This window comes from Lygodium microphyllum, chromosome 30 (assembly GCF_053477565.2).
Source record: "Lygodium microphyllum isolate KBCC chromosome 30, Lygodium_microphyllum_v1.1.10, whole genome shotgun sequence".
In the NCBI taxonomy this organism is placed as follows: Eukaryota; Viridiplantae; Streptophyta; class Polypodiopsida; order Schizaeales; family Lygodiaceae; genus Lygodium; species Lygodium microphyllum.
In genome coordinates this window covers 71021861-71166039 of record NC_141164.1, presented here as the reverse complement: position 1 = coordinate 71166039, position 144179 = coordinate 71021861, and the positions used below count along the sequence as shown (strand labels likewise).

The 144179-nt window shown below is 40.5% G+C and overlaps 1 protein-coding gene across 1 annotated transcript; it reads left to right on the top strand.

Annotated features, from left to right (window-relative positions):
* The first annotated feature begins 31645 nt into the window (after positions 1-31645).
* Positions 31646-89946, top strand: LOC148009988 (serine/arginine-rich splicing factor RSZ21A-like). Its single transcript, XM_087672947.1, has 5 exons — positions 31646-31845; positions 32791-32879; positions 88401-88617; positions 89097-89330; positions 89423-89946. Exons 1-5 carry the CDS (start codon positions 31757-31759, stop codon positions 89469-89471), a joined length of 678 nt encoding a protein of 225 aa, XP_087529073.1. The 5' UTR covers positions 31646-31756; the 3' UTR covers positions 89472-89946.
* Positions 89947-144179: the final 54233 nt, after the last annotated feature.

The following is a 144179-nucleotide window of genomic DNA, read 5'->3' as shown; positions in this document are numbered from 1 at the left end:
TCTCAACTTAATTTTGAATTTCTTTTTGCTCTATCTGGTTATGCTTATATGGTGCTTTACAAAGTGGTTGTGTACCAGGAATTAAATCTATTTTGTGGTCTTCATGATGTGAAGGAGGCAAACCAGGTGGTAGATCTTCTGCAAAACAGTCTTTAAATTGTGCAAGGAATTCTTTATGCCTAGGGTGCATATGTTTTTCTTTAGCTTGCAATTCATTCACCCAAATTAGATAAGATTTACTACTTTTGCGTAATGCACGTTTAGCTTGAGTATGAGAAAGCAGTGGAAAAGCATTAGATGCATGCATACCATACAATGTAATATGTTTTCCTTGAAAATGAATATTAATTGAATGCGTGGTATAATCTATATCAGGGTTATGTTGATGACACCAAGGCATACCTAAAATAATATCACTGGACTATAATGGTACAACTAGAAAATTCCTTCTTTCAGTATATTCACCAATTTGAATTTCTAAATCATGCACCTCTTGTGTTCCATTATACCTTGTGCCTAAGAATGCTGCTTTAATGCGATAATGCATAGGAACAGTTTATTTCACTAACTTTGCAGAAATAAAATCATGTGTACTACCATCATCATGCAAAATAATCTTTTCTTTTCCATGCACTAAACATTTCATTGTCAATAAAGAATGTGGAGTTGGCATACCTGGTAAAGTATCCGAAGGAGTAGCAATGTCGTCTTCATCTTCCGTAAAGTCAGGCATTTCTTCATGTTCTTCATCTTCCATTGCTCCAAGATAGTTGATATGGACAGGTGGCTTCTTCGATTGGCAATTGGCTGCTAGATGTCCAGGTTGGTGGCATTTGTAACACACTATAGGTTTGGGTTTATATACATTGTTTGCAATGGCAGGAAGTCTAGGAATATTAGGATTTGGCTATGAAGTTGGCTTAGGGTTTTGATTGGTATTCAATGGCAAAGCAGGTGGTTTTACCCAAAACTTACGGAAAGATGATGAAGGAAATCGACCTTGATTGAATCTTCTAAAATGTGAATTGAATTGCTTAGATCCATAGTTACCATTGGCTTGAAATTGTTGTGGACGCGTGTCTCTTCCTCGAAGCTTGTCTTCAGTGTCATGAGCTAAAGAAATTGAATCTTCAAGAGTTGCAGGCTTGAACATATTGACTTCAACGTAGTAATGCCCAAGTAATCCAGACATATATTTGCGCTTGTGAGTCGCTTCAGGTACGTCTTCAAGCATGTGTAACTGGAGTAATGCATTCCAAAAGCGTTCGGTGTACGGAGGAATAGGCTCACGATCTCTTTGCTGAAAAAGGTCCCATTGCTTTATGGCTTTTTCATGGAATTGTGAAGAAAGGAAATTCTGCATAAACTTCTTCTTGAAACTCTCCTAGGTAGTGGGACAATCTATACTCTTACGAACCACGGTCCACCAAAGAGATGCTCTATCCACTAAATGATTAGTGACACACTTGATTTTATCTTTTTCAGCGTATGTTTCCTCATGAAAGTAATCATCAAACTGACTGATGAATGCAAGAACAGTTTTTCCATCTCGAGTGCCATTGAAAGTACGGAATTTGAAATTTCTTTTACTTATCTTTGTTTCTTTGCGGATGGATTGAGCTTTGAGAGTCGCATCGATGGTATGTCGGATAAGATCTTCAGATTGTGGTTTCTCTTTGTCGGTAGTCGATCTTTGTAAATTGGCCAATTGAACTTGCAATGCTTACCGGGCTCGTTGTTCTTCATCCAACTGCATCATAATTAAATCCAACTTTTGCTCCATCGTAGGTTCAGGAAGATCGCTTTCAGCCATCAAATCATCCATATTTTGTTCCATCATCCTGCAAAACTTCAAAATACCTCACACTCTCAAAATCCAATTAGCAGGATGAGCGTAGCTCAAGATCGGGTGTACAAGGCTTATATATTTTTGTGTGTGGCTTTTACAATCTTCGTCTTTGGCTATTGCGAGATTTGTAATCTTTGAAAAATCTGCGTTTGACCTTCTGCGTGTGCTGAAACTGGTTCAGCAAGTCTGCATATGCGAATAGTACCTTCCAGGGAACAACTTTGCAGTTCGGAACTTCTGCGCAGGAAGAGTCCTTATAGGAGTTTTGAACACAAGTCACTTTTGACTTCAGGTTATTTGCCGGACTTGCAGAGTTGCAAACTTACGAAACTTGTTCAACTTGGTAGATTTACGTGACTAATGACTAAGAGAACTTGTAGGATAGGTAAATTTGAACTTGAGGAGTTGGAGAACCTTAGTAAACTTAGTTTACTAAGAAGCTTTTAGCTTCTTAACCAGTCGTCAAATTTTAGGACATGAATATGTCCTTGGCGGAATTTTCGCCGCCCTGCACGTCCTGCCGCCGTTTTGTTGACGATTTTTTTAAAGATAAGCTTCTTTAAGCTTAAACTAAGCTTATTAAGCTTATTAAGCTTACTTAAGCTTTTAAGCTTATAGAATTTGGAGACTTATCTTTGTTTATCCACGACTTGGAGAAGAGGATATAGGAGTGGTCCTCCACCGTTGCAGGCCGGTCCTTCATGATCAGAAGCTGGAAATAGAGGTTCTTGACCGCTAGGAATCCACCCATATCGACCGTTCGTGATAAGATTGACCGTAAAGCTCGATCGTTCCAGGAGCTCCACCTTCGCACAAGATGGGTAGCGATTGGAAGTTCTCGATCTCAGCTTCGCTCTAATACCACTGGTGCGCAGGTCGGATGCCGTATGCTCGCGTAGTGTATGCCGGAAGGTCCCCAAGAACAAAAGAACTCTACTTTTTGCACAAAACTCAAGGTAAAAAGCATGCACGACATGAACAAGAGACCAATTGGGTGCAATCTCCCCCCATGCCTTGTGTGAGTGCTCCACAAAGCATGTATTTTATGTATTAATCATCTTCAAGCTCAAATAATAGCCCAAATTACAAAATAATACGCTTTTGGCTTTTGAGTTTGCTTTAGCACAAAATAGAAATAAAGCTAATGGGCGGGCGCCCAAAGAGTCAGGTGTACCCAATACAATGTCCAAATACAAATATCATAATCATGCGCCCATGCGCATACAAAATAATAAATAAATATCCAACGCCTCAATAAATAGGCGTGACAAAATATAGACGCCATGCCTAAGGTATGCGCCCATCAAAATATAAGTGACAGCTCGAATACTCACTATCCTCCAATGCTTTCCTCCGCCACTGCTGCTATCTCTACACATCAACTGAAGCATTCACAATCGTTAGTAAAATAATACAATTAAACCGACAAAAGTGAATACCTAGCAGTCTTCAGCTACATAAATAAATCAACTGGTTAGAAATCAATCCTAACCTTAATTTATTACGAGTGCACACTCTAAACTCATAAATGTTTACTAATTTAATATGCATTTTGCGGAATCACCCGCTATGGAATCACCCATGTACACACTAAATTAATGAAACACCCGAAAAGGATAGGCGTCCCCATCAACTTCTCGCACAAAGAATCTACTTTGTGTATGAGCCCCGGTCAACAAAGTTTACGGAATCCACCGTGGCACGGAATCCACCGTGAAATATGCCTCCTGGCATCAAGGAAAAACATGAGTCCACTAGTAGATCTTTGGCCAACTAGCCCAATCTGCATCTATATATCCAAACAATTGTATATCATTACCTATCTCATAAAAAAAGTGCATAATGTAAAGTGGACTTCACATATCTTAATATGCATCTAATTGCATCCAAATGAGGCTTTCTAAGCATTTTCATAATTGACTGACAAGGCCAACAATATAGCTCAAGTTTGGCCTTGTGATAGTCATGTAGATCAAACTTTCTACTATCCTCCTAAACATAGTAGGGTCTTCTATCTTATCCCCAACATCAACACTTAGCTTCACATTTTGCTCCAATGATTGAAAGAGGCTTACATGTTGTCATACCATACTTGGACAACATATCCATTCATACTACCTTTGAGATAGCCATATACTATCATCACATATGATCTCCTCAATACCAGGAAAGTACTATAGCTCAACCAAATCTTCCATCTCAAACTTCTTCTTCAAAAGGTCATTGACTTCAGTAATCCCATTGTCAATGTTACCTATGATAATCAAGTCATCCATATAGATGACTATGATGACCAAACCTATATCTTCATTTCTCATATAAAGTGAATGATTAATATCAAAAGCATAAAAGGCAATGTTGACAATATACTCTCCGATCTTGTCAGACCATGCTCTAGGTGCTTACTTCAGCCCATAGAGCATCTTCTTTAACCTGAACATATATGTGGGATGCTTTAAATCCTTATAACCTATTGATTGTTGCATATACACCTCTTCTTGTAATTCACCATATAATAAAGCATTTTTTACATCCATTTACTGCAAACTCCAACCTTTGGCTACTACAAAAGCAATCACATATCTAACAATTGTCATCCTATCACAAGTGGAATGAATGTCTCTTCATAATCTATGCCATATGTTCGATCATAGCATTTTGTAATCAACCTAACCTTATACTTGCTAGCATAACTATCTACATTATGCTTAATTTTGTAGACTACTTACAGATAATAGCTTTCTTACCCTTATGCAATGGTACTAGATCCCAACTCTTATTGCCTCTAATGTAGCCATCTCCTTCTCCATTGCGTCATCCCAGTGAGCATGACCAATAACATCCTAAAAATAAGTGGGTTCAACGTATGCAACCATCATTACTATATAAGCGTAATGGTAAGTTGTGTAACCTTCAAAACCAAATCTTTTAACATGATTTCTGGCCTTTGCTAGACTTGCATATCACTGTATCACTCGATGTAGCCTTTACATTACCATGTGCTCTCTATACACTTGGTGTCTTGACTAAAGGAATACTAAGCTCATCATCCAAACCCTCTGAACCATTGGAATCTCCATTAAACCCCAAATGACTAGGAAATACATCATTACATCTAACACTTTCTTCTTTCCTTTGTCTTTACCTATAACACTTGTAGTAAAGATGTGGGGCTACTTCTTAGTCTCCCAAACCAAGGGCTAATTGTAGATGTAGTACTAGATGATATTTTTGATCCAGTAAGCCTATGTAGTTCTTGCTTTTCTTTCTACACATAATAATCAGGATTATCATCATCAGCCAATGCATCACCACTAGATGTATATCAACTGCTCATCTTATCAAAAGTAATATCCATGCTCACTGTGAACTCACCTATGACAAGATTATAACAATGATACCCTTTCTGCTCTAAAGACTATCTAATGAAAATACATTTTTTAACCTTTAGATCAAGCTTCTTTTATAGCTCATATGACACATGAATATATTCAATACAACCAAAGAATTTTTTAGTGTGACATATCAGGCTTATTGTGTGTACAACATTCTTTGGAGGTCATTCCATGAATTGCAGTTGTGGGAGTTATGTTAATAATATAGATAGTAGTATGAATTGCTTCAAATAAAAAACATTTTCACAAATTCTTTTCAGCCATCAATGCCCATGCAACTTTTGTAATATATCTATTTTTCCTTTCTACAATCCCATTTTGCTCTAGAGTATACTTACAACAAGTAAACTATCTCTTTATCCCATGAGATCTAAAAAAGTCACTAAACTCATTAGATAGGTACTCTCCCCCTCCATTGACCTCAAGCACTTAACTTTCAAGCTACCACAACAGCCTTGAAAGTTTTGAAGTGCTCAAATACATCATTCTTTTCCTTCATGAAATACACCTATAATCTTTTTAAACAATCATCAATAAACGTGACAAAATATTTTCTACCACCAAGAGATATATTTTGTGTAGGCCTCTAAACATCTCTATGCACAATATCAAGTAAGCTCTTTCTCACATCTCTATCATGTGAAAAAGGTTGGTTGCAAGATTGTCAGCTTTATGAAATTGTATAACTCTAAAAGCAGACAATCTTGCAACCAATATTTTGAATTGAATTAATTTTAGCATTTACACATTTGTGCCATATTTCAATATCTACAACTAATCCTTTGCCTTTAGCATACATAGCAATATTCATAGTACAAATTTTAACATCTAAAATGAACATGTGGTCAACTCTACTTCCTTTTGTGACAACTTGCACCTATCATTAAAGTCTTCCATAAAACAACCTTTTGCATTAAATCAAACTTGTAATCCTTGCTCTGCCATTTAATAAACAAACACTAAATTCTTTGTGATGGATAGTACATATAATACATCTAATATATTCTTTGTCCGGTCATCATTCAAGGACAAGAAAACCTTTCCAATGTGTGAAATCGGGTGGCATGAATCATCACCTATATGTACATAACCTTGATTTTATAAATCTTGCATCTCTCCAAACTATTTAGTCTGGCTGGTCATATGATTAGATGTACGTGAATTAACATACCATACATCATCATGTGTCCCCCTTCCTGTAACAACATTCAACATATGTTGTGTAACTAATAGACGCTCATTTTTATATTCATTTTTTCATGAAGACAATGCATAGTTACAATTTACCACTGTAGATATCATCCTTCTTAGCATAATATTGGGCTGTAATATGATATGTTTTACCACAATAATAACAAAAAATACCAAAATTGCAAGAATATCTATTCTACCATCCACCTCTTCCTCTTGAGATCCCCCTACCTCTAAAACTGCCATGGCCTCCTAAAACTTGCATTTCAAGGTTTATTGATATTTTGAATACCTATGTCAGTCTATTCTCTTTGTATGTCATGTTTTTCTCCTTTTAGTTTTCGTGTGGCAATTTAATCTATTTTGCTAGTTCACTAACACATCCCATACCATGGCCTCTTGAAGAGGATTTGTTATGTCCACTTTTTGAAATTTAGTAAAATGCTTTGACTTATTCGCTTCTTCTTTTGAATGATTCACCTTGCATGCTAATCTATTTAGTGATCATGAGTGAGACCAATTCATCAAAAACTAAAAATAGCTTCCGTACATACACAAAACTAAAAAATGAATTCTAGGCCTTCTTACTATTAAGGCCACCCAAAGTAGATGAAACCAAATCATCATCATAAGGCATCGCATCAATAGCTACTAAGGCATCATTGCAGACTCACCTTCAAAACCTACTCATTTATAGGCATCTTTCTTTCTTCAAGGTATTCAACTCTTACTTGAGTTGAATATTTCGTGTCTTTGTGTTTACTAAAAATATATTCTCAAAGATTGTCCTAGTTACATATGAAGTTTATGCATTTTTTATATGCCCCAACATAGTGTTATCAATGACTGTGCACATAGCCGATACACAACCTTTTTGTCTATTGCATTCCTTTCTTTCTATGCCTTTAAATTTTCTATAGTCATAGGACTACTTAGCTCTGGCTCCTCTTCTTCACTTGAAACAAACTCATAGAGACATTTTTCAATAAGAAAGTTTGTCACATGAAACGTCCATGATGGATAGTTGTTCTTATCTAGCTTCTCAATGATGGGGTTTCCATTGTTCTCTACCATTATCACAAAATTGATACAAGACAATAAGCAATACTTCTACAACCTTTCACAACAAGTGCACATCAACATACCAAGCAATCTTTTTCACTGACTACTCAATAATACATGTAATAGGGAGCCTGTTAGAAAATGAAACTTGTGTTTGCTTCCAAGAAAACATCTTAGAACTTATAGATTCAAAATCTATAACCCATGTAGCCACTTTCGGTTGACACAATCGAAATCACAATATAACCCGAAATAGCTATCTTCAACCTTGTGAGTCTAAAATAGGACCTGAAAAGCCTCATATATCTAAAAAACTAGTGGTGTAGTCCTAAAGGGCTAATCTACAAAATATATAGTGCTTTGCTCGTACACCAAATCTTACAGCAATTTGAGATTTTTACTTTGCCTTCCTTCATGTGCTTCCATAGGCACTATACATGAGAAAGAGTAAAAGAGTGGAAGAGCTTCTTACCCATTACTTGCTTACTCTAGTCCTTGCTTCTTCTCCTTCACTTTAGTCTTCAAAACTAGCCTCTCTCAGTGGCAACACCTTGATCCTATATCACGAATCGCATTGTGGAAGAACTTACTTGAGCTACTATGCCAAATACACATCATACACACAAGAGGCAACTCACTCAAGAACACAAGAAGAGAGATGGATGCCAAAATGTTTTCTTGTTGGTTTTTCCTTCTTGTTTCACACAATAAAATGTACAAAGATTATAGTTTAGATACAACATAAAGGAAAGTGGCCCACTAAGTCAAATAGTGTATAGTTGACTATACTAATCAACTTATGCTATAACTATACCAGTTGTAGGTAGGTGCAACAAACCAAATATAATACATGATAAGTTGGTGGCCATGTGAGGATCATAATGACTACAAATATGCTAAGTATAGACATGCAAATCCATCTAAGTGTTCCATCATCAATATTTGCATATGTTGTGCTTGTCATCTCAACAATACATGAGTTTTTAGGGTTAGGGTTTCCACCTTTCCTTTGGGTATGAGCCCATATCCAAATCTCTCGACTCCCTCAAATTCCATGCATCTATCTCAGCTTAAGCATTACTCCTTGCTCCTTCTTCATTAGAGCAACCTCCTTAATTCTCTCTAAGCTTTCCAAGGTGTTTGAGATAGATCTTAACTAAGATTTGAATTCTTCTAAGCCATTCATTGTGGGATACTAACCATTAATTTTGATTTTTTCAAGAGCTTGTGCTGCTTAGCCATGATAGACTTGTATGCTTCCAACAACTTTCTGCTCACTTTCACTAAATAATGTTGCACCTAGGTCATTAGAGAGATTCATTATGGTTTTTTTGTATAATATTTATGCTTTATTCTCTATGTAGCCACCAAGACCTCATATTAGGCTATAAAAATTTCTTTCGTAATCCCATGTATATAGCCTTTCACTACCCCTATGCCTATTGATGCTCTATTGTCTTCTTTTTATGCAATTTTATTTTAGCTCTTTCTTGGGTCATCAACTCAAGGGAAGCCTCTATCCATTTTTGGTTCATGTTTACTATCTATTTGCACAATTTTTAAAATGTATTTCTCCTCGACTTTGAGTGTTTCATCTTTTTATCTAAGCTCAAAGTCTTTGTCTTGAAACTTTGAGTCCTTCTCCTCCTTAATCTGAGTTTGGAGGTTTGCCACTTGTTCTTTTGGGGCAACCAAGAACTTCTTGTAAGTTTTTATCCAATCCTTTCTACAGATCCTATCTTACTATTATGGCTTCAACTTTATCTCTAAGCTCCTTGTAGAATCATTTTGCACCTTGCTTGTTACACTCTATCCTCTAATAGGTGGTTTATGGGTACTTTTGGGAAATTCTTTTGGTTGTGATTTCCTTTACATTAGGAAGCTCATCAATTTGTACAACCATACTCTCCAATTGAGTCATTAGCTCACAAAGAGTCATCAACTCAAATGATAGTGATTCTTTTTACACTTTTTCTTTCCTTTTGTATGACTCTCCTTTCTCTACCAAGATTTGTGTTACCTACTAAGAGATTGATTGGTCCTTCTTACATAAGACCTTCTTAAGGGAAGCCTTAATTTCCCTCTTATGTTCTTCTTGTCTCTAGTTACTTCATTCTAGTCTCTAGTTTTTTCCATTCTTTCCATGATATCTTCTTTGCAGCTCTTAGGAACGTTTGTTGCTCTTCCATTTCTCCTTTATCTGACTCTCCCAATGATGATGAAGAGCCAAGCTCAATCTCATTCCTTTGTTTCTTCTTTCATTTTTTTTCCTTTGCCTCCTCCTTTTCTTGGGTGCCATATTCTCATATAGTCTCCTTTAGTGGTTACTATTGTTGGGCTACAAGCATTGATGGCATAATGTTGTGCAAGGGTATACCCATACTAATTGCAATGACTTGCATCATTGCACTAACATAGTTGATAATGTTGTTACATGCCTCTATTGCAATTTAGCTTCAATTAACCTTATAAAAAATCTACCTTTGCCAATGGACCATAGTCTAACAATAATATATAAATGTTAGAATTAGTAAATAGACCAGTGCATTAAAGTAAAAGAATATTGATAAATAATAATTTGCACACCAATCACACCACATTGATAAAAATATAATTATTACATTTTTATGACTTCAACTACTAATCGGCTCACCAAAAGCATGATACTCATTAAATATCACCTATCTCCCTAGCACAATATGACTAACATCACATGCATGCACATGCAACAAATCACATTTGTGCAACAAATAGAAAGACAATTAAAATTTTGAAAATTTTGAATTATATTTATAAAAACAAACTATATCGAATATCATAGCAACTTCTCTACCTTTGATTCTCCACAAGTGAAACAAATTCATCAAGGACATGGATGAGCTCACAAAATGCTTGCCATCAATAACTTGTCCTCCAACCATAGATCATCACAAGATCCTCTATCAACATCATTTCATCTTGTGAGGCCTTGTTCTCGTGTCAATCCTCATCACATGAGAGACCATTTTCTTTGTTTTCAATATCATTGGCCTAAATATGCCAGGTTGTACTACATTTGTGTGCTCACTCGATCATGTGGCATTAGATAGTATGCTATACAATTGCACATATCTGTGCAAGTCCTTAGCTTGTAGCAATGTTGACACACAATAGCATTTTTTCCATCCTTGGTAGAGTACCTTGGGAAAGCTTCTTCATTAGCAAACCCTTAAAGAAAGCATTATTATATGTCTTGTTTTGGTGATGTAGTAGGGATAATTCATCCTACCACATTCTAGGGCCCCTATACTATAACTGAGCTCTACACAATAACATGAATTAGCATTTTGATGTTACAAGCTCGATCAATATGTTCCCATCATACTTTTACTCTATCCCATTCATTCCCAGAACCTTTCCATAGGTAGCTAAAAGCTCAATAGTTTTATTGCCATCATATACTCTAGAAATATGTGTCATGGTTAATTTATCCTTGATGGTTTGAATCCTTATGCTCAAAACATTGAAGGACTTGCTAGCAAGTATAATAGGAACAACAATTTGCACCACAACACGATCCTTCTCTAACAAATCAAGGTCCACAATGTTCATACATCACATGTACTACACTTATCAATGTGCACTTTTGTTTCATTAATCAAATGCCTTTGTTCTTTCAAGTGTGAAATCCACATTGAAAACGTCAAAGATATGCACATCTAAAGACACCTTGAAATGTGCATTCATAGCACATGGTTCTTGTAGGAGATGCACATAAGACTATGATGTGCATGACCATTGGATCAATGTGAGATATAAAAACCATGCTGCTTGCATAACATGGCAAAAAGTTTACACAAGGAATCTAAACTTTTGTGATTGTAGGGAACAATGCCTTCCCTATTAAGCATTTGAAACATGAGTATTATATTGTCATATTATGTTATGTTCTATTAGGAGAATTGAGAGAAGTAGAAAGCATTGAGCTTACCTAGTACACTCGTCATTTGCATCTTACTCCTTTGTTTGAAAATTTGCTTCCAATAGAAATATCGCCACATAAATTATTAGAAATGTTAGTACAAACATTTTAATAATGCGTACTAATCATATTAGTGTTTAGTACAAATGATGCATATTTTGAGTTAAATACAAATGTGTTTATATTAAGTGAATGTGTTTTGTGTTCTGCAAGATGTTATCCTAAGTAGTAATGTAGAGTGTTATGGTAAATAGAATACAATTATTGAAAAATAGTAAGTTAATAAACCTTTTTTACAATTCCAAATTAGATGAGAAGTTCTCATTCCAATTCTTGTAGAAAAGTATATATATTCTATTTTCACATACTATTTTTAGAATAATCAGCTACATTAGGTTTAGAGTTGCTCTCATAATTGCACTAGTTGCACCTCTCATACATGTAGCCCAATATCACATTTGGGTAGAAACTTTATGTTTGTTTCTCACATACTTCAAGCTTTATTATTAGATTGAAAAGTTATAGTGCTTTGAAGCTTCACCTTAAAGCCAAGGGCTAAATAAAAGTGAATTAAATATGTGAATAGTCAAAGAAATCATAGCACAAGGGTTACTAGTGTTAGGATTCTTTTTTTTTTTTAAACACACCATTGTGTCGTCCAAAGCAGAGAGGGACTATGTTCTTGGGTCAGCAATTGGATTTAAAGGGAATTTGGTATACACAATGCCATGGAAAGCAGACTTCAACCTTGATGAGGTACTTCAATCGGAATGCCCTGTGTGGGTCAGCTTCCCTAGGTTACCGACTTGGCTAGATGGCGAGATTGCAGGTGTGGCTGGAGCTTTGGGGAAGCTTCTCTACGTACCGACTATCACATCAATCGATAGATCTATCAAAGTAGAAAAACATGCTTGTATCCTTTGGGATGGATAGAAGCAAATACATGACATGTTGGAAGTTTTTGATCCCAATGGCTTGGAGTTGTTGGTTGATGTCAAATTTGCAACCTTCCTTAATACCTACTTCATATGCTTGGGGCATTTTGCAAAGGATTGCCCAAGAAAGAAAGGCACTGAAGAAAAGAAACCACGAGTTAGCATGGCAAATGAGAACCCAGGGAGTCAAACACCCCCTACAGTTGATCAGGGAAAGAAACAAGAATTATCTCGTAGCATTGAAATTAAAGGGAAAGCCAAGGATGGCCATCCTGCTGACCAAAATGAACCCACAAGGGCAATTGATGTTAAGGGGAAATCTAAGGAGAGTCAGTCCATGGTCTAGAAAGCACAGCAACTGTGTACACCAGCCAAAAACTCTCATAGGGGTGAGCATTCCGAACAAGGAGAACAATCCCCCTCCAGCCTCTAAAGCTACTAAAGGAAGAGAAAGAAGGTATCTCTCAAGAGACTGGCACGCATGTCGTTGGTGGATAGAAATTACTTTGCTATCTTGGACGAAGATGGTGAAGAGGGGGAGGATGTCTTTATCTATGAATAGCTTCTCAATGCATCATTTCACCTTGTTCACTTGGAATATTCATGGGATGGGCAGCTTAGCCAAAAGGGATGCTTGCTACTCTGTGCTAAGGAGGAGGAAACTTGATGTACTCACGCTACAGGAAGTAAAGCTGGGTAGTGAAGAAGCCAAAGAGATAAAACATAAGGAGTATGCAGTTTTTGGGGATTATTGCAGTCAAGGTTGGAGAGGCTCAATGATTCTTGTCAAAGAATCACTAGATCCATCACTCATACTCAGGAGAGGTGACGGTAGTTTTGTAGCAACATCAATTTGTATGGGCAAGGAAAAAGTGATTGTCACATCAATGTATGGACCTAATTCCTGTGCAAACAAAGCACTACTTTGGGGGGATCTTGAACGAGCTAATTTGGAAGAAAATGCCATCTTTTTAGGCGATTGGGATATTACTCTTCAGAGGTTTGATCGATGGCATGGTGGGAGTGCAATGTTATGTCAAGACAGGGACAAATGGCATGATTGGGAAGTTTCCCAAGAGTTAGTAGATGTAGCTGTGGCTTTTGGAGGAGGGGATAAACTTGACTATACCTGGCATAATAAGCAATTGGGTTGTAATTGGCATGCAGCCAGGGTAGATAGGATCATTCCTTATGTATGGCTCTCAATGCTGAAAGTTTGCCACATCGGATCACATGCCTATTATGTGCACTTTGAGAATGGTTAATATGAACTCAATAGATGGAGGACCGCCAATGTTTAGATTCAATACCTCTTTTCTTAAGAGAGAGGGCTTCTGCTAGCAACTCAAGGAGGTGTGGAATAAGTGCAGGGACTCTGGAGCCCACCCACTTGGCAATTGATTAAGATGTACCAATGCTATAGTGGAGGTAGCCAAACAATACGGAAGGGCTCATGCAAAGGTTAGGAGAAGGAGACTAAACAGCAGCAAACAAGTCAGGGAGAGCATTCATTGGGCTCTTGTTGTTTGCCCTCAAGATTCTATTCTACATAACGTACTCAAAAGTGTAGAGTGTTATATGGAAGGGATGTTCCAATACCAAGTAGAAGCAGCCAAGGTACAGTTAAAGGGATCTTGGTATTTAGTTGGTGATGCTCCTAATAGTTCTTTTTTCACGGCCCTGAAAATAAAGAGGAGTAAGGAGATGATTACTATGATTGATGATGGTCATGGGCAGATCCTTAAGGATGATGTTGGTATAGCAAGCGCTTTTACTAAGCACTTTTCAACAATTGTAGGTTCTCAGCCTGAGTTACCAGCGATTACTATCTAAAGCTAAATGAGTTCCTTGATGAAGGAAGAAACCTAATCACCCTAGGTGAGACTGCTCTTCTATCCAGACCCTTTTCAGCTGAGGAACTCAAGTTTGTGGTTGATAAAATGGCTATAGGGAAATCCCCTGGTATAGATGGCATACAAGTGGAGGTCTTCCAGGTACTTTGGGATGAGTGTGCAAGTGACGTGTGCCACCTTTTCAATAGGATCAAGCAGGATGGAAGAGTGTCGGTAGAGCTTAACCAAGGTCTTATTAAGTTGGTCCCCAAATCTTTGGATAGGATCAAAATGGGTAGCTAGAGACCATTGACAATGCTCAGTGTCGGTTACAAAATCCTTGCCAAAGCTATGGCTAACCGGATCAAATTTATTCTTGCTAGAATCCTTCACCCTCAACATGGATTTGTGCAGGGGAGGAGAATTCACGATGCCATTTTGAACTTGATATTTTCTATGGATCAAGATTTATCAACTAAATCCAAGTTTGTTCTTATTAAAATGGACTTTGATAAAGCTCATGACAAGATAAGCTGGCAGTTCATCTTGGAAGTCATGAGATCAATGGGGTTTGGTCCATGTTTTTTGAGAATGGTCAAGGCGCTATTTTCAAATGCCACTGTTGTACTACAAGTTAATGGTATCCGTTCAAGACCTTTTGAGATCATAAGATCAGTGAGACAGGGGTGCCCTTTGGCCCTCCTACTATTTGCAATCATAACTGATCCAGTTCTTAGGAATCTAGACCTGAAGCTGAGGCAGGGTACCATCAAGGGTCTTCCAATGCCAGGTGGTAAGCCCTTTGTTGCCCAATTTTTTGCAAATGATAATTCAAATCTGGTCAAGGTAGAAAAGCAATCTGTTTAGGAGATACTTAAGGTTTACAATAGGTTTTCTGAGCTTTCAAGTTCTCTCATTAGCCCCTCCAAGACCGAGTTGGTGTTCCTAGGCTATGAGGAACCGCCTGAGGGATCTCAGATCTTGGTTTCACGATCATCAATCATGGAGAGCTCTTCAAATACTTGGGATGTCCTCTAGGAGTTGGGGTGTCCATGAAACAAAGAGCCGACTGAATGATGCTAAAAGTCAAGAGTAAGATTGAGATGTGGAGTAATAGATTGCTCTCCTTCATGGGCAAATTAGTAGTGATCAAAGTCATGCTTACTTCTACTACTACATTCTTGGCGATGGTTTTCAATTTCAGCAAACAAACTTGGACCAAACTAGAAAGCCTATTTGCTTGCATGTTGTGGAATGAGGTTCCAGGACAAAGGGATTGGAGGGCAATACCATGGCTTCATATTATAGCTAGGGAAGAGGAAGGTGGCTTAGGTATCCCTAAGCTTGCCGCCAAAGCCTCTGCTCTTCTTTTTGGGATGCTTAAAAAGATGGAAGGTGTTCAGCCTTGGAATCTTTTGCTAAAATCTTGGCTCAAGGAGGTTGGAGTGAAGAGGCTAGGGGGGCCAATTGCTCGTGGTTTGACCCTCTTCTTTCAGGACAGAAAATTAGAATTCCCCAATCCCAGGTAGCAGAGAGAATGGTGCAGGCCTGGCAATCAGTCCTGGATACTGCAAAATGGAAAGGAGGACAAGATAGAAGGAGGGATGCCTCACTAAAACAAATGATTTGGTACTTCAAGGAAGCATTTGATCCACCTAATAGACCTAGTAGACATGAGCCCATGCTCGCAAAACGCTTGGCTGGTAAGGGGATTTGTAAATGGGAAGACATTTGGGATTCGATTACCATGAGCTTTTTGTCCACTCAAAACATCAAGTAGAAATATGGTTTAACTAACAGAGAGGCTGAGTTCATGCAAAGGACACTTGAGAAAGTCAAAAGTGACTGGACGTCCTCTAGAATCGTCAATGAAAATAATATAATCAGGTATATGGTAGCTCCAACTGGGAAGTTGTTATGGAGGTGTAAGAAATCAAGTGATCTATTCAAGAAGAAGAAGGTTTTTCTAATGAAGGCAGTAGAATACTGGAAGAGGTGGCACCCTCGTGCCAAGAATAAGTCCTAGCTGAAAAGATTCAGAAGGACTTGGAAAGCTACTCCCTCTAGGTAGCTTAACGTCATGTTGTGGAAAGTGATTATGAATAGACTGCCAACTCGGGAGAGGCTTAGCAAACTAATCCCTATGTCGCCCCTTTGCATTTTTTGTAGCAGTGAAGTGGAGTCTATAAGGCATCTTTTTTGGGAGTCCAGGGAAGTTAGGCCTCTGTGGAGGTAAGTACAACAATGGGTGCAAAAAGTTGGTTTTAATGAGAGTCTAGACTGTAAGATCGCCTTTTTTGGTGACAAAGGAAGACACGATGACGAGACATTGAAGCTCTAGAATATGCTCAGAGATCGATGGTCTAGACTTAAAGCTGGAATTTTGATTTCACTCAAGGGAGTGAAAGAAACAGATAGGGCCTTTAAAGTGTTTTGTAAGAGCCTTGCTAAGGTGTGAAGCAAATGATTGCTTGCAACTAGCCTCACTTTTTTTGAGGCTTTGTACATAGTTATCTTTGTATAGTGTTAGGATTCTTGCTAAGATGCACCATGGTTGATGCACACAAACTCCACTGAGGCTTACATGGTCAATTCTAATTAGATGCATTTGTAAGAGTTGAACCTTAGACTACATGCAAGATCAAATCTTGTGTGGGTGCTAGCTTGTGAGAGTATCTATATTATAATTCTAATAAGGTTCCTTTAATGAGGATTATAGTTGCATTGTCCTCAATTAGACTCTTCCATCCTTTATGATGTGTGCCAATTAACTAGAGTCAAAAGGCACACTTCCTCATTCACTCAAAGGTGCATGCACCCTTACCACTTTTGTTAATATCAAAGAATCCCTACATAGCCCTAGACATAGTGATGTGTAAAAATTTACTTTGATTGAAGTAACATCTCAAGTATCAAAGTACAAACAACAAAGAGAGGGGATGTCCAAAACTACTATAAGTGTAGAAGAGTGTAGGCCAATTTCCCACCTAACTAATATTGGCATTGCTTTTTTCTCTTTATTATTGTATAAACAGGGGTACAATCCTTGTCTATTGTAATAGAATCATACCAATTCTTTACCATTCTATCGAAGTAATGTGGTTATTTGCTCAAATGGTTATGCTTAGTACATTTGCATTGTACAATTACTATTGGTGTTTTAGGCCTTTGAATTGTACATTCATATCACTTTGTTCCATGATTAGTCTTTTCAATGTAGCTTTTTGTTGTGCTTTCCCATGTGCAAGGTGTTTGGAAAACTAATTGTGTCACCATTTGTGATATAACACTACGATTGCAATAGAACTCCTTGATGTATGTATGTTGAGTTTGCATTGGCCTTATTTACTCTTTATTGTACAGTTATGATTAATGTTCAAGTACAATACACATAAAATATTGTTGTTGCATATGTACTTAACATATAGAGTTTTATTCGAATTATTTTTTACTCAATTTCTAAAAGCTATTGATGGATGCATTTCAAAAGCTTTATTTTTTTCAATATGAACCTCCTCTTCAAACTTGGTAATGTCTATATAGCTCTATGGTGTGTTGTTTGAGTTTCATCTAGGAACCAATATTTTTAACACCTTGCATATTTGAACTAAGTAAGAGTGATCTATTTCTCCATTAAATATTTACTTCATGTAAATAAAATTTTCTTGAAAATATTTACATACAAAGAACCTTTGGAGCTAAGCATGTAGTATCCTCACATTTAAGAAAATGATGAAATTATAAATAATTCAACTTTGTGCAGCACTTGAGGAAACACTCCAATGGCCCTCCCCATTATTTTTCAATGTGGTGCGTACACCTCATATCAACTCCATTTGTTTCCTCGCTTAAATCCTCTCTCTTCATGTATCTCACTCCTCCTAGCTTACTATTGAATTGACCATGATTTTCTACCTTTCTTTCACCCTTCAAGCGTGCTACTTTCTCACACCCTACTTGAATTTTGATATTTGGAGCTTCATCTAAGCATGAATTTAGGAATGGAAGAATCTTCCAACCACCAAGGAAGAAAAGACAACCCAATATTTGTGGTACAAAAGATAAAATAAAATAATGGTGATAAAAGCTACATCTACTTATGATGAGGGTTATATATGCTCCTTAATTTGTAAAGGTCCCTTTTTCCTTCATGTATACATCTCCAAAGTCAAATTTCTTTCCCTTCAATGAATAACCACCTGTGGTAATATATATATACATCTCTGATCCTCTTTTCTCAACCCCTTGTAAAAGTCCTCTACCTCATCATGTAAAGCCTCCCATTATACTACTCAAATCACAAGGCACATACACAATCCCTTCTACCATTCTCCACCCCTTGTAACCCATCTCCCCTTCCTTTTCTTCTTTCTTTTCATGGATGCTTGATTATGAAAAATTCATCTACACTCAAGATAACCAAGGGTATCATGAGAAGAGACCCCATGTACCTACTTACATCACCATAATGTTGACAGATCAACCTTCAATACTCTAAGTGGGTAGACTTTGAATCCATTGGTCATAGCCATATTAAAGTGTATGCTCTCTATAGATGGAATTTCCCAAGATTCAATAACACCTTAATTAATTAACTTTTCCTCTAATGTTAATGATGCCTTTTCTCACCAAGTTACCTAGGGCATCAAGAAGCTAGTATGATGCTTGACTCCTTCCCAATATATATTGACTCGTAGTACTTGGGATTAGGATGGGCATCCTTCCTTATTGAGGTTCTTAAGGAGATTCTTTGGTTGTCCCATACTTCAACTACTTCGACCCAAAATTTGAAGGTTTTTTTTGGGAACTGGATTCCCCTTTGGTAAGATTCCTAGTGGGATTACTACATTGGTTGAGGGTAGGATAGCAACAATACTTGGAACTCTCTCCTTCAATTGGAAGCTCATGTTCTTGCATTGTAGTTATGCCCCTGTGAGAACACACCTTAGGGTATGTCATGGTTATGTGGGTTTAAGATGGGTATCCCAAAGGTGTTAGGCCAAAGGGTACAATGTTGGATAAGCCAACTACACTCATACCTTTGGTATCTCCTACTCTTTTAGCTGAGCTTTTGCTTCCCTGACCTAGTGCTTAACTTTTTTGATCACATTTAGTTGATACCCTAGGTTAGAATATTCACTTAATGTAGTGATAGTTGCTCTTTTGGTGTTGGGTGTAGTGGTTGTGCTTTCTATTCTAGAAGCCCTAGGAGGATTGTCAATCTATCACTTTTCAAAGAAACTTTAATTTTAGCATGCTTCTTTCTCTTCTTTGAGTTATTCTTCCCTATCATTAATTTGGTGGCAATTGAAGGGCTAGGGATGCTGACTTTTAATTTGTTGCTCTAAGCTATTATGATGGTAGTAAGAAAGACTAGGATGGTATACTTTTCATTAATCATCTCAACTCCAAAGAGGCTCACTGGCACTAATGGGAGGATTGTCATACTCTGACATATACCTATAGATTCCAATGCTCAACTACCTTGTGCATTTGAATTATGCCTCTCCCTTTGCCACATCCTAACATCATGACTAGAATCAGGTATTAGTCTATGAGGGCTACATCACAATCTTTGTTGTGAGTGATATAATTATTGATGTACTTTCCCTCCTCTAGTGGTTCTCGAATAAAGTGCATAGGGGCATCATTTGGTGGGTAAGTTACAATTGGACCTAGAGGTCTTCATATCCTAGAAGGGTTAAATTTTTATCTTGGAGCAACTAGTCTTTGGTTGACGGATAGAAGAGGATAGAGAAGCCTTCTTTGGGTTCAGCAAGAGCCACTTCATGGCCAAAGTAGGCACAATTCATGAATGCTCAACTAGGTCACTCTAATGGTAGGTGATCCCCATGGCAATGTATGCACTATATGTTATATCAATAAGCATTTGGCTACTTAGTCTTCAAATGAGTCTTAAGAGCTCTAACTACTGCTATTTAAAGGTAGCCAAGATATCCTAAGTTGTGTTGAGTTCTATGCCACTTTTGCGGACTGAGATTCTTAAATTCTTTTCCCCTTTTTGTCTTTGGTCCTCTTCCTATGGAGATCATCTATTCCAATGTCCTCCTCTAGTATGTTGTTGTATTGGATCAATCTAGAGTCATATTACTAGCCATGGCCTCATAGATTCTCTCATATTGAATACCCATGATGAAATCATTGGTCACTATATTGGCATTAAGTCTTTCTCTTTTTGGAATCCTTTTGTACAAACTCCTAACTTTGAAGACATATCCTCTTATATTCATCCTAGAAATGGTCATAAAATCAGCCACCATCTAGGTCAGAAAGAATGACTTTTGAAAATCTATGATGCAAGAAAAATCAACAAATTGGCCATTTCTTTTAGGTTGGAAAGAATGAATTTTGGAAAATTTTGATGCAAGAAAATGGCATTGATGAATAGTTTAGTAGCTTAGGGTGTGGTCAATGTCTTTCTATACAAAAAAAAGTAAGATTGTTTACTGAATCTATCCCCAATAGTCCACATCATGTCATTATGAACATTGTGGGCAAACCATTAATAAGATCCATAGATATTTGTTTTCATGGGGCCTAAGAATAAGAAAATGAATAAATAATATGTATGCTTTACCATGGTGATGTTTGATTCATGATAAATAATGCATTCAAACACAACGTAGCAATATCATGTTTCATGTTAGGCCAGTAAAAATATACTTTACATGTAGTTATGGTAGATTGCATGCCTTTATATCCCACATAAGCATGTGCATGCATTTCTTTAATGCAATGTTCCTAAAACATGCAGTAATACACAATTTCCTTTTATAATACAAAAATGCATTAGCATATGTATAATGATAAAAAACAATAGTGTTAGTATTCTAAAATTTATGCCATACATTAGGAAAATTTGGATCTGCTGCATATGTAGAAATCACAGCATTAAAAATTTAAACTTTAGCAATAAAAATATGATTTAAATGCACATGTTTAATTTTTTCAAATCTCAACAAATGATACGATGAAACATTTCATCATATCTATGACTCAATGCATCTACAATTGCACTAACATGTATAGGGTAATATTGTATCATAGAATGAAAATTTTGGATGAAAGAGTCCCATGTGAGTTAGAAATAAGTCACTAGTTCAATAAGTGTTTGATGGTTTGCTTGTTGGTCTTGATAAGCACTTTGGATCCCATGAGATAGTGTTTACAAATGTCTAAGGCATTTGTCATAGGTGTTGTAGTTTTATTCTAAGGGTTTCAATTCTTGGCTTTTATAGCTAATAGGATAATCACTTTGCATTAGAAGTACCCTTGTGCTTGATCCACTAGTATTTATCACTATTAGAAAGAATGCTTGAGAAAAATTTGACAATTGAAGTATGGTTGCATGGGCCAAAAGATATTTTAGAGTGTCAAAGGCTTTTGTTGAGTAGGCCCCCATTTGAAAATGTTTTTATGTAGCAACATGATCAAAGATAAGGCTATCAAATAGAAGTTTCTAACAAATTTTTAGTAGAAACTTGCTAAACCAAGAAATCTAACTTCATGCACACTCGATGGGCCAACCTTCTATTCTTTGGACTTTCTTTGGATTGATAGTAATCTTTTAGTAGAAAGTATATGTCCTAAGTATTCAATTTGATTTTGAAAGAATAAACTCTTGTTAGGATTTCTGTATAAATACTTTTTATGTAGTAAGTCAAACAAAATTTTAGGATACTTTTACGTACATCTTTTGACTTTTTAAAACAATAATATCATCAAAGAAAATTACAAAACCTTGATGATCCAAAAATATGTTATCTGTCACATGTGCAAATGTGGTTGGTGCATTAATAAGATCAAAAGGCATAACCACAAATTCATAATGATCATACCATGTTCTAAGTATAATCTTAAATATATCAGTTTAATCCATTCAACTTTGATTATATCTCGATTTAAGAGCTACTTTACTGAATATTTTGCCCCCCCAAGTCTATCCAATAGGTCATCTACTCTTAGAATAAGGTATCGATTTTTGGTAGTCTTCACTTAATACACTATAATCAATGCATATCCTATAAGTTTTGTTTTTCTTTTCAACCAAGAGAATAGTTGCACCAAAGAGGGAAGAAATAAAAACATTTATTGCTTCTCTATAGATCTCTTTTTTATGCAAAGGATTGTGCCTATATGGAGCCTTGTATAGTTGAGTTACCCAAGGGAAAAGTTCTATCTTGTGATATAAGTCTCCATGGGATAGTGGTAATTCAAGTGGATAATCATCATCAAAGCAATTTCTATACAAGTTTTCAAAAAAAAAAAAGTGAATTAGTTAGTTTAGAAGATTTAAGAGATTCTACTTCCGTCACAAAAATCATACATGCTTTTTGTTGTTTTCTAAGGGCTCATTTAGCTTTTGTGTGACTAATGAGTGAAAATGATTCAATTTTACACATCACTACTTAGTGGGATATATTGTCAACTCAAAAGTTATGGTGTGTGCGTGTGGTAGTGAATGTCTAAATTGTATCGATGTCTAAAGGGCATATACCCAAGATGATTGAAGAGGTGTAACTATGAAGTTATGCTTTTTGTTGAATGTACCCATAGAGATTTCTAACCCTTTAATTTTCCATGTGTCATTACATCAGATCGTTTGAAATGTAGACTTTGTACAAAGAAGGACTAATCTCTTATTTTAACCTCTTAACCGTTTTTTTAGAAATAGCTATGGAAACTATTGTCTGCATGAAAAATAGTAACCTCAAGATCTTTCATCATAAGTAAAGTATGTGAAGTGTCATAATTAAATTTTCTCTATTTGACACCTCTTGTTGCAATGTCCTATCAAGAGCATAATTAAGTACATCCTTGATGTTGTGTAGATGAGCCGTAGTTTTGTTGTTGTTGTTATTCCTGAATGGAAGCTTCACTTGACAATTCACTAAAAATTAACCTGGTTGTCCACAATGATATCAGGTAGACTTAACATTGGGTATTGAGGTTAATAATTTGTGGTTTTACCTTTTTTTTTCCAGGTTGCTTAGATCTACTTCTAGATTGAAAGATTGGAGGTTAGATTGATGGGAAAGAATCAGGGCAATAGGAGTTGAAGGGTTTTCTTCAATTGTGATTGTTGTTGTATGGATGGAATTGGATGGATTGTTGATAATTGTTGATCGTGAGGGATATGTGTGATAGTTTGGAATTCTTTTTGTACATCATGGGCATGGGAAATAGAATGCAAAAGAGAGTTGAGCTTAGTTTGGATTCCGACTTATACTTTGTCTTGATATTTTTGTTGCAATGTGCTCTTGAGAACTTTCTCAAGCATGTACAAAAGAAAAAGTCATTGCCAAAATCTCTTCATGTAGGTAGCCACACTATCACCTTCTTGCTAGATAAGTTTGCCCAACTTCACCTTGCATAGAGATGGAAAGGAGATGAAAGGAAAGATTCTTTGAGTTTCTCTTAAAATTTGTTCCATGATGTTGGCCAATCAAGACTATGATGAAGGACATTCCACCAAAGTAATGCTTCATCCACCATAAAAAAATTGGTGGCATACTCAATGGCTAGGTGATACCCCTGTTTTTAGTCCTAATGAGGTGAAGAACTATGTTCTGAAAATAACAGCACCACCTAGCCAAATGGAAGTGAGTTAGGACACTTATGGGAGGCACCAATGGAGAGATGGTTGATGGAGCAGGGTGAGAATGGAGTCAATAATGATATAGAAGAGAGGGTGAGGGTAATGGGGTGGGGATGAGTATTAGGTGGTGAAGAGATGGAGAGGAATGACATCATGATCATATGGAGAGGGTGAGGGTGATGGAATGAAGGTGATGAAGGGATGGAGAAGGTGAAGATGGAAATAGTCATAAAGTGGAGTCTGCTTGCCCTACATGTTCCCTTGAAGGCCTAAGAGGTGTTCTTATTCTATTGGATTATGTTAGATGCTATATTCATGCACACAAAAAGGAACCACTTTACCACTCATATCATACTCAATTAGCACTTGAAAGTACTAAAAGTTGGTTGAGCACAAGGCCACTTGCACCATCATTCACGGAATGTGCAACATTGAGCATAAGAAGGCAAAGGGTTGACGCTGCATAACAATTGAATTGATGTTTGAATTGATCAAAGGAGGACTCAAAAAAGAACTTTAGGAAGCTATGCAAGGCTAAGGAGAAATTCAACTTGAGGACCTTCAAACTTGAATCATAAATCCTAATGAACAAATCACATAGAAACTCAACGAGATGTAAACCTTTTGAAAAAACAAACCCATTGGAATAACACTCTAAAATGGAACCTTATAGACAAAATCCTAAGAAACATTAAAACAAAGGAAGGGCTAGATCTACATATGTAAGAGAAATCAAGGAACTTAACAGAGATAAAAGTAATATACCAAGGATACAAAAAAAAAAGTTTCAAAAAGCTTAAAACTACTTGCAAGAACAAATAAAATCCTAAGACCTAATCAAGCGAACCAAGAGCCGAAGAACATGGGTATGTACAATTGCATAGTAGATCCCAATAAAAGTAGGACTTCTAGCCCCAAATGCACCTTAGAGGAGTCAAAGGTTGGAAACACTCCTAGTCTCTTATTGATCATTGGACTCAAAAATCTAGAGATCAATTGACACAATACACCACATGGGTGGGTAGACACATGGGAGAAGTTCTTCAAGACATATATGAATCCCTATACAACTTTTGTTAGGAAAACTGCTATGAAAATAACATGATTTTATATCTATTTTTTGTGGATTTTCTTTATTTATTTATCACATGATAGTGACTCGTTATATGTGATAATATATGTAGCATTAATCATATTATGCCTGGTAGATAAATAACAGGGAACTAATGTGTTTTGTATTGTGGTGAATAGATCATTAGATGAAGTTATATGGAATAACTATTTTATGGAGCACATTTTAATACATAAGAATTATTTATTATTGGGTGCTTCATAGCGCAAAATTATTATATTTTTAGGCACCCTCTAATGCAAGATTACTATATGTGTACATGCACAAATTATTTACTTGGTTGTAATTTTTTGACAAAAGCCTAATGAGGCCAAACATTATTTTTGTAAAAACCTAAGAATATATTTACTACATAAGAATTAGATATTATTATAATATATTTATTTTTTGGCAAAATCCTAATGAGGCCAAACATTATTTTTGTAAAAACCTTAGAATATCTTTACTACATAGGAATTAGATATCATTAGACAAAAGCATGGATTTCATGCAAAGAAAGAAAGAAGCCCAAAAAGAAGATGCTTTTCAATGATTTTTTAGCACAAAAATCTAATACAAATCCATAAATACATACATGGGGATGATGCTCAAATCCATAAATATATGCATGGGGATGGTGCTCACATGTACATGGGGGGCGATTGTACCCAATCTTGTGTGGTGTTCTCTTTATCTTAATTTCTCTCTTGTGCAATTCATGCTTTGTCTATTTTGAGTTAATTATTTGCTATTGTATGATGGTGAAGGACTATAACATTGGTATTAGACCAATCCTATTGGTTTACATATCAACATCATTGAGGAGGCATACATCCATCCTTGAGAGCTACTTCATCTCTAACATCAAGCATGAGCCTTTTATCCTCTCAATAAAAGCTTTTCGCACTAGTTTGAACTATAACAGCTTGTTGTCATTGTCAATTTTGTCCTCCTCTTCAATTTGTTAATGAAAGGGGCTCTTCTAGAGGCTTCTTTCCACCTCTCCTTTCATAAAACCACGTGGGTTAATCTCAAAACCACTCTAAAAGTGGTTTTAGCTAGCAAAGTGGTTTTTCTTAAGAGGAAGATAAAGAGATTGTATACCATAAATTTGAAGCTATGAATTAGGTATCTCCCTTAAAACAAATTGAGTTTACGGGGATTAGTTAGATGCTAGGTACAAATCGGGTTATAAGGGGATTAGTTAAATATTAGGTTAAATGGACCAAATTAATTTAAAATCAGCATTAGTTTATTTTTTATTTAGAAATTAGCATTAGTTTAGTTTTAGTAGTATTAGTAATTCGAGTTAGTTTTAATAGCTTAGTAGTTATAAGGAGATTACTTGGGTGTTAGGCTTAACATATCAGTTTAATTTAGAATTTAGCATTAATTTTATTTTATTTAGTTTGATTTCAAAATAAACGTAAATTTAGTTTTTCTAGTTAGCATTGGTTTTACTAGTTGTTCGAGTTAATATTTACTAGTAGTTTTAGTAGCTATACTTTTAGTTTTAGTCGGGGGTTAGATAGGTATTGGGCTTAAGTGATTAGTTTTAAATAAAGGCACTAGTTAGAAATTAAGGGAGTCTATTTTAATTAAATTATTTGATTAGTTAATTACTAAATGTTAGTTTTAATTTAAGCGAGTTAGTTAGGTGTTAGATTTAACTAGTTAATTTTAAATAAGTAGCTATTTATCATTAAATGATTCATTACTCATTATTTTCTATCGTGAAACTAATCATTGTTTTACTTTATCATTAAATAATTCATTATTTACTTAGAATTAATGTAGTTTGCTCATTTGTTTCGATTTCATCATTACAGGCTTTATTTAAGTAATGGCAACTACAATCTTTATACATACAATCTTTCACAAGGTTAAAATTTACATTTTCTCCTTTTTGTCATTATCAATAGTAAAGGAAAGCAAATAAAAAGTATATATCTTCTCGAAAGATGGGGGAATGTCATTCTTTTCCTATAATTAAAAAACAGTGAGGAGGCTTGTGCTAGCTCTTCTACATGCTGCTTGTATAGCATGTTTATGCATTCCTTTTTGTAACTACTATGCTTTTACAAAATTATAAGTTAAGTCTTAAACAAAATGTGTTTTTTTTAAAGTGAAATGTTAAAACCACTAGATCTTAGACTTAGATTAAGTAAAATTTTGCTTTTTAATTTTATATTTTGCAAGGTGCTCTTCACCAAGACAGCGTCTCAATCTATATGACAAGTTTCTAACCAAATCTAATAAGCTCCAAAAACTTGTGAGCATTGTTCATTTAATGCATAGTTTAAAATACATGTTTCATTTTGTTGAGATATGCTTAAAACACATATTGTGGTTTTTTCAAGCAAAGAAGTTGAGATGTAAAACTATATTCACTCATACAATCATATTGGAATATGTAAAAGTTGAACTCTCTTAGATCCACTACTCTTTTGTATGCTATTTACTATGCCCATAATGTGGAACAAAAATTCCAAATGATCACACATATCCCTCACAGTCAACAATCCACCCAATCCCATCCATACAACAACAATTGCAAAGGAAACCCTTCGATTGCTATTGCCCTAATTCTTTCCCATCAATTCTACCTCCAATCTTCCAACTTGGAAGTTGATCTAAGCAACTTGGAGAAAATAAGGTAAAACCACAAATTACTAACCTCAATACCCAATGTAAACTAGGTTGCCACGTGCAACTAGGTGCTTGGTTTTGAATGTTTTGAAACATCCTGCGAATTAGTATTTGCATGGAGTATATTATTGTGGTGTCGACTTGTACTCCATCTTCGTATTTATTTTCCAATGTGCTCTTGAGAACTTTCGCAAGCATGAACAAAAGAAAATGTCATTGCAAATCTCTTCATGACACTATCACCTTCTTGCAAGGTAAGTTGCCCAACTTCACCTTGCATGGAGATGGAATAGAAATGAAAGGAAAGATTCTTTGAATTTATTTTTAAAATTCATTTCATGCTATTGGCTAGTCATGAAGGATAGTCTACCAAAGCAATGCTTGGTGGCATAATTGATTTTGTCTATTTTTTTAATTAAAGCTTCTTTGTTGAAGAAGTCTATTAACCTAGCTCAATTGAGACAAAACAAAATTTCCATTCTTTTTGCCACCAAATCTAAAAAAATGAAAAGACTTATCATTGATTTTCTCGTCCTTTTTGGTTTATTGTGCTTTGAAGATGCCTCATAGGATGCAATCAACAAGTTCATTATCATCTTACATAGTTGGATTTTGTCATTCCCACTCTTGAAGAACTTCTGTAGTTTCGATGAGATTATGTTGGAGAATATAAATTTGTTGTTACAAATATATATTGGGAAGGGGAGATTTCATGTTGACTTCGTCTATATAAGAAGGTCCCAACATCTTTGAGGATAATAATCCTTGCATAGGAAAAATCTTTAATAGAATCCCATAGAATAAAGTTTTCCTGTTGCAAAGTAGTGATCCTATGTGCATGAACGAGCTTTTGAGATAACTAGATCTTATAAAATTTCTATTGATCCTTTGCATGTGAATTGGGGCTTGCTTCAGAAAGATGCAATTGAAAATAAAGAAGTCTTATAAGCTCTTCGAAAGGATTCCCCCCTCTTATCCCACATAATTAGCTACTTGTCAATTCATAAAGCTTTAAAATAAAGATTTATAACAAGGCTAGATAAGCTTTTAGAAATAGATAATGGAATTTCATTAAGGGATGAAGACCTGAAAGGATGTTGACATCGTTGATTCCATGAGATGGAGGAAGTGACTAATTTGGTGGAGATAAAAGTGGTTTTCAAGATGCCTAATCAATACCTTTGAATTTATGGTATACGATCTCGTTCTTTTCCTCTTAAGCAAAACCACTTTGCTAGTCAAAACCACTATTAGAGTGGCTTTGAGGTTAACACATGGTTTTTGAAAGGAGAGGTGGAAAAAGAAGCCTCTAGAAGAGTCCCTTTCATTAACAAATTGAAGAGGAGGACACAATCGACAATGACAATACAGCCTTTATAGTTAGAACCACAGTGCAAAACTTTAACCTAGAGTATACAAGGCTCATGCTTGATGTTGGAGATGAAGTAGTTCTCAAGGATGGATGTATGCCTCCTAAGTGATGTTGATATGTTGACAAATAGCCTTGGTCTAATACCAAGGTTGTAGTCCTTTACCATACAATAGCAAATTATTAACTCAAAATAGAAAAAGCACAAATTGCATAAGAGAGAATTTACTACAAAGAGAACACTACACAAGGTTGGGTACAATCTCCCCCCATGTATAAGTGAGCATCGTCCACATGCATATATTTATAGATTTGAGCATCACCCCCATACATGTATTTATGGATTTGTATTAGCTTTTTGTGCAAAAAATAAATTGAAAAGCATCCTCCTTTTGGGCTTCCAGCTTTCTTTGTATGAAATTCATGCTTTTGTCTACTAATATCTAATTCCTATCTGGTAAATATATTCTAGGTTTTTTACAAAAATAGTATTTAGCCTCATTAGGCTTTTGCCAAAGAATTATAACCAAGTAAATAATTTGTGCATGTACACATATAATAATCTTGCATTAGAGAGCACCTAACAGTAAAAAATATTTATGTATTAAAATGTGCTCCATAAAACAATTATTCCACATAACTTCATCTAACCTATCTACTAGGCATAATGTAATTAGTCTACATATGGCAATACACATAATGAGTCACTGTCATACAAGAAATAGACAAAGAATATCCACAAAATAAATAAATATAAAGTCATGTTATTTTCATAACAAAAGTTGTCTAGGGATTCATGTATGTCTCGAGGAACTTTCTCCCATGTGTCTACCCACCCCCATGGTGTAAGTTTGTCTCCTCTAAGGTACATTGGGGCTAGAAGTCCTACTTTTCTTGGGATTTGGAATCTACTATGTAATCGTACATACCCATATTCTTCGGCTCTTGGTTAGCTTGATTGGGTCTTGGTTTTTTATTTGTTCTTGCAAGTAGTCTTAAGCTTTTTGAAACTTTATTATTATTATTTTTGTATCCTTGGTATATTACTTTTATATTTGTTAAGTTCCTTGATTTCTCTTACATATGTAGATCTAGCCCTTCCTTTGTTTTAATGTTTCTTAGGATTTTGTCTGTAAGGTTCCATTTTAGAGTGTTATTCCAATGGGTTTGTTTTTTCAAAAGGTTTACATCTCGTTGAGTTTCTATGTGATTTGTTCATTAGGATTTATGATTCAAGTTTGAAGGTCCTCAAGTTGAATTTCTCCTTAGCCTCGCATAGCTTCCTAAAGTTCTTTGTTGAGTTCTCCTTTAATCAATTCAATTGCTATGCATAATCAACCCTTTTGCCTTCTTATGCTCAATGTTGCACGTTCCGTGAATGATGGTGCAAGTGGCCTTGTGCTCAACCAACTTTTAGTACTTTCAAGTGCTAATCAAGTCTAATATGAGTGGTAAACTGGTTCCTTTTTGTGTGCATGAATATAGCATCTAACATAATCCAATCGAATAAGAATACCTCTTAGGCCTTCAAGGGAACATGTAGGGCACAGAGACTCCACTTTATGATATTTCCATCTTCACCTTCTCCATCCCTTTATCACCTTCATTCCATCACCCTCACCCTCTCCATATGATCACCATGTCATTCCTCTCCATCTCTTTACCACTTGATACTCATCCCCACCCCATTACCCTCACCCTCTCTTCTATATCATTATCATCTCCATTCTCACCCCGCTCCATCAACCATCTCTCCATTGATGCCTCTCATAAGTGACCTAACTCACTTCCATTTGGCTAAGTGGTGCCGTTGTTTTTAGAACATAGTTCTTCACCTCATTAGGACTAAAAACATCACCTAGCCAATTGGAACTGAGTTAGGATGCTTATATGCTATGAACTTGCATTTGTGATTATTACTTTTCTCACTACTTAATATGATTTTCCTTGATTATTGGTTAGCTGCATTGTATTACCTAAGACTAGTCCACTTGTGACCTGAATGTTATTGGAAACAGCTCAAGCAATGAATGTCTCAACATTATTAGTTTTGATTGAAGAAGAAAAACAATAGTTAGTTCAATAATGGTTGACAACCAATATCCTGGTCTCGAGGTGTTGGGCCTAGCTGGTTGAAGCTCGAGTTCAAGAGCATGACTGTGTGAGTTCGATTTCCATATTTGACAATGGGCTATCATTATCGAAACATTATCTTGCATAAAAAGAAATCCTAGCCTAGATAACCTATTGAGTATCATCCTTTTGTTAGTGCATCATTTGATGTCGAGGTCCATTTGAACCAATTGAGTATCATCATTTTATTAGCACCTAGATAACCTATTGAGTATCATCCTTTTATTAGGGCATCATTTGATGTCGAGGTCCATTTGAACCAAACATCAGCTGAGCCCAACAAGATCGATGCATGTGTGGTGTTCACGAATAACAAATTTGGTAACAGATACAAAATCCTTCAACTCAAAAATATGGAGGGATTTTTGACTCAAATTGCAGTGGGTATTTTTATAACTGAAAAGTTAGGAAAGATTAAGGTTTTAAACCATATTCTTAAAATTTTAGGAAAGAGGTTTTAAACAATTTTCTGAAAATGTTAAATTTTAAAAATTTGAAAGTGTTGGTGAACGCAGCAGCAGCATGCGTGTACATAGTTTCATTTGCGAGGTTTGGAAGGAGGAGCTTGGAAAAGAGTGTGAAAGGGAGCGCTTTTGTGAAAGAGTTTGAGAGAGGGAGGGGGGTTTGGTGAGGCTCTCGTCTGTGATACCATGTCGCGGGTCTACGTGGGAAACCTGGATCCCCGCACCTCTGAAAGAGAACTGGAAGACGAATTCCGCGTCTATGGTATCCTCAGAAGGTACCCTGCTTCAATCATTCGTGGTGCCTTCATGTAGAATTGCAGAAAACTTCTTAACATGATCCACGAATTAACACCAGAGACAGAGAGCGGCTTTGAGTGCTGTCCTCGATCCATCCTATCACGCAATTCCTCACTAACCTGTTAATCGTCGCTCCGAATTGAGAGCGTTGCATTCTGCCAACGCAAATTTTCAGGAGCTTGCATTGGGGATAGTTCTGTGTCACTGTGTTATTCAATCTTGAGCTCTTGCATGCCTGCCGAAATTTGCAGCCTTTCTGCGATTTTAATTCTGATGAGTTTGCAAACGGTCAGTGGTCTTCTAAATTCATCGTTGTGCAAGAAGTTTTTGACATTTTCTTATGTGGGAAGAAGGGTTCTTTCCCCTATAGTGTTCAACATCATGAGCTCTTGCCCAGGAGGCACTGCATACCTAGCTAGGTGCAGTTGGGGGCAGGGGGTTGCCGGCCTGCTATGTGGTGCCTCCTTGCGAAAGCTTATGATGTTGTTGTCATTCATAATGTGGGAATAATAGTGGGAATTTATCTAAAACTTCTTGTGGTTCAGCAGATGCATCTTACTAATTCTTGCACAGACGTGGGGTGGGGTTAGTACAGTAACTGATGTAAGCATGGATTCTCCTTGGAGCATCTGAATATTGAGTTCTGCCACTGCTTACTCTCTGTCTTTGGGAAGAAACTTGCTGCTGAAGCTTAGAAAAATCATCTGCTTGAAAGATCTTATCTCAATTTAAAGCCCGAGGGGACCCAAAATGTTTCTGCAAATGAGATGGTCTGCTGTCGGAAAGAATGTGGCAAATTGTGCATGATGCAGTTGTCTGTTTTTGAACTCAATTGACAAAGGGAAAAAACGCTGTATGCATACCTTGTGGGGGGTTGTGTCCCATGTCTTTTTGCTGATTACTGCTTTTGGGTGTTGTTTCAGTGTTTGGGTGGCCCGCAAGCCACCTGGCTATGCATTTGTAGAGTTTGATGACAGAAGGGATGCAGCAGATGCAATTCGATCATTGGACGGTACATCTCATTTTCTATCTGTTATTAAAATTTATCTTCTCATATAATGTGTGTTGTGCTTTTGCTGATGGCTTTGCCCCTTATATTGCACCTGACATGCTTATTTATTTAATATATGGAGTTAATTCAAGAATGAATTGTTGCTGGTTGTTCGGTGTTGCTGCGTCATAGTTGACATCGAGGGATAATGCAAGATTGAAGTATTGCTGGGTGTTAGGTGTTGCGGTCCTGTACAATTCAATATAGTCTTCTTGGCCTAGTGGATACTGCCTGCTCTGTGCAAAGTGTATATGCGAGAAGGAGAAAGGGAGGGAGAGGGAGTGGTTGTTGTTGGGTAGGCTATGAATTTTTCTTTTGGTTAATCTCAGAGCAATCCAAATGTCTAAAGTAGTTATGATGTTGTCTATCAGCTTGGTGATGATGTTTTCCTATCTAATGATGGCGTTCTAGGGCAAGTGATAGTTGTTTAAGCATAGGCAATGCTGCTCAAGGCTGGGTGATGCTGTTTTGGGCTAATTGAGTGGCTTTGAAGCCGATTTGGGTGTGTTTCTATTGTGAGTGATGGCTTCTGGGAGAGATCTATTGCAATAGATTGTACCAAAGAGTTTTTTTTTTGGTTGGTTTTTGGGGGCAAGATCCAGTGTGTGTTTAGAGCTTTTTGAGTAGTAACAATTGTATTGGCAATTTACTAATCATAAAGGAAAGCTGCAAGGGGTGCCATGCTTTGGGGCCAATCTTTCTTTGTGTTTAGGTGCAGGAGAAATCTAGCTTTAGTTTTTGATTTGTGCGAAATCCCCTAGATGAGCTCCCTAGGCACTCCCATATCATCTAGTTTGTGTAACAATTTGCTCTTGGTACTATATCAAAAGCTTTGTGGAAGTCCACAAAACATTAGTAAATCCATTGTCCATGAGCTCTTCCCTCCTCAATAATCGCTTCTAAGTGTAAGGATGCAATCCAATAAAGAAAAGCCTCCCTTAAAATCGGCCTATCCTTGTGCTTTGAGATTCCATCTCTTTGCTCTTCGCTTAGCTCATGCTCAAGATTGGAGGCATATAACTTGGCCAATATGTGACCAACTATGATAATCCGATAGTTGGATCAGCTAACTTGAGGATAGGCACAAGTGTTAGTGCTCCAGCACTTTGGAAAGCCTTCGCACATGGCTTTATTAAACATGTATGCTAAAAGTCTTGCCACCAAATCCCTAGTATATATCAAGTGCTTAGCTACAAAGCCATCATGATCGTGTGCCTTACCTCTATTGAGTTTGTCAATAGCCTCTCGGATCGGACTTACCGCAAAGAAAGTAGGTGTTTGTGGGCAAGGCTTTGGTGGATTAGGGAGAGGAGGCTGATTTGCAACTGTATAGAGACAGGTTTGCCCCCACGCATTAGTAGATGTGATGGGTGTGGGTGAACGATGCTGTCTAAAAAGCCTCCAAGCCTCTCAAGAGTCTTGGCTCAAGAATAAATGGTGTAAGTCTCTCTCCAACTGGGCTAAGAATGCTCTCTTCTTTCGCTATATGAGGCGTTTGAAGAGTAGTTGTGCGTATTTGTGGTGGGTAGTGGATCCCAATGCTACCTCTCTTTATAAATGAGCCCTAGTCTCATGACAATCATCATAACATCAACTGTTTCAAGGTATCACCCCGGAGGGAGCTCTTTGTGTGGGTTGTGAGTGTAGGAATGCTATACTTGTTGTTGCATGTAGAGCCTCACTAAACTACTAGTGAGTTCATGTAATGGAGTGTGGGGTTGGCATCATATAATAATCTAAAAATCTTTGCCGACTAGATGTCCTCTATCTCTCTAGTGAAGTAATACTCCGGTGTTGATTTGCCAGATGAGTCTGTTTATGGATGGATTGAAGATCTATTGTGAATGATAGGTAAGCACGATCCACTACAACTCCGATATGAAGCATGGCGAGATTGTGAGATCTTGGATTATGAGGTATAAGCATCGAAGGACAAAGTACATAGTCTACTGTGTTGGCACCATATTGATGAGGGTAACATGTGAATAGAGGATATCTGGCTAGACCATTGATATGGCTAGTCCATGTGTTGTGCCCAACTCTACAAGATGCCTCTCGTACCTTGCGAATTTTCCCACATCTTGTGAGATCCTCTCCATCTGTAGCTCCTCCACATCTTGCTCTTGTAGCATCTCCTCAAATGCATAAAAGAAAGATGTGGTGGCAAATTGTTTTGACATTAAAGTTCCTTAGTAGATTGACATCTCCCTCTCTCTCGAACTCCCTGATATCCTCATTGAGGGCTATCTATGGTGATTGCTCCTTGGGTGGGACATATTGGGACATCATAGGGGGGCAGTGGTATATGCCAATGTACAAAGTATGCTCCTCACCTCTCACTCTCACCCATATGTACCTGGCTTGCTCATACATGTTGACTACTTGGATCACCACTCTACCTAACTCATAGCTATTGTTGTGAGGACGTATATTTTTACAAGCCTCACTTAACATGTGAATTAATTTTTAATCACATGTTTAAGTAAATGTTGCACATGTGAGGTGCAACTGAGGTTAGTGCAAATAAATGAGCCCAGGATCCGAGGAAATCATTGGATGACACTAGAGATGTGGTGTTTAATGGTACTTAACACTGTTGTGATGGTAAAAAATGGCATAGAGACAATCGGGAGATGAAATGGCCTAGCCAATTTAATTATTGGCTGGTCAAACTATTTTTTTAGCACCAAAATAATTATTATATTAAATTTCAGTAATTTTAGACTGAAAATTAAATAATAATGTGCATAATGCTGGAAATTCAGTTTAGAAGATTGCCACCTGGCAAAACTTGCCCATGCAAGTTTGGGAAAGCTGAATTGGGGCTGAAGGGAGAAAGAAATCTTGTTTTTGCATTTTGGAGTTGTTGGGAAGAGAGGTTGGGTTGTTGTTGCCTGCTTTTGGGACCATTTCTTAGCCATTGGAGACCATTTTGGTGAAGGTGGTCGCATATTCTTGACCAGGAGAAGTTGGTGATTGCGGTTGATGCACTTTCTCTTGAAGATTACAGCCTCCGTTTGCTGTTGATGAATCCATTTGGGGTTGAAAAATTGGGATAGCAGCTCAATTTCACTAAATTCTTGTGACAAATCTTTGAATTTTTTTCTTCTTTGCATCATTATCTTTCTTTCTCCAGCCATTTCCTAGCTTTACTCCAAGTTTTACAACAATCCAACCATTGGAGGTGGATATTTTAGGTGAATCTTTGTTGTAAACCTTGATTTACAGCAAAAATTAGGGTTTAGCAGCTGCCTTTGGGAAGCATGCTAGACATTGAAGACTCCCAAGACTTGAATTATTTAGGGCTGAAAATGATTTTCAGCTGAAATCAGGTGGAGGACTAGCCAACCATAAAAATTGGGGCATTTCCACTCTTCTCGAAGTGGGTGAAGATCATTGATTTCTGAATCAAGGGACAAATCAGATTGAAGACTTGCTAGTCACTTTGGACAGCAAGGGGAGAGGATCCTATTATAAATCAACTTTTACTTCAGTAAAGCTAAAGAAATACCGAAAGGGGCGCTAGTTTTGGGGCCAAGTGGGTGTCCATTGTCCAAAGATTAGTAGGTAAATTTGTATTTTCAGTTTTGCAATGAATGCTTGGTACTGTAATTGAGTTGTAATCAGGGAATTACTACCCATCCATTGAAGGAAGGTTGGTTTCAGCTACTATGATTCATGTGTGTCTCCCTCGTGTATGTTGATTCCCATCTATATTGAGTCACTCGTGGAAGTGTAGCATGTGGACCTTGATGTGTCGCTGAATAGAATACTATGTCTCTTCCTCCGAATGTCTCCTCAAATATCCCCACATCTAGTCCCAAGGCTCCATTGTAATTCTAGACTACTACTAAAAGGCTGGTCTCATAGGTCTCCCATCATCATTTTGTGCGTCTTATCCATGATCACAACTCTCCCTCCTCTTTAGAAGGCCAACTTGGCCTCCTTGGCTGTCTTAATTCTTGGTATACATTTCCTCATGTGGGCTAGTTGGGTTGGTGTGAGGTCATCACTTATAAACACACTTGCATCTTTTTAGTGTTTGGTGTTGGGCCAAGAAATCTTTCTTAGTCTCCATGGTGGGGAAGCGGAGGATGAGAACATGCTCTTTTGAACGATTTTCCATAGTATTAGGGATAGCCTTCTTGCCCACCCTCCAAGTGGATATGTGTAGATTTTCCTTGACGTTCATCTTGGTGTATAGCTCCTTGGTGTCCTCATAGTTGTCAGGTACGAAAGGTACGATACGGTACGGTATGATAAAATATGATACTAAATGGTACCTTAAGATTTTATAATGTACGGTACGATATTAGTACGACAAAAAAATATCTTGATTATTTTAGACAAAAGATAATAGAATAGATATTTCAAGTCTAAATAGCAATGCTATTAGAGCATATAAGATGAGTACTTGAGGGTAACATGCCAAAACCTAATGCGGAATGGGCAACATGCGCTACTACTACCTACAACTTATAACTACATAGATGGGAGTGGATACATCATACATGCATGATCATACAAATAAGAGAAGTGAAGGTTGAGAGATTGTTTGAATCTCAAATAACCTAATCTCATGGGAGAATCATATTAATATGAAGAGCATTTAGCTTGTCCCAAAGTGCAGTTCGAATGGGAAAGATGCATCCATTAAGTTGGTACCTTATGGTACTAATACGTAAGGTACGGTACCTAAAGTATGGTATAGTATCAAACCTTTCGTAGGTGGTACTAGTGCAAATAGAGAGAGGAAGAGGCTAGAGAGAGAGAGAGAGAGAGAGAGAGAGAGAGAGAGAGAGAGAGAGAGAGACTTGGGGGAGAAATAAGAAAGAAAAAAGAAAAAAAGAGAGAAAATAGAAAAAAAAAAGTTGTAGACTTAAAGTAGAGTGGCTAAAAAGTGTCCATTTTTTCGTACTAAATCGTATGGATATGTACCATACCGTACCGTACGGATTAGTCCGTACTATGTACGGAGACAACCCTGGGTGTCCTCTTCTACCTTCTTGTGAAGGAAACTGCTAGGGTTTGCACTAAGGACACACAGAGTGTACGACCACGACAAAAACACAAAGAGACAGATACAGACACAGAGGGCAAAACTCAAACCCTAAACGCAAAACTAAAAAACTCAAACCCTAAATGCAAAACTCAAAACTCAAACACAAATTGAAGAAGGGAGAGAGAAAACACAACTTTGAAGTGAATGAATGTTGTAAGTGAATGTAAGAGTGTACAGTGTGCTCAAGGGCAGAGCAATGTCAGAGTGCGACGTCCACCAAAGACGGATCCCAAGTCTGTGGCCACTAGTCGGAGTGTAGGAGTGCTGAATAGTGAATGGCAGCAGACTGGTCACCAAAACGCAGGAGTTTGGAGGCTGAAAATTGGTAAATGCAGTAGTGTACCACCGATCGTAGGTTGGAAACTGTGCACAATCTGCTGTAAACAGCAGGCTGAAACAGTGTCTGAGAGTGTCAGGGCCTGCAATGCTGAAAACGCAGGTTGGTTGACCGTGGAGATGATGGACAACAGGCTGAACAACAGTTTGGGACAGTCTGGAGCAGTCGCGAGCAGCTGAGAGCTGTCGCCTACAGCAATGGACAGGCTGAAGATGATGTGGCTGCAGTCGATGATGGCTAGACAGCAGATGGAGACGGGCTGCAGGTTGGAAACTGGGCGTCAATAGCAGCAGAGGGTGTGTGGGTTGGTATAATCTGCAAAACAAGGATGATGGTTGAATGGGGGCAGCCTGGCTATTTATAGATGTGGAAGGGTACTCCAAAAATTAGGGTTTCCACTAAACTCTCTCGAACCGCTCCCCGTTTTAGGGTTTCTACTAAACTCTCTCGAACCACTCTCCGTTTTAGGGTTTTACTCTAAAAGAGCATTTTTAGTGTGTTTTGGGGCTGTTTAAGAGGCTAATCAGCAAGTAATGCATATTTTAGCTCAACACCCCCTCTCAGGCCTAAAACCGAGCTGAAAGGTTAGGCCAACCATTGTGATGTTTATGTATCCCAAGGCGTCCCACCCCAAAGCAGCCAAGGCATCGGACAAAGGGTGCACGTCGGTTGCCCAGTGGCCTACCAAGACTACAGAGGCGATGGTTATCTTACCAAGGAAATCCAAGTAGTCACCCTAGAGAGGACAGGGCATCGGACAAAGGGTGCTTGTTGGCTGCCCAGTGGCCTACCAAGCCCTACAAAGGCGGATGGAACTACATGGATTTTTTTTTTTGGTTGAATAAGTGAAGTAAATTTGATGCACAGGGTGTCGATGACGAGGAAAAATAGGTGATGAGGTATCCATGTGATGAAAAAGGATGGTGGTATGGTAACAACAGCCGCTGGTGGAAATAGCTTAGGATCCACGCAAGTGGTGCTCTGCACAATGAGATGCAAAGTATGCTACATACTGAAGAATGCTCATGCAGCAAGTGCCACTTGGACAGTGTCCCTCGGAGGGAAATTGTTCACTTGGCCATGCTGGAAGAAGAGCAAGCAATCCCAGGATGATGAAACCATGAAAGGAAATGTGCGTATCTCCACGTCTCTAGCCTAGGGAGGACCAAAGCAATCTGCAAGTTAGCCCTACATTGAAAGACAAAATCTCGCAAAAGAGATGAGAATCTGCAAACACAGAGGTTAGTAGTGAGATGCTCCAAAGCAAAACAGAGTAGAAAGAAAATCTAACCCAAAATAAATGCAATGAATGTATATGTGTGTCTGGACTGTGCAATCGTAGCGGTCTGCGGAGGCTTTTTAGGTGGAAGACCGTGGGCCTTGGAGCGACACTCCTCGTCCACATGGCCTGCTCTCTGGCAATGTGTGCAAAACCGGTTTTTCTTAGGGAGTTGTTGCCAGATAGGTCTAGATTCTTTGGTTCCATCTGAGGAAGAGGAGTCAACCTTTGATTGGCGTGCCTTCTCATCTAGCGAGTTCTTGCCACTAGTGGTTGTCCCTCCCGAAGAAGAGGCAACCAACCCTCTCTGCTCTTAGTAAGGCTATGATGAGGATTTTTTGTGGACTTGATTATACAGCCTCGCGTAACGCAATAATTGGCATTCAAACTCGTAGAAGGTTGGCAATTTAGGTTGGGAGATGATGTGTTGAATGAAATTGAAGTACTTGTCATGCAACTTATGCAAGAAGAATGTAACCTGATCGTCATCTGACTTTGGAGAGCCAGTAGTGGTGAACTCGGCAAGTAACCATCTATATTCAGCCAGCTTGACTTTCAGATCATCCCCTTCCTTAATAGAGAACTCTTGAAGCTCAAAGTCGAGATTGATGCGCCGAGTACGATCACGAGCCGCATAGCGATCGAGAAGGTGACTCCAATGCTCTGATGCGAGCAAGAAGTGCTGCAACTGAGAGTGAAACTCAAGAAGCAATCCTTGCATCAGCTCAACATTGGCTGTGGCATTGCGGGCTCTCCATTGACGGATGTAATTAGGGTGAGCTAGTCGAGGGTCCGGCATAGGCTCTAGAGCAATGACGAGGTCCCAAAGACCCTGAGACTCAAGCACTTGTTGCATGAAATTAGACCAAGTGTTGAAGTTTGACCCGTTAAAACGTGTCTCATCCGTGAAAGCATTCTTGGCCGTTGCAACAGGAGTGGTAGTGCTCCGAGATGGATAGTGTGAAAAAGTGTAGTGTGGGTAGGATGGGGGAGTGGAGTACACTTGGGAACTGGCCCTAGAGTGCCCACCAGGCATGCGTGTAGTGTGCAAGGTGGATCCATAGGTAGGGATGGGTTGACTAGGCATGGGCATGGTAGCCACATGAGGAACCCAAGGAGGTGGGACGGGAACATTGTGAGCAGAAGATGGGAATCTCTGTGTAGGTGTAACCCAAGGAGAGTGTGAAGACGCACCATAAGCTGAGGATGGAAACCCCTGCGTATGAGTGGTCATGGGAGATGTGAAGCTGGGGATAGTGAGGGGGATGCCCATCACAGTCGTCCTAGGAGTTATGGGTGTGCTCATATGCTGAAAGGTGAGAGACACTATGTTAAAGGGTGGCATTCCCCCTAACGAAGTACCATGGTGCAAAGAGATAGAGAATGGGGTGGAGAAGGAAAAGGTGCTAGGAGCGGAGATGGAAGATCCAACCTCTAGGGTGTGTGATGCAGATGTGGAGTGTAATCCAAGGTTTTGGAAAGATGATGAGAGGTGTGATATAGAAGAGGGTGGGATGGGAGGGAAGTGAGAAGTGTGTGTGATGTGCTCAAATGAAACAGAAGCTATAGATGTACTTGAATTTCGTCTGCTTCGTGAGCCCCCTCTATTGAAGTTCACATATGCAAAGCCATCCGGATCCTGTAGCTGAAAAGAAGAAACAGGCGAGGGTTTTGATTCATGCAACACAAAAGAATTGTACAAACTTGACATTGGATCTGGCTGAGATGATGAAGATGGATCATGAGACGTTTCGAATGCCGTATGTCCTCCATGATCGGAGAGGTGGCCAGCCTCACCAACTAGTCCGGATGTGGTAGTAAAACTGGTAGGAGGGGTGTAAACATTACTATACTTGTTGCGATAGTACTCCTCAAAGTCCTCCTCTGTCATGTTAGTGAAATCTAGTGAAGGTGGAGTGTCGTCCTCCTCACCAAGTCCATAATGCCGTCTCAGGGCTTCCAATGATGGAGAAGCCTGATAAGACATCATAGGAACTGGAGAAGAAGGTATTTGGGACATTGTGATTCGGTTACGAGTCGTATTGTGTGCCTCACACAAAGACTAGCTCTCCACAATATCCGCAGGAATCTCTTTACAAGAGCACCGACTCTGATACCGTGTGAAGGAAACTGCTAGGGTTTGCATTGAGGACACATAGAGTGTACGACCACGACATAAACACAAAGAGACAGACATAGACACAGAGGGCAAAACTCAAACCCTAAACACAAAACTCAAAACTCAAACACAAACTGAAGAAGGGAGAGAGAGAACACAACTCTGAAGTGAATGAATGTTGTAAATGAATGTAAGAGTGTACAGTGTGCTCAAGGGCAGAGCAATGTCGGAGTGTGACGTCCACCGAAGATGGATCCCAAGTCTGTGACCACCAGTCGGAGTGTAGGAGTGTTGAATAGTGAATGGCAGTAGGTTGGTCACCAAAACACAGGAGTCTGGAGGCTGGAAATTGGTAAACGCAGCGGTTCGAGAGAGTTTAGTGGAAACCCTAATTTTTGGGGCGCCCTTCCACATCTATAAATAGCCAGGCTGCCCCCATTCAACCATCATCCTTGTTTGCACGTTACACTAGCCCACACACCCTCTGCTGCTGTTGGCGCCCAGTTTCCAGCCTGCAGCCCGCCTCCATCTGCTGTCCATCCATCATCGACTGCAGCCACATTATCTTCAGCCTGTCCATTGCTATAGGCGACAGCTCTCAGTTGCTGGCGATTGCTCCAGACTGTCCCCGTCAGCCTGCTGTCCATCATCTCCACGATCAGCTAGTTCAGCATTGCAAGCCCTGATACTCTCAAAGGGGTGGTAATGACTCGATTAATCAACAATTACAGCAATCATAAAATTCACATAAATTGACAATGCAAATGTTACCACTTAATCTTGGACAATGGATAGCTTGTTGGTCTCAAAACTGGCGCCCCTTCCAGTATGTCTTTATCTTGAATTGCAATTTGGATGGAATACAATGAGATTCCTTGAATTTCCTTTGCTCTTCAATTGTCTCTTGCTGTCATAAATGACTAGTAAGCGTTCAAACCAATTTGCCCCTTGGTTTGCTTGGAGATTGGTCTTCAATTGTGTTCCTTGGGTGACAAGTATATCCCCAAATGTTTGTTGGTTGAATGCCACTTAATCTCTTGAAATTGCCCCAATTTCGGTAACTAAAATTCAAGTCTCTAGGCCTTCAATTTGTGAGCATGGTTTCTAAGGTGGCTGCCAAACCCTAATTTTTGCTGTAAACTAGGGTTTACAGCAAATGACTAAAATGACTAATGTTCACCTCCAATGGCTAGTTTTGCTTGAAATTCTAAGGAAGGATGAGAGAGAATACAAAGGAGAGAAAAATTTCATACTTTCGTTGTGAGAAAATGGAATAAATCAATTGTTGCCCTGATTAAACAGTCATGAAAGCTGTCTCCATTGATGGAACACCCCAAATATGATATTGCTTGGCTGGAACAACCCTCAAAACTGCTGTCATCTACTGATGGAGTCTCTTTTGGTATGTCACCAACTCTTGGACGGCGGTCTCTTGTTGGTTGGAAATAACCTGTCAATTGTTATAGTAGCAATGGCAGCCTTCTCTCTCTCTCTCTCTCTCCCCTCTTTGTCTCTCTCTCTTCGACCCTCGAACTTATTTTTTCCACTTGCATGGGGAAGTTTTTGTTAGCAGGCTTGTTAAGTCATGTGTGACTCAGGGCATGCCATTTAGGGTTGGACACATTGTAGTTATTTTAGGCATTTTTTGTTGTGGTCATTTCATGTCATTTTGACATTTATGATGCCAGTTGACCAGCATTTATTTTAGGCCTATTTCATGCCTATATAGTGGGGCTCCTCCTCCTCATTTATCATCATCATTCACCAGGAGGACTACTTTTTGGAGAGAGAAGTTGGTGCTAGTGCCCACGTAGCCAGTGACTTACTATTGTATGCGATTGTCTTGTATTTGGTATATGGATTCCATTTCTTGAGCATCCTTTTGAGTTCTCTTCTTTGTAGTGTGTTCTCTTTCTTTTTCTTTTGTCTTGTGTTTAGTAGTTTATTTCAACATTTATTTATGCTTCCATTGCCGTATCCACTTTTGACAGTTTTGCCAAGTGGCAGCCTTTCAAAACAATTTCCAGCACTATCCAACTTTATTAAATTGATTTTTAGAATATTAATTTTAAATTTTATAATTATTTATGGCTTTAAAAAAACCTTAATTGGCCAGCAATCAAATTGGCTAGGCCAAATATATCACCCAAGTGATCCTAAGCACTCATTAGCTTGGAATTGGCATTAATTAATCAACTAATGCTAATTCCCTAGTGTCACTACTAACACTACTGGCTAATTAGATGTTCTAGGCCAAGTTTTGACACTAGATACCACCTAGTACCTCTTTGGCATAACTTATTACACCTTTTGCCAATGTCACCCATTGATTATGAGGGTTACTAAGGTCTCATTGTCACTTAACTAAATTGCATTTCACATGTGTATCTCACATGTGCACAACTTAATAATGCCAAAACTAAGCATTAAAAAAAGTGGCAGTCTTCCAAAACAATTTCTATGGCTTAGAAAAATAGTTTGATTGCCCCACAATTAAATTGGCTAGGGAAATTTATCACCAAGTGATCTTTAGCACTCATTAGTATGGAACTGAGGACTCCCTCCTGTGCAAATTGTAAGGGTAGACGGGCAGTAGAAAGGAAGTTAAGAAGATAGGAGGACAATGGGAAAGAGGGCCTAGGCCACAACTGACCATGTAAAAAAGGGGATGACTGCCCAAAAGGAATTAGGTTTTATATATAAATTCAAAAAGTGAATGAGAAGCTCATTCTTTGGTGTGTGGCAAAGTGGACTCATCTTCTACTCTTCTTCCCTTCTCCTTCTTGCTTGCTTGTGTGCTTGAGAGACGTAGTGTGAGTGTGTGAGTTAGACTCTTTCTTGGCTTTATTAATGGCATTGGTAACTAGCAATTCGGCGCACCTAATGTGCAAGCTGAGACATGTTGTTAAAAAGATTAAGAATATTTGTGACTGATTTGGGTCTAGGACAAGATTGGGCGTGATGGCTGTTTGGAAGGGTAGATGTAGGGCATGATGGATGATGCCATGGCAGAGCCGGAGTGACTGGCATGAGTGCAGAGCAATGGCTAGAACAATAGCATCTTTAGCATGCCACATGACTGGCTAAAGTACTGGAGTGATTGGTAGGAGTGCAAAGCTGGAGTGACTGGCAAGAGTGCAGAGCAATGGCTAGAATAGTAGCATGTTTGGCATGCTTTGTGAATGGCTGAAGTGCTGGTGAGCAGGGACTTAAGCTAGGAGCTGGGAGAGAGAGAGAGAGGTCTTGATAAGGCCAAAATTATCATGCCCCATGGATCCCAAGTCCAAGTTATTGGCAGCAGGTGATCCTCTTCTTGATGCCACCCGCTATAGGTGCCTTGTTGGTTGTTTGATTTGGTCGATCCGAACATCATCTTTTGTGGTGGCTTTGCTGTCTTTTTTAATGAAAATTCCTACTCAGGCTCATTGGAGAGCCGCTTTGTGTATTTTGCGCTATCTACAGGGGACTTAATATCCTACGAGATCATGTATGGAGAGGGGGACACTCTTTCTGGATGGAGTGACTCTAATTGGGCATGTGATGTGGATTCGAGACAGTCCACTACAGGTTATGCCTTCTCCTTTTAGGATCGAGAGCTATCTCTTGGAGCAATAAGAAGCAGCCTACTGTGGCTCTTTCTTCTACATAAGTTGAGTATTGTGCCCTTTGTTCTACAACTATGGAGGCAATTTGGCTTCATCGTAAGTTAGCAGAGATTGGCTTTCCACAGAGAAGACCTACAAAGTTGCATGTGGACAACCAGAGTGCCCTTGCTCTGGCGGAGAACTTAGTGTTTCATGCTCGCATGAAGCACATCAAGGTTCAATACCACTATGTTTGAGAGTGGAACATGGATTCCAAGTTGATGGTGGCCTATTGTCCCACAACAGACAATGCAACAGATCTGTTCATGAAGCCTTTGCTGCCCAAGGCTTCTATGCTTCATTACATGAGGTTGTTGGGTCTACAGATACTCCCAAGCTTTGAGAGGGGGTGTTAGCTTGCCTATTTTAGTCATGTCAGTTTGTCATCTCTTGGTTGTGAGCTCTTGTCTGAGTTTGACAGAGACATGGGAGCTTTGGCATTTTAGTGTGCATGTCTTCTGTTTTAGGCACATTTCTTGTGCATTTCCTTAGTTTGTCAGTTGGTTTACACCCCTTGCCAGTATTTGTCTGCTCCATGACTGCCCAAGATGCCGTGTCATCATTTATCCCATTTTACTGTGTAGTTAGACTGCATTTATTGCAGCCGCAGGCAATTTAGTTGTATGTCGGCCATATTTTTGGCCTTGTTTAGCAGTCAGCCAGATTTGGTGGTTCTCTGCTATATCTAGCAGCCAGTCCCCACTTGGTCTATACATTCTTTTGCAGGTTGTGCACACTTCGTCTTTGAGATTCTCTGACTTTGGTGTTGCCATCTTCATCATCTTGATCAGGTGCCTTCACTGATGCTGTGGGATGCGTGTAGGGACTGATCAGTCCTCTCTTTGTATTCAGCATTTATTTTCAGTCTGTAGATTTCTTCCTTCTTCCTATTGTCTATCTCTTCTCTTCTCACTATGTTTGTGTTCCTTCTTTCGTTGCGTACTCTCACAAAGCTTCTATGAGAGGATCTTGCCCTGCTTGTTTTGGAGCATGATGAGCGAGCCAAAGAGGTAGCTAGTGGATCCAACTCCACCAAAGCTTTTTATTGTAGATTCAGTAGGAGGGAAGAAGGAAGGAAAGTCAAAGGCTCAACAACTGGAGAATTCTTTAGGCTTTGACTCCGATTCGAAGAAGCCTAAATGTCCACACTCTGGGAAGGGGCAATATCCAGAGGAGAAATGTTGGAAGAAATACTCTCATCTTGGTCTAGAAGCAAAGGATATCCATGTGTTTTTCGAGCCTTCTACCTCTACACTAGCTGTTACTCATGAATTTGTGTTCCTTCATATCCATGTGTTGGAGGAGTCTTCTTCAGTTGTTGACTCGTCTTCAGAGAGCCCTTGGCTCATTGACAGTGGTGCTCTGAATCATATGACTCCATGAGGAGATATGCTATAGGATCTTTGTCCATTTGAGGATCTTGTCATTGTTGGTCACATTTGTTTGGTGCCTATTAGTGGTATTTGCACTTTGCCATTATTGCCAGATCATTTCTCGAGCTCCATATGAAAGTCCTACATGTTCCAGACATGGGCTTTCCTCCTCTCACTTCATGGCTTGACTAGTCTTGGTACTCGGGTTGTCTTCACCGAGTAGGCCATGTTTATTGAGGATTCTTCTTCAAGAGTTGTTTTAGTGACAAGTTGGCAGGAGAACAGGCTCTACAGGCTCCGTTCCCCCTTCTCTTATGCAAGGTCCTTAGAGGCAGTTTATTGCTACACCCATCCCCACTTGTGCGTCATCTATTCCACTAGTTCTTTCCCAACTCCCACCCTCTCCTCGAATGGTTCCCTTGTACCCCCCATCCCTTTCAGAGAGGGACAATCTCGGTGATGTGGTTGTGGATTCCTTGGGCCCTAGTGTTTTAGACGGGGATTCCTAGGATCGTGAGGAGCTTCTTCATAAGCAGTCTACATCGACGGATTTCATCGACATTGGCATTCTTCTTGCCACCCTAGGGTCCTTTTCTTCTTTAGCTTTCGACCACATCCAGGTTTTGTTAGCGTGTGCTAGCAATCATATTTGTCATGCTTAGTTATCTCTTGCTTGTGAGCCTCAGTTTGAGTTAGATGAGCATATTAGGAGCTCAGACATGTCTGCCGTGTGTTTTGACGGAGGAGGTAGCTCACTAAGCAGACATTTCATTGCATTTCCTCCTTTAGTCTGTTCTTCTTGTGCATTTATTTAGCAGTTTTTGCACTTTCCAATCTGCCTCCACTTGTTGGACATTGTCTATCTCCATCAAGATATTTTCTTGCTCGATAGTGCCACATCAACATTTCGTGACTCCATTTAATGTAGTCGGACTGCATTAAATGCACATTGCCCACATTTTGGGCCTCTACGTGCAGCTCAACCAGCTTAAGGGATTTTGCCTATATATAGCCCCCAGTTGGGTGGTCATCATCATCATTCTTATCTTCCACTTGGTGAGTGTACACTCTGATTTCAGCATACTTCTCTGTCTCCAGTGATGACATCATCATTAGCCTGATCTAGTGCCCTCACTAATGCAGTGGGCTACGTGTAGGGAGGATTGATCAATCCTCTTCTTGTGTTCAACATTCTTTCTTTGTTCAGTGCAGATTTCTTTTTTTCTTTTCTTGCAATGTTGCTCTCTTTCTATGTCTCTGTGTTCTTGTTTCTCTTCCATGGTGCATTTTCATAGAAAGGGCCTTACCCTCTTGTACAGTGGCAAAATATCCCAATTGAGCTCTTTCAATAATCCCATGACATGCAATCTGTGCATCAATGTGTCTCTCAACATTGTGTCAAAGGCTTTGCAGAAGTCCACAAAGTAGCAATAAGTCCATTGGCCACGGGCCCTTCCCTATTCAATGATCGTTGTAAGTGCGAGGATGTGATCCAATGTAGAGAAGCCTCTCCTAAAGCCAGCTTGTCCTTGTGCTCTAAGACTCCATATCTATGCTCATCTGCTCAACTCGTGCTCAAGGATGGAAGCATATAACTTAATCAGTGTATGCTTAACCATGATATTCTTATAGTTATTGGGTAAAGCAGGATCCCTTGACTTGAGGATAGGGACAATAGTGTTCCCGTGCTAGCTCTCTTGGAGGTCTTTGCATGTGGCTCTATTAAACATGTAAGCTAAGATCTTGCCACTAAATCTCTAGCATGAATCGGGTGCTTGGCTACTAATCCATTGTGATCTTGTGCCTTTCCTTTGTTGAGTTTGTCAATAGCCTCTCAGACCCTACTGTTTGTAAAGAAAGTGGTAGTCTTGGGACAAGGCTGTGGTGGATTAGGAAGAGGAGGTTGAACCTCTGTCATATGAAGACTAACTATACTCCTCCCATGTAGCAGTGGATGTAATAGGTGTGGGTGGGAAATGCTCTTTGAAAAAGCCGCTAAGCCTCTCTAGAGTCCTAGCTCAGGAACAATTGATATAGGTCTTGCTCCAACTTGGCCAGGGATGCTCTCTTCTGCTATGTGAGGTGTCTAACGAGTATCCGTGCCTACTTGTGGGTAGGACCCTAGTGTTTTCTCTCTTTGTATTTGTGCTCTAGTCTCGTGGCACTCCTCATCAAACCAATTGTTCAGAGGTGTTTCCCTACTAGTGGGGATTCTCTGTGTGGGTTGTGAGTGTGGGAAGGTGTCACCTACAACTGGGTGTGCATATCAATGAATTGGAGGTCAATGGTGAATGATAGGGTGACATGGTTGGTTGCAACTTTGAAGAGGTGTGGTGATACTGAGAGGTCCTAGATGTGAGATATTAGCATCAATGGAGCAAGTCCATAGTGTGTTGTGCCATCCCCACAAGGTGTGCGATATTCGATGACTTCATCTATATCTTGAGATTCCTCTCCAATTGTAGCTTTGGCACATCTTGCTTCTGTAGCATCTTCTCACATGCATCCAAGAAAGACACGTGATGGAAGACTAGCATGGCATTAAAGTTTTCTATTAAGATAGCATCTCCTCACATGCATCAAAGCAAGACACCTAGTGGGAGGTTGTCCTGGCTGTCTTCTATAAGATAACATCTCCTTCGAGAACTCCAAAATATCCTCATCCAAATCCACATATGGTGATTGCCCCTTGGGTGGGGCATATCGGGACGTCATAGGGGGAAAATAGCATTTGGTGATATACAAAGTGTGTTCCTCATCATGCATTCTCATCCACATGTATCCGACTTGGTCATCTTTGAAGACTATTTGGATCATTTGTTGTAGCTCCTCTTGTTAAGCTAAAACACGCTTTACAACTGATTAGCATTTTTAAACAACCCCAAAACACACTTAATTAATGAAAAACACAAATTTGGTGTGTGGTTTGAGAGTGTTTCAGTGGTTCCCCAAAACCCTGATTTTTTGGGCACACTTCAACATCTATAAATAGACAGCTTGTCCACCATTCAATTCATCCCTTCAGTGCAGGTTTTAGTCCTTTGTTGCATTTGGTCCATCTACCATCGCCAGTCCACAAACTACCTCCTTTTTCGTGCATTAGACTCTCCATCAACCAGGTGACAAGTGGTAGCCCTCCCTCATCATCTGGTGTCAATCTTGCAGTCTGCGTTCGGCCTCTTTACCCCTTGGCAGTAGCTAGTGACCATTCTCTTCTTGTTGGTGATCATGTTCTTCTTGATGGGGGCCATTCTACAGTTGTGTTTGCAACCGCCCTTTGCTCTAGGACCTTCCCTGTTGTCACCTCAGTCATTTGATTGCTGGTGATTAGTGTTAGGTGTTTTCCTCAACTTTTGCACTTTGATTGGTGGTCACAACACTTGGGATCTGTCTCTGATGGACATTACTCTCCGACACTGCATTGCTTTGCCCTTGGGCATTTTGCACATTGTCATGAAGACATGTATTTTTGAAACCTCACTTAATATGTGGATTAAATTTTAATCACATGGTTAAGTAAATGTTGCACATGTGAGGTGTAACTAGGGTTAGAGTAAATTTACGAGCCCGGGACCCGAGGAAATTACGGGATATCAAAGGCAAAAGTTGCTATAAGTTATGCCGCATAGGTACTTGGTAGTATTTGGTGCCAGTTATTGGCCTAGGTTATTCATTTGGCCATAAGTGTCAGTTGGTGACATTAGGGAAGTGGCGTTTAATGCCTACCCAAGGCCAATCTGATGGTTAAAGATGGCACAGAGACACTTAGGAATGAAAGTTGCCTAGTTAATTTAATTATTCACTAGTCAGATTATTTTTCAAGGCATTGAAATAATTATTAGATTAATTTTCAGTATTTAAAGACTAAAAATTAATATTTAATTATGGATAATGTTGGAAAAACCATTTGGGAAGGTTGCTTTGCATGTGTGGGCTGAAAGCTTGAAATGCACATTTCTTTGCATAGGAAAGTCACATGAAGATTTTGATACCGTTTTTGCGATGTACACGAAAAAAGCTTTCATATGACACCCATATTGGGGGGGTCCCTAAATTTTAGGAGGTCCCTAAATTTTAGGAGCCTCGAATTAGCCTAAAAATGCTAGTCTTGAAAAATAGGGATGTCATTCTAAAAATAGTAAATTCTGTACTCTGACTGTGCTTACTAAATTTGGTTGTTTCTATTCTTGACAGTATTCAACCCAAAAAGGAAGGCCATAGAGAAGAGACAAGTGCCAAGACACTTGTCACACAAGTTTCCAAGTGTCCTACCACTTGTCACATCTCATGTCATGTGGCTGGACACTTGTCTTGTGCTACTCCACTTTTCCCTTTTGTACTAGCTCTTCCCTCTCCTATAAATAAGAGCTCGTTTTTCTTCATTCAGCATCATTTTTCTTTGCTGTAAACTCATGTACAGCACCCACAGATAGTCAGAAACTGGCCCTATCCATCCCCATCATCATCCCCCACTTCTCCATTATCAAATTCTTCCACTACTGTTTTATAGGACAGCAAGCCTGTAAGTTCATTACAGCACCTTCTTCTCGAGCTCTTTCTTCCATTTTAGCAACAAGAAGCAAGCCCTATCCATGTACTGCTGATCAACGATGAAGAAAGGTTGATTTTCCCTCTTTCTTCTCTCATACTGTAAGAAATCAGTTCTTATCATTGCATAATAGATAATGCATGTGTGTTTGTACATCTTTGCATGATCTTGTGAGAGTAAGAATTACTTCTCCTCACTCTCAGGTTGATTGTAACTGGGCTCTTCCCTAAGGGACTTGGGTTGAGCAGAAAATACATTCCTTCGGGGGGGGGGAAGGGGGGTTTGCCCATCAATGGATCAGTCGAGTGCTATCCTTCAAGCCATTCAAAGTCTAAGAGAGGAGAATTAGCAAATTCGTGAGCAACTTCTCAAACTAGAAAAAGTTGAGAATCCCAAAGAATTCAAGGAAAGAAGCCCATCTGCTTCAAGGAGACAAAGCCATACCAATGAAAGGAGCCGATCAAGAAGTCCAACTACTTCTAAGAGGCAGTCCCATTCTACTTCAAGACAAAGAAAGAGATCACGTCGAAGCTTATCCTCTTCTTCAAAGTCATCTGGCGCCTACTCTGATGGACCCTCTTCTAGTGACGAAGAGTCACACCCTTCTCGTGGAAGACCTCATCATCGTCAAAGGCATCGACATTCTTCACCCTCGTCCTCATCTTCATCCCCATCAAGCACTTCATCATCTTCAACCTCAAGATCCGGGCATGGACGAAGGCATAAGAAGAAGAAGAAGACTAAGTCACTATCTCAACTTGAAAAGAAGATCAAGTTCAGTATGTATGATGGTTCCCGAAATCTGATCATCTTCTGAAGTTTATTCGTCAATTTCAAATTTTGTGTGGTCGTGATAAGTATAAAGAAAAAGAAAAGATTAAGTTTGCAGCTTTACATTTGACCGACTTAGCCCATACTTGGTGGACGGGTTTGGAATATGATCTTGCTGCCCCAAAATCATGGCGGTCCTTTGTTCGCATGATATAAAGCCAATTTCTTCCTGTTCATTTCAAAAGAGATGTAAAAATGGAATGGGATCGGCTTTGGCAAAGGAAAAATGAGTCACTTGGTGACTATACCAAGAGATTTTGGGAGCTACTTTTGAAGGTCCAACATTTCAAGAAGATCAGCAGTTCAGAAAAGCTTAGGAAGTTTCGAGGAGGTTTGCATTTTAAACTCCGTACTGCTCTTAAGCATTATCATTGTTCTAGTCTCAGGGAACTCATTGACCATGCTGAGACATGGGAAATGGAGCACAATGGCAACAAATCATTCCAAAAGAATGATAAGAAGAGAGTAGCTGATGATGAGGTGTATTCAGCCCCAAATGAAGGACAAAAACAGCGGCAAAAGCAGCCATCAAATCAAAAGAAGATGAAGCCCTACGCACCTCCTAATGCTCCTCAATTTCGCTCCAATCTATACCCACAAGCAAAGCAACTTTCCAAAGAAGAAAAGCAGCGCTTCATGAAAGAAGGGAAGTGCTTTAAATGTGGACAAACAGGCCACATAGCGAAGCAATGTCCAAACAAAGGACAAAGCAAGATTTCTGACAACAAGCCTAAGTCGCCAGTGAAAATCAATGCTATCAGTGATGTAGTTGCAAACACAACTCACACTCCAGAGATGCGCAAATTATTAAAAGCTTGGGGACAGTTGCAAGGTTAGCAAACACTATTCTTGATAGATCTTGGGGTGAATGAAAATGTCATTTCCTTGCAATTAGCTAAAGAGCTTGGATTAAAGAATGAAGAGATGGACACTCCAGCAGAAGTTCGCCAAGCTTTAAATGCCGATGAAGGTGACACAGTGAAGATTGTGACACCCTACATTGGCAAGCTCAAGTTTCAAATTCAAGGCTACAGTGACGAAGATATCTTCTGTATTGGAGACCTTGATGCTTGCGATGTGATTCTTGGCATGCCCTGGAATCATAGAGTAGATTCAACCATCTTCTCTCAGAAAAAGAAGGTAGAACTCACCAACAAAGGCAAGAAGTACGAGATCCAAGCTGGAGTTTCTGGAGACACCATACCTATGGTAAGCCATATGCAAGTCTCTAGAGCAATTAAGGATTGTGTTCAATGTTGTTTGCTTTATGTCACTGATGTAAAAGATAATATGAATGCTGAAAACCAAGAGCGACTTCAGCTCTTGGAAAAGTATAAAGATTGTTTTTCGGAAGATCTTCCTTATCAGCTTCCCCCAGAAAGGCCAGAAGACCATCATATTGATATTATTCCGGGGAGTTTTCCTCCTAATATAGCACCATACTGTGTGAGCCGTCCTCAACAAGAAGAAATCAGAAAGCAAGTCGAAGATCTACTCAACCGTGGGCTAATTAGGCCAAGTAGCTCACCATTTTGTTCACTGGTTCTTCTTGTTCAAAAGAAAGATGGCACATTCAGGATGTGCATTGATTATCGAGCCCTCAACAAAATCACTGTGAAGAATCGGTTGCCTATTCCCACACAAAACTGCTTTCCGCACTTCATATGGTCTTTATGAATTCTTGGTGGTTCCTTTCGGATTAACCAATGTACCAACTACCTTTAATCGAATGATGGAGCGCATCTTTAGAGAGCATCGACAATATGTCGGTACTTTCTTTGATAATATTCTTGTCTTTAGCAAGAATGAAGAGGAGCATCATCAGCACTTGGAGATTGTTCTACAATTACTTTAACAAAATCAACTCTTGGTAAATGGTAAAAAGAGTGAATTTTTCATGCATAAAATAAATTACCTTGGGCATGTCATCTCTTCTGAAGGGATTCAGATGGATCCTGAAAAGATCAAGATAATCCAAGAATTGGCCAACATTACGAAGAGATACACATAACTTCATTGAGGCTTGTCTAGTATGCCAAAAATCCAAGTATGATAGGCAGAAGACTCCAGGATTGTTGCAACCTCTTCCAGTGCCCAAAGATCCATGGGAATCTATCACAATGGATTTCATCTCAGGTATTCCAAGAACACCTCAAGGTCATGATATGATTTGGGTCATAATTGATCGATTCAGCAAGCAATCACATTTTATTCCATGTCATAAAACATTGAAATTTGCACAAGCTGCAAGACTTTTCATTCAACATATCTTCAGATTACATGGTATGCCTTTTGAGATCATTTCAGATAGAGACTCCAAATTCACAAGTAACTTTTCGAGTACTTTATTTGAGAATTTGGGAACCACTTTAAAGTTCTCCTCAGCTTTTCATCCTCAAACTGACGGCCAAACAGAGGTGATGAATCTCACTCTTTTGGATATGTTGAAAGCTTATGTTAGTGAACATAAGTCACAATGGGAGAAATATCTTCCATTATTGGAGTTTGCTTACAACAATACAGTGCACTCATCCACAGGGAAAGCTCCAAATGAAATAGTACAGGGTAAAGTGATTCCTCCTCCAATTATTCACACTAAAGATAAGATTTTTGCTGCTGATGAGTTTGCTTCAGATTTAAAAACAGCAATGGATCAAGGTCGAGTCACTATCAAAGTTGCCCAAGAGCGACAAAAGAAGCAAGCAGATAAACGAAGAAGACCTTTGGCTTTTGAAAAAGGTCAATATGTCTTGCTAAAGTTTGATAAAAGCAGGCTCAAACAAGGTTCCGGTCAAAATTCATCTTTTCCAAAGCTCTCCAGTAGATACTTTGGACCCTTCAAAGTGATTGAGAAAATAAATGAAGTTTCTTATCGACTTGAGCTTCTTGCTCATTGGAAAATACACAATGCTTTTCATGTAAGTTTGCTAAAACCTTACATAGGACCAGAACCAAAGGAACCCATTACTGAAGATCCCCCAGAAGTTGAAGAAACAGAGCAACTCTTGGAACCTGAACAGATTTTGTTTCACAAGGATCGAACCACGAGAAGTGGCCTTGTGACACGAAAATTCTTACTAAAATTCAAAAATCTACCCACAGCAGATGCACAGTGGGTAGATGAAAAATTCGTGAAGGATTACCCAGACATTCTTCAGCCATATCAAGAAGCTTTTCAGCTGAGGACAGCTGAATAAAAGCCAGAGGGCTGTCACAACTCTATAGAAACAGAATTTGTATCCTTTTTCATAATTTGTCTATATAATGATTTATTAAATTTGTTTCCTTTGCACTAATTAGATATAAAGGAAAGTGCATTGGAGCTGGCCACTGATGAGTGGTCACAGGTTATGGTGGACCCACGCGGTGGGTTAGAGAAAAGATAGTTCACACTTCCACCTATATGGCCCGATTGGGTGCCTGTGACCAGAACTCACGCATATCAGGGTTAGACTCGCACACAGAAAGGATTGATGCCTTGAAGTGTGGGCTAGATCCGCCAGAACAGACAGTTACAATCAACAAGATGGCATGATCATGAAATGCTTGTACAATGTGCATGTGTGGGCTGAAAGCTTGAAATGCACATTTCTTTGCATAGGAAAGTCACATGAAGATTTTGATACCGTTTTTGCGATGTACACGAAAAAAGCTTTCATATGACACCCATATTGGGGGGGTCCCTAAATTTTAGGAGGTCCCTAAATTTTAGGAGCCTCGAATTAGCCTAAAAATGCTAGTCCTGAAAAATAGGGATGTCATTCTAAAAATAGTAAATTCTGTACTCTGACTGTGCTTACTAAATTTGGTTGTTTCTATTCTTGACAGTATTCAACCCAAAAAGGAAGGCCATAGAGAAGAGACAAGTGTCAAGACACTTGTCACACAAGTTTCCAAGTGTCCTACCACTTGTCACATCTCATGTCATGTGGCTGGACACTTGTCTTGTGCTACTCCACTTTTCCCTTTTGTACTAGCTCTTCCCTCTCCTATAAATAAGAGCTCGTTTTTCTTCATTCAGCATCATTTTTCTTTGCTGTAAACTCATGTACAGCACCCACAGATAGTCAGAAACTGGCCCTATCCATCCCCATCATCATCCCCCACTTCTCCATTATCAAATTCTTCCACTACTGTTTTATAGGACAGCAAGCCTGTAAGTTCATTACAGCACCTTCTTCTCGAGCTCTTTCTTCCATTTTAGCAACAAGAAGCAAGCCCTATCCATGTACTGCTGATCAACGATGAAGAAAGGTTGATTTTCCCTCTTTCTTCTCTCATACTGTAAGAAATCAGTTCTTATCATTGCATAATAGATAATGCATGTGTGTTTGTACATCTTTGCATGATCTTGTGAGAGTAAGAATTACTTCTCCTCACTCTCAGGTTGATTGTAACTGGGCTCTTCCCTAAGGGACTTGGGTTGAGCAGAAAATACATTCCTTCGGGGGGGGGGAAGGGGGGTTTGCCCATCAATGGATCAGTCGAGTGCTATCCTTCAAGCCATTCAAAGTCTAAGAGAGGAGAATTAGCAAATTCGTGAGCAACTTCTCAAACTAGAAAAAGTTGAGAATCCCAAAGAATTCAAGGAAAGAAGCCCATCTGCTTCAAGGAGACAAAGCCATACCAATGAAAGGAGCCGATCAAGAAGTCCAACTACTTCTAAGAGGCAGTCCCATTCTACTTCAAGACAAAGAAAGAGATCACGTCGAAGCTTATCCTCTTCTTCAAAGTCATCTGGCGCCTACTCTGATGGACCCTCTTCTAGTGACGAAGAGTCACACCCTTCTCGTGGAAGACCTCATCATCGTCAAAGGCATCGACATTCTTCACCCTCGTCCTCATCTTCATCCCCATCAAGCACTTCATCATCTTCAACCTCAAGATCCGGGCATGGACGAAGGCATAAGAAGAAGAAGAAGACTAAGTCACTATCTCAACTTGAAAAGAAGATCAAGTTCAGTATGTATGATGGTTCCCGAAATCTGATCATCTTCTGAAGTTTATTCGTCAATTTCAAATTTTGTGTGGTCGTGATAAGTATAAAGAAAAAGAAAAGATTAAGTTTGCAGCTTTACATTTGACCGACTTAGCCCATACTTGGTGGACGGGTTTGGAATATGATCTTGCTGCCCCAAAATCATGGCGGTCCTTTGTTCGCATGATATAAAGCCAATTTCTTCCTGTTCATTTCAAAAGAGATGTAAAAATGGAATGGGATCGGCTTTGGCAAAGGAAAAATGAGTCACTTGGTGACTATACCAAGAGATTTTGGGAGCTACTTTTGAAGGTCCAACATTTCAAGAAGATCAGCAGTTCAGAAAAGCTTAGGAAGTTTCGAGGAGGTTTGCATTTTAAACTCCGTACTGCTCTTAAGCATTATCATTGTTCTAGTCTCAGGGAACTCATTGACCATGCTGAGACATGGGAAATGGAGCACATGTTAGCCTGCTCTTATTCAGTCTCAGACTGTCATCTCCTGGTTGTGAGCTCCTGTCAGAGTCTGACAGGAGACACAGTGTGGTCACCAACCACCAAGATGCAGGCAGAAAGTGCCTACAGCCACCTGGATCTGCAAAACGCAAATAGATCTGATGGCGAACACCAGAAACGAGACCACCAGCACCGGGAACTTGCCCAGACAGAGGTCGCCTGCAGGAGAGGAGCAGCCAGGGTAGAAGCGACCTGCAAAACAGCAAAACGCAGGCTGTAGGAGGGTCGCCCTGCAGCAGAGGAGGTCGCCTGGCAGCAAACGCAGGTTTGCTGCGTCACTGGATGACGTGGCAGCCCCTGTGTACAGCAAACGCAGGCTGTACAGCCTTCTGATGCAGTCGCCTGGCTGGTGTAGACCTGTTGGCAGCCTCCTGAAGGAATCGCCTGGCTGTTGTGGGACTGTGAACAGCAGCAGCAAGGTATTTCTCGCGTCCTCCGTGCTCTCAATCAGGCGATGATACCATGTGAGAGTGCGCAGCGAAAGAAGAACACGAACACAGAGGAGAGGAGAGATGAAGCAGAGAATGAAGGAAGAAAATCTGCACTGACTGAGATGAATGCTGAATACACTGGAATGGACAGAACAGTCCCTGCACGCAGCCTGGAGCGTCAGTGAGGGAACCGGGACAGACTGGAAGCAGAGGCAGCACCAATGCCGGAGACGGAGACGGAGGGAGCAGTGCTGAACCTGCAGAGCATGAAAGAGATGAATGCTGGACTGACTGGGGGGGCAGCTATAAATAGCCCCCAGCCAGAAAACTGGCCGACCAGCTAAACTGGCCGACCTGGCCAGATCTGGTCCGACTGGCCAGATCTGGTCCGACTGGCCAGTTCTGGTCCGACTGACCAGAACTGGTCCGACTGCCCAAAATAATGGGCAGTCACCCCAAAAACAGCCCAGAACTGGGCTGTAAAATGCCCAGGGCTGCATACATACTAAGGCAGCCTGAAAACACACTGACAGAGCTCCTCTGTCTCCTGTCAGACTCTGACAGGAGCTCACAACCAGGAGATGACAGTCTGAGACTGAATAAGAGCAGGCTAACACCCCCTCTCAACTCCTGGGAGAGACTGAAGACCCAAGAACCGCATGTGATGAAGCAAAGAAGCCTGAGGCAAAGGCTTCGTAAAGATAAGAAGGAGGAAGATAAGAAGGATGCGAAGGAGAAGAAGCCCAAGTGTCCCCATTGTGGGAAGGGCACTCATCCCGAGGAGAAGTGTTGGCAGAAGTATCCCCATTTGAAGCCTAAGGAGAAGGACTCGAAGGCGGCCCCAGCCACAACAGAATCTGCGTTTGTGCATCTCTTTGTTGAGGAAGACACTGCCCTAGCTTCTACCACTCCGGAGAAGCCTTGGCTCGTCGACAGTGGCGCATCTTCACATATGACCTTCCGTCAGGATTGGCTTCAGGATCTTCGTACCAGAGGGGGTACAGTCACCATTGGTGACAATTCTACAGTTCCTGTTCATGGAGTGGGGACTTTACCTATGTTTTCTGACAGGCGGTCTTCCTCCGCCAAAGTGCTCTATGTGCCTGATTTGGGTTTTAACCTATTATCTGTGCATGGTTTTACTCAGTTAGGTACCCGCGTTATTTTTACTCAGGATGCAGTCACAGTGGAGGATGCTTCTACAGGTGATGCCCTTTGGACAGGTACACAGGAGGGTGGGCTTTATACGCTCACAGCCTTGGCTGCGCGGACTTCCCATGAGCTTGGGCTACTCTGGCATGCTCGGTATGGTCATTTGAACCTTGATTCTCTTCGCCGGGCTTCTAGGAGGAAGATGGTGGAGGGACTTCCTGATTTCCCTCCTCTTCACACGTTGTGCCCTAGCTGCTTGAGGGGCAAGCAGCACAGGCAGCCTCACCCGCAGGTTGCTTCTAGGAGGGCTACTTCACCGCTTGAGTTGGTTCATACCGACCTTTGCGGACCTATGGGCACGGCCTCCCTTGGGAAGGCCAAGTATTTGATGCTGATTGTGGACGACTTTAGTCGTTATGTGTGGCCTTATTTCTTGGAGTACAAGAGCGAGGCGTACTCCCGTTTCTGTGAGTGGCAGGTGTTTGTGGAGACCCAAACAACTTCCAAAGTCCGTGGTGTTCGAGCTGATCACGGTGGAGAGTTCACTTCTCACCTTTTCTCTCAGTTTTGCAGGGATCATGGTATTCGGGTGGAGTATTCCCATCCGAACACACCATCAGAGAATGGTGTGGTGGAGCGTGCGAATCGGACCATGATTGAGATGGCCCGATCTATGCTGGAGCATAAGAGTCTTCCTCATTTCCTTTGGGGTGAGGCGGTGGCTACAGCGGTGCATATACGCAACCGCTCTCCGACTTCGGCGTTACAGGACATGACTCCATATGAGGCTTTCTTTGGGAAGAAGCCTTCCGTGTCCCATTTTCGCATCTTTGGGTGCGATGCGTTTGTCCATGTGGACAAGAAGAAGAGGAAGACGAAGTTCGACTCTAAGTCGAGAAAGCTTATCTTCGTTGGTTATAGTACGACCACGAAGGGATATCGGCTCTACGACCCGACGACGCGGCAGGTTGAGGTGAGCAGGGATGTGATCTTTGATGAGGCTTCGGCCTCTGAGGATCCGATTGATGGTTCTATTTCCGATGTTTCTTCATCATCGACGGACCCCCCCCCACCTTCTCTCCCTTCACTTCCTTCCAGGATCACCCTTAGCACCCCCCTATTCCTCCTCCTCCTTCGGCTTCCCTTTCCCCTTTGGTGGATGTGCCTTCGTCTTCTACGAGCTCTTCTACCGCCTCTTCGGGATCTTCACGGGATATACAGCCTTCTTCAGATGCGGAGGATCTACCTTCACTCGGTGAGGGGGAGTCCCTCTCCGATTTGGGTGCTCTACAGGTTCCAGAGACCCCCCGGTCTCCCTCACAGAAGGAGTCTCTTAGGATTCCTTTATGGTATCGCCGGCTCATGCAGGATTCAGGTGTTACACACTTTCCTGCCTCTTCTACAGGTCCTCGTCGATCAGCCCGTTTACAGGCCCAGCGGGACAGTTCACTATGTGTGAACTATGCTCTTATGTCACAGATTCTTCAGGATTCTGAGCCTTCCACAGTGGAGGAGGCTCTTGCACAGGATATTTGGAGACAGGCTATGCAGGCCGAGCTCGACTCCATCGAGCGAAACCATACGTGGGAGCTTGTACCGCGTCCCGCGAAACGGAAGGTGATTGGTGTGAAATGGGTCTTTAAGACCAAATATCTTGCAGATGGCTCCTTGGACAAGCATAAAGCTAGGCTTGTTGCCAAGGGTTTTGCCCAGCGTGCAGGGTTGGATTACTTTGAGACTTTTGCTCCTACAGCTAGGATGTCCACCATCCGAGTGCTTTTGGCTCTTGCTGCACATCACCGTTGGCCTGTCTATCAGATGGACGTCAAGTCTGCTTTTCTGAATGGCGTTCTTGAGGAGGAGATTTATGTTTCACAGCCTCCTGGTTTTCTTGTGCAGGGGAAGGAGGATCATGTCTACAGGCTGCGGAAGGCTCTTTATGGCCTAAAGCAGGCTCCTCGTGCTTGGTACCAGCGGATTGACCGCTTCTTTCTACAGAGTGGTTTTGCGCGCTCCGCTTATGATCCCAACCTCTACTTCCGGGTTGTGGATTCTCTTTCGGTGTTTCTCATCTTGTATGTGGATGATCTTATTATTACAGGGAGCGACACTCAGCAGGTGGAGCATACACGGTCCATTCTACAGCAGGAGTTTGACATGACGGATCTAGGGATCCTTCACTTCTTTCTAGGTCTGGAGATCTATCAGATGGCACAGGGCATTTTTATCTCGCAGCACAGGTACATCTCCGAGCTTCTTTCGGAGTTTGATATGGCTGAGTGTCGGCCTATCTCATGCCCTATGGACCCTGAGTCCAAGCTTTTGACAGCTGGAGTTCCTCTTACCGATCCCACCCGTTACAGGTGCCTTGTCGGCTCTCTTATCTGGCTGCTTCACACTCGGCCGGATATCTCCTTTGTGGTGGCTTTATTGTCTTCCTTTATGCAGACTCCTACCCAGGATCACTGGCAGGCGGCCCTGCGGGTTCTTCGCTATTTGCAAGGGACTTGATCCTTTGGGATCATGTATGGAGATGGGATTACCCTTTCTGGATGGAGTGATTCTGATTGGGCAGGTGATGTGGATTCGCGACGATCCACTACAGGTTATGCTTTCACCCTTGGATCTGGTGCTGTCTCTTGGAGCAGCAAGAAGCAGCCTACTGTGGCACTTTCTTCTACAGAGGCTGAGTATCGGGCCCTATGTTCGACCGCTATGGAGGCAGTTTGGCTCCGTCGCTTACTCGCGGAGATTGGCTTTACCCAGACCGGACCTACGGAGCTGCGCGTGGATAACCAGAGTGCTCTTGCTCTGGCCAAGAACCCGGTGTTTCATGCTCGTACGAAGCACATTGAGGTTCAGTATCACTATGTTCGAGAGCGGATCGTGGATTCGGAGCTGGTGGTGGTCTATTGTCCTACGGCGGCCAATGCAGCTGATCTCTTTACGAAGCCTTTGCCTCAGGCTTCTTTGCTTCATCACATGCGGTTCTTGGGTCTTCAGTCTCTCCCAGGAGTTGAGAGGGGGTGTTAGCCTGCTCTTATTCAGTCTCAGACTGTCATCTCCTGGTTGTGAGCTCCTGTCAGAGTCTGACAGGAGACAGAGGAGCTCTGTCAGTGTGTTTTCAGGCTGCCTTAGTATGTATGCAGCCCTGGGCATTTTACAGCCCAGTTCTGGGCTGTTTTTGGGGTGACTGCCCATTATTTTGGGCAGTCGGACCAGTTCTGGTCAGTCGGACCAGAACTGGCCAGTCGGACCAGATCTGGCCAGGTCGGCCAGTTTAGCTGGTCGGCCAGTTTTCTGGCTGGGGGCTATTTATAGCTGCCCCCCCAGTCAGTCCAGCATTCATCTCTTTCATGCTCTGCAGGTTCAGCACTGCTCCCTCCGTCTCCGTCTCCGGCATTGGTGCTGCCTCTGCTTCCAGTCTGTCCCGGTTCCCTCACTGACGCTCCAGGCTGCGTGCAGGGACTGTTCTGTCCATTCCAGTGTATTCAGCATTCATCTCAGTCAGTGCAGATTTTCTTCCTTCATTCTCTGCTTCATCTCTCCTCTCCTCTGTGTTCGTGTTCTTCTTTCGCTGCGCACTCTCACAGCACAATGGCAACAAATCATTCCAAAAGAATGATAAGAAGAGAGTAGCTGATGATGAGGAGTATTCAGCCCCAAATGAAGGACAAAAACAGCGGCAAAAGCAGCCATCAAATCAAAAGAAGATGAAGCCCTACGCACCTCCTAATGCTCCTCAATTTCGCTCCAATCTATACCCACAAGCAAAGCAACTTTCCAAAGAAGAAAAGCAGCGCTTCATGAAAGAAGGGAAGTGCTTTAAATGTGGACAAACAGGCCACATAGCGAAGCAATGTCCAAACAAAGGACAAAGCAAGATTTCTGACAACAAGCCTAAGTCGCCAGTGAAAATCAATGCTATCAGTGATGTAGTTGCAAACACAACTCACACTCCAGAGATGCGCAAATTATTAAAAGCTTGGGGACAGTTGCAAGGTTAGCAAACACTATTCTTGATAGATCTTGGGGTGAATGAAAATGTCATTTCCTTGCAATTAGCTAAAGAGCTTGGATTAAAGAATGAAGAGATGGACACTCCAGCAGAAGTTCGCCAAGCTTTAAATGCCGATGAAGGTGACACAGTGAAGATTGTGACACCCTACATTGGCAAGCTCAAGTTTCAAATTCAAGGCTACAGTGACGAAGATATCTTCTGTATTGGAGACCTTGATGCTTGCGATGTGATTCTTGGCATGCCCTGGAATCATAGAGTAGATTCAACCATCTTCTCTCAGAAAAAGAAGGTAGAACTCACCAACAAAGGCAAGAAGTACGAGATCCAAGCTGGAGTTTCTGGAGACACCATACCTATGGTAAGCCATATGCAAGTCTCTAGAGCAATTAAGGATTGTGTTCAATGTTGTTTGCTTTATGTCACTGATGTAAAAGATAATATGAATGCTGAAAACCAAGAGCGACTTCAGCTCTTGGAAAAGTATAAAGATTGTTTTTCGGAAGATCTTCCTTATCAGCTTCCCCCAGAAAGGCCAGAAGACCATCATATTGATATTATTCCGGGGAGTTTTCCTCCTAATATAGCACCATACTGTGTGAGCCGTCCTCAACAAGAAGAAATCAGAAAGCAAGTCGAAGATCTACTCAACCGTGGGCTAATTAGGCCAAGTAGCTCACCATTTTGTTCACTGGTTCTTCTTGTTCAAAAGAAAGATGGCACATTCAGGATGTGCATTGATTATCGAGCCCTCAACAAAATCACTGTGAAGAATCGGTTGCCTATTCCCACACAAAACTGCTTTCCGCACTTCATATGGTCTTTATGAATTCTTGGTGGTTCCTTTCGGATTAACCAATGTACCAACTACCTTTAATCGAATGATGGAGCGCATCTTTAGAGAGCATCGACAATATGTCGGTACTTTCTTTGATAATATTCTTGTCTTTAGCAAGAATGAAGAGGAGCATCATCAGCACTTGGAGATTGTTCTACAATTACTTTAACAAAATCAACTCTTGGTAAATGGTAAAAAGAGTGAATTTTTCATGCATAAAATAAATTACCTTGGGCATGTCATCTCTTCTGAAGGGATTCAGATGGATCCTGAAAAGATCAAGATAATCCAAGAATTGGCCAACATTACGAAGAGATACACATAACTTCATTGAGGCTTGTCTAGTATGCCAAAAATCCAAGTATGATAGGCAGAAGACTCCAGGATTGTTGCAACCTCTTCCAGTGCCCAAAGATCCATGGGAATCTATCACAATGGATTTCATCTCAGGTATTCCAAGAACACCTCAAGGTCATGATATGATTTGGGTCATAATTGATCGATTCAGCAAGCAATCACATTTTATTCCATGTCATAAAACATTGAAATTTGCACAAGCTGCAAGACTTTTCATTCAACATATCTTCAGATTACATGGTATGCCTTTTGAGATCATTTCAGATAGAGACTCCAAATTCACAAGTAACTTTTCGAGTACTTTATTTGAGAATTTGGGAACCACTTTAAAGTTCTCCTCAGCTTTTCATCCTCAAACTGACGGCCAAACAGAGGTGATGAATCTCACTCTTTTGGATATGTTGAAAGCTTATGTTAGTGAACATAAGTCACAATGGGAGAAATATCTTCCATTATTGGAGTTTGCTTACAACAATACAGTGCACTCATCCACAGGGAAAGCTCCAAATGAAATAGTACAGGGTAAAGTGATTCCTCCTCCAATTATTCACACTAAAGATAAGATTTTTGCTGCTGATGAGTTTGCTTCAGATTTAAAAACAGCAATGGATCAAGGTCGAGTCACTATCAAAGTTGCCCAAGAGCGACAAAAGAAGCAAGCAGATAAACGAAGAAGACCTTTGGCTTTTGAAAAAGGTCAATATGTCTTGCTAAAGTTTGATAAAAGCAGGCTCAAACAAGGTTCCGGTCAAAATTCATCTTTTCCAAAGCTCTCCAGTAGATACTTTGGACCCTTCAAAGTGATTGAGAAAATAAATGAAGTTTCTTATCGACTTGAGCTTCTTGCTCATTGGAAAATACACAATGCTTTTCATGTAAGTTTGCTAAAACCTTACATAGGACCAGAACCAAAGGAACCCATTACTGAAGATCCCCCAGAAGTTGAAGAAACAGAGCAACTCTTGGAACCTGAACAGATTTTGTTTCACAAGGATCGAACCACGAGAAGTGGCCTTGTGACACGAAAATTCTTACTAAAATTCAAAAATCTACCCACAGCAGATGCACAGTGGGTAGATGAAAAATTCGTGAAGGATTACCCAGACATTCTTCAGCCATATCAAGAAGCTTTTCAGCTGAGGACAGCTGAATAAAAGCCAGAGGGCTGTCACAACTCTATAGAAACAGAATTTGTATCCTTTTTCATAATTTGTCTATATAATGATTTATTAAATTTGTTTCCTTTGCACTAATTAGATATAAAGGAAAGTGCATTGGAGCTGGCCACTGATGAGTGGTCACAGGTTATGGTGGACCCACGCGGTGGGTTAGAGAAAAGATAGTTCACACTTCCACCTATATGGCCCGATTGGGTGCCTGTGACCAGAACTCACGCATATCAGGGTTAGACTCGCACACAGAAAGGATTGATGCCTTGAAGTGTGGGCTAGATCCGCCAGAACAGACAGTTACAATCAACAAGATGGCATGATCATGAAATGCTTGTACAATGTGCATGTGTGGGCTGAAAGCTTGAAATGCACATTTCTTTGCATAGGAAAGTCACATGAAGATTTTGATACCGTTTTTGCGATGTACACGAAAAAAGCTTTCATATGACACCCATATTGGGGGGGTCCTTAAATTTTAGGAGGTCCCTAAATTTTAGGAGCCTCGAATTAGCCTAAAAATGCTAGTCCTGAAAAATAGGGATGTCATTCTAAAAATAGTAAATTCTGTACTCTGACTGTGCTTACTAAATTTGGTTGTTTCTATTCTTGACAGTATTTAGCCCAAAAAGGAAGGCCATAGAGAAGAGACAAGTGTCAAGACACTTGTCACACAAGTTTCCGAGTGTCCCACCACTTGTCACATCTCATGACATGTGGCTGGACACTTGTCTTGTGCTACTCCACTTTCCCCTTTTGTACTAGCTCTTTCCTCTCCTATAAATAAGAGCTCGTTTTTTTCATTTAGCATCATTTTTCTTTGCTGTAAACTCATGTACAGCACCCACAGATAGCCAGAAACTGGCCCCATCCATCCCCATCATCATCCCCCACTTCTCCATTATCAAATTCCTCCACTATTGTTTTACAGGACAGCAAGCCTGTAAGTTCATTACAGCACCTCCTTCTCGAGCTCTTTCTTCCATTTTAGTAACAAGAAGCAAGCCCTATCCATGTACTGCTGATCAACGATGAAGAAAGGTTGATTTCCCCTCTTTCTTCTCTCATATTGTAAAGAAATCAGTTCTTATCATTGCATAATAGATAATGCATGTGTGTTTGTACATCTTTGCATGATCTTGTGAGAGTGAGAATTACTTCTCCTCACTCTTAGGTTGATTGTAACTGAGCTCTTCCCTAAGGGACTTGGGTTGAGCAGAAAATACATTCCTTCGGGGGGGGGAGGGGGGGGGTTTTGCCCATCTTCAACCTTCAATCTTGTCTCCATTACTTTTACATTTTTATGGCTGTAATTTTGTGAGTAATTTTCATTTTTAGCTTTAAGTGTTCATTCTCTTTTATATTAAATCTCGAAAACAAGCGAATATCATAATTGTTAAGCATACTACGTTGTTCGGGGCGTTTACATTTTGGACAGCAAAGGAAGTTGGAATACCGAAATGGATTGGGAGAATCCCATTGTACATCAACTTCTTTTTCAATTAAGTTAAATAAATATCGAATTAGGCGTCGGTTTTCGGGGCCAATAGGGTGTTCAATATCCAAGATTATATGGTAAAGTGTGCATTTCAGTTTTGTGAATTTGTTAATTGCTGTAAATAGTGCTTAATCAAGTTATTTACCACCCTATCTGAGGAGGAAGGTTGGTTTCATAGTTCCATTGCTGAGATACCTCTCAATCCCTTGATTTGGTAGGCCCGAGGTACCTGATTGCAAGCCAAAGCTTTGTGCTAGTGCTGATTTTTAATCTCAGCCGAGAAATTACAGCAATATGTCTTCATACAATGAGATGGACTCAAGCAGTGATGATGCCTCTCAGTATGAACATTTGCATGGGAATGAAGAAAATGCAATGCTTGACCTTGGACAAGGCTCAGACCATGGATAGCAAGCTGAAAATGTTCCTGTTGGGGAAGATGCATGGCCTTTAGGGCATAAGGAGGCTGATGACCAGCAAAGTGAAGAGGAATTTGATGTCCAGTTCAAGAATCGGATGAGGACAATTGCAAATCTCTGAGCTGAATTAGCAAAGGATCTTCAATTTACCCGATTTTTGAATGCTCCAAAGAAGGACAGCAAAGGTAAGAAGAAGACGACGTTTTCTACACCTTCGGGACAACAAGATGCACTGAAGATAATGCCAAACCCTTCATTTGAAGCTCCCAAAGATGCTAATGAAATAAAACAGTTGGTACCTACGGGGCAAGGAATGCAAATGCAAGGCCATCACGGAAGTGCCAATCCAATGGATTTTGGACAGTCGGGCATGCATGCTATGATGGGGCAGCTAGGATATTTTGGTGGAAGTATGATTTTTCATGCTATGGTTGGATAAGGACCACATACAGGTATGTATGGCATAAATCCCTATGGTATGCAGCAATCAATTCATGGTGTGCAAGGCCCCATGTATTCGGGTATGGTTGGAAATATGCAAAATCCTATGTATGGCAGCATTGGCTTGATGCGTGGGGCACAAAGTAGCATGTTTGGTATTGCATCTGCATCCCCGAATGCTTATGTGGCTCAAGGAATGAACGTTGGTCATACAAATGCTCCATTTGGCGTTGGTTTTGATGTAAATTCAGTAAATGCACCCTTTTTGCAGCAGCCAGTGTATGACATCTTGACACCCAAAGGGGTAGCAAAAGACTATGATGAGGGTGGAACAACAGTGAAGTTTGAGTCCTTCAGTGGTGTACAAGATAGGTTGAAAGCTTTGACTTTCATTCAGCAGTTTGATAAAGCCTATTCAGGGGGGAACTTCATAGAGTCCAGATTCGAAAGGTAGCCACTTTCTAAAAGGAAATGCATTGCAGTGGTGGTCCACTCTTTTGATGCAAGGTAGAGCACCATCAATGCGGGTACAATTTAAGTAAATGTTTGCATCGAATTGGTTGACAAGTACCCTTAAAGTGGACATCATGACAACTTGGAATAAGCTAGATGCTAAGGAATGTAAGAATTTGGAGTAATATAATAAGAAGTTTTGGGATGCATTGCTACCTATTACTTTTTATCGCCTCGTACCCCTTCATGAGCAAGTGGAAAAATATGTTTGTGCACTGTCCAAAGGAATCAAGGATTTTTGCATTAAATCCATCGTGTCTAGCATGTCTTAGCTCATAGAGATTGTTGCTACAGCCGATGCTTTGTTGTGTGGGAAGGATTCGGGCTTCTTAGAGAGTGGGTAGAAGCCGAATAAAAAGTTGTTTAAGTTTGAGAAAAGGGATAGATCTGAAAATCAGCTTGAAAAGAGGCCAAAACAACAAAGAAAGGGCTCAAAAACATTGACACAATGTAGGGAATTGATAGTTGCAAATAAAGGTTTTATGTCATGAGGACATGTATTTTTGAAACCTCACTTAACATGTGGATTAATTTTTAATCACATGACTAAGTAAATGTTGCACATCTGAGGTGCAATTGGGGTTAGAGTAAATTTACGAGCTTGGGACTCCAGAAAATCACGGGATATCAAAGGCAAAAGTTGCTGTAAGTTATGTTGCATAGGTTCTTGGTGGTATCTGGTGTCAATTGTTGGCCTAGGTCATTCATTTGGCCATAAGTATAAGTTAGTGACACTAGAGATGTGATGTTTAATGGTGCCTAACACCGATCTAATGGCCAAAGATGACACAAAGAGACTTGGGAGTGGAAGATGCCTAGCCAATTTAATTATTGGTCAGTTACATTATTTTTTTGGGCATCAAAATAATTATTAGATTAAATTTTAGTAATTAAAGGCTGAAAATTAATATTTAATGATGGATAATGTTGGAAAACCATTTGGGAAGGCTGCCAGTTGGCAAACATTGGCAAAGGATTCCCAGTTTACTCGATTCTTGAATGTGTCAAAGAAGGACAACAAAGGCAAAGGGAAGAAGACATCTTCTACAGCTTTGGAACAACCACAAGAACCGAAGGAAATGCTTAAGCCCTATTTAGAAGAGCCCAAAATGCTTGATGAGCTGTAGTGCCAATCCATGGGAACATGGGTAGCAAGGCAATTATGCACATGCAAGCATGGGACAACAAGGATACTGTTGAGCTAAAAAATGCATTACTTGCTGATTAGCCTCTTAAACAACCCCAAAACACACTAAAAATGCTCTTTTAGAGTAAAACCCTAAAACGGGGAGCGGTTAGAGAGAGTTTAGTGAAAACCCTAAAATGGGGAGCTGTTTGAGAGAGTTTAGTGAAAACCCTAAAACGGGGAGCGGTTCGAGAAAGTTTAGTGGAAACCCTAATTTTTGGGGCGCCCTTCCACATCTATAAATTGACAGGCTGCCCCCATTCAGCAATCATCCTTGTTTTGCAGGTTACACCAGCCCACACACCCTCTGCTCTACTGTTGGTGCCCAATTTCCAGCCTGCAGCCCGTCTACATCTGCTGTCCAGCCATCATCGACTGTAGCCACATCATCTTCAGCCTGTCCATTGTTGTAGGCGACAGCTCTCAGCTGCTGGCGACTGCTCCAAATTGTCCCAGACTGCTGTTCAGCATGCTGTCCATCATCTCCAGAGTCAGCCAGCCTGTGTTTTCAGCATTGCAGGCCCTGACACACTCTTAGACACTGTTTCAGCCTGCTGTTTACAGCAGATTGTGCACAGTTTTCAGCCCCTTATCGGTGGTACACTGCTGCGTATACCAGTTTCCAGCCTCCAGACTGCTGTGTTTTGGTGACCAGCCTGCTGCCATTCACTTTTCAGCACTCCTACACTCCGATTGGTGGTCACACACTTGGGATCCGTCTTTGGTGGACGTCACACTCTGACATTACTCTGCCCTTGAGCAAACTGTACACTCTTACATTCATTTACAGCATTCATTCACTTCAGAGTTGTGTTCTCTCTCTCCCTTCTTCTGTTTGTGTTTGGGTTTTTGTGTTTGAGTTTTGAGTTTTGCGTTTAGGGTTTGAGTTTTGCCCTCTGTGTCTGTGTCTGTGTCTTTGTGTTTCTGTTGTGGTTGTACACTGTGTGTGTCCTCAGTGCAAAACCCTAGCAGTCTTCTTAACATGATATTAGAGCCGGTGCTCTTGTAAAGAGTATCCTGCGGATATTGTTGAGAGCTAGTCGTTGTGCAAGGCCCTGAGACGGCATTATGGACTCGGTGAGGAGGACGACACACCACCTTCACTAGATTTCACTAACATGACAGAGGAGGACTTTGAGAAGTACTATCGCAACAAGTACGGTGATGTTTATACCCCTCCTACTAGTTTTGCTACCACATTCGGACCGGTTGGTGAGGCTGGCCACCTCTCCGATCACGGAGGACATACGGCATTCGGAATGTCTAGCGATCCATCTTCATCATCTCCGCCAGGTCCAATGTCAGGTTTGTACAATTCTTTTGTGTTGCATGAAACCAAATCCTCGCCTGTTTCTTCTTTTGAGGTACAGGATTCGGATGGCTTTGCGTATGCGAACTTCAATAGAGGGGGCTCACGAAGCAGATGAAATTCAAGTACATCTACAGCTTCTTTTTCATTTGAGCACATCACACACACTTTTCACTTGCCTCCCATCCCACCCTCTTCTATATCACACCTTGATCATCTCTCATCATCTTTCCAAAATCTTGGATTATACCCCACATCTGCATCACATATCGTAGGATTGGATCTACCATCTCCGCTCCTAGCATCTTTTTCTTCTCCACCCCATTCTCTATCTCTTTGCACCATGGTACTTCGTTAGGGGGAATGCTACCCTTTAACACAGTGCCTCTCACCTTTCAGCAAATGAGCATACCCATCACTCTTGGGTCTACTATGATGGGCATCCCCCTCACTATCTCCAGCTTTACATCTCCCATGACCACTCATACGCAGGGGTTTCCATCCTCAGCTTATGGTGCGTCTTTTCACTCTCCTTGGGTTACACCTACACAGGGATTCCCATCTTTTGCTCCCCGTGTTCCCATCCCACCTCCTTGGGTTCCTCATGTGGCTACTATGCCCATGCCTAGTCAGCCCATCCCTACCTATGGATCCACCTTGCACACTACTCGCATGCTTGGTGGGCACTCTGGGGCCCATTCCTAAGTGTACTCCACTCCCCCATCCTACCTCCACTACACTTTTTCACACTATCCATCTCCGAGCACTACCACTCCTGTTGCAACGGCCAAGAATGCCTTTACGGATAAGGCATGTTTTAACGGGTCAAATTTCACTACTTGGTCGAATTTCATGCAACAAGTGCTTGAGTCTCAGGGTCTTTGGGACCTCATCATTGGTCTAGAGCCGATGCCGGACCCTTGACTAGCTCACCCTGATTACATCCGTCAATGGAGAGTCTGCAATGCTACAACCAATGTTGAGCTGATGCAGGGATTGCTTCCTGAGTTTCACTCTCAGTTGCAGCACTTCCTGCTCGCGTCAGAGTGTTGGAGTCACCTTCTCGACCGCTATGCGGCTTATGATCATACTCGGCGCATCAATCTCGACTTTGAGCTTCAAGAGTTCTCTCTTAAGGAAGGGGATGATCTGAAAGTCAAGCTGGCTGACTATAGGCGGTTACTTGCCGGGCTCGCCACTACTGGCTCTCCAAAGTTAGATGACGATCAGGTTATATTCTTCTTGAATAAGTTGCCCGCAAAATACTTCAATTTCATTCAACACATCATCTCCCAACCTCGATTGCTAACCTTCTACGAGTTTGAGTGCCAGTTCTTGCATTACGCAAGGTTGCATGATCAAGTCCACAAGAAATCCTCATCATAGCCTTATTTAGAGCAGAGGGGGTTGACTGCTTCTTCTTCGGGAGGGAAAACCACTAGTGGCAAGAACTCGCTAGATGCGAAGAGAGGCCAATCAAAGGGTGACTTCTCTTCCTCCGATGGAACCAAAGAATCAAGACGTATTTGGCAGCAACTCCCTAAGAAAAACCGGTTTTGCATACACTACCAGAGAGCAGGCCATATGGACGAGGAGTGTCGCTCCAAGGTCCAAGGTCTTCCACCTAAAAAGCCTCAGCAGACCGCTGCGACTTCACAGTCCAGTGGGCTACGCCTTCTGCTGCTGCCCCATCTGCTCCTCTAGCCCCCACAGTGACTGCTGGACATGTGGCACCCGGACAACCTCAGCGGCCATTCTTCTCTACTCCTGAAGGATTGGTGGATTGGTCTGCAAGTTCCGATCCCGTTGCATTTCATGCATCTATCTCACCTTCCTCCCCACCTCGTCAGCCGTTCCCTTGGCAGAGCCCTACTATTGGACGTACGCGATGGTGGCCACCTTCTTAGACTAGCATGTCTCTAGGTCCTTTCAGATACCCTAGGTCAGTCTAGCATTCATTTTTCGCACTCTTAGAGTCGGGCCCATAGGATTTTTCTCTCTATATTTTAAGTCTTCCGCTGCATTTACTCACACACATACACATTTGCATCTTTGCACTTGTTTCTTCAGTTAGCTTTTCATTTTACTTTAGTTTTTTTTTTGGAGCATCTCACTATTGACCTCTGTGATTGCAGACTTTGATCTCCTTTGCAGGTTTTGTTTTCAGTGTAGGGCTAACATGCAGGTTTGCCCAGCCCTAGTTGGGCTGGAGACTTGGGTTGTGCGCCGTTTCTTCATGGTTTCATCATCCTTGGAGTTTTGCTCTTCTACCAGCATGGAGGCTTTCCCTCTCGAGGCGGATCGTGTAGCATCTCTCTTAATGCTATCATGGCAGTGACTTTTTCCTAGCTCTTTCAGCTGGGATGCTTCCTCCTCCTCTTCATTCCTTATGGTTCTCGGCACCAGACGAAGATCGACATCAGGCTCCTCTTCCTTCTTCGGCGTCTACATCTAGGTTGAGAGAGGGTTCCTACCCTTCTTGGTATTCTACAGGCTTTAACACTTTGTCTTCGACATCGGCTTCTCCCCCCTGTTGTACCTTATCCTTTGCATTGCATGATTTCATCATCTTTATACTAGGGCACTTGGGCAAGTGAACAATTTCCCCATGAGGGACACTATCCAAGTAGCACCTGCTGCATGAGCATTCTTCAGCATGTAGCATACTTTGCATCTCATTGTGCAGAGCACCACTTGAGCGAATCCTAAGTTGTTTCCACCGGCAGTTGTTGTTACCACACCACCATCCTTCTTCATCACATGGATACCTCATCACCTACTTTTTCTCGTCATCGACACCCTGAGTGGATGGGTTAGCTTGTACTGTTTTGTGATGTGTTGGGTGTACCCTCCCTACTCCCGTCTTCTAGGTCACTATTCCTCAATCGGCCGCATCCCATAAAATTTACCACACTTATTTAAAAAAAAAAAATATTCCATGTAGTTTCATCCGCTTTTGTAGGGCTTGGTAGGCCATTGGGCAGCTGACGTGCACCCTTTGTCCGATGCCCTGTCCTCTTTGGGGTGAGTACTTCGATTCCCTTGGTACGATCACCATCGCCTCTGTAGTCTTGGTAGGCCACTGGGTAGTCGACGTGCACCCTTTGTTCGATGCCTTGGCTACTTTGGGGTGGGACGCCTTGGGGTACATAAACATCACAATGGCTGGCCTAACCTTTCGGCTTAGTTTTGGGCCTGAGAGGGGCTGTTGAGCTAAAATATGCATTACTTGCTGATTAGCCTCTTAAACAGCCCAAAAGCACACTAAAAATTCTCTTTTAGAGTAAAACCCTAAAACGGGGAGCGGTTCGAGAGAGTTCAGTGGAAACCCTAAAACGGGGAGCGGTTCGAGAAAGTTTAGTGGAAACCCTAATATTTGGGCGCCCTTCCATATCTATAAATAGACAGGCAGCCCCAATTCAGCAATCGTCATTGTTTTGCAGGTTACACCAGCCCACAGACCCTCTGTTGCTGTTGGCTCCCAGTTTCCAGCGTGCAACCCGCCTCCATCTGCTGTCCAGCCATCATTGACTGCAGCCACATTATCTTCAGCCTGTCCATTGCTGTAGGCGACAGCTCTCAGCTGCTAGCGACTACTCCAAACTGTCCTAGACTGCTGTTTAGCCTCTGCTGTCTATCATCTCTAGGGTCAGCTAGCCTGTGTTTTCAGCATTGCAGGCCTTGATACTCTTAGACACTGTTTCAGCCTGCTGTTTATAGCAGACTGTGCACAGTTTCCAATCCCCGATCGGTGGTACATTGTTGCGTTTACCAGTTTCTAGCCTCCAGACTACTGCGTTTTGGTGACCAGCCTGCTGCCATTCACTATTGAGTACTCCTACACTCCGACTGGTGGTCACAGACTTGGGATCCGTCTTCGGTGGACGTCACACTCCGATATTGCTCTGCCCTTGAGCCCATTGTACACTCTTACATTCATTTACAACATTTATTCACTTCAGAGTTGTGTTCTCTCTCTCCCTTCTTCTGTTTGAGTTTGAGTTTTTGTGTTTGAGTTTTGAGTTTTGCGTTTAGGGTTTGAGTTTTGAGTTTTGCATTTAGGGTTTGAGTTTTGCCCTCTGTGTCTGTGTCTGTGTCTTTGTGTTTTTGTCATGGTTGTACACTCTGTGTGTTCTCAGTGCAAACCCTAGCAATCTTCTTAAGAGATACTTTGGTGGTGGTACCATTTTTCATGCTATGATTGGATAGGCACTGCATATGGGAATGTATGGCACAAATCCCTATGGTATGCAACAGCCAATGCATGGCTCACAACACCCAATGTATCCAAGTAATGCAAGTAGAATGCCTAATCCCATGTATGGCAACATAAGTATGATGCCTGGGGCACAAAGCGGGCCATATGGATATGTATCGGTACCCCCAGGGACTGTTGGAGCGTAAGGATTTGGTGCTCGTTATGTAGGTGCTTTAGATAGTGCTGGTTTTTATGCAAATACAACCAATGCACCCTTTTTGCAGCGGTCCATTTATGATAACTTGACTCCCATAGGTCCGTCGAAGGACTATGATGAAGGTGGCAAAAGTGTGAAGTTTGAGCCTTTCAGTGGTGCACAAGATAGGTTGAAAGCACTTGTTTTTATTCAGTAGTTTGATGTAGCCTATTTTGGAGGCAACCACATTTTTGAAGGGAAATGCATTGTAGTGGCGGTCTACACTTCTTATTCAAGGGAAGTCACCTACCACTTGGGTCCAGTTCAAGCAAATGTTTGCTTCAAATTGGTTGACAAGTATCTTTGAAGTAGACATTATGACAGCTTGGAATTAGTTGAATTCCAAAGACTGCAAGAACTTGGATCAATATAATAAGAAGTTTTGGGATGCATTGCTGCCAATTACTTCTTATCGCACAATACCCCTCCATGAGCAGGTGGAGAAGTATATTTGTGGTTTGCCAAAGGGTATTCGGGATTTTTGCATTAAGTCCACTGTTTCTAACATGTCTCAGATCATAGAAATTGCTACTACAGTCGACACATTGTGCGTGGAAAGGATGCAAGATTCCACGATGATGATGCCAAGTCACATGTCAAAGAGGTCAAGGCTGAGAAAAATGGTAAATGTGAAAATAAAGCTGAAAATCAAGGTAGATCTGAAAATAGAGCTGGAAAGAGGAACAAATCGCAAAGAAAGAGTGGGAAAAGTGATGTACGACGTGAGGAGCTGATAGTTGCAAATAAATGCTATATTTGTGAATAGGGAGGGCATATGGCACGCAACTGTCCTAATAAATAGCAAGCTGAAAAGGATGATAATAAGGGAAAGAAAGGCAAAACCACTACTGGTTTAGTGCTTGATGTAGTGGCAGATCAACCTAATCAGGATAGTATTGAACTTTGCAGGACATGTGGCAAAATCAGAGCTTAGCATACATTGATTTTTCTTGATCCAGGGGCACGGTCAAATTTCATCTCTCTTGATATGGAAGCCGGTTTAGGCATCAGAGAGGATGAGATGGGGCCCATGGGTGAGATTGGTATGGCATGCAAGGGACATGCAGAGCTGGTCACTCCTATCATTGGAAAGCTTCGTTTGCACATTCAAAGTAATGTGGACAGTGAGATTGCTCCATTGGAAGGATGTGATGTCTTGCTTGGTATGCCTTGGTGTCATCGTGTGCATGCAGTGATTGATACTCATGATAAGATTGTGACCCTCTTCCATAGAGGCAAAGTTTATACTTTGGATGTAAAATTGAAAGGGGAATCTGTCCTTGTTGTATCTGCTTTTGCTATTTCCAAAGTAATGAAAAATCATCTTTCAACTTACTTAGTTTTCACTAAGGATAAGCAAAAGAGAGCAGCTGATCGTCATAGGCGTGCTTTGCACTTTGCAGAGGGCGATTATGTATTGCTGCGATTTGAAAAGGCATGGGGGAGCGATTGTATCCAAAGCTGTCTACGAGATACTATGGGCCATTTCATGTGTTGGAGAGGATCAGTGATGCATGCTATAGGCTGAAATTGCCTCCACACTGGTGGATACACAACACCTTTCATGTGAGCTTGCTTAGACATTTTCATGGAGATGTGCCAAAGGATGTATCTATTGAAATTCAGCCGGAGGTTGAAGAGCTCGATAAAATTTTGGTACTAGAGCAGATTTCGGCACACAAAGAGAGAAAGATCAGGGGTAAGGTTTCCAGAAGTGTGGCAGACATCTTCACCAAAGCTCTTCCTCGTGACAAATTTGAAGCATTTCGAGATGCTTTAAATTTGATATCCTTTGGTGGCGGATGATCCTTGTACTCTTGATCACTCTTCACTCCAGGGGGGTTTGTTGGGTATTTGACTCACGCCTTACTTACGCCTACGCTCATATGGGAGTGTCGGTGATCAGTAGGACACTGGGGCACTTTTTACTCTCGGTAGGAGAGGTTTTTTCCCCCAGACTTATGGTCTTATTATCGTATGTACTTATGTGCTTATGTTATACACATTTGGGCACTTAGTGTGTGCCGAGTGTGAACACCCCCTACAACCCTAAGGTTTAAGGGTTGTACTTTGTACTTTCAGGTTACACTCATTCAGTCTATTCTCTTGGGTGTCGTGCTTCAACTCAGTCTCTCACTCTCACACTGTCTACTGAATCCCAGCTGTACTTCGATCCTCTGTTCTCACATTTGGTATCAGAGCACAGCTCTGAACTCAGCTTCTGTCTGCAGCCCACGCCAGTCCTAATCCAGGCCGCCGGCGCACAGCTCCACGCAACCTGTCTCCAGCCACAGGGTCTGACGCTGCCTGTCGTCAAACTTTGTCAGACGTCACGTCAGCAGCAGTGTTACAGCCCGTCGTCAGTCTCGTCAGTAGTCAGTCTACTCGTCGTCAGTCTCATCAGCAGTCAGGCGCGCTGTTCACCAGTGCTGTCTTCGTTCGACTGTCCGCCTATCGTCCGCCCGTCAGACGTTGGTCAGCTCCACGTCAGACAGTCCGCCCGCCACATAACAAAACTGCTGCTAGAAGGAAACTGCAGCCTAACATCACCAATGCCCACAATGTCAAGAGAGCTGTCATCACCCAAGCGCACAGAACCCGAAACAGTACGGTATGAATGAAACCACTCTCGGCAAGGTGTCACATGAAAGGACGCACCTGAGTCCAAGAGCCAACACTGTGCATACATAGAGTGTATCTCCGTCATCTGCGAAGCACTAGAAGAAGCTGCAAGGATATAATCATCATCATCAACATCCTCAGGCTGCATAACATTGATCTCTTTAAACACTGGACTTTGCAGGCACTATGTTGCGATTAGAAGACTTATCCTGCACTTTGTCTTTCCCCTTATCTTTGCGCCTTTCATTGCGCAGTTCGTGGCATTGTGGCCTAATATGGCCCTTTTTCCCACAATGGTGACATCAATTGAGACTTGGACCAAGATTTGTGAGAATCCCATTCACGGCCACTGCCACTGCCATGCTTTCCATATCCATCATTCTTGCCTCTAATTGTCATAGCATGCGACACAGGAGAGGCATCCAAATTCTTACGGTTAACCTCTTCTTGCAGAAGAGCACTCTCAACATCAGATAATTTCAAGGTAGCAGTAGAGGCACATAATGCAGTGCGAAATACATCCCATGACTCATTAAGAGTACCAAGCAAGAAAAGAGGAGTGACATCCTCTGCAAAAGTGATGTCCTGCGAAGTCAAGTTCTTGAGTATGGCATGGGACTGGCTCAAGTGAGCAGAGATGGTCACATTCTCCTTCATGTGCAGATCCATAAGCTGCTTCAGCCAATACATCTGACTCGCTGGACTTTTCTTGTCATAGAGATTATTGATTTTATCCCACAACTGCCATGCACTCTGTTCTTCCTCAAATACATTGTAATGAACCTGTTTTGTGAGAGAGAATACAATAGTGGACTTGCATAACTCATCAAGCTCAAACCATTCCTCATCTGGCATAGTTGCAGGCGGCTGCCCGCTAAACCTCAATGGTTTGATTTGCGATTTCTGCACCAACACTTGCCAAATCTGGCTCTTCCAATAAGAGTAACTCGTACCATCAAGCTTAGTGATGTTGAAAATAGCATGATCAGTGGACGAACTCGCCATAATGCAGGTTGGAAGACTGCAGACAGTTCAAAACTGCTTGCTGTTTACTGCAGAAAATGACAAAAAAATCACCAAAATCGAGAGAAAATGGCGAGAAAAGTGTAACCCAAGTTGCTGCCCACCAAGTACTAGTGAAAGTACATCATTTCAGAATATTTTAGCATGAAAAATCCATGTCAGTCCAGAGTTATATGCTTGCTGTAATAAATGACAGTAGGGTACTGTGAGAGTCAATTGCTGACCAAATCACTGCACCAAGTCAATAAATGACAGCCAAGACATGACCAGCCATAAACGGGCATAAATCAGCACCAAACAGTCATCAAGACCTTGATCAAACACCCAAACATGTCACCAAAGCATCCGTCAGTGAGTAGGCATACCCCCTGGATAGTAGGGCAAAGTATACATAACACTGGCAAGACGTGACACCAGTAGGTGTATGCTCACAAGAGTGCAAAGCCCAAGCTCAGGTCAAAAGCAACTCCAAGATGTCAGTGCATAAACCATGCAACATTTAAGTGTAAGAGGTCCCAAAGTCTCAAGTATCTGCAAAATGCTCAAGTAGCATAAACCTCCTGCTCAATGTCGGTCAAGCATACAAGATGCTCCCACTGGCACAAAAGGCGGATAAATGAGCTCAACAGCTCAATCAAACCAAGTCAAAGTACCAAAGACAGGTAACCAAGACAATGCCTCAATAGCATCCCAAGAGCATGATGGCTACAAGGCAACTGTAGGTAGCATCCATGAGCAAGACATATATCCCAATAAATATCTCTGACAACCAAAATGACATCTAATACAAAATTCTAGAATAGCAAATGAGAATCCAAGCCAAGTCTTTAGAGAGCACTGAAGTTCAACAAATACATGGTACACTGTGCCAAGACAAATGCATCAAGCCGTAGGTGTGGGGTAAGCATGTACCCAAATAGCATATAACTGTCAAAGCACTGACCACTGTCAATAAGTGCGGGTTGAAATAAGCTCAAGCTTCCAAAAGCATCCGGATCCAATGACAAGCTCGAAGTCTTCCCTCAATGATCAAGACATCATAGCATAACCCAAGACATACACCCAGAACCAATAGGCATATGCCAAAGCATGAAATATAGCTTCAGCCCCAGAGTATTCAGCATGCATTTATTGTTATAAACTGAGTATTTCCAGCCCTACAATCAGGCCAAAATCATAGCATTACATGTAGCTTCAATTCCCAAGTCAATCGGGATGCAATAGGCATCAAACCGGTTATGTAGTCATGCCCAAACAAGCATAGGCATAAACTGTGAATGTAGCACTAGCATAAAATGTCTGTGGACTGTTTATCACAGTCCTGAAACACTGTTTTCAGCCATCAACCAATACCTAATCCCAAAGGATCAATGCCAAGCATCAATATATGTGCAAAAGGCTTGAAATGGAGCCCCAAACAAGTGCTTAGTGCCAAGCTGAAGCTGGGGCTGGAGTGACTGATGTGTTGCTGTCCACAAAACAGGCGCAAAAATGCGTGGAGTTGTTGCTGGTCTTGCTGGTCCACGTGGCAACTCTGGAGTGGTTGGAGGGCTCAAACATGAGCCAAGGGGGCCTGGGAACAAGCCTCTAGCAGCCCACAACCGGTAGCAAAGAGATATGAAGGTTGGAAGCTTCAATGGTGGCTGCCCTGTTTGCCTAGACCTATGGAGTGAAGTAAAAACTGTGAAATAATGAAGCAATACCTCAATGTTAATGCCCTGATAGTGCCTCAATAGGCCGGGAAGAAGCTCGGGAAGCTGGGGAGTGACGGGAGCTCAAGAGAATGAACTATGGTTGCCGGGAAGGAGACCCAATGCAAGTGGGGAGTCAATGGGAAGCTGAGAATGCCATGAGCCAATCTCAAGAGTCCGGAAGCCGCGCTCTGATACTAGTTGAAAGGAGAGAAGGATCGAAGCTTGCACTCGAGAGCTATGGCGGGAGAGTAAGAGCAAGAAAGAGAGAGACAAGAAATGGGAACTCCAACAGTCACAATGTGTGACCAGGCCTTCCTTTATTCAAACTGTCACTAAAAGAATAAAGAATAAAGTGACGGTGACGGGCACCCGCCACCTGCAGTGTGCAGTGGCGGTGACTGTCAGTGTAGTAATACATGGGCGGCTAGGCGGAGGCGCCTTTACCCCCAACAATTTTTGCAAATTTCGACTTGAATATTATTACCAAGCATAGACGAGGTCAAATCTGGAAAAAGCCCTAAATTTTTGGGCTCAGATTTGCACGAGTCTGAGACTTGTGCTTCCATGCACGAACTCCTGTTAAGGCAAAGGAAAAAGAATTTAGAAATTTGAGAGATTTCTGATATTAAGAAAAACAGATTTCTGATTAATAAAACCGGGGGGGAGGGGGGGGGGGGGGTTTCGTTGACCCGTTAGGCGGGTCACGTCTAACGACCCGTTGGCGTTGCTTGCTTGTTGCTGCCCGTTGCTGCATACACCTGCCGCTTGGCCCCCACACTGGACCCCTGTCGTGACGTTGGACTTGCCGCCTGTTACAGGCAGTTGCCCGAATGTCAAGCATGTGCCCGATTGCTCGTCGTTTTTAAGTTATCAACTTGTCACTGCTCGTCACGTTGGTCTTCAATAGTTCACGTCCCTTGGTCTCCACGTTGACTTGCAGCCGTCACTTGTTGGATTGTCGTATGTGCCTACTCAGTTGGACGTCAGCCCTGTCACGTGTCAATCTGTTGCACCTTGATCTCGGAAAGCGTACAGGATCTTAAGCTCTGATACCAGTTGTTGGAGCTCAGTTGGGGACGTGTTGCAGTTCGAGGAGTGAGTGTGACGGAGAGAGAGAGAGAGAGAGAGAGAGAGAGAGAGAGAGAGAGAGAGAGAGAGAGAGAGAGAGAGAGAGAGAGAGAGAAGAGAGAGAGAGAGAGTGTGTGTGTGTGTGTGTGTGAGAGTGAAAGTACGATTAGATTTGAGTTTACCAACAATGTGTTGGTACACAAAGAATAAAATGTATTTATGCTTAGGGTATATAAGGGTGCATTCACATATACAACTAAATAGTGTGTGTATACTATACAAGGAGGTCAAAGGGGTCTTTATTCCAACAGCCTAGCCAATTTAATTATTAGCCGGTCAGATTATTTTTCAAGGCACTGAAATAAATATTAGATTAATTTTTAGTATTTATAGACTAAAAATTAATATTTAATTATGGATAATGCTGGAAAAACCATTTGGGAAGGCTGCCACTTGTCAAAAATGCCCATGCAAGATTGAAAAACGTCTTTAGAGTCTGGAGAGAGACATTTTTAGTATGTTCAGCCTGCAAGAGAGGGAGAAGATGTTACTGGTCTGATTTGCAGCCATTGAAAGACCTTCTGAGGCAACCAGGGGTAGGAGAAGACCTATCAACAGCAGGTGACAGCATCTACAGGCTGTTGAGACAAGGCAAGAATAGTAAATGATTGATTTTCTTTAGTTCTTTGCATTCCCAAGCTGTTGAGACAAGGCAACATTAGTAAATGACATATTTTCTTCGGTTCTTCGCGAAGAAAGTCTGAATTTTCTCTCTCCTCAGCATTCTCTCTTATCTCCTAGCCTTTCTATAGCCTTGCTCTAAAGATTGCAGCATTGAGACCACTAGAGACTGAGAAATTTCAGATTTCTTTACTGTAAACCCTAATTTGCAACAAAAATTAGGGTTTAGCAGCAGCCTCGGGAAGCATGCCAAAAATTGGAAGATCCGAGACTTGGATTCAACATGGCTGAAACTGTTTTTAGCCTATTTAAGTGGAGGGACTAGTAAATCATTGAATTTTGGGCATTTTCCATCTCATCAAAGTGGGTGAAGGCCAATTGATTGTGTGAATCAAGGGGCAAATTAGATTGAAGACTTGCTAGTCATTTTAGACAACAAGGGGAGTTGGAATACCGAAAGGGATTGGGAGAATCCCATTGTACATTAACTTCTTCTTTAATTAAGTTAAATAAATATCGAAAGGGGTGCTACTTTTGGGGCCCATTGGGTGTTCAATGTCAAGATTATATGTTAAAGTGTGCATTTTAGTTTTGTGAATTTCTTAATTGTTGTAAATAGTGCTTAATCAGGTTATTTACCACCCTATTCGAGGAGGAAGGTTGGTTTCACACAATCTTACATTCATTTACAGTATTTATTTCCATTAGAGTTTCTTCGGTTTGTGTTTGTCTTTGTGTTTGAGTTTTGAGGTTTTGCGTTTTGCGTTTTGCATTTAGGGTTTGAGTTTTGCTTGTCTCTCTCTAAGTCTTTGTGTTTTAGTCTTGGTCATACATGTTGTGTTTCCTTAGTGCAAACCATAGCATATCTTCACAGGGTGTCAGAGCCAGTGCTCTTCTAAAGCGTATCTTGCGGTGATTTTGAAGGCTAGTCTTTGTGTGAGACTCATACGTGACTCGATTTTGATCTCATAATACGACCTATCAGGGTTCTGCATTGAGAAGGCATTATGGTCTCGAGGAGGTAGACACATTTTCACCTCTACCATCTTCTTTTTCTCATTTTGGTCATCTTATAGATGAAGAGTTTGAGGAGTAGTTGCAGATCACGTACAGTTTGGTTTACACTTCTCTAATGAATGCTACTACTCTGTTTGGACCGATTGGTGAGATTGACCATCTCTTTGATCTTGGAGGGATTATGACATTCAGTACATTTGGCGATCCATCTCCTTTATCTCTGCCAAGCCTTGTGTCAGGTTCTTGTAACCCTTTTGAGTCGTATGAGCCAAAACCCTCTTCTATTTCTCCTTTTGGTGTATAGGATCCGGATGGTTTTCAATATGTTAACTTTGATAGAGGAGGCTCTCAAAGCAGATACTCTTCATTAGGTATATCTCTACCATTTGTTCAATTTGAGCACGTAAACCACACTTCTTAACTTCCTCCCATCCCACCACTATCTTCTCCACTTTTTGATCTACTCATATCTTCATTCTAAAACTTGGAATTGCATTCCACTTCCGCTCAAAGCACACTAGGGGTTGGATATTCTATCTCCGCTCCTAATACTTTCTCTTTCTCTGTCCCAGTCTCTACTTACTCTCCAATCCCTCGGTCTCTTGGTGCATCGTTAGGGGGAATGCCACCCTTAACATTGTATCTTTCACATATCCCCACTTTACCACATCCTTCCACTCTAGGACGGTTGTAATGGGTATGTCCCTTACTACCCCCAGACACTCACAAACTCCCCACACAACCTTTCAGATGCAGGGATATCCATCCTCTGCTTATGGACTATTGTCCCACATCCCTTGGATTACTTCTATGTGGGGATTTTCATCCTCTGCTCCCTGTGTCCCTATCCCTCCATCATGGGCTCCATAGGTAATTACCATGCCCATACCACTTAATTCGCCCTTGCCTACATTTGGATATGCTATGCACACTTCTCATATGCATAGTGGGCACTCTGGGATTCCTTCCCAAGTGTACTTTGCTCCCCTACCCTATCCCCCCCTATTCACCCTACCCCCATTACACACCTTCTCTATCTTCTAGCACTACCACTCTTGTTGCAACGGCCAAAAATGCCTTCACGGATAAGACTCATTTTAACGTGTCGAATTTCACCACTTGGTCGAACTTCATGCAATAAGTGCTTGAATCTTAGGGACTCTGGGACCTCGTTGTTGGTACGAGCCTATGCCAGATCCTCAGTAACTTAAATGCTCAGTTGTTATATTTTGAGGTGGACAGTTCTTTGTTGATGTAAGAACTCAACAGGCAAATGAATTTAGCAAACAAGTCTTCTAATGCATTGCACACTAGGGGCAGATTTCAGTAAAAGGATAGTTCCGAAAATAGAGTATGCAGTAGGTCTCATGGAAAAAATGTGGAGTGTCATCATTGTGGCAAGAAAGGGCACTACAAACGGGATTGTTTTCAATTGAAAAAAGAGATGAGAGGCAAAATAAAAAACACTGAAGACAACAGGGCTAAGAAAAGGGACAGCCAACCTGCAAAGAAAAGCAGTGTGAAGATAGAGGAGGTAAATGTAGTTGCTCATGAGAATGACAATGATGGTGATGTACACCTTGCTTCTTCTTTGAGTACACATGCATTGATTGTAGATTTTGATAATGACATGCACACTTGGATACTTGACTCAGGTGCGCCTTTTCATATCACACCACATCATGAGTGGTTTTTTGACTACAATGGTGGTGCATGTGGTGTTGTTCACTTGGGGGATCGGATGCATAAATAGCTTGAAAAGATTGAGGAAGTCAGAAGGGTTGTATTTCAAGAAGATGTACCGATAGAGCAGCAAAGGACGCCCATTAGACAATAGCAAATACCTGTTGTAAACGGCCCTGAAAATGCAAGGAATGATGTTGAAAATGATCATTAAGATATTGCCCATGATGTACCATTATTCCCTGAAAATGCAAGGAATGATGCTGAAAATGATCAGTAAGATATTGCCCATAATGTACCACAATTTCAGCAAGAACAGATGCCTTTGGAACAACCAGAATCGGCTGTACAACATGTTAAACCTATAGAATAGCAAGCTATCAATGCAGATTTGTAGTTTGAATAGCTAGCAAATCTTGACCATTGGGTCCGTAGGTCGACTAGAATGCAAAGACAGCTAGATAGGTTTGTTCTTGGTGTCAATTATGTGGTTGATTATGTCATGTTGACAAACTGTGGTGAGTCATCATGCTTCAAGGAAGCAATGGATAGAAAAGACAGCAAGAAATTGTATAAGGCTATGCTATCAGAGATGAAATCTCTCATGAAAAATGGCACTTGGGATTTGGTACATTTGTCTAAAGGAAAGAAATTGCTACCATGCAAATGAGTTTAGAAAATCAAAGTGAATTCTGGTTCTTTGTCAATGTACAAAGCACGACTGGCTAAAGGGCATAAGGAGGAACATGGAATTGATTTTGATCAATTTTTTTCTCCTATAGTCAGAATGACTACTTTGGGAATCATTTTAGACTTGGTTGCATTTGAAGACATGGAACTCGTACAGATGGATGTAAAAACAACTTTCTTACATGGTGATCTGCATGAGGAGATCTATATATAGCAATTGAGGGTTTTGTTGCAAAGAGGAAAGAGCACATGATATGTAAACTCAACAAGAGTTTGTATGGGTTGAAACAGGCAGGCACCACAAGAATGGTATCATAAATTTGATATATTTATGCAATCTCAAGGATTCCATAGATCTTAAGTTGATCATTGCTTATACACCAAGAAGGCAGCAGATGACAGCCTTATTATCTTGGTTTTGTATATGGATGACATGTTGATTGCAGGAAGGGATGTTCATGCCTTGTACTCCTTGAAACAAAGTTTACATACTAGCTTTGATATGAAGGATCTTGGTGAGGCCAATCATATTCCTGACACTTGTATACTTAGGAGCAGATCATAGGGTCTTTCCTGTGTATCACAGTAGGAGTATGTTACTAAGGTTTTGCGGCGTTTCAATATGGAGGGGGGGGAAGCCATTGGTGTATTGTTATCTCCATATGTGAAACTTAGTGTAGATGACATGCCTACATCTGATGATAGAAAGGTTGAGATGGCCAAGATTCCTTACACTTCAGTTGTTGGTAACTTGATGTATGCTATGGTTGCTACACACCTTGACATTGCATTTGTGTTGGGAAAGTTAGCAAGTACATGTGGCATATCTTGGCAAAAAGCATTGGGAAGTAGTGAAGGGTATCATGAGATACCTTAAGGGCACAAAGGTTGTGAATCTACTTTGGGAAGTAGAAGTCATCTGTTGTTGGCTTCACGGATGCAGACTATGTTGGTCATCTTGACTGTAGGAAGTCTACTTTAGGATATGTGTTCATGTTCAAAGGGGGAGCAATCTCTATGGATATCCAGGTTGTAGAAGTGTGTTGCATTGTCTACTACAGAGGTAGAGTATGTGGCTGTCGTTGAGGCATGCAAGGAGGCTTTATGGCTTTTATTTTGGTGAGAGAGCTTGGCATTACAGAGGTTCCTATCCTCCATTGTGATAGTTTGAGTGCTATCATGCTAGCACGGAATCTTGTCTTTCATGCAAAGACAAAGCATATACAGGTGAAATATCATTTTATCAAGGATGTACTTGACAGGAAGAGCATTGAGCTTGTCTAAGGTACATACGGATGATAACCCTGCAGACCTTCTCACGAAGGGTCTTCCAGCAGAGTGGTTTGCTCATTGCTGCCAGATGATGGAGATTGGATAGTATATGTGTATTTCAACTTTGTACATAAATAGACTTAGCTAATTCTTTCCTCTACCTTCAGGCATGTTGCCTTTAGGTGGGAGGTTGTTGGGAATAAAGGGTCACTGTGCCTTTTACAATGTTTGGGTGTGCACGCACCCTTACACACACACACACACACACACACACACACACACATATATATATATATATATATATATATATATATATATATATATATATATATATGTATATATATATCTATACACACACACACACACACACACACACACACACACACACACACACATATATATATATGTGTGTGTGTGTGTGTGTGTAAAATCAAAAACCTAAAGTGGTAGTTGGAGATTGTATCAACATTGAGTCTTGTGCTCTCTCTCTCTCTCTCTCTTTTCATAATCTCTCTCTCTCTCTCTCTCTCTCTCTCTCTACTTTGCAATCACTCTCTCTCACCGTGCAAACCACAACATCGCGTGTCTCGATCCTCGCACACTCCGTTGACATTGAGTGAGTATTGCAACATTTGAAGAGTTTGAAGGTTAATAACAGTCCTGTAGGATGCCAAGGAATAACATGAAGAGTGAATAAAGAGACTGGTGTTTGAGGAAATGCTTCCTTTTGGGTTCACATGACATAGTCCTCAATCTTTCCAGCCTGAATCCTTTAATATCGCTGGGCTTCCAATCTTTTCACGTTCTTCAGCTGCAACTTCCAAAGGTCACATACAGAAAAAAGTCTTTCATCCATGCTTGCTTATTCAATCAATGCATGTGAGACCAAGAGAGTTTTGTCTTTTTGTAGTTCTCTCAGTTTGGAAGGACTTGTGAAGACCAATATTTTTAGTTACAAGCAAAGCTTGTGTGGATTAGAAACAATCAGAAACATGTCCAAAGGACGATGCCATCCTAAATATGTTGGATGTGTGAGCCAATGCATTTTGCACTTCAAAGAGGAATGTTGCTTGAAGTTGGTTTTCATTTCACTCGCAAACTTATGGACTGTCAGTTCATTGAAGTATTGATGATTTCCTGTCCAATGAAAAGGTTTGCCATGTGATTGCATACTGGACCTAAGACTCCAATAAATCTGTTTCTACTTTATGTACAGTAGGCTGATTTTCCCTCAAGCGTCATCAAGTTGAAATTTTTCAGGGAAGCATGGATGGCGTGTGGAAATGTCGCGTAGTTCTGGAGGTGGCGTCTCTCGTCGACGAGGTGGGGATGACATGAACTGCTATGAATGTGGGGAGCCTGGTCATTTTGCAAGGGAATGTCGTTTGCGTATAGGTGCAGCAGGACTTGGTTCAGGAACCAGGCGAATCAGTCGCAGTCCACCTCATTATAGACGCAGTCCCAGCTATGGATACAGGTGTGTAAAACTGAGTTATATGGTGGACGGTAGTGAAAAATATATTTCCTTTTTTCCTATTTCTGTTTCTCATATAGTAGCATGAAATACAAAACTTTATCTTCATCGAAGCTTTTACTTGCCTTTGCACACATGTTCTACCTGTTCTAGTGTTAGAAAAGAATCTTCTATCAGTAACTATTTCTTTACCAATGTGCATTACAAAGCGTATGAATGGTTACCTTTTCAGCACATCGAGTGACCATTTGCATACTCTAGATTGAAGATGATTTTTTTGATGTACAGCTGCTAAAAACTAACAGGAGTGACTTTTTGTGCTTTTCCTACTTGGTCCTAAAACTTTGTGTTGCGAGTGATGTTTCGGCTTTGGTAGTGAACACATTGGGGGCCACATCTGTGACTTTGCTAAGGCTTTGGTACAGTATCACCAACATTGATGACAACCTCGTTTTAACATCAGTTGCTTTTTTCCATGGCAGATATAGTCCTCCCCCGCGCAGATATCACTCACCTCGTCGCTACAGTGTCAGCCCACCTCGTTACCACAGCATCAGTCCACCCTCGCGCTATCGCAATGCTAGCCCTTCTCGTTACCGAAGCATTAGTCCTGTACATCGTTATCAGAGTATTAGTCCAGCAGCTCACCGTGGAAGAAGTCCAAGCAGATCTCCACCAATGATGAGGCGTGGTCGAGGATCTTTACATGAAAATGGGTAATTACACTGGGATCCTTACGTTCAGGCTAGAGCTGTTTGCTTTTATTGTTATGGATACTAAAAGGAAGAAAAGTGTGTTGTGATTGCAGAAGCCCATACTCAAGGAATAACTATAGGAGCTTGAGCGGAAGTCCCTAATAGCTTTCATAGGTCGTATACATGGAAGATTGCTGATGTGTAGGAGAAAAATGAAAAATAATGTCTTCTCTTTTTTAGGAAGGATGTTGTGAATTACAGCTGGTGATATGTTATTATCTTTTTAATTATAATTCTACTCACAAGAAGCTAGCACAGGGTATTTCAACTGAAGCTGAATTATTTTACAGTAAACTAGATATAGTGACAGCTTTCTTCCAAGTTTACATGTAATACAGTTAGTGAAAGATGGCTGACTTGATGGCAAGAAGATGGGGAAGCTATGGCACTCCTGGCAGCTTATTTACATTGGTGCCCACAATACTTAAAAACTTCGATGAAGTCTGCTGCATGCCCATGGGACAAGTTTCTTGCCAAAAAAAAATGATGAAGCTTCTGCTGCATGCCCATGGGATAAGTTTCTTTCCTATCTTGACACTTTTGAATTGTTTCTAGTAGAAAGGCTGTTGATGTGAAATCTCTATTTACATTATCATTAGTACAGGCATCTCATTTAGGGCTTAATTTTTTTGTGTGTTTGAAGTGCGGTTCCCTCAAAGAGAATGGATGGAAACTGCACTGTACTTCATCTGCGCCTGGATAGCCTGCAATCAACGCCCGCCTTTTGTGGTCTTCTGGATAGTTGTGCCTCCCTTTCACTTCTGGTTTAGTCACATGCATCACCAAATGTTGGCTGCACGTGTCCAGTCTTGGCTCTTGCAATCTGATGCCCTCCAGAAACACAGGTTTCAGTGCAGCAGCTGCATGCGAGGCCATTTAAACCAGCTAGCCACCAGCATCCAGTTCGTAGTGTTTGTGGAAGGTTGAATATGTTTTTTGTTTCAGGATTATAAGAAATATCTTTGTGAAGCTGATTCTAGCGCTTATTTCCTTTGCAGGGTTAGCAATTATATTTCAAGGTTATGTGCATTCCTTTAGCATTGGTTAATAAGGTGTTGTGTATTTTCATTTGTGATTCTTTTGAATGTGGTGCCTCCATTTAAAAAGTTTTAATAGGGGATGAGGTGGTCTCTCCTAAGATGTCAAATGTGAAGTCTATGACAAAGATATGCAATTACTTCCATGGGAGTGCCAAAAGCTATGTTTCTTGTGGTTCTTTTGAAAGTAGCACCTTAATTTAAAAGGTTAAAATAGGGATCAGATGATTTCTACTAAAATGTTAAATGTGAAGCCTACCACAAGGATGCAGAAAGCTTAGCCAGTGACACATGATCACAACCACTGTACAAAAGCTCACACAGGTCGGTCAATTTGTTGCAGTCAGCTCTGACTTGGACACTAGTGAATCCACTATTAGACTTGCACCTGTTAACTACTGCAACAATAGTAGACTTGCATGTGTTTGCTACTCGCACCAGTCCATGCTCATTATGTCATCAGCTACTTGGGGAGTAAGAGAAGTGCCTGTTTAGGTGCAAGAAACATCTCGAAAGCTTTAGTTAACGAAGTACACCCTTGTAACAACTATTGCACATCTTTTGACCATTTTGTGGATTATGGAGTGGATTGAAGTGATGGAAATGTTGCTTTAAAGAGGTATCAGCCTAGATCCCCATTAGTTCAACCTCCATTTTTCATTATAAGGATGCATGTATGTATGTGGGAATGAATGTTCTATTGCAGGATTTTTCTTGCTTGTTCTTGGTTTTAATTGAGACCTTTCAAAGCTCTATATTGGTCAAGGGTAAAACATTCAAAATGAAAAAGAAATCTTGAAATGCTTAATGTAGAATAAGTTAAATGGCCCAGCTTTGTTTAGAACTACAATGAAAAGTATTTTAAATAGGGGCCTATGTAATTTAATCAAGGACCATTGGGGCACTCAACCATTATTATATAGCATATCCTAGTGGTCTTTGGTTGAATTTCAATGAACAAGTACAATGATGTCGAGGGAAACAAGAATTGTGGGCAGAAATTGGCCCAGGTAGGTAGTTGTGTGTTGTTTAAAAATAGCCCTCATGGGTCGTTGAAGCATGGCGATTATCATGGATATCATAGGTAGGTGTAGTCAAAAGTATATGATGATAGCTTGGGCATTGTCCATGTACTCGTGACAAAGAACACACATGCATAGATGGTGGAAATGTCTCCTTCAATGAATGAGAAGAATTTTGGTTATTATCTTGGTTGAAAATGGCTTTGTAAAGTCTCTGCTACCACTTCTTTTAGATGATTTACCTTGTATGTCGATCTCTTTAGTGATCATGAGAGAGAAAAACTCATCAAAATCTAGAAATGGTTTTTGTAGATACATAGAAGTAACAAAAGATTTTTACGTCTTCTCATTATTAAGGCCACCTAAAGTAGGTGCAACGAAATCATCATTAACAAACATTGCATGGCATTGCATCAATAGTTGCCAAGGTATCTACAATGTTTTTTACCTTCAAAACATACTCATTTATAGATATTTTTTTCCTTCAAAGTATTTAACTCTTGATTGAGTTGAATCTTTCATGCTTTTATATTTATTGTATTTTGATCTTCAAGATCGGATGTGTGGATTTTTGTGTGTTCTTCAAATTAGTTAGTTGTTAATTTACAAAAGTTTGGATTGCATGGGAGCTAAGTAGGTAAAGCTATAATAAATATCATGATGAAATGTGAAAAAGAGTTATTTACCACATTATGAATATTCTATTTACGAAATCCTATTTCGCTAAGATATATCAATTTTGTCAGTATTAACAACTTAGATTATGATCTTAGATTTATAGTACACATAATCATAAGCATATTAGTCTAACATAAACTCTCATTATTGTATGAATCGACATGCCAAGATTCAGAGTTGATTGAGCTTCTTATCATTAGTTTTGAGTTTAGGATCTAAGAAGTGGCTCATTATTTCTACTTGATAGTTATAATTATATTTTTTCAAATAAAATATGTTATTGTTTTTGTGTACTGTGATTGTTTTATTTATTGTAATTGTATCTCATTTTAACTTTTTTACTATATTTTCTTATGATATCAAAGTGGACATATTAATATTTTACCTCGTGTGATTCTTGCGTGTTTGAATAATTCTCACTCATTACATTGTTTGCTTGAAGCTAAAAACAATATCAAGTTTGTTTAGTCCAAACTTGAGGGAATTAAAATTCTCAATGAAACCAATTATTCTACTTGGAATGTGAAGATGAAATTTCACTATTTCTTCAAGGTTTTTGGGAGATGATTTCTATTGATAGATAAAGATTAACTATCCACAATGAAGAAGAGTTTTTCAAATGGGACAAGGAGGTCATGCTTGATACTCGTATCAAAGTTGGAGATACTTGGGGACACTTCTCTTGGTATCCTCATTGACCAAGAATCTACTCTCATTTTGAGTTATGATAAAAAAAGCATTTAAAGTGGATTTTGACAGAAAACGATGTTCCATCAAAGACAATAGAGATTATTATATAATAGTAGCTAAGGGAAAGAAGCATATGAAACTCCTTAAACTTCATGGAGCAGCTTCAATATTTGTAATCATAAAAGATGGATCATTGGCATCTCTTTCTACTACACAAATATATAATTGAGGTATAGATATTTAAATTTTAAATTGGAGTTTGAAATTGAATAATGTCTCATTAAAGAGAGAAAGAGGTTACTATTAGCTAAAGGAAAGAAGCATGGAAAGATAATCAAGCTTGATGTATCACTTTCAATATTTGCAATTATATAAGATGAAACATCTACTCTTTCTCTAATGAAATATGATATTAAAGGTATGGATATTTGAATTTTTATAGCATGTGTATGTTGAAGTCTTAAGATTTGGACATATCGTTATTAAGAATTATTGGTAAAGTTTACGAAGCATGTCATATTTGAATATAGTCAAAAAGTAGATTCTCAAGAAGTACAAATAGATTAAATGAAGTTTATACTCATTTATGTAGATGTTTGTGAGTCTATTATAGATGGACATGAACATTATGTAGTCTTCACATATTTTTTCCTAAATATACATAGGTATTCTTTTGGAAAACCAATGATTAAATCCTTGGTATATCCATATTATGGTTAAGATTATGACAAGTAGAAAATCCAAGCTTTTCATGTTTCGTAATGGAGGAGAGTTCTTGTCCAAAGAAATTTGGCCATACCTCCTAGAACATGGACTAATGATGTGGCTTTTTTGTAATTATAAATGTAAGAAAAATATGTAGAAAGAGAGAGAATAAGACATTATTTGAAAGACTCCAAATGCATGCTAAAATCTAAGCAACTTATACATTTTTACTTATTATTGATGATTGACTAAAGTTTTCAGAGTCATTACACCCACATGAAGCCTTTTATGAGACCAAACCTCAAGCATATCATCTCAAAATTGTTGGATGCTTAGATTTTGCTTATATTATTGATGACAAGGAAAACACTTGATAAATATAGAAAATGCATATTTGTTGGATATAATAGTGAGAGTGGAGCTAACAAGTTTTATGATCCAATTAATAAGGAAACTTTTGTGTCAAGGTATATCATATTTAATGAAAATTCAAGCTAGAAATCAACTCAGTGTTCATATTTGGATGTATGCTTTTCAATACCTTTCAAAGCACAAGTACTAATAGCTATGGAAAAGTTAGTATTGAGGCGTTGGAGAAAAAAGATAAATAGCAACAAGTAGCCTAAGTAGATTTACTATAAGAGAAGAGCATTCAATATGAACAACTATGGAAAAGTTAGTATTGAAGCTTTGGAGAAAAAAAGCTAAAGAGCATCAAGTAGTCTTAAAGAGATTTACAAGAAATCGAACACCATAAACATTGACATATAAAATATTTAATCATTTGAATTTTGAGCAATGTAAACCTTACTCTTCTCATATTAGTCTTGCAACATGATGAACTTACTATATACCTTCAAATTCCGCTCCTATCTTTTGTGATAACACAACAACGAAATCTCTGGCACAAAATCCAATCATGGATCAAAGTACTAAGTATATAGAAGTCAATGAGAAATTTATGAAGGAGAAAGTGTATGATGGTAATATCTTACTACATTATTGCCATACTAAAGAGAGTTGATGTTTCTACCAAAGCTTTAAGGAAAGAGCTATTTTATATCCATAGAGAAAGTCAGCATGATGGAATTTTCATTAGGCAAAGATGTTTAAGTACCAAAAGGCCCATGATGAAAGGCTTCAAAGTTTTTGCTTTAGTACTTAGTTTTTTATGTTTTTTATACATTTCAAAATTTTAGTACTATATTTAGATATGTGGAACTTGAGGAAAGTTGTTAACGTATGCAAGCTCATCACATCTATTTACTAATTGTGAACAATGGTTTTGATTTAGAAAAATAAATATTAATCTTATGACCATGGTATGAAAATGCATACATAGGTAATACATTCCACTTATGGATATAGGTTTGATGGTTCAAAACACTTGCATGGATAGTGGAAAAGTCTTCTTCAACTGAGGATATAATTTTTTTGTTGCTACCTTTAGTAGAATTAGTTTTGCAAAGTTGACATCTCTTGCTCTACCTTCCGACTTTTGAAGAAACAAAAAGATGAAACATTCACCTTGTTTTGTAGAAATTCAGCATTTGAATCATCTAGATCTAGTGCATGGATTAATTTGTATACCCTTCAAGTTGGTTGGTTACCAACTTACACAAAACTAGATAGGGAAATGAATAGATGAAGTTATAGACATATACCTCGTAATGTAATTAAGAAAATATCTCCACATCATGGAGCATGTACCTACCAAAGGGATTTATATGATTTCCTCAATCCAGTGAGATACATCAATTATTCTATTAAACTACATTGCAATCCTAGACTACTACATATAATCATAAGTACAATTTAGGACTACTACAATTATATGTATAATCAAAAGTACAAAAATTGTAGAGTTATATAAATTGTAGAGTAGTGTTGACTATAGCCAATACTCTCATTATTTTATGCATTATTATATTAGATTAAATTTAACTCTTTAATATTAGTTCTAGATTTGGGGATTAGATTGCTTATACTTTGTACAATAGCTATCTTTCTCTATTGGATAAACAATGCTATTATTTTCTCTATATTATTATTGTCTTATTATTTGCAATTATACTTGATTTCCTCTTCACTACCAAATTTTCCTAAGGGGTTTCTAAGGTCCTCTCCACTATGCTTGAATGAGCCAACATTAGAGAACATGAGCAAGGTATACCTAATACAAGTAAGAATACATAAATAACCTTCCATTATAGAGGCTTGATATCATAGCAAGAAATTTATGATGGATTGAAGCAACAAAAAAGAAGTAAAAAAGGCAAGTAGGAAAAAAAACAAGCATGTTGGTATAAGTCAATGTACAAACACATTGACACCTACGATAATATAATGAGCTTTAAAGGAGTTTGAAATGGTAGAATTTGCTAGTGCTATCAAAAGAATGGCTTCAAATCAAACTGGATGGTTAGGGATTTGAATCCTATAAAAAGGCACAAATTGGGCATATCAAGACAATTGTAATTAATTATACTCAAGACAATAATATATAATTCTATTGAAGAGTCTAAGTCACACAAGTCAAATTGGAGGCCTTGACTATAACTTCCAAGTGGGTTAGTAGATCTCTCTCTCTCTCTCTCTCTCTCTCTCTCTCTCTCTCAGAGTGCCTATTTATTACACCATTGGGATAAAGTAAGGATTTCTTCTCTCTTTGATACTCTTTGGGCTATAAGTTGATGGAATCTCTAATTATATTACTTATGGAGTCAAAATTTTGAGAGTGAGGTGTCCAACACTTCAATTGTCTCACTTGAAAGTAGATGATTAGAATGAGCTCACAATCAAGTAGATTGTAGTGGAAGTAAACAATGTAATAGTAGTAGAAGTAATTGGCACACTTAAAGAGATAGTGCATTGATAGAATATGAGTGATACAATGATAAGAGATATGCATATGGTCTACTCACACCTGTCTGTCTTTCTCTCACATAAAATCCCCCAAACAGTGAATTGAGACTAGCTCAACATATATAATAGTGGAATGTTGCAGTAAGATCTTGATGCTTTGAATGGCCAAGATATAGATCATGAGTACATGAAAAACTTTTTAGAAGATACCAACTTGAGCCACAATTAGATTGTGAGTAAAGGAACGACTTTATAGAAGACACCAACTCAATCCAATGTTAGATCTTCAAGCTAGATGTTCTATAGTCCCTAAAATGTAGGAAAAGTAGGAAACTAAGGTTGGAGTGTCTACATGCGACATTGTCTTGATAGTTGAGACTTCAAAGAGAATTGAATGCTTTGCATGCTTATGCATTAGATGGTGGGATTTTAGTGAAGCTTGGAAAAAACAAGATTATGGTGTTTAGCACTAGTGATCACATCACAATGGGTTAGAAGATTTGTGTCTATGTTTATCTATGGGCAAGAGGAGATAGAGTGTGTGGATTCTTATACACACTTGGGAGTGCTATTCACATGTCCCACTTTCTTTATGAGAGAGATAGGTGATGCTAGATTGCCACAAGGATACATAGCATTGGATGGATTCAAGAGGATGAATTAATTGATACACTTCTAGGAACCTCAGATTATGCTATGACTATTTGATACACTCATTAGATCTACATTACTTTAGGAAATCTTTCACGAACTGAAATGGATGTCCGAAACTGTGCATAATCCTTGCCTAGACCATTCAAGGTCACAGAAACTAAATCATCATCTTCCACTGGCGACCCAATGGAAGCAAGTGCATCTGCAATCTTCTTCACCTTCATGTGGTAGTCATTGATGCTCGTATTTTCTCTTTGCACATTGTGCAACTCTTGCTAGAGCTGCATTTTCCTGGCTTGCGTATTTGTGCTATACATTTTTGACATGGGATCCTAGTCTTGATCATCTCAATCAATCATGTCATATATATGATGAATGGAGATTGATGAAGAGGCCCTTGGTATCCACGATCTCTAGGTTAAGGCCTCTATTCCACATGAGCTCAACAAGTTTGAGCTAGGGGTTTCAGTAATTGTAGTATATGCCCTCACTAGATTAGTTTCATGCATATAGAGCCTATGGAATCTACCCAAGCATTGATATGTATGATTGGATCTTGAGTCCTCTCAATAACTTATGAGATATGTAATTACTTCATGTTGGTATGCATAAGTGTTGGCCTAGTTTGAGCTACATGACTTTAGCATGGATATACTGTCCCCTTTTCAATATTCTCTTAATGTGCCATCTCTTACTTTAAGCCATCTAGGGATTAGTAGGATCATTAGGGTGGATTAGATACTAGGACAACATTGTTAGCACAAGAGAATGAGCTAGGGATGAAGATGGCTTTCTATTGAGAGCGTCTTTCCTGTAATACCATAGATGATAGCTTTATTCTTCATCTGAGATACATGGACACCCATGGATCGGATGTGTTATTATCTACCTACAAAAATCATCACACTAGTTAGAGATTGAGACATGCAGATATAGGTCCATACCTCCAAAGGAGTGCATATGACAAAGATTCTAGCTAGAGATAGAGGTAGAGTAGTACATTATTGTGAAATTTGAAGGTGCTTTCATTTTCTCTTCAACGATGGGTTTGGGCAATTATTGAGTCTTGGAATACACTGATGAGTAATGCCTTAGTCTCTTTCTCCTTTGAGATACAATGGCTCAAAGAGACTCTAACATAAGCACATGTATTTTTATTGCTTTGCTTTTGCATAATTAGGTTGCATACATGTAAGGTGCACATGTGAAGTGCAATTTAATTTTTGCACAATGATAGTCCAAAACCCAAGTTGGGTAGTGGTGGGGAACATTGGGAAGTTGATAGGTACTTGTGGGTGATTGGTAGAAGTCTTGGTCTAGGACATTAAATGGGCCCTAACAAGTGACTTATGGTATCATTTGGGCTAGGAAGAAATAACTTTTTAATGTTTAGGCAAGGCTAATAAAAGTTAGGACAACTTTGGATTTCAAAGGGCTTAGCACATATAAAAAGTCAAGGGAAAATGCGAATAAATGGGAAAGAACAAGAGAATTATTAATTTCTAACAATTTCTTAGTTAGTAATAATTAGAATATAAATGAGTCTTGCATTAATATTTGTGCCACTTTTTAGCCAAGAGGAGAATCTATTGTACAAGTCTTTGGGAGGTTGTTTGGGGCTAATTGAGGTTGAGAAGGACCAGTCTAGAGTTATAAACTAGGTGATAGACAGAAGGAGGCTTCAAAGTAAGAGACAACAACATTCTATAGCTATTCGAGAGCTCATGATGATAATACCTTAGAATTGTACGTGAAGACTTTGCGGTTGTTTAGTAGCGAGCAATAGCAAATTTATAAGTTGCAAGAGCTCCAAACTTATCATTCTCTCTCCCCTCAATATATTCTCTTTCTATTTGATAAATTCTTGATCATTCTCATCCCTTTTGAATAGATTTATATTATGCATTTATATGAGTGAAGAAAATGAGTGAATAATATATATTATACATTTATATATGAGTGAAGAATAAAGGTATCTTAGTATCACCAAAGAAATCTTGTGCTCTCCCTCTCTCTCTCTCTCCCTATTGGTTTCTCTATTCATTGACTCTATGTCTCACCATTGCTTCCTCTCAAATGATATCAAAGCTACATCAATGAGAGCTCAATGTTGGAGCAAGGAGCGTAAGGGTTTGAAGCTAAAAACAAAAGCTTAAACATGATAGAAAAAACTTGCAAATAGTTTCTAATTTTCTAGTTTTTTAGAGCATTTGAAGGGTTGCTATTCAAGTCAAAGAGTAAGGTACATATCTTAATCCACATCTAGTCTTATTTCAATGAAATTGGGGAAAATCATTACTCAAATAGGAGAGATCGGACAATTGAAAAGGTCAAACAACCCATAATTTGATTGCTCAAGGATGAAAATTGTATTAATTTTCTCTTATGAAAGTAAGGGGAGTGCTAAAGTAGGGGCCCAACTTAATTAGGGGGAGTGTGCTTATACCCAAAAGTAAGGGGACAACTTAGTTTAACAAGCAGAGGTTGCTTCTTGTCTAATAGTAATAGAGAAAAGAAAAGATTGATTTCATAGTTGGCATGCTTATTAAAGAGGCCTTTAACTACAAAATTGCATCATGTATGGTAGAAGCATGCACTTAGGAGGATTGAACATATAGAGAACATCCTCACAACCTAGGCTATTCATGCCATTTTTAGTCACAATGACAACATGTTCTTTAGTAAGTAAAACTTTCATAAGACTTATCAAAGTTAGAAGCTTTGGCTACTCAACCCCTTTCACATTTGGGAATCTCAAATTGATTCATGCTTGATCTCTATGCACAGTAATATTGATTGAAATGGCTAAGCTGAAGACTAAAGCTAATTTCACACTAGGGAGACTTTTAGGCTTAGTTACATTACGGCAAATTTCACACTTGGATGGCTTAAACTAGATCAAATATGAGCCTTGATAGAAGAGTAGTGTTCACAACGTGGTAGAGGTTTGAGCTGGTTATTTTGAAGCAACTTGATGAAAATTGTTGTCATGCTATGTTTTGGTTGAATTGATTAATTTTGAACTGGTTGAACAGCTCTCTATTCATACTACAATAAGAACAACTAGTCATTTTGAAAGCAAAGAAGAGGCAGTTTCTATACAACTTTTCATGGGTCATCTCATGCTTGGAAAGTTACCAAAGAATTATTTAAAAAATTCAAAGAATTAGCATGCATTGAAGAGCACTTGGACACCATTTTGGCATCAATATTGATGCTTTTTTACATTGCTTTGGCCATTGTTTGGCTATTGTTGTAGCACTTCGATTGCAGCTATATTTGTCTTCATGGTTGTGCAATAGATACCATCTTGGTTGCTTTTGTAAATATTGTAGTGGTTATGGTTTTGTCTTCTATTTTTACAAAATGCATTTTTCAATATTGAGAAGTTGGATGGCACAAACTTATCATATTGGAGAGAATAAATCTATAATATCTTGGAGCAAAAGAAGTAGGTTAAGCTTACCAAATTGGAAGGTTTAAAACTTGAAGTTATAGAATGAGATGCATAAGATGAGATGGATGAGCTTGCAAACTCTACCATTATGTTGACTCTCTCAAATTCCCTTTACATTAATGTAAAGCATACTGATGGTAGTGCATATGGACCGTGGAAGAAGCGATGTAGTCTCTTTGAGAAGCAAATTGATACATCACAAGTTTACTTGTTGAAGAAACTCATTGACCTTTGTATGGAGGAGGGGGACATTCATGTCCTACTATTTAAATGAGTTCAACATTATTGCTAGCTAGTCTTTTGCACAAAAGTTTGCATTTGAGGATTTTGTTAATGTGAGTTGCCTTCTCAAATAACCCAGAGGAGTCCTCTAGTAGTCAATCAAAATCTATCCATGTATATCACTGCCTAGTCTCCCCTTGGGAAATGTGGATAGGTCATCCCTAGTAGTTGTGTAAGGCCCACCTAAGAAAGATTTCTTTGTAATCAATTAGAGGTGATAATAGAGCTAACATTATACTTGGTTCAAAGAGTGTGAGAAATATGGGAGAGTAGAACATCAATCCCCTTGCCCATAAGGCATAGTTTTACACTGTCTCCCTAAAATGGTGTTAAACCCAAAAACTATCCCATCAAATTTGAAGGGTTACATATTAAATAGCTATCTAGTGTTAGGAAAGCTATGCAACATATTGGGTCTACCTAGCCATAAGTGATTGGTTGTCCGGAGGACTGAGGCCTCTTCTTTGCTCAACTTTTGTTGTTTTAGTTATCGGATTAGGCAAGCATACTACCACATTGTTGGAAAACATAAAAAAAACTTTCTTTTATTATCTTGTTAAACACGGTTCATTAAGGGTTCTCACATTTACTAATGCCTAATGGACTTGGTCATCGAGCTTTGTTTAGAACCCCATAGCCCCCTTCTGTATCCCACACATGCTCAAGGCACATCAAGGCATGATATACCTAGGAAGTTTGTGCTTTCTTAGTGTTGCATATGACTCTTCATTAATGCCTTTCTTTCCCCCACTCCATGCACCACCCATGTGACAAGGAAGAAACTTGCTAATAGTAAGGCCTCTCCCACATGAACTACATATATAAATGACAATCATTTGTTCTCCAATGGACTATACCACACAAACCCAATAGATGTGTTATAGCACACTACTTTTAAAACCAAGTGATAAGGAACTGACACTCATCTAAGATAGGAAAAATGTTAACCAAATTTAGGAATTGCAATAGATAGTAGCTATTAAAAATGGAAACTACCAAAATTAGTAGTTACTAGAGTTGAACGTGTGAAGGAATGAGGAACAAAACTACCAAGGGTATTCAATGTTACTGGAAACATCTAATGTAGGACCTACAAAAGTAGTTAAGTAATTTTTAGAGATCTTTAATGCCTCAATGTTTCTTTAAAGTATATCTCTCTTCATTTTCTATGCATGAGACTAGTCCATTGTATTTTAGAGTTAAAATACTTGAAATATACAAAAAATGGTTATTATAAGATCCAAGAATGAGACACTTTCATTAAAATTGTATAAACCTAAAGCTAGAATTGCTAGCATGCTTATGTGCACTAAATATTCAATAAGCTAAGTAGGAAAATATCATGCATGCATTTCAATATCACATAGGTAATCTATGAAGGCTTGGAATTGTGAATTGACACGAGAGGCACCAAAGGGTTGAGAGTGCCCATCCAAAAGAAAATCCTATGTATACATATTGTGTAACATGAATAAAGATATCACTCTTCCATGTCCAATATTTTGAGAGAGAGAGAGAGAGAGAGAGAGAGAGAGAGAGAGAGAGAGAGAGAGAGAGAGAGAGAGAGAGAGAGAGAGAGAGAGAGAGAGAGAGAGAGAGAGAGAGAGAGAGAGAGAGATTTTTCCTCTTTTGCTTGTCTACTCTCTTCGTAGCATTGGAGGTGAATGGATTAGATGAGGATTGGTAGCTTGAGGGCTCGAGATGGCATGTTCCAAATCATGAGACCATGAAGCTTCCTTTTTGTAGATTGACTACAAGCAGAAGAGTAATATTGGTGAGTCTACTACAATCTTTGAGACATCATTACTTTCATTCATTCATGGGGAATGAGGGACTATAAGAGATGGCACATCCCAAATCATGAGACCATGAAGCTTCCTTTTTGTAGATTAACTATAAGGAGAAAAGTAATATTGGTGAATCTACTATCATCTTTGAGCCATCATTACTTTCATTTATTCATGGGGAATGAGGGAAGAGTAATGGATGCCTTGGAGCTAGAGTATGATCCAAAATTTCTTCACACTAAAATATTTTGTACAACTTGTATTTAGATACTTCTTTGATTAAAAAATTTATCTATAACTAAATATTAACAAAAAATTTAAAGAAACTTTTATAATATTCATAATGTTTTAATAATAATAAATACAATAATTACACGCGATAGAGTGGATAAAATTTGAGCTAGGTGTAAAGAATATACAAAGAATATGAGAAGAACAAAAACTGCTTTAATTTCAAATGAACTAATATGAAGACGGCTTCGTCCACTTGTATGCTTCCATTGTGAAGCTTAGATGACGGCATGCTTGACAGATGATAGGTGAAGAGCTTAATGCTAGCTAAAAGAAACTTGGACTGGGTGAAAGATTAATGATGGCATAGTTGAATAGCTTAATGCTAGCTGAAAGGAACTCTGACTGGGTGAAAGATAGATTAATGATGGCATTGGAGGGGTATTCCTTTTATAGCTTGGAAAGATAGTCTAGTCGGCATATCTGACCATATTATGAATCTTCCCTAGTCAGCTAGGCTTGGAAAGATAGTCTAGTCGACATATCTAACCATATTATGAATCTTCCCTAGTCAGCTAGAAAATATTCCCTTTATTGTCGGACCGAAGGCATTGCCCCTAGACTCCTGTAAATGGGAACCCCCCCCCCCCCCCCCCCCCCCCCCCCCCCCCGCCCCCCCTTTGAGACTCCCCACCCAAGGGCCACTTTCTTGGATCCCAAAATAGGGGTCCTTAATAACTCCCAACCCATGCAACTCAATGCATTGTGCCTTGAGTTGCTACTAATATAACTATTGTATCTAAACCAAAGGCTAGGTCCACAAAGGTGACATTTTTACTATTCAATCACATAGACCTTATGTGACATACAAGCTAGGACCCAACCAATGTCTGAGAACACACATGGATTCTCCTCAAAATGGGGGCCTTATAACTTAGAGCACCATGGATTGTTGGTATGAGGGTGGGACATTGAGCATATCTAACACCCCCCTTTAATATCCACCTGTAGGTGAACTACTTCCTCAGCCCAAATTTCGAGTCTCTAAAAATGAACTCGAAGAAGATTCTTCATAATAGATTTGGTGAAAATATATGATCCATTCCTCTCCATTGAGCTCTACTATCCCATTCTCAATCAAGTCACACATATATTGATATTGGATCTCAATGTGTGTGCATGCATGAAAAACTAGATTTTTGGCAATGGCAATGCAAGTTTGATTACCACATCTTAGCACTGTTGGATCTTCATCTTATACTTCCTTATGCCATAGGATCCTCCTTAACCAAACTGCTTTACATGTAGCAAATCAAGCTACCTTGTACTCTGCTTCGGTAGAATACAATGTCACAGTTGGTTGCTTCTTACTAATCCAAGGGAAGATTCCTGAACCCAAAAAGAAAATACATCTAGAAATTGTTTCTTGGATTGCCCAACTTGAGTCATAGTTCCCCACAAGAGCACTTCCAAAACTATATGTGATGCCACAGTCAAGACTTCCCTTCAAGTATTTAAGCATGCGGATCCTAGCTTTCCAATGACTTTCTTGTGGTTTTTTTGAGGATATGCTAAAAACACCAACGACAAAACTAATATCTGGCCTAGTATTACATAAATACATGAGATTGCTAACCAACCTCCTGTACCTTCCAATGTTTGTTAGTGCTGATGTATCCTCAATGAATAACTTTACATTGATCTCCATAGGTGTAGCCATCTCCTTACACAGTCATGCCAAATGCTTTCAACATATTCTTGCCAACCTCTTCAAACCCCAAACAATAGTGCAACAAGCCCAAGTCTATCATTTCAAACTCAAACATCAAAGCCTTTCGAGTTTGATGGATCATAGCTTCATAGTCACCTATAATAAGAAGGTCGTCCAAATATAGGACAATAACTATAGAATTTTTACCATACTTGTAAACATATAGGTTAGCATCAGATGCACATCTTTTGAAATTTAAGCCTAATTTTTTTAAATCCATTTGTTGGTACCATGCTGTAGGGATTTCTTTCATCCTATACAATGCCTTCTTTAGCTTACACAATTTATTCTTAGAATGGGGAGCCTTAGACCCCAGTGGTTGAATTAAACCATGTATACCTCCTCCTTGAGGTCATCATTCAAGAACACTGATTTAACATTCATTTGGTAAATTGGCTACTTTTTATGAGAGGCCATTGCAAGTACTAAGTGAATAGTGGTCATTCTAGCAGTTGGAGTAAATGATCCTTGAAAATCAAATCCTTCAACCTATGAAAATCTATATGCAACTAATCTAGCCTTGTACTTTTCTAAGCTTCCATTAGCCTTATGCTTTACCTTTCAGATCCACTTGATACCAATAATCTTCCTCTTTTTTAGCCAATCCACAAGCTTCCAAGTATTATTAGTCATTATGCTATCATACTTAAGTTGCATAGCTACTCTCCATGTTGGATCAACAAGTGCTTCTTCCAAGTTTACTCGCTCCTTTACTTCTCTCATAATATTAGCCATCAAGGCCAAATTGACTATGTGAGCATAAGCCTTTCATTGCTCCTTTATTATCTAAGACCTCCTTGGTCCATCTGCCTTTTCCTCAATAGTGGTAGGCATAGGATTACAATGATCATAGAGTTGCTTCACCCATCACAACAATGATTTTTTGATGGCATGATTGTAGGTTGGTGAACTTTTTCCTCATCATTTGGAGACGATGCTTCCTCCTAATTGAGGGTAGAGAAAACTCTTAGGATAGGTTCATAGTGGACTACTTCACTAGATGATAAAGTGGAAGAACGTGTATTCTCCTCCTCCATTGTATGCAGCTACTCTTGAACACCACATCATGGTGTGCTATGGTCTTCTTTGTCTCTTGCTTATACAATTTATAAGCATTTTACTCATTACTATAAGACAATAAGGTTTATTTTGTGACTTCTTCACACTTTTCCCTATTTCATTCTCATTAAGTTTTAGTCATTCATTAAACTTACCAAAAGCTTGAGCCTTATCATCATGAAGGAAGTACATCCACATCTTTCTATTGTAGTAGTCACTGATCAACATAAAATAAGAATACCCCCTCAAGGCTTGCATAGGCATTTTAGTGCATAAGTCAATATATAGTAAGTCTAGAGAAGCCTTCACTCTATTCTTGTGAAAATGCATTTATTTGTTGCTTGCCCATTATACAAGCTTTACATGGTTCCTTCATTCTAGTTATTGTAGGTAGGTGAGTAGGTATGCATCTTCTTTAACGCTACAAAACTAATGTGACCAAATCTTTCATGCCAAATTTTACTTGTGCCCACACCAACAATGGCTGTAAGAGCACTAAGCGTAAACAAGCTATTCCTTCTTTCTCCTTTGTTGACAAATTTGCCAGCACAATTGAAAATTTCTACACCTAATTTGATGAATCTCACCTCATGCCCAAGATTAATTATAGAAGAAACTAATAACATATTTCTCTTAATATTTGGAACATACAAAACATTTGAAAGATTTTTGAGTTTACCATTTGCAACAACAAAGAAAATAGTACTTGTGCCATCAGTAGTTCATTTTACATCATTGCCAAATATCACAGTGATGGATTCTTGTAGATGCTAGATAGAAATATATGGACCTTTCTTGTTGTCAAGTGGTGGGAGGCACCACTATTCAATCCTTATGAGTTAGTGGTAGATATTTCTTGTGTTGAGGAATACACTTTCTCAATGGTCTCCATGAATAACTCTAAAGAGAGTGAGCCCAGAGTGGAAGAAAGAGCTATGGTGGAAGGAGTAACCGCAAGAGAGATAGAGACACAAGATGTGGGAATTCCAACAGTCACAATATGTGACTGGCCTTCCCATTATTCAAATGACACTAAAAGAACAAATAATGAAGTGATAGTAATGGACCCCTGCTGCTTGCAATGTACAGGTGTGCGGCTAGTGTAGTAATATATGGGTAGCTAGTTTATGAGCATCTTTACCTCCAACAACCTCCCACTTAAAGAGGCGAATGTGCCCCTAGCGAGGAGAGAATAAGAAAAAAAGCGACAAAGTACAAATGTGCATAAGTACAATAGGATGAGCCTTGAGGAAAGACACCATCTCATCCAATGCCCATCAACTTCCAAAGGAAGGCAAAACGCTCCACTAAGAGACTTTTCATGAGCAGTTCTATCGGGTTGAGATCTTGACAAGGTTAACAAACCTATCTTCAATGACCTCTCTGATGAAGTGGTAATGCACCTCAATGCGTTTTTTCTTCACATGGAAGACTAGATTCTTGGCTAATTGGATATTACTCATAGAATTCAAATATAGTGCAGGGACCACATCAATAATACCAAGGTCTACCATTAGATGGCCTCCTAACCAAAGGGCCTCCTTGCAAGCCTCAATGGCTACAACATACTCCGCCTTGGTTGTAGAGAGGGCCGTGCATTTCTACACCTTGGACATCCAAGAAACAACACCTCCAGAAAAGGTAAAGGCATAGCTAGATGTGGACTTCCTACTATCTAAATGTCTTGTATAATTAGAGTTAGTGTACCCCCCATGACTTCTATATCCTGGCCACCATAACATATGCACATAGTTGTTGTGTCCTTTAGGTACCTCATGATAGCCTTGACAATATCCTAGTAATGTTTGCTCGGTGTAGCCATATAGCGTGCCACAACTTCCACTCTACAAATGCTATGTCACACGAGTGGCTATCATGGCATACATCAAATTGCCCACATTGGATGTATAAGAGATCTTTTCCATCTTGGCCTTCTACTCATTAGCAGACAGACAATCAACTTGACTGACCTTCACATGAGAAGGTAGAGGAAAACCAATAGGTTTGCCATCATGCATATGAATTTGCTCAAGGACTTTCTAGATATACTTCTTCTGTGAGACAAATAAAGGAGCCCCTTAGAGAAATTGCACATGATGCATATCCCAAGAATATGCAAGGCCTGTCCCATATGCTTCATCTCAAAGATCTTTTGGAGCTAAGTTTTCAAGGCATCCATCTCATCATGAGCTCTCTTAACAATAACCATATTGTCCACATAGGGTACCAAAATCATAAGGCTGCTATCATGAGCCTTCTTTTGTATAAACACAAATCCATAGCACTATGGATGTATCCATGTGAATGCATAGAAGCATCAAACTTGTGGTACCTTCCCTAGGTGCTTGCTTAAGGTCATAAAGGCTCTTTCTCACCTACACACTAGGTGTTCCTTGCATTTTTCTTCAAAGCCCTTAGGATATTTCACAAAGATCTCATCATGTATATACACTCAAGGTGTTAGATCCCCTCAGCGCGATCAATGAAGCAAAATCTAGCTTGGACCTAATGAAGGAGGCTGAGGTCAAGTCTGATGAAGTTCAATAGGTAAATTTAATAGCTCATGCATATCTTTATTTAGTTTAGTACATTTATCTAATGGATTTCTTATGGTTCCATGTTATGCTAGATATTGATGAGTTCACTAGTAGACAAGGAGGTTGAGGGCATTTAGAAGAGATGTCACCCTAGCTCAATACATAGGGTGCATCCCCCCTTGTCATATTGGTGTGTTGCATGTTAACTTCATCCCTACTACTTGTGCCTAGCTTACCATCCTCAAAGCGCTTTCGAAGCTGCTGTGTATCTCTAGCATCATTGCAATGCAAACAAGATCATCCATGTGGAGAAGGAGCTAGTGAGACGTGTTTGGCACACACTTACATGGAAGGATTGTCATCTCCATCGCATTGGGAAATGCATTCAAGGCTTCAAAAGTGGAGATGGTGGTGGGTGTGGTGGTGGAGGGTGGACTACTTGTAGCTAAGAGACACCGCAACAAACAACCAACTAAATCCATCAAAAGGTTGCCTCTTTGGAGCAACTAATGTATTACTAAATTCATTGCCTTATACTGTCCATAGTTATACAATGATGCCCATCTCAGAAGCTAGTCATTGTTAAAACAAGCTATAGATTAATACATTTTTCTTTTCATATGACTTGTGTCAAAAACATGGTATCGTGTACTTATTCCAATCCAATCATGTACATGTCTAAAATTATGTAACATTCTCAGAGCTAGATAGTAGTTATGGATGTCTAACATTGAACCAACGATCAAATTTAGGCCAAGGCATGCAATCTGGTAGAAATTTTTTGTCGAACTTACTATTTAGTACTACATTCATGTTGAAAAGCTCGAATAGCATTAGCAAGGAGAGGGTTGCCAAGGGGTCACAGGTGTGTTGCATAAAAAATCCCACCATGGCATGTGATTCGGCCAAACATGGCGGCCTCCTAGGGGTGCTACACAAAACCTCAATATGGTGTGTGATTTGGCCAAATCACATGCCATGGTATTTATTTTAGTACATTTATCTAATGGAATTCTTATGGTTTCAGGTGATGCCAGATATTGATGAGTTCACTAGTAGACAAGGAGCTTGAGGGGATTTATAAGAGATGTCACCCTAGCTGAGTACATAGGGTGCATCCCCCCTTGTCATATTGGTGTGTTGCATGTTAACATCACCTCTACTACTTGTGCCTATCTTACATCCTCAAAGCGCTTTTGAAGGTGCTTTGTATCTCTAGTATCATTGCAATGCAAACAAGATCATCCTTGAAGGAGCTAGTGAGACATGTGTTTGGCACACACTTACATGGGAGGATGGTCATCTCGGTCCCATTGGGAAATGCATTCAAGGCTCCAAGAGTGGAGATGGTGGTGGGTGTGGTGGTGGAGGGCCGCTGACTACTTGTAGCTAAGAGACACCGCAACAAACAACCAACTAAAGCCATCAAAAGGTTGCCTATTTGAGTAACTAATGTATTACTAAATTTATTGCCTTATTCTTTCTATAGTTATAAAACACTGATGCCCATCTCAGCTAGTCATTGTTAAAACAAGTTATAGATTAATACATTTTTCTTTTCATATGACGTGTTAAAAATGTGGTATCGTGTACTTGTTCCAATTCAATCATGTACATGTCTAAAATAATGTACCATTCTCAAAGCTAGATAGTAGTCATGGATGTCTAACATTGAACCAACAATTAAATTTAGGCCAAGGCATGCAATCTAGTAGAATTTTTTTGTCAAACTTACTATTTAGTACTATATTCATGGCGAAAAGCTCAAATAGCATTATCGGGGAGAGGGTTGCCAAAGGGTCCTAGGTGTGCTGCATAAAAATCCCACCATGGCATGTGATTTGGCCAAGCATGGCGGCCTCCTAGGGGTGCTACACAAAACCTCACTGTGGTGTGTGATTTGGCCAAATCACATGCCATGGTAAATCCCTGCCCCCCTCCCGACAATGCTATTTGAGATTTTCGACATAAATGTAGTGCTTGGATCAGGAAATAAAAATATATATTCATACACACCTTTATAGTGATGATCACGAGAGCAATATGACACGCGTTAAGTACATTCAGTTAGTGTAATTGAAAGCACACATGACTAAAAACTCACTAAAATAGATGCAAAAGAAGATATACACTTAAAAAAAACCATATCATTGAAGTAAAAATAGAAGGCTCTGCAAATGGAATACAAGTTGGATTCATCACAAAAAATTTACAATTGCAAGGACTCTAGTCTCATTTCCCTTTAATCGTCATAGCTAATTGCATATCTCTGTGCATGAGGGTCACATGCTTTTGCATGTATCACAAAGAAGTATGCATCCTCAAACAAGCCTACTGAGTAAGCCTCCACTACGTCTTGTAAGGCCTCTAGTGCTGCACCTTGCATATGCTTGCCATCTCCATAGCTCCATAAAATTTCCTTTATAGTTTAGGAAAATGCTACTTTGCGTATTAGAATGTCTATGTGCTTCTAATATTTCCTTATCTCTCTAAGTGCCTTCATGCTGTAGTTCCTCCTCCTCCTCCTCCTCCTCCTCCTCCTTTGTTGCCCTAGCACTCATATTTCCAGAGGTCTTCTTTGGCATCCTTGGGGGAGGTGGTGACCTTGGTGTAGCACTAGGGCTGGTTGTTATTGAGGAGGTTGTTGTGGTGGTGCGAGAAGTGCTGCAGGTTCCTGCACAGGAGCAGGGCTTTCACCCTTGAGGATTCCCTCCATAAGACATTTGCCATAGCCATGGGTGCAACTATTCATCTCCTTCCTCCTCATCAATGTGTGTCTCCTTGCTCACAAAACCCTCCTCTTGATCTTGTTATTGCTCATCTTCATGCTCCTCATCATCTTCTTGCTGATCTAGGTGCTGCTCATCTCCACTCTTGTCGAATGGCTTGTATGTTTTATCCTTGGCAGATTCATTGTCCTCTCGCAATATTTTCCCCTTGTACTTCTGAGGCATGCACTTCATACTTTCTATCTAAAGGAAAAGTTAGTTAAGTGGGGTTCACACATAGAGGCAAGGGGGAGAGGGAACAGGGATGATAATACATGGTGCTTAGGAATATGCCCATTTAGAGCCATTGCATCGTCTTCTATTGTGAGAGCATATGTATTTGCTACATTACTAGTCCACCATCTTTCACTATTACAAGCTTGCATTTCATTTCTAATAGATTTTACTAGAGCAAATCCCCTTACATTTTCTAATGTGATTAAACGACCAAATGTGAATCTTTAGAACCAATTGAACATTTTAACAAGGTAGCTAGTTTTCTAATGACCTTGTCCATAACAAGTATTCTTAAAATAGGTGCCACAAGCATGGTAATGTGACTTCTCCATTCCTTGTGTGCTCCACATTTTCAAGGGCACATACTTGTCCAAATAGTATGATATGTGGGTCTACAGTATATCCTATAAAAATATGGGCTATTAACATTAGATTTACAATACCAAATTATACTCACAAAACAAAGTGCAATGAGGGAAGTTAATTTGGTACCATGTAATGGGTGATGTTTGTTTCCCCCTATGTATTGACAATAAATTTTGTGAAATCATCGACTATTTGATGGAATTTTGATTGTGTTGAAGGATTTGTTGAGGTTTTCAACACAATGGACACAAGCTTATGAAAGAAATGCAAGACTTTGGCTCGAGCATTCCTAATATTGGGATTTCTTGCCAAGTCCATACTACATTGACATAGATCTTTCCAAAGCTCCTACTTTAGTGTTGATGACTTGTCGATCATATTACTTAGGAATCTTTTGGCCTTTGTTTCGCTCATAGATATCTTTTGGGCTATGTCATGAGTTAGCCTTGTCTGTTGGTCCTCTTGGATCTTAAGCTTGCCTTCGTGCATGCCTATGGAGTTCAATAGCTCCTCAAATTTCTCCATAACTTCTTGGTGCTTGGGTGGAGGTTTCATTGTGTACACATAATCGATGTGTAACTTTAAGAGCTTGTCAAATATGTGCATGAGGTAATGTAAAGTGTAGAAATGAATATTGTTGATACCAATAGGAATATGGGTTTCCAATTCTTGTCCAAGGGTGACCTATTAGGTAGTGCCTTTCTATTTCATACTAGTGCTGCATCATTTGATGTGACATGTTCTAAGGATTTAAAACAATTGTTTTATTTTATGAAGTAAGGACGTGATAGTGACACCATTGCTTGTCACAATTCAACACACACTTGGGTGTTTTGAGATCACCACCCAAGTACCAATTTATATTAAATTCTCTAGTGCATTCCACACAAAGCCTCTCACCATTTATTTGCTTAGAAAATATGTTAGGATAAGGGTTTTGCCAAAAAATCCATTATAGTAGGTTGTATGACTCCTTTAGTACCTTAACTACTACTAGCCACCAAATTTTCTTTTTTGACTACATACTAAATGGAGGAACAAGTGTTTCATCTTTAGTGTAGGCCATTGCATAACTCATAAGCATAAGGCCTACTCTTTCCAACTTGCATTCCTTTGCAATTTAGCATTTGTCCAGCTTCACAATGAACTCCAAAGTTGATAAACATATTAAATCATAAGTATATTATGATATAAGTGCATTGGATTGCATTATTAATGTTATATCACAAGTCAATACATTCTGTACATTGCACCTTGAAAAAATAAGCCATTATGCACTGCAACTTAATTAGGTAAATGAAAATATTATTGAACTCATCATACTTGAAGGAAACAAATTTTTTGGGCTTGCTGCCTTCTATTTCTATCTGCTCCATGATTTAAAAAAAAAGTCAAATTGACTCTGCAAACTGATGCATTTTGTGTTCCTTTCATGGATCTAAGTTGAAATGTACAAGGCAAGACCATATGTTTTATCTTGTTGCAAGCTAGTGCATATGTTGTCATGTTGTATATGGCCTCATAACATTGTCAACTAACCACAACTATATTACATGTGATTTGAACTTCTTCCATTGATAAGCTATTAAGAATATTCTTAAGAACCTCATTCAAAGTAGTAAGGTGAAGGGCTTGATGTTGAGGGTCTCTCAAGATTACAATCAAATAGGCTTATGTTTTACCAATGCCTTTACTAGCTCCAACTGCTATCCCTCACCTTGGCCTCCAATAACATCAATTTTTTTTTAAAAAATGGCACATATTATTAAGGAATGTAGTTATTTTTAAATTGAATTTTGGTCAACAAGAGATCACAAACCTTATTACTTGCACATTCCTTTTTGTGCTCCACTGTTCATGGCAAATAGTGACAACATTGGTAGTAGTTAATGTTTTCATTCCTTGTAACCCATGGGAGTTTGCTTGCACCTTTGCAACTTTGCTTTTGCAATGTTCTTATCCTTCTCCATTTTCTCTAAATACGATTTCAATGAAGAAATATTCTCCTCCAAGGATGAAGTTCATTGCATGTCCTCTGCCATCTCTTGTTCTTTGTCTTTGAATTGCTTCAATTCTTATTCAAGTTTTTGCAATTTGTTTTCTTAATCTTGAAGGGATTTTTGCAACACATTTAGGGAACCCTGGGATTGTAACAAACATTGGTGAGTATTAGATAACATTGATTGATAATATTGATGCAATTGAAGATTGCATCAACACCAAAGTGTTTGCAATAACCTACTAGGCCTTGTTCACCATCCCCAAGAAAAGTGAGCGATGAAGAAGTGGAATTAAAAGGTGGATTTAGCATAGTGCTAGGGTCATTAGGATTCAAGGAATCGTCTATCCAAATATCAATGTTTTTCTTTTCCTTTGAACGATATTGGAAAGTAGTTGTTGCATCTAGGCCAGGCTTTCTATAAGGGGTCTTTATAAGAGCATACTCTTCATTCACTCAAACATGCAAATCCACTTTCCTTTTATGATTTATTATGTCCCTAAGTAGTTGCATTATGAAATGCAAGGTAGGTGAGAAAATGGAGTAGAGTAAGTTTGTCAGAATAATAATGATTTAGAAGGATTAGAGAGCAAAACAATGCATGAAAAATACTTAGATGTGTAAACTATATGGTCAAGCACCATTAGAGGTGAAAAATACTAATTTTGAGAGGGGATAAAAAAAGTCTATTTTTGGGGTTATAATTAATCTGCCTTGTTAATGTGGCACTTAGGAGGTTTTATTTGGAGGCTATTTAATATAAAAAGATGTATTAAAAATGAGTATTTCAACTTGCAATATGATTGGGTACCTTTTGAGGAAAAAATCATTCTTTGTGAGACATTTAAAAAAGTTATTTTTTGGGACAAAAATAAATTCGAGTTGCTGATGTGGTACTTTTAAAAGAGTGGTTGGAGGATGAAAAAGGCTAGTTACTAGGGTGAAAGGAAAAGGAGACCCCCTTTTTTTTCTAGGTGGGGCTAATGTTGGGGGGCTAGGGAATAAAAAAGCATGCAATGATGACCATGAAAGAGAGACTAATCCAAGATTAAGGATTTCTTATCAAATTTTTATGAGGCCCTTTTTGAGTCCATATTTTCCTTAATGCATAACGCACGGTCTCAGCCTGTAAAATAGTGTTTAGCCAATTCTAAGACTTAACTCTAGGAATAGTCACTTTTGTGGCGTTTTTCTTAAATTTAGGGAAAGCCACTCAGCTTATAGGTCCACCCAACTATAGGACAGTTTCATCGAAAAAAGCATCCCGATTTCCTTAATGTGGTATGTTTTAGTTATCTAAGTAAGCATACTACAGACGTTGTGAAATATTTGAAAATAACTATTCTAATTAGTCTTTACAAGGGGCTCATTGATACGTTCTTAAATACAAACACCAAAATGGTCATTTTGGAAAACATAGTGATTTATATTATTATTATAATTACATTTGCTTCGAAGAGCTAACCAAGCCAAAGATTGGGTTGCCACCTTGCTCTCCTCTTCCTAGGCCTTCCAATGCTAAACCATGTTGGGCTCGTATAGATTTCCTTCCTATCTTAGGACTGAGATCAAGATTATAACCTTAGACTAGAGCCCGATTGGTTCTCACATGTTGTAAGAGAGAACCTTTCTATACAGATGATCATACATAACTAAGCAACGATCAACTACCTCAAGCTATTTATATACAACTTTGGGTGAAGAGTAATGTGGTAGGCATGACCTTGGGGATGACATCATGCCTCAATTTTCTCTAATTGTAGAAGGCATGGACATCATTAGCATAATTTTTCATAATTTAATGTAATCAAACTCTATCAAAAATTAATTAATAGCCATATCAAGAACAAATCCTTTCCAAACAAAGATAAAGTGAAACTTCTCAATGGAAATTTCACAAATTTAAAACTTTCAATGAAAAATTTTCAATAATTTTCATTCAACCACTAAAACCAACTCATAATTTGAGTTTAACTATATGTACGTGAATACATCATAATGAAACTTAAGGAATCTAAATTGATCTCCGGATCAACTTGCAAATCATTGAAAGTATGACTTACGATGTATTATATGTATTTTGTTAACTACGAAAGAATATGAGTGCAACATGCGTGATCTAAGAGAAATATTCTTTTTCCAACATGATATCTAGACTATGACTACACATATACTAATCTTTATTGACAATTTAATGATATTACAAATAAAACCCATCTAAGAGTTCAATCATTCTAAAATATAAGTGCAACATGTGTGATCTACAAGAAAATTTATTTTTTCGACATGATTTTCATGCTATGACTACAAAAATACTAATCTTCATTGATCGTTTAGTGGTATTATAAACCAAAAAACCATATCCAATTTTAATAATTAAAAAATATTATTTCAATTCAATTAATCTTTTAAATAATATTTTTAAAATAAAAGTAAGGTTTTAACTATTAGTTTACTTTTTAATTTAATTTGATTTATTTTTTGAGTATCTTTTAATTTTTAATTATTTGATTATAGTTGTATTCTACTTACATAAATTAAATTATATTTTTAACTTTAATTATTAAAATTTACCAATTATTAGTATAATTTTTTGTATACTTTCAAATTTAGAAAGTTAACAATAACTCAAAAGCTAACGGGGAGATAAGATTAGTTATGATTCTAATTTATGAGAATTTCAACTTTTGAATAATATGAATTGTTTGGAAATTTTCAAAAATAAAATAGTATACCTAGGCTATATCCATGGTTACATTTTGAACATTTTGGTGGTCGATGGTCTGACTAGTCGACCAGCCACCTCACGCTTGTGTGGGGCCATATGGGGTAGACTGAGAAGGGGTTTTTAGAAAGAAGCAATTCATAGGTAGAGAGGAATAGAGTGGTGTGGGCACACGAATTTGCACTATCTCCTTATCACAAAAAGGTGGTAGGGGGAAGCTCTAATCGGTAGCCCAAGTCACCTAGTCTCTTGAGGATCTAGTAGGGGCCATAGAAATGGTGGGCTAGCTTGTTACTGCTACCTTCTTTGAGAGTGGAGTAACGTGAATTAGGCACTTTCAAGAGGACCAACTCTCCCTCTTGGAATTCCAAATTCCTTCATTTCTCATCAGCATAGAGCTTCATATGGGTTTGCGCCTTTTGAAGATTCACTTTGCATTGTTGAAGTAGGGCTTGCATATGCGATCTAACTTGGCTTTACTCTGAGGGTTGATATTATCATTGAATAACACTATAGGAAGTGGAACCTTATACCTGTATAAGGCCTCAAAAGGAGAAACCCCAATGCTAGAGTGGGTGGAGTTGTCATATGCATATTCAGCCAAGTGGAGTCGTGTATCCCAACTGTGCTGTACATCATGGAAAAAGTGCTATAGATATGTCTCAAGCCATTTATTTATCCTTTGGGTCTGGCCATCTCTCTGTGGGGGTATGTAGTGGATGGAGCAAGCTTGTGTCCATAGATATGAAAACTGCATGCCAAAAGTTGCTTATAAACTTGGCATCCCGATCGTGCACTTTGACTTGTGGTAATCTATGAAACTTGAAGACATACTCCATAACTGAGTGGCCACCTAAGAGGCAGTGTATTGGGTCTTAGTGGGGATAAAATGGGCAGCCTTGGTGGCCATTGTGATATGTGCTCATTTCCCTTTAGGAATAGGCAAGGGCTACAAGAGGCCAACAAGTCTAAGCATGTTGTCCTTGTTTTGCTAGCATGAAACATATTTGGCCACAAAATCCTTGACATCCCTCTATGATCCTTTCTAGTGAAACCTCTTGGCAATCCTATCATGTGTTTTGAAAACACCCAAGTGACTAGTTGTGGGGCAATAATGCATCTCTTCCATGATCTTTTGTTGTGTGAAAGGAGAAGTGTGGGGGATGTCAATCTTGCCATGAGACCAAGGGTATGTTTGAGCTAATATTAGGAGTTTTCAGCCATTACCCTATGCTGTAATTTCTAGAAGATGTGGCTAAAGTCCTCATCCAACAAATAAGCTTCTTGAAGGTCCTCAATCCAATCACTATGCAACAAATAAGCTTCTTGAATGTACTCAATCCAATCACTATGCAACTTTGAAATGGAGGATCCTCTACATGCCCACATTCAAGAGAGTGAATCAACCATGATGTTATCTTTGCCCCGATTGTGAGAAATATCAAAATCATAGTTTTGCAATGTTGTCACCCATCTCCTCTACTTAGGAGTCAAGGTAGACCGAGCCAAGAAGTATTGAAGGACTCTATGGTCACTCTTTACTATATAAAGTGGCTGCCATTTCTTAATAGCATGTCATCAAGCTTATGGCTCTCAAAAGCAATCACGCCATGCTCTTGCAGTAGTACAACACCAACATCTCTGCCATTGGCATCACACTGAATGATAAACTCCTTGGAGAAATCCGAGCATATGAGGATGGGGGTTGAAGTAAGCATTTCCTTCAACTACTTAAAAATGTGATCAACAATAGTATTCCAAAAGAATGATTTATTTTTTAATAGATTAGTCAAAGGTGTTGCAATTGTGGCATAATGCTTAATGAAGTGTCTATAAAATAAAGAGAGACCAAGGAAACAATGTAATGAAGTAGTGGTAGATGGAATGGGCCAATCCTTAACACATTGTACCTTCTTGGGGTCATCTTGTATGCCATTTTTGCTAACAATGTGTCCCAAGTATTCCATTGTTGTCTGGATGAAGATACATTTTCTTTCCTTAGCAAAGAAGCGATGCCCTCTCAAGATATCGAACACCTATCTACCCCTCTTATGGCTTGCTATAAATGAGAACGTCATAAAAGAAAATGAGCACAAACTTGAACAAGAAGGGGTGGAGAATTTTATTCATGAGGCTTTGAAATGTGGTAGGGGTGTTAGTCAAACCAAAAGGCATCACTAGTGTTGAGTGTGAAATATGTTGGTTTTTGGGCTGATTTTTTGTTGTTTTTAATGATAAATGGTTGTTTATTTTGAATTGTTTGGAAAGGTTTGGATAAGTTTGAAGGGTTTTTGATGGTTTTTGATGAGGATGTTTGGTTTTGTAAGGTCTGATTTTCTTCTGTTTTGTTCTGTTTTGTTTCTGTTTTGGTAGTAAAGATGGTTGAATGAATGTTTTGAGAGATGATTGAAGTTGTGTGAAGAGGTTTATGAAAGATTGAATTGGTTTTGTTTTGGTTTTTATGATTTTTATGGGTTCTGTTGATCTTCTGTGAAGTTCTGTAAGCTTCTGTAGCTCTGTTGTTCTGTACTTTTGTTGCTCTGTGGTTCTGTTTTGTTGTTTCTGCTGAGTGTTATGATGGATGTGTGGATATTTTGGGAAGTTTTTTTGTCTTAGGAAAGGATGAATGGAATCTCTATCCAAGATAATTGAAGTGAAGAAGTAACTGCTAAAGATTTACAGAAGATTTACAGAAGGTTACAGAAGACAGTGACAGAAGACAGTGACAGAAGACAGATCTCACAGGACACTATGAAGTCTCTGGTGACCTTTCATATCAAACATACCTTTTGGAAGGTGTAACCACGACCTAAGAGAGGATTATTGAGTATTGTAGTGAGGATATGATGTATTATTGATGGAGAGAGAGAGAGAGTCAGAGATAGTCAAATCTATGAAAACATTGTAATTGTATATGAGAGATTGAGAGAAAAAACTATGAAGACATTGAAGATGAATACTATGTGATGTATTTCCATTCAAAGATGGTGTATTCCTTTGTGTTATTTGTTCTTTTGATGGAGATTATGAAGATTATGAAGAATATGGTTGATTTTATAAAAATCCGTGGGAGATCTACATGATGCTGCATGAAGATTTGTTGTGCCTGGTGTTCTTTTCTTCATTGTGATCATATAAAACCTAATAAAAAAGCTTGTTGATGATGACAAGATAGATTTTCTTGCAGTAGAAACCCTATTTCCTTGGTGTCTCTCTTGGGGCTCCATGTTTTTGGTGCGCAGCCGGGGAACACTGCCATCAACAAGCACAAACAGAGGCTGAAAATGGAAGAAGTGGCACTGTGGACAAAGAAGTAAATCAATGGATAGTAGAGTTCCTGCCACTGTTGAAGAATTGCAAGCCTTCATTTCCAAGGCAACATTCTACAAAAGATTCATTCCCCAATGGAGAAAGCACAATGCCATTCTGATGAAGTCCCTCTGTGATGACGGTCAGTTTTCACTACCCTCTGAAGTTGTAGAAAGTTGCATCACAGTTGAAAAGTTCCTCCCACCAAATTGAAGAGTAGAATAGAGAGAATGAGTATCAATGGAGGATTTGGCCTTCATTGAGGAATTTCCAGACAACATCAAGTGGGAAATAGTCAAGAAGCTTCAGGAGTCGTGGTCTGTGGAGGTTCACAAAAATAAGAAGGAACAGAGCTGGGACTTGTTCGTAGATGCTCAACAGCAGGATACGTGGGATGCTTGGTGTTCTGACAATCTTTTGTTTGTCCAATTGGCAACCCATTGGAAGTTGGTAGACAGAGTGTTCTTTACAACATACACTGTTGAAACCATCAAGAGCTGGCATTACTATGATGATGGCACCACCACAATGCTTAGGTGTATGCATTTTGACACCTTCAGAACCAAATACCTTCCTCTGTGCAGTGGTATGAAAGCAGAATTCAGAGACGTTGAAAAGGAAGAAGTAGAAGAAATGTTGGCAAGAGAGTCCTCCAGAGATTGAAGCCTGCTGTTATCCCTCTGTGGAGCACTGACAACATAGTGGAGTCAACCCCCTGATGAATGACGTAATAAAGAGGTAAGCGTTAGAACGAGTCCAGAGGTACGTGAGAAGAGAGAAAGCAAAAATAAAAGCCGAGAACGAGCTAGCAGGAGAAGCCGCCTTTGACGCCCTTGCGGAACTCTTTACGGAAGTCCCAATGGCACATCAAGCCCTTCCTCCTCTTGCTGGAGGTCTACTTCCAAGCCAGATCTGTCCTGGAAATATTGATGACATGCCAGCGAATGTAGTCCCGTTGCCAATTTTTAAGGGAGAGTACTATGAAGACCCCGATCTTCATGTAGCAGAGTTTATGGTAGCATGTGTGGCTAACAATGCCAGAACCCCTGAGAATTGGTTAGCAATATTCCCCACCACTTTCAAGGGCGCGGCGTTTCAGTGGTATGAGAGACAAGCAGCAGGAACTTTTGGCACATGGGACGACCTGAAGTTGGCCTTCCTCACTAAATTCAGGCATGAAGGTTTTGAAGAGCAGATGTGAGAGGAATTCATGAATTTAAGTCAGTCCTCTGGAGAAAGAGTAGAAGCTTATGTCTTACGAATGGAATCCATCCTGAAGAGATGGACCAACCATAATCTAGATGATGGCATTCAGAAGGGAGTGTTTCTCAGAGGATTACAACCAGAAGTTCGTAAGTTTGTGGAGCTGCAAAGACCAGCCACACTGCAAGCTGCAACAGAAGGTGCAAGACTGTACGATGAAGTGGAAGCTAGATTGGCGATGAATCCAGCAAGAGGAGTCCCACCTCCTCTGATGCCAGGAATGATGTACCCACCAAATGCAATCCCAGAGACTGTCCCCTACCCCTACCAACAGATGCCCCCAGTATCACAGTACAGTGCACCAAATCCATAGTGGCCACAATAAATGCCTCAAATGATGGTTCAACCACAACAACAATGGTCCCAAACAATTCCCCCAATGCCAAATCAGCAGCAACAGTGGAACTCTACCAATTGGAGCCAACAGCCAACAGTTCAAACAGAAGCTCTGAATCAGAATCAGAACATAGACCCATGTGCACCAGCTCAACCTGTTTATGCAGTGATTACAGAGACTCCTCAAAACCCTACTGCCAGTGCCTCCAGAGGAGAAAGCCTGAAGGATTATTTATCCAACTCAGTTGCAAATATCAAAAAGGAGTTGATAGATGTGATTACAGAGGAGTTGCAGACACTGAAAGTGAATACCGCTAGCATATCCAACATTGCAGGGGCAGGAAGAGATGTGATGCGGTCAAATACTTGGTGTGGTAAGTGTCATCAAGCAGGCCATTTAGCCACTGAATGTACACGAAAGCCAATCATTCTTGGAGCCTTCTGTTCCTACTGTTTGCGGAAGAACCATATAGAGGATATTTGCTCTCTGAAGGAGATGCATGATAGGAGAAGGAAGGAAGAAGACGCAAGATTCAACTTGCTAGAATCCAAAATGACAACACAGGATATTGGACCCAAGCCTAGAGAGTTTGGTCCTAATTTCGGTCCAAGGAGATTTCCATCCCAAAGTTACAGAGGAAGACAGTCTGGCGGTGGTCAAAGATCAGAAGTGGAGTGTTACAGATGCGGAGAAAAGGGACACATTTCACCAAATTGTCCAAATCCCAGAAGGTCAGTGGATTACAAGCCCTTATGCAGTCAATGCAAAGGAGAAGGCCATACTGCAAAAGACTGTCCAAGCCCAGCCCCAGTGAAAAACAGTGCTATTGATAATCCCTCCAAGGCCCAAGAGCCTACCTCCAATTTAGTGGAATTGGAAGTTGCTGCCATCACGCGTGCAAAGAAGAAGGAACCACCTATCCAGAAAGAAAATAATCCTCCTGCCAGAACAGTGAAGTTCAATCTTCCAACAGAAGAACGGAACAGAACAAAGCCTGATAGTGCCGTACAGAGCACTACAGTGCCACAGAGAGTCACAGAGACAGTTCCAGAGATAGGACCAGAGGTCCAGGAGATAGAAGAAGAGGAAGTGCCACAAGTGACAGAAGAAGTCCCCATGATGCCCCTGTTGGAAGGAAAAGGGAAAATGAAAATGGGTGTCGCCCCATTCCCTAACCGGTTAGAGAAGCCGGTGGATCCTATTAAGGAATACGATCTGGTCAGAGATCTAGATATCTTTAAACCAAACCTCACATTCTGACAATTGTTGATGTTGTCTCCTAGTTGCCGAAAAAGGTTCAAAAGTATACTGACAAGAAGACGTGGCTTAAGGATTGCTCCCTCAACAGCAACAAAGTCCAACAAAGCTCGAGAGTCTGTAAAAGAAGTGGATGTGGCTAACGCCTTCCTAGATCCTGGTACCCCAGAGACTAGCGTATGGATAGAAGGTTGCTTTATTGCAAATGCACTGATTGATGGTGGCTCATCAGTGAACATTATGACGGATGTGACAATGAAGGATCTAGGCCTACAAGGTATGCAACCAACCTAATGGCTCATCAAACTGGCGGATCAGAGCAGAATCAAGCCTTTGGGCATTCTCCCATATGTGAAGACTACAGTGGCTGGAAAAGATTATTGGCTAACCTATCTGGTGGTGAAGCCAAACTCTTATGGTACATCCTACCCCCTGTTACTGGGCAGACCATGGCTTTTTGAAGGCAGAGCAAGGACGGATTGGTTCAAAGAAACCTTGACCTTGGGTAGAGGACCCAATAAAGTGGTGCTGAAGCTATATGGTGCTAAAAAAGGACATGGATCCACCTCCTTGGAATTATCTTCTGACTCCCCCAATGAGGCTACAGATGGAACATCAGCAGAAGAAGATGCTGTCAAACAGTTCCTTCCCAAGAAAAGAGAGGCACATTCCCTAAGAGTGGGTACTGTAAGCCAACTCCCAAAAGATGCAAAGCCATTATCAATGGGTGAATACTTCCTGCCTGAACCAGGAACAATTTTCCGAAATCACTTCTGACAGTGAGATAGAAGCATGGATGTACTGCTCTCCCTGTTACATGGCCATAGCAGAGCCAGAGACAGAGGCAGAAGGCGAAGCAGAGGACCTGTTCTTCTCTTATAGAGCGCCTACAGAGGCAGAGTCGGAGTCTGAAGAGGATGATGATGAATCTGAAGAAGGATACTTTGAGAGCGAGACAGAAGAAATCACTCCACCCACAGAAGGCATAGATGAGGAGGGAGTTCCAGAAGCTTCAGAAGTAGAAGACTCCATGCTGTGGGACAGAATGGCAATGGTACCCTTTGGATTGGTAAATGGATCTTTCCATAGGAAAAGCCTATATAAGAAGTGGATCAAGCAAAATAAGCCGTCTTTTATCAGTGGTTCTTGTCGCACCCATTCACACTTGTCAAGAAAGGATGATGATGATGCTCCTTGTCAACAAGTACCAGTCCCAAGGCCACAACAGAATTCCGAGAGCCCCTGTTATGTAACATTCCTGGATGCATCCTCTAAAGAGGAGTCCTCAAGCTCTAAGGTAATTAACATTCAAACCAAAACCGAGACAGTGCTGATCCCATTTCAGCATTTCAAGGAGCAACCTAAGTCCTTACTGCAAGAAGACGTTGGGTCTAGTGGGACATCAGAAGAGGACACCACCCTCTTGAAGGAGTCAGATCTGTACCTAGAAGCAGTCCGTGGGACCTTCATCCGTGAAGTAGAAGGTGAGAGGCAGTTAACCTTTGTGGATGTAGATGGCACTGAACGCCACTTGAAGGTGGGTAGCAACCTACCAGAAGAGGAGTTGTCAACTTTGTACAACTTGTTGAAAGAGAATTTGGACGTGTTTGCATGGTCCTACAAAGACCTAAAGGGGATTGATCCCAAGGCTGTCAATGACCTCAGGAAGAGGAGTCTTACTCCTCCCATGCCACGAATGGTATACCCACCAAATGTAGTCCTAAGGACTATTCCCTACCCCTACCCTCAACCATAGTGCCGTAGTACAATGCATCAAATCCATAGTGGCCACAGATGGTAGTGCCTCTCTCAAATGATGGTTCAACCACAAGAGCAGTGATCTCAAATAGTTCTCCCAATGGTGAGAGAGATCAGAGGTGGATTGTTATAGATGCGGAGAAAAGGGACATATCTTGCCAAACTGTCCAAATCCTAGAAGGTCCATGGACTACAAACCCTTATGTAGTCGATGCAAAGGAGAAGGCCATACTGTAAAAGAGTGTCCTAGTTTGGCTCCTATGAAAGCTACCACTGATACCCAATAGAAGACCCAAGAAACTACCTCTAATTTGGTGGAATTAGAAGTTGCTACAATAATATATACCAAGAAACGAGAACCCACAGTCCCAAAAGAGAACATTCTCTTGCCAAAACCATGAAGTTTAATCTTCCAAAAGGGAAACAAAACAATGCAAAACAGAATGGTACAGTACTATAGAGCTATCCAATAGTACAGAAGGATACAGAGGCTGTTATAGAGATAGGACCAGAGGTCCAAGAGATAGAGGATGCATAAGTACCCCCAGTGAGGTGATAGAACAAGTGTAGATTGGCCATAGCTAGAAGAAAGAGGAAAAATAAAAGTGGGGGTTTTCCCATTTCCTAGCCGATTGGAGAAGCTCATGGATCCTATTAAAGAGTATGACTTGGTCAAAGACCTAGACACCTTCAAAGAAAATCTAACATTCTGACAGTTTCTAATGCTCTCCCCTAGTTATCAGAATAAATTTAAAAGCATATTGACAAGAAGAGAGCCTTAAGAATTTCTCCTATCACTGTCTTGAAGTCTAATAAAGCCCCAAAACCTATGAAAGAAGTAGATGTGGCTAACACTTTTCTAGATCTCGGTACCCCAGAGATTGGTATGTGGATTGAAGGATGCTTTACGGTAGATACATTGATTGATGGATGTTCATTAGTGAACACAATGATAGGTGTGACAATGAAGGATCTAGGCTTGCAAGGTATGTAGCCTACATAGTAGCTTATAAGACTGGCATACCAAACAGGATTAAGCCTTTGGGTGTTCTCCCATATGTGAAGATAACCCTTGTAGGAAGAGATTGACTAACTTCTCTGGTGGTAAAACTAAATTCCTACATGACCTTGTATCCTTTCCTGTGCTGCTAGTGGAAAGACCATGACTTTTTGAAGCAAGGGCACAGATGGATTGGTTTAAGGGAACCCTAACCCTAGGCAGAAGACTCAACAAAGTGGTGTTGAAGTTGTATGGTTTGCAAAAAGATAATGGATCCACCTCCATTGAAGCCTTAACAGACTCCTCCAATGAAGTAATAGATGGCACATTAGCATATGAAGAAGATGTCAAATAGATATTTCCCAAGAAAACAAAGAACGATCCCTAACAGTGGGCACTGTAAGCCAACTCCTGAAAGAAGAAAAGTCCTTGTCAATTGGGTGAATACCTTTCATCTGAACCAAAAATGACTTTTGAAATCACCTTTGACAGTGAGATAGAGGCATGGATGTATTGTTCTCCCTGCTACATGGCCGTAGCAGAGTTAGACATAGAAGTAGAGGCAGAAGATGACACAAAGAATCTATTATTCTCTTACAGAGCCCCTACAGAGGTAGAGACAAAGTTTGAAGAGAACGATGATCACAATGCAGAAGAAGATTATGGAAGTGAATTGGAAGAATCTATCAAGCTTGAAGAGGATACAAATGAGTGCGAATTCCCAGAGGCTACAAAGATGAGGATCCCATGTTGTTAGATGGAATGAGTGGTATCCTTTGAACTGGCTAATGAGTTGCAGCATATGAAAAATATCCATAAGAAATGGATTAAGCATAATAAGCATTCCCTCAGTAGTGGCTCTTGTCACCCAAATTTATCATTCTCAAGAGAGGATGATGATGATGCACCTTCCCAAGAACCACCAGCCCTACAGCCCAAGCAGAACTTAGAAGGTTCTTGTTGTGTGATGTTCCTGGAGGCATCCTCATAAGACGAGTCCTCGAGCCAAGAAGTAAATAATTCCCAAACCAAACCCGAAATAGCCCTGATACAATTTCAACATCCGAAGGAGTCATTCGAGTCCCCATGGGAAGAGGAAGTTGGTTCTAGTGGAGTGTTAGATAAGGAGGCCACTCCCTTGAAGGAGTCCCAAAATTAGTCTGTGGGACCTTCATCTAGGAAGTGGAAGGTGAAAATAAAGTAACTTTCATAGATGCTGATGGTATTGAATGTCACCTAAAGGTGGGTACCAATCTTTTAGAAGAGGAGGTATCAATCTTGCATGACCTTTGAAGGAGAACTTGGACGTGTTTTCATGGTCGTATAAAGATCTAAAGGGGATTGATCCCATGGTGTGTCAACATCACATTGACCTAGAGCCCGATGCCAAGCCTATGAGGCAAAGATAGAGGTGCATGAATCCAAATTACTCTGCCTTGGTGAAAGACGAATTGCTGAAGCTCCTTGAAGCTAAGTTTATCTATCCAGTGGCCAATAATGAATGGATTTCACCCATTGTGGTAGTACCCAAGAAGAATGGAAAGCTATGAATATGTGTGGACTTCTGAAAGCTAAAATCCAAGACTAAGAATGATAATTTCTCTATCCCTTTCATAGACCAACTTTTGGATACAATGGCTGGATATGAGCTTTACTTCTTATTGGATAGATTCAGTGGATACAACCAAGTCTAAATTGTAGAATAAGATCAATCCAAAACAACCTTCACAATAGAATGGAAAATCTATGCCTACAGAGTAATGTTGTTTGGGATCTGGGTAATGCCCATGCTACCTTTCAAAGAGTGATGATGGCAGCATTCCAAAATCATCTGCATGATTTCATTGAGGTATAACCTGGATAACTTTTGTGTTTATAGCCTAATCCATGAGCATTGGGGACACCTAGAGAAATGCTTTGACATATGTTGAGAGTATGAGATTTCTCTCAACCCCAAAAAATGCATATTTGGAGTCTCTTCAGGAGTTCTTCTAGGCCACATTGTCTTTGCACAAGGGATAGCAATAGATCGTGCCAAGATTGAGAAGATTGCAGCTCTAACTACATCGACCAACCTCAAACAGTTGAGAGGATTCCTTGGCCATGTGGGCTATTACAGATGGTTCATTATACACTTTGCAACAAAGGAAATCCCCTTGCATAAGCTCCTGAGGAAAGATACAGAGTTAGCGTGGATCATCGATTGTGATGAGGCGTTCAATACCCTAAAGTAGTGTCTGATTGAAGTATCCAACTTGCAACCTTCTGATTGGACGAAGGGATTCCATGTGCACACTGATGCATCAATGGAAGGGTTAGGCATGGTCTTATGTCAAAAAGGATCCTTAAAGTTAGATCAACCTATCTACTATGCAAGACAAAAAGTAAGTGATCGCAAAAGAAACTACATAGTGATGAGGCTCGAATGCCTCGCAATGGTGTTTGCCTTGGAGAAGTTTTGACATTACTTGTTGTCAATGCACTTCAAATTCTATGAGGACCATGAGACCCTTTCCTTCTAGATGAATGAAGCAAAGGTGAAGGAAAGAATGATGAGATGGCTCCTTCTATTCTAGAAGTTTGACTTGGAAGTGGTTACCAAACCTAGTCGGTCCCATGTCTCGGTTGATCATTTGTTGCGAATCCCTTAGAGTGACGAAGTGGAGCAGGATGACCTAGACCTCCCTGATGCTTCCCTTTTTTTGGTTAAAACTGTAACCCCATGGTATATAGACATAGCCAACCTCTTGACAACTCAATAGTATCCTCCTAGTATCACTAACCATCGTGAGAAGAAGAAGCTTCTGTTGAAATCAGCCCCCTACAGTTTGTTAGGCCGTGCTCTGTAAAGAGAGGCAAAGATAAAGTACTACACAGATGTGTTGCAAAAGATATCGGGACAATTGTAAAAGCATACCATGACAAGCCTTGTGGAGGACACTTTGTAGGAGAAGCAACCGCAAGAAAGGCTTTGCTCACACAGGTTATTAGTGGCCAACCCTCCACAAGGATGCCTATGACTACTGCAAATGTTGTGATGCTTTTGTCAATGGATGGGAAAGCCTACCAAAACTAGTGCTTTACCAATACAACCCATCCTTCCCTAAAGCTGTTCGAGAAGTGGGAAATTGACTTTGTGGGACTGATTGATTCGCCAACCAGAAGGAAGCAGAACCGATACATTTTGGTTTGTATCGATTATGTCACAAAGTGGTGTGAAGCTAAAGCTCTCAAGTGGGATGACGGTAATATCGTGGCCTTGTTCTTGTATGAGAACATCATCACCCATTTCGGCAGTTTCTTAGAGGTAGTAAGTGACAGAGGTACTCACTTCCTCAACAAGATTATGGAAAAATTGATAGAGCTGTACAAGATCTGCCATCACAAGTCCATGTCTTACTACCCCGGAGCCAACGGCCAAGTTGAAGTTACCAATCGCATTCTTTGTTCGATCCTGACAAGGACAATTGCTGCACATCGCCATGATTGGGATGATTGACCTAGAGAGTTCCCTTGGGCGTACAAAACCTCCCATAATGTTGCTACACAGGATAGACCCCTTTCTAGTTGGTGTAAAGTACAGAAGCAGTCTTTCCTATTGAGTTAGAGTTGTGTTCTATGTGAGTGACTATCAACAAATGCCTAGGCAATGATGAGTCCCTGCGCGCCATCTTCTACACTTGGAATGTTTGGGCGAGACTTGTAGAATGGCTCTACAGTGTATGGAAGCAAGCTAGGCTCGATGGAAGGCTTATCGCGACAGCTTCATCAAGCATAAGAAATTTAAGGAAGGTGACTTAGTCGTGGCCTATGGCTCGAGATTTGGCAAGTTTCCAATAAAGCTATAACAATGCTAGATGGGCCCTTATAAGGTACTTGGTTGTTAACCCTAACAGCTCTATTCAAATACAGGCCATGGATGCCTTTGATGATCCCTTCCTAATTAATGGCTATCACCTAAAGAAGTACTTCTCTCCCTGGGCATCCTGACAATCACACATCTAACAGTTTGTCTCCTTCTGAGACGTTGCTTCTTCCTACTTCTCATGTTGCTATTGATAGCCATCATGCTCATCCTGATGAGGTGGCCTCATTCTTCTAGCCCCTCATAGCCACCTCCCACCCGTACTTTGCTCTCGTCTGATCAAGCAGAGGTGGAGAGGTTGGTTTTGATACATTGTATTCTTGCCATTCTCCTCTCAGAATTTAAAAAAGAAAAAGAAAAATATATAAATACATATTAGTCATGGGAGAAAAGGACTTTGGTCCCTATCATGTTGACCTATTCTTCGAAAAATAATGGTAACACCCTCGTGAGTAGAAATAAACAAAAGAAAAAAAAGAAAAGAAAAAAGAAAAAAAAGGAAAAAAACATCAAAACTATTATGGGAGAAAAGGAATCAATTCCCTATCATAACAGGCTATTAATCCCAAGCCGAGAAGGCGGAAGGACGAATGAAAAAGCAGAAAGAAGATGGAAAAGGAGCAAGGACATGCAGGCGGGCTCCAAAGCTAAGCCAGGGCCAAAATCGTAGTTTTAAATAACTCGAAGCCGAGAAGACGGAAGGACGAATGAAAAAGCAGAAAGAAGACTTCTTGAAGATCAGGGCTATTATCGACCTTCCACCCCCAACCAACTACAAGGGAGTTCAATGCTTCTTAGGCCATACGGGATACTATCGACGGTTTGTGTTGAATTACGCATTGATAGCAAGACCTTTATACAAACTGCTGATTGTCTTTGAATGGACTGAAGCCTGCCAACACGCATATGAAGAGCTAAAGAAGGCTCTAACCACAACACTAATTCTACGAGCCTCGGATTGGACCATAACCTTCCACATGCATATCGATGCTTCTAAAATCGCTGTAGGGGTAGTGTTGTGCCAACCTGGTGAGCACAACCTAGATTATCAAGTGAGCTTTGCTAGCCAACAGCTGACGGAGACGGAAATGAATTATTCAATGAACAAAAGAGAGGGCTTGGCCATGGTGTTTGCTGTAAAGAAGTTCCGGCATTATCTATTGGCTACACCCTTCACCTTCTTTGTAGACCATCAAGCCTTGCTATACCTAGTGAAAAAACCTTGTGCTATAGGACGCATAGCTCGGTGGCTCCTTCTGCTTTTGAAGTTTGACTTCTTTGTGGTTGTATGGAAGGGGAAACAACACTACATGGCTGATCATATGTCACGCGTCCCCACAGGGGAATTCGCTGGAGAAGGCATTGCCGATGAATTGCAAGACGCCCACCTCTTTAACCTCTCCAACGGGAGGGATTTATTCGAGGCCGATTTAACACCGTATTGGGCGGATGACATAGTCCAACTGCTTGAGCACGGACTACTTGAACGACCAATAGAGAAGGCGAGACTGAGGTGACTTATTCTCAAAATCCAACCCTACCAGTTGATAGCAGGCCAGCTATACCACTTAGGGAAAGATGGATTGATGCGCAGATGTGTGTGCAAACATGAGATGCACGACATGCTCTCAGAGGCACACAGTGGGATTGCTGGTGGACACTTTTGCGGAGACACAATGGCCCGCAAGGTGTTGCAATCTCAACTATGGTGGCCAACGCTGTTTCGTGATGCCGCGCGATTTCTTAAGAATTGTGACAAATGTCAGCGGGACGAAGGTCCCGATTCGCAAGGATTAGATGGAGTTGACCCCAGTCATTGCACGACAACCCTTCGAAAAAGGGGGGATCGACTTCATGGGACCCATCAGCCCTGCTGGACAGTATTCTCGGGCCAAATACATCATTGTGGCCACAGAATACCTAACGAAGTGGGCAGAGGCGAGAGCAACCCGAAAGAACGATGCTCGAATGACTGCCAAGTTCTTATGGGAGCAGGTGATCTCACGATTCGGATGCCCCATCGAACTAGTCAGTAACCAGGGGATAGACTTCATCAATGAAGTGATAACTCATCTCCTATTACCTTCCTAATTATCCATCGAAAATCCTCTCCATACTACCCTCAAGCAAACAGTCAAGCGGAATCCACAAATAAGATTCTTGTCAACATCCTAACCAAGGTAGTTTTGGCCTCACGCACCGATTGGGATAACAAGTTGATGGTGGCCTTGTGGGCTTACCGCACAGCTTACAAAACGGCCGTCGGACAAGACCCCCTGTAGGCTGACCTACGGAACCGAAGCAATTCTCCCCGTAGAATTCTTCTTGCCTAGCCTATGAATTGCACTTCAAGAGTGATGGGAAGGAAAGGAAGCATGATGCAACACCTAGTAGAACTCGAATGCCTCTCGGAGACCCGTCTTCTAGCCAGTCATGCACTCATATGCGAGAAGGCACGACACAAGAGCTGGTTTGACAAGCATGTCAAGCAATGTGACTTCGAACAAGGCGACCTAGTGCTCCTATACTCAGTCAAGGGGCACAAGCAAAAAATGAAGTTTCGAGGTCTCAAACCTCAAAACCATGAGCCACAGTGCTCCCTAGGCCCACATCCATCAAGCCCGTCTACACATATGCTCGAGAGACTCGAACAAGCCTACCGGCCCAAATGACAGACACCATCGCATGACCCATCACCCACTAGAGTCCATCCAATAACAATGATCCACTCTGAAGGTAGCAGTCCATTAGAAGTAGCTGCTGCCCCCCAGCCCTAAGCCAGGAAGCCCAACCGCTACCTAAGGCACACCCGCAACCACAACTATCCACTGTCAAAAGCTCTAGTGCCATCAAACCCCAACCACCAGCACGTCTTAAACCCTCCTACGAGCGGAAGCCATTTTTAACACTGGCCTTAGATCTAGCCATAGATATAGGGGATGACGTGGTTGATTGCATTAGATGGCTCGATACCACCTTCAGAGAGCTGGCTCTGAGCTATGACCGCTTGGACTTAGGCTTGTTGCCCGAGCCTTTTGCAATCGAAATTTGCACGATGCCTTGTTCTTGGGAGATGTTTGAACTTGCCTTCGCAAAGGCAGCAAACTCCGCTGCTGTATTGCTCGACAGTGAGGTCTCTAAAGAGAAAGCCCTCAAATAGCGCCTCATAACGTCATATGATCAGTGAACCACTTCTGCCATCATCGCAGAATTATCCCAACTTGCTGGGACTGAATCCCCATTTTGCAGCACTGGTACACTCTTAGGTTGCAATGGGAAGTAGAGGGATGCCGAGTCATGACCAATGCGGAGCAGTGCCACGCAATCAAAACAGCGGAGTACGACCCCACTTATATCGTGCCAACCTCCTACAGAGTGTTAACCACTCTTCGCAACTGCCCCTTGGAAGAGCACATCAAGGGACATCCTTACCTCGATCGCCTACTGACTGAGGAGGAACTACACATTGCTAGCCACGGAGCCTCCAGTGACTTCCTAACAGATGTTCTCACTTACATAACACACGTTAGCACTCGCCCTTTTGATCTCGATCGCACAGCTCAGTTAGAGTACAACCCTGATTGGTTCCTACACCGATGACTCCTAAGACCCATTTCCGAAGGTCCTCAACCTCCCACCCCTTCAATCCTAGTAAGGATTCTTCTCAAGCTGTGAAGGGAAGGGGAGTAAGATGAACCAAGAAGAGATCAATTAAAACCAGTGAAAATCAAGCAAAACGCATAAGCGCGTAGACAAAAAGCGAGGTAGAAAGATGTCAGGAGAACTTTAAAATAAAAGGAAAAAATTTAAAGTTGAAAGGGAAGGCTCCACATGGGATAGGATTTTAAGGCTTTCATTCAATAAACACATAGAGTCTTTCCTTTTCAGTCTATGATGTTTTTTATTATTAATTTGGAAGAACTAATGAAAACTGGGGTTTATGACAGGAATGAAAGATATCGCAACAAGATCATGCCCACCGACTTCCATTCATGGAAGAGAAAAGAGCGCAGTATAGCATCACTCTGGAGAGCCGCACCTACAACCAGCTAAAGTTCCAAACCATTCACAACATAGAAGGTTTGGTGGCCAAGGAGGAGGCGGCTAGGAGAGTTGTTGAAAAATGCAACTTCACCAAGTACCTGGAAAGATTCGCACAAGAACCCGACCACACAAAGTGTGTGGAATTTCTCAGGTCTTACGACCTCGACAATGAGTGCGGCACCGTCACAATAGGAAGAGGACAAAACGCCAAGCAGGTGCTGGTTCGCTTAACCCCCGCCTTGGTAGAGAAGGCGCTGGGGCTGGAACTGAAAATAGAAAAGAAGCAGAAGAGAGATGTGTACGCCATGTTGGGTATGAGAAAGGAGGATGTAATGACAAATGACGGCATCAGCATTCAGGAAATCCCTGATGCAGAAACCAGATTGTAGGCAAAATGGGTACACGTGCTCTTCTCCAGCCAGTGCTACAACTCATTGATGCACCGAATCAGTGTGCCTGTGCTAGAGAATGTAGCAGCTCATACCCTGCATGAAGTCGATTGAAATGGCTATGTGCGCAAAACTATCGACCAGGCAGCTAAAGCGCTGGATTTAGGAAGCATGCCCACAGGAGGAGAGTCTCCAGCATCTAAGGCCACAGAAAGAAAGAAGGCCTCGTCCAAGGCCTCGTTCATCGCCTATGGAAGCATTTTAACAGCCCTCATCCAGGAGGCCGTGAAAGAGATGCAGGATACAAAAGAGGGGGAAGGGGAAACACTCGACAGGTCACCCCCTCATCAGTACCAAGAGAGGTCCAGCGGCAGGAATGAGACTGATAAGGAAGAATAGGGGCAAGAAGAGCAATCAAGCAAAAAGCAGGCCAAGGAAACCAAGAAGAAGACAGTGCAGAAGAAAAAGAAACCGGATGAAGGCCGCAGGAAGGAGAAGGAGGATTTGGAAAAAGCAAAAAGACAATCCCTCAAGGAGGCCAAGGAGAGGGAGAAGAAGAGGAAGCAGGAAGAAGAAGAGACAATAGAGAAAGTCAACAGGGCTAAAAAGGCGTCGAAACAGGAGGCTGAAAAGAGAAAAAGAGAGGAGCAGGAAGAAAAGGAGAAACTAGAGGGAGAATACAGGAAGGCCGAAAGAGAAAGGCAAAGAAGAGCTGCGGAGGAATAAGAGGAACTAAGGAGAAAGGAGGAGGAGGACTTGGCCGAGGCCACATGCCGATCCATTGAGCAACAATGCAGGGCTGATGATCCAGGAGCTTGGAGCCAGCTGAGGGAAGAAGGGCCTAGCTCTAGCACGGAGGTACCAGAAGTTGCGCCACTCGCAGTCCTGGAAGGCAAAGGCAAAGCCCCCCTCCATCCTATCCCCACCCTCATAGCACTCTCCACTGAACCCACTATACTCACCCCTAGCATCCCCACTAGCATGGAAGTTTCCAACTTCGTGGCCTGGATGCAATACTTTATCAGTAAAGAAATGGCTTAAGGGAAGAGCACAGAAACCACAGCCACGGGGCAAAAGAGGCCAGTCGCGGATGCTGAGTCAAGGCAGGACCAGAAGCGTTCACGTGTGGAGGCCTCGACCACCCCCACCCACGCAACAATGACGCCACCAGCCAGTTACGACGAATACGTCGTCGAGCTACTCTCCCAATTGGAGAGGGCGAAGGAGGAAAAGAGAATGGCGGTGGGGCTGAGTTGGTGGGTAGAAAAAGAGTCAGTAGCCGCCTTCCAACTGGAGAAAACCCACATAATAGCCATGCAACAACGACAAAATTTTGACCTCAAGCAAGAATTGAAAGCCAAGGAAGACATGGAAGAAAGCTACAAATAGCGGCTTGAGGAGGAAAATCAAGAACTGGTGTAGATGCAACGGGAATACAAGCTCCTCCTGATGCAACATGGGGAACTGGAGGCGAAAACCACCAACATTGAGCAAATGATGGAGGAACTAAATGCCAAAGAAGAGGAGAGAAGACAAGAAAGGGAGCAACAACGAAAAGAGATTGAGTCTATGACCAATCAACTACACCTCGGAAGGAAAGAGCACGAGAATATGAGCAGAGAACTCAGAGCCCAGGAGCAAAAGCTTGTAATCCTAGCACATAAGCAGGGGGAGAGCATGGAAGGAATGAACAAAAGGGCCGAGAAATGGGCCGTGCAGAAAGAGAAACGGGTGAAGGCACTGGTGCGGTGCCTCACTTTGGTGGAAAAAGAAAAAATTCATGGTAGAAAGTAAAGCAGATGCCATCTAGACAGCCTTTAGTGCCCAACAACATGCCTTTCTCAACACGTTACTGGACATGACCCGGCCAAAGGGAAAGGAGTCGTTGGAGATGGTGTAGAAGAAACTGAGCATCGCACGCAAGACCCTGCGTGCGGGGCTACAGATGCCACCCCAACCTGCAGAGGTTAGGCTGGGCTTAGAAGAACAACAAAAGTACCTACTTGGCTTTGAGGAAGGAGCGCAACTAGATGACCGGCAGGGGGAGGAGGTTGAATTGAATTTGTCATAAGGAGAACCAGTGAAGAAATAATCCCACAACCCCCCTCGCCGCAAGATTAGGAACAACAACAGATCAACCCTCCCTCGGACAGAGAAACCGCGCTCAGGGAGCGACGGAGGAAATTAGCTGAAGAAACTAGGAAGCAGTTAAGAGCCAAACCAATCGTGCGACCGTCTGCACCCCTCCCATTGTGCCCCAATGACCTCCCGGCGGGATTCCATGTGGAGCTGGTGATTAGGGAATGGCAAGAAAACGAAAAGGACCCTTTCACCTTTAGCTTCCTCATGCCTAACAGTCTGAGAAGGGTCCTACCAATTAAGGTAATGGAGGAGGTGATTGCGACTGGCGGATGACTGGGCCAAAAATGGCTGGAAGAAGAGCGAAGACCCCCACTCTGTGGGGCATGGAGGAAGCAGAGTTTTGGCAAGACAAGGTGTTCGAAATACCACACACTGTACAGGGCTACAACTGCCAACCTCTTTGGAGGAGGCGAGTGTGCGATATAAGCATGCTCGCCTGGATGGCGTTTTGCAACACCCTACCCTATGAGAGGAACGACCCCACATTCATGGCGTATCCTCGTAGGGTAGGTGTGGATTTTGTTGCCACCCTCCATGGGCGGCATGGTTTCCCCAACATCTACAACTTCAATGCCGCCTCCTTCGAGCATGCCCTCCTTTTTGACTTAGGAAGTGTAAATGATTCCATGACGCGCTTTCTCATGGACTTCTCCTCTTGTCCCGATCCCGCCTTTATAACTACTTGTAATTACCTTAGGCTACTTAAGCTATTATTCAAGCAGGACCCGACCCCACAAGAGCGTGGCTTGCCCCCCTCTTTTTTGATCCCAACGCTATTGATAGCTGCGCCATGCGCGCCTAATGATGAGAGCTAACCTTCTTCCCTCCTTTTGCCTAGCTCTCCTAGAAGATATGAACGATAGCCAGTTTACTAGGTGCAACCATCCCTTCCTCTCCACCACCTCTCTCCACGTCTACATGAACCTCAAAGGGTACATGCAAAGCCGTCAATTTTTGAGCAAGTCCATCTGACCCCCTTCTCCGCCTCAATCAGACAAGGAAGATTAGGTATAGGCTGTCGTTCTCCTAGTATAGTGCCCAAAAATAAAATAAGATCTAGCAGGCGGATCCTTACGCATGGAATAAACAAAAAAACTCACTTCCACAATCACTCAGCACCACATAAAGCACAATCACCGCACCTAGGGGTCCTCAAGTTAGGCGTGCCTGGTGGCTTTGGTCGGCCGGCTCCACTGCTAACCCCCTAGCCCTTTTTGCTCCCCCACTTCACGCTTAGGGCCTATCAAGGGCAGGACATACCTAGGGAGTCCACTCGTCTATGGTTAGACCTGTCACCCTGAGCCACTCACACTGCACACTAAAATAGACATCCCCCTCCTTAGGTGGAGCACCACCCTCTGTCCTTCCAAGCACCACCAACGCACCCACCCACTGACTTCGGAGGCCCCTGTCAACATCCGTTACTTCTCCAACCAACCTTACTACCACGCTTCCACGAGCACCCGAGTCTACATGCTACCCTGCCCTCACATGACTACTCCGCCAACTGCCTCTTAAAACACCAACAGTCGATAAGAGTGCCATGGGATTGGCACCCGTCTCAGAGGGGGGTAATGTTAACCCCAAGCCAAGAAGGCCGAAGGACGAATGAAAAAGCAGAAAGAAGATGGAAAAGGAGCAAGGACATGCAGGCGGGCTCCAAAGCTAAGCCGGGGCCAAAAGCGTAGTTTTAAATAGCCCCAAGCCGAGAAGGCGGAAGGACGAATGAAAAAGTAGAAAGAAGATGGAAAAGGAGCAAGGATATACAGGTGGGCTCCAAAGCTAAGCCAGGGCCAAAAATATAGTTCTAAATAAAAGGCGCGTCAAAAACTCTAAAAACTCTTGTAAAAGAGCGCCAGGCTCCCTCCTATGCCACCTGTAAAAGAATAGTCGAATATAGGCCTAGGGCATGAAGAAAAAAGAGAGAATTAGAAAAAGGGACCTTGCCACAATGGCCGATCATGTAAAAAAGGATGGGTGCCCATGGGGTTTTAGGGTTTGTATATATAAAGTTCAAAAAGTGAATGGAAGCTCATTCTTTGGTGTGTGCCTAACAAGAGCTCTTCTCTTCTTCTCTTCTTCTCCTCTCCTTGCTTATGTGTGCTCTTGAGAGAGGGAGTGATTGTGAGTGTGAGGGAGGGAGTGAGTGGAAGTGAGGGATCAAGGGGGTGAAGCTCTTCACCATCTTCTATTCTCTTCTCTTCTCTTTCCTTCTTTTGCGCGCACGACTATGGTGGTTGGAGCTTGGAGAAGGAGGAGGCTATGGCGGTTGGAGCTTGGAGAAGGAGGCTTGAGCATGCTTGAGCTAACATCTAGGATCGTGGAGCTACCGGAGTGTGGAAGAGAGGAGGCAACTCATATCGGCATCAAGGTAAGATCACTACACTCATAGGATCAAGGGCGCTTCGGCTATGTGAGAGGTAGCCATTAGAGCTCGCTTGGAATGCTTGAAACAATAAGCGGTCAGTGGGTCTTGGCGGTTGAGCGAAAGCTCCCACACAAGCCTCATTCCAAGACAAGGTGGAAAATACCCTTGGACGGGAAGTTGGCTATGGAAAAGTTGGCAACACCATGTAGTATAGATTAGTTGATTCCTTAGTCGACCTTCCAGGATGTAGTTTCAAAGCCGCCTCCCTTGGTGTGATGTATCCTGCAACTGCATCAATATTAGATCTAACTCCTACAACAGACATCTCTCACCTACAATTAAAGGTCCAGATTTGTCAGCTACCTCCCTGGGTAACCCACTTCATCAACCAGACAAAGTTGAATTTCATCGACAATCATTTGAGTGATGTGAGCTTTCATTCTAACCGGATGGGAATGTGCGTATGGGTTACCCTCTGTATTTAATAGACGAGTGTGAGATAGAGGGTAGAGTGAGTGACCAATCCTTACTCTTTAAATCCAATAGAGAGGTGAGATGTGTGAATGGAGCATTGCATGCACGAGCTGGGCCTCTCAATGCACAAAGCATGATTTTTTCTTCCTATGCATGACACTATAAGGCTCCCCAGCCTTCCTTCTTGCACCATATGCTGACATAGGGCAGGATGCACTATTGCACCATCAATTGTGCAAAATGCATATAACCTTTGCACAAGTGGTGGTGAGGATTACATCAATGGGTGTGAGGAACTCGGTTGCCCTCCTATATTCATCACTAGAGCATGAGACAGAGGGAAGTTGAGCATGATTGATTTTCCTTTCATCAACTGAGAGGTGAGGATTGAGGGACGTTACGATAATTGATATTAGGTACGTTCTCATTTCCCTATCCATACACGGGATAGACCTCTGCCATCACTACACATATCACTCTGTTCGGTGCATTGTACTACAAGGCTCCCTAGCATTTCTTCTTGCACCTCTGCTAGATGGGTTGGGATGCACTAATACACCATCATCTGTGCATGCTGGTATAATCCTTCTTAACCCTCCCTCTTGTCGATTTCTAAACTAGATGTGAGATACGAGTTTCAAACGTTCTCTTCGAGTGATGTGAGCTTTGGAGAAAGTGACTGATCTATTATTTCAGAGTACCAACAAAGACACGTAACCAAGACAATGCCTCAATAGCATCCAAGGTCATAATGGAAAAATCCAAGTTGTAACGGAATAATCCAAGTCAATGTCCAACTGCTTGTCTCCCAAGATTGAGTGTTATATTCTTCTCCATCGATGGCTTACCGGATCTTCATTGACAATGCTACCTCCCTGGGTGGTGCTGTATGGTCCCTACTATGTCAAAAGTGTGATGTGGCGAGCCTTGGTACCTCTTGTGGATGACTTTGACTCCCTAATGCGTGTTGACGATCTACATCAATCAATTGAATGGGTCAAGTGTTTCTAAACCTACCTCTTGCATTCATTTATGCGTCTGTCATGTCTTAAGTGTGGGGACATATAGGTATGGGTCATGGTCCAATGTTATGCCCTTGTCAATTAGTTTATCTGGTTTATTCACGTCTTAAGTGTGGGGATGTGTCCCTGCATGTCTTAGTTGCATACATTTGTAAACACCTTGTTTTCCTTATACCTTGTTAAGGTCCCTTCCTCACCCACTCTCCCTATTCTAACCCATTCCCACGGTCTTTTCTTGCCCTATTGGTTGTTTTTATCATTTTGCTGATTCTGCACGTGAATGCATCCTATGTTCACCGAAATTGCAATATGCCCCTATAGCCCTATTTGTCCCTTCAAGCTGACTGCTCTTCCTTTTTATGGCCCTCAGTTTTGAGCCACAATTCATGAGTTATTTATTTTTGACACATTTTACGCGAATAGAATGTGTTTCCATGTGAATGTACCTTTCTTGCGCCGAAACTGTAGTTTGATGTGATAACCATGATCTTCTCTCTTTCTTAGACACATTTCCTTTGGAGAACCCATCTTTTTGATGCATTGATTGGCCGGTTATTTCTTTTTACGCATTTGTGGGTTTTATTTTACACGATTTTTTGATTTTTTCTATACGAACATGCTCTTTCCTCATCGGAATGGCATTCTATTTGGATAATCTTGAGATGTTAGTCTCCTTGGACATCTTTCCTTTTTTCTCCCCCTCGTTCCACTCTATTTCTTGTTCTTAAATTTTCATTGTGTTTCCTTACATGTTTTCACCACTTTTTCCATGTGAACGTGCCTTTGTTCCACTGGAATCGCATTTTGACCCAACAACCCTGTTGCCCACTATTCCTCAAAAATTTATCCTTTTTTTTGCCCATTGTTCCAACTTACAGATTGCTTGGGATTAATTTTTGTTTGGATTTTTGGGTGTGTTTTTATTGTTTTTTCCATGCGACCCTCCCCCTTCATCATCGGAAATAAGTTTTGACTTGATAGTCCCCTCTACCTTGAATATTTTTCCTTCTTGATGCTTTCCATTCTGACTTTTCAAATTTTTGTCATTAATTTCCAATTATGTTTTTTAGTATTATTTTCTCATGTTTTCCATGCGAACGGGTTCTATTTTTGTCGGAATGATGTTTTGACATGACATGCATGTTCGACTCCTCATTATAGGCATTTTTCTTCTTTTTGCATTTCATTCCGCTTGATGGATTTTGCGAACTTAATTTTTGTGTGCTTTTTCGTAGCTGATTTTTCATATTTTTCCATGTGAATCCCCTATTTGTTGTCGAATGCATCGTGCCCATTGTCTTGCCATTCCTAACCCTGTCGTTGCATGCACACATAGCACCATAATCTACTTAAATTTGTAAATTAAAATCCATCCACAATCCATGCACACATGTATTATACACACATTTAATTTGTAAATAATAATGAACCCCCTCAAAGTCATGCATGCATGCGATTTGTGTTATGAGGCCCAGTTATTATCTTTTATGTACCTTTGAGGAGATCTACACATCCCTGATGAGGAGGACATGAATCTTTATGTAGGAGATGTGATTTTACATTCAATCATGTTGTATGTACATTCTGCTAAGATGAATTTAGTTAATGGCCTGAAGAATTATCATTAGTAGACATTGTGGTGTAGAGGCTATGCTTGGCATCCTCCTTCGGATGATGATGTTCTAGATCCTCGCCATCGATGGAGTGTCTTTCATAAGTTAGATATCTAGCCATTGTGATCCCAAGTGTTGAACCATATTGCTAACAATTGCTTTTTCACTGAGGATTTCTTTCCAATTTTTGATTTTCGATGTTCTATCTACCTATATGATCCTCATAATATCCTATCTTATTCCCTAATTTCTTATTGATTAACCTTTTATATTGCCATCCTCACTTCTAATCCACAGAGTATCCCTGTCTAATCTTTTATCCCTATAGTTTCCCCTCAAATTCCAATTTTTACTACTTGCCCATTTATTGTTGATCCTACATCTTCACCTACTCCTATTAAACCTACTCGTATTGTCCCACCTATTCCCTCTATTTTTCTAGTAGAATTCCTTCAATTTTTTTAACTTACTTTCCCTTCTTTCCCATCATCATTATCCCTTCAAATATATTCATTTTATGGTTTATCTTACCCACCTCTTCATTGTTCCCCTCTTATTTCCTTACCATGTCCATCTGACTATATTAACCTTCCTCTACAATCAGTGATGGATACTCCTAGGGTATGAAAATGATATCCTCCGTCGAAGGTAGTGGACATTGATAGATTCTTTGAGAGGACCACTGTTAAATTGGCCTATCATTCTTGGGTCTCTTGGGACACTTCTCCACAATGTTCTACTTCTTATCTTCAATTTTCTAGAGCATATGCTCATTCTAAGGATACCTTGGTACACTTAGTGTCTCATTTTTGTTGGTATCTTGCTTTAATGCATCAACAGTCTCATCTGAATACTCGAAAGAGTATTCCGAACTTGACAATTAATCCTAATAAGGATGTGACTATTGCTCGGATAGATATCCTGTATTATTTTGCACAAGATTTTCCTACTAGGTTTACTATCTTGTTGAAAAGGATGTGTTGTTATAGTTTCTCAAGAATGTGCATCTACATTTTGTGGATGAGAATAAGAGTTTGGAATGTCTCAAGCTGAGTATGAAGTTCAAGAAAAAATATCTTCATCCTACGTAGCCTGTGGATACTCTCTTGGTTGTACTGATCTTTTTAATGAAAATCTTTCTCTTTGCTCTTCATTTTTTGGGAGCATGTACCATTTAGACTACATTATCTTGTGTCTGTGTGAGTTCTATGTATGTTCTATGATGTATATGTGGTGTTTTATCCTTCTTGGATGGATTTCAAGATGAAGATGGAGCTGATCGAGAAGCTGATTGATGGTGGTTTGTGATTCTATTTGAAGGATGGATGCTTATTGTGAAAGCAACCTCTTATATCGTTTTAAAGTTTGTCATGTTTTTTTGTTTCTAAGCTATGTTAATGGATAAAGGTATTTTCCTTTCGTCGCAATTCTGTATTAGATGCATGTTATAAGTTGGGGTCTTTCTTGGATGGTGTTTCTTGAAGCTATTGTGGAAGATCAAGTGATGAGCTCTTTATTTGAAACTTCTATTCTCTTTTTCTAAGGTTGCGAGGATGCTCCTTGATTAAGTGTGGAGATATGTTGAGGGTTGATATGACTGTGTTTTTTACTGTTTTTTGGGTGACTTTTGGGTGATTTTGTATGATTTGAATGAGAATTTATTGTTTTGGAAGTTTTGAAAGTGTTTTAGAAAGTTTTGGATAAGGTTCAAAAGGTTTGAGAAGCTCATAATATTTTTGAGTGGAGATATGATGTGCTGAAAGGTTCTGTTATGAGTATCTAATTGATTCTATTGAGCTTCTGTTTTGTTTTGTTTTCCTTCTCTATGAGAGGTTGGAATGATGATTGATGAAGTTTAATATTTTTTGAAAGCTTATTGAATGATTCTTCATGGTTTTGGATGATTTTAGTTGAGCTAAATGCTTTTTTGATGACCATTTGTATGGTAATATAGACCCTTTGTAGAGCTTTTGTTTTTTGTTTTGTTTTTGCTCTATATGCCTCTATAAGTGTTCTGTGGGATGAATGTATAGCTTGGGTAAGTTTTCTAATCTTTGGAAGAGATGAATATAAGTTCAAAATAGCTCAAAGAAGTAGAAGAAGTAGCTGATGAAGACTCAAGGGAAAACTAAAGTGACACTGACACTGTTGAGCTATGAAAGAACATTGTAGTGGCTCTAATGACCCTTCATATCAGACATACCTCTTGTGAGGGGTATCCAAAACCAAAGAGGGATTACAGAGGATTATTATTCATTATTCCAATGTACTATTGAGAGAGAGCATATGTGAGAGAGACAGAGAGATAGAGAGTCAATTTTCTATGAGAAACATTGTATCTACATGAGAGAGACTATGAAGAAATTGAAGATGAATACAACGTGATCATTTCCATTCAAAATGGAGCATTTTTTTGTATTCTCTTTTTCTTTTTATGAAGAATATGAAGAATGTGTTGAAGATTTGTTGTGATAAATCCATGGAATAATTGTTATACGATGTTGCGTGAAGATTTGAGAAGATTGGTGTTGTTTTTCTTCTTGTGGTTGATTAAAATATGACAATTATGCTTGTTGATGATAGAAGATAGATTTTCTTATAGTAGATTCCCTATTTTCTTGGTGTTCCTCTTGGGGATCCAGTTCTAATTCTAGGGACCCTTTCTTTTACATCAAGTGTCATTTTGGTTTGAAGCTCAAGGACTCCTTGGCTTTGTATAATAACATGTTGATAATAAAGAAGATGCTTAGGATTGGGTACATGGGCCTTTAGCAAAGTAACATGGAAAACATTATATACCTTCAAGTGATCATGAAGTTTCAACTTGTACGTGTTGATCCCTAGGCACTTGAGGATCTTGTAAAATCAACAATATCTTGGGCTTAGTTTCTTGAATTCACCAAAGGATAGTGAACTCTTCTTTGGGTGGACATGGATAAACACCATGTCCCCTTCTTTGAAGATTTGTTCCTATCTTCCAAGATTGGCATAAGCCTTTTGGTGATCCTTGGTTGCTTGAATTTCCTATCTTATGGCCTTAACTTGCTCATCAATTTATTCTAACATCTCCTTGGAGGCTTCTAGCTTTAGGGTGGGCTT

Bases quoted from the DNA above. Each gene is read 5' to 3' on its own strand.
- LOC148009988 (XM_087672947.1), top strand. From the start codon at position 31,757: ATGTCGCGGGTCTACGTGGGAAACCTGGATCCCCGCACCTCTGAAAGA. The intron at 32,880-88,400 runs GTACATCTCATT...GAAATTTTTCAG, and splicing joins TGCAATTCGATCATTGGACG to GGAAGCATGGATGGCGTGTG. The intron at 89,331-89,422 runs GTAATTACACTG...TTGTGATTGCAG, and splicing joins GGATCTTTACATGAAAATGG to AAGCCCATACTCAAGGAATA.